Source organism: Scleropages formosus, chromosome 9, assembly GCF_900964775.1.
Source record: "Scleropages formosus chromosome 9, fSclFor1.1, whole genome shotgun sequence".
Classification (NCBI taxonomy): Eukaryota; Metazoa; Chordata; class Actinopteri; order Osteoglossiformes; family Osteoglossidae; genus Scleropages; species Scleropages formosus.
This window is the reverse complement of record NC_041814.1, coordinates 17090131-17234309: the sequence shown is the minus strand read 5'-3', so window position 1 is coordinate 17234309 and position 144179 is coordinate 17090131. Positions and strand designations below refer to the sequence as shown.

The 144179-nt window shown below is 42.3% G+C and overlaps 4 protein-coding genes and 1 long non-coding RNA gene across 11 annotated transcripts in view; 2 read left to right on the top strand and 3 right to left on the bottom strand.

Moving 5' to 3' along the window:
* Positions 1 to 8553: 8553 nt before the first annotated feature.
* Positions 8554 to 19459, bottom strand: lhx9 (LIM homeobox 9). 3 transcript variants are annotated; one of them, XM_029254552.1, is made up of 5 exons: positions 18828 to 19459; positions 17775 to 17977; positions 16635 to 16996; positions 12118 to 12320; positions 8554 to 8681 (listed from the first exon to the last, which is right to left on the bottom strand). In XM_029254552.1, exons 1-5 carry the CDS (start codon positions 19002 to 19004, stop codon positions 8625 to 8627), a joined length of 1002 nt encoding a protein of 333 aa, XP_029110385.1. In that variant the 5' UTR covers positions 19005 to 19459; the 3' UTR covers positions 8554 to 8624. The 3 variants fall into 3 exon arrangements, with proteins under 3 accessions (XP_029110385.1, XP_029110383.1, XP_029110384.1); XM_029254550.1 differs by lacking the exon at positions 8554 to 8681 and adding an exon at positions 10001 to 11266; XM_029254551.1 differs by lacking the exon at positions 8554 to 8681 and adding an exon at positions 10979 to 11266 and having other exon boundaries at positions 16635 to 16993.
* A 9872-nt stretch (positions 19460 to 29331) lies between these two features.
* Positions 29332 to 35213, bottom strand: LOC114911304 (uncharacterized protein C1orf53-like). Of its 3 annotated transcripts, none has more exons than XM_029254996.1 (4): positions 35007 to 35213; positions 34639 to 34913; positions 30255 to 30356; positions 29332 to 29974 (listed from the first exon to the last, which is right to left on the bottom strand). In XM_029254996.1, the coding sequence occupies exons 2-4, from the start codon at positions 34888 to 34890 to the stop codon at positions 29903 to 29905; spliced, it is 426 nt and encodes a 141-aa protein (XP_029110829.1). In that variant the 5' UTR covers positions 34891 to 34913; positions 35007 to 35213; the 3' UTR covers positions 29332 to 29902. The 3 variants fall into 3 exon arrangements, with proteins under 3 accessions (XP_029110829.1, XP_029110830.1, XP_029110828.1); XM_029254997.1 differs by having other exon boundaries at positions 35046 to 35213; XM_029254995.1 differs by having other exon boundaries at positions 35056 to 35213.
* A 4856-nt stretch (positions 35214 to 40069) lies between these two features.
* Positions 40070 to 122777, top strand: dennd1b (DENN/MADD domain containing 1B). Of its 3 annotated transcripts, XM_018754173.2 has the most exons (23): positions 40070 to 40157; positions 40655 to 40719; positions 63424 to 63467; positions 76575 to 76624; positions 77522 to 77641; positions 81733 to 81802; positions 84203 to 84283; positions 85434 to 85493; positions 87539 to 87592; positions 89546 to 89656; positions 93944 to 94044; positions 95810 to 95855; positions 96744 to 96845; positions 107159 to 107284; positions 109334 to 109435; positions 111129 to 111219; positions 111666 to 111706; positions 112572 to 112640; positions 112733 to 112789; positions 113422 to 113511; positions 119285 to 119361; positions 120805 to 121021; positions 121344 to 122777. In XM_018754173.2, the coding sequence occupies exons 1-23, from the start codon at positions 40141 to 40143 to the stop codon at positions 121887 to 121889; spliced, it is 2337 nt and encodes a 778-aa protein (XP_018609689.1). In that variant the 5' UTR covers positions 40070 to 40140; the 3' UTR covers positions 121890 to 122777. The 3 variants fall into 3 exon arrangements, with proteins under 3 accessions (XP_018609689.1, XP_018609690.1, XP_018609692.1); XM_018754174.2 differs by lacking the exon at positions 40655 to 40719 and having other exon boundaries at positions 77493 to 77641; XM_018754176.2 differs by lacking the exon at positions 85434 to 85493.
* Positions 122778 to 126992: 4215 nt separating this feature from the next.
* Positions 126993 to 144179, bottom strand: part of crb1 (crumbs cell polarity complex component 1) — a 22981-nt gene continuing 5794 nt past the window's right edge. Inside the window, exons 2-13 of the mRNA XM_018753953.2 lie at positions 143762 to 144179; positions 142866 to 143061; positions 142403 to 142542; positions 141643 to 141825; positions 138823 to 139752; positions 136635 to 137188; positions 136055 to 136220; positions 134951 to 135854; positions 134253 to 134294; positions 133556 to 133678; positions 133197 to 133323; positions 126993 to 127664 (exon numbers count right to left, since the gene is read on the bottom strand). The exon at positions 143762 to 144179 is cut by the window's right edge and continues 185 nt beyond it. Coding sequence (XP_018609469.2) covers positions 127446 to 127664; positions 133197 to 133323; positions 133556 to 133678; positions 134253 to 134294; positions 134951 to 135854; positions 136055 to 136220; positions 136635 to 137188; positions 138823 to 139752; positions 141643 to 141825; positions 142403 to 142542; positions 142866 to 143061; positions 143762 to 144179 — 4002 coding nt within the window. The 3' untranslated portion in view covers positions 126993 to 127445. The remainder of the gene's footprint in view (positions 127665 to 133196; positions 133324 to 133555; positions 133679 to 134252; positions 134295 to 134950; positions 135855 to 136054; positions 136221 to 136634; positions 137189 to 138822; positions 139753 to 141642; positions 141826 to 142402; positions 142543 to 142865; positions 143062 to 143761) is intronic.
* Positions 127597 to 128947, top strand: LOC114911239 (uncharacterized). The gene is made up of 3 exons (XR_003797900.1): positions 127597 to 127739; positions 128411 to 128468; positions 128754 to 128947. It is a non-coding gene; the product is annotated as an uncharacterized LOC114911239 (long non-coding RNA).

Below are 144179 nucleotides of genomic sequence, written 5' to 3'. Positions count from 1 at the left end.
GGTAGTTATAATTATGTTAGCAGCACCTGTAAACCTATTTAGGCATTATTATTGAGACATTGCACAAAGCATTATGTAACTGTGATCCCTATTCATTAAAAAAAGGTTAAAATGTGGTTCACTCAGTTCATTACTCTGTGTTCATTAATGAATTAATGGATCCAAAATTTGAAAAATACTCTATTTCTACAATATGTACTTCAAGTAAAAGGTTTGTTTTGTTTCACATATCTTCCCCCTTGATGAATTAATTCATGTTTTTATCATTTTATAATGAGGCTGCTGTTTTCTTCTTTATTGCCTTAAAACTCAGTCATGTTGCATATTGCATTGGGTTACCATTCAGTGCTCAACTCATTTCAGAAAATGCCCTGTAGTGAGTAGTTTGTTACAGTAATTTATCTGTTCATTATCTTTAATATTATGTCTTGCATATTTATGCTACAATGAGAATAATATAACAATACATACATATTACACAAAAACTCTTTGTCCATTGGTTGGTCTCGATGAACTATACCAAATATCATTAAACTATAAATATATCAACTGTTCTTTACATTGTAGTGCTTTAATGCATGCCATTAAACAGCATCATGATGTCTACCAGGTGGAAATACATTGATAATGACCGACATCCATCCATCCACCCATCCACCCATCCATCTAATTTCAATAACCACTTGTACCGAATAGGGCCATGGTGAAGCCGAGCCTAGACTAACATTGTGATTCCTATTATTTTATGTGTGTTCTGTACTGATGCCCCAGATAAAAGTCCCCCTAGTCAATGCCCCCTCATTATTCTAACAGGTGTCTTTCATTTTGAAGAAAAAGTAAAAAATCCGAGAACTCTAGACCATGGACTCGAAATATGGAAGAACAGCATTATTTGGGTTCAAAGAATCTCAAGGGAATTTTTTCTTTCTTTTAATTATTTTACATTTTTTCAAGGCTGCCTTGGGGTTGACTTGAATGACAAAATAAACACATACACAAAAAATTCCATTTCAGCATCCATTAAAAGCAGGACGCTAAAGACAAACCAAACACGTAGTACAAGCACAAAGTATTCGGGATATAAAGCCAATGAATAGAATTTTATACTGTCAAAAAAGCTACTGACTTTTAGCAGTAATTCAAGGATTTGTTAAGATGTTCTTTTCTCAGACAATGTTCCAAAATTAATCGAAATTAACGATAAACTACAAAGTCATGTATTAAAAATTACTTAATGATTTTTAGGGTTAAAATTACATATCCACACTGGCAGAGGGGAGGGCAAGAAGATCCCTGCAATGAAGAGCACAGAAAATCTTCAGTCTACGTTCTCCTTATTGCCAACACCCAGCTACACCTGACTGCCACCAGGAAAAAATAAAATTTAAAAAAAAAATTGCCCACTTAGTACAACCTCCGCTGCAGTGTACCTCCAGTCAGCGGTTTGTGTCCGTAACGGAAAAGTGGGTATGAAAATGTCCTTTTGTCATGTGGTTTACATGAATGTCTGACAACCAGTATGTGGAGGTCATACACAGTACACACTCACCGATGGGAGGTGAAGCACTGGGCTGGAACTGGGGGCATTGCAGGATAACCCATGGAGCTGACACCTCATTAGAGCATGGCACGTGATTTACAACGCTGAGCAAACTGCCCACGGCTCCCCGCGTTCCGCAGCCATCCTTTGTTTGCATGGATCCGCTGTGTTTTGTCTTGATTAATCAAGTTGCCTCCTCTGCGTTTTTACATCTATTGAGCAGCAAGAGGCATCTTTTGTGCCAGGTGTTTTTTCGTAAATATATCGTGCTTCTCTCCCTCCCCCCCTTCCAAAAAAGCACATTTTAAAATGTGTACAATTTTGATGAGAAAAATATAATTTCGCTATCTTTCGTCTTTTTAATTGAGAAAATGTATTATTGCTGTAAATTTGTGGCACTTAATTTTTCCTCTCTTTGTACAAGACCTCACGTCACACCTTGATGAAGAGTTTACTTTCAATTCAGTTCAGCCTGCAACAATCATGAGCGTAACCTGAAAATAACACACGTTTGCCCTCTCTCTTCTATAATTGACAGTGTTAAGACCCCCCACGGCTCCTACTCGGTCAGGTGGTTCGTTTTCACTCCTCTCCACTGTGTGAAATTTCCCTCTCCCTGTAACACTTTGCTTAAAAACCTCACATGGCTTGTACTTCTCGGAGAATTCCCTTGTGCGTGAAGATGAATTCGTACCCCTCAACTGCAATTTACCCTTTGCATAAATAATTACTCAAAGTATGTCCAACTGATTAGAAATATTATTCCCAAAAACATTAATTTTATGGAATGCTAATCCAGTATGCAGCAGCGTCAAGTCATTGTTATTTTGTTCGGGCTGAAGTGGAACATTTATTCGTTTATTAGATATTTATGTAGCAATAGAAAAGTAACATTGATTATTAATATCTAAAAAAACATGACATTTACAATTCCTCATTGACCTGTGCTGAAAACATCGAGATCATTTTCAATTAAAATCATCGTCCTGGTAGAAATACCACAAGACCAATGTGTACGGGATTCCGCCGCATAGTGGCAATTTCCGTACTCTCCAATATAATGTAACAGTTTGCTTGTGATGACAACCCTTAGAAAAAATCCCAATTTCAGTTATGTTCCAGTGAGAGTCCCACCTGAGCACAATTGTTCTTTCTGATGCTTAGCGCGACGTACTTTTACTGGTCTCCATGTCATTTATTGCAGATTTCATTTGATTTCACGCAATACGTCTGATCCTTCGTGTAATGGGGATACTTTGCTCCATGAAATCACCACGTTGACCTTGATCCTGTTGTGAGGGGATCAAATTTACATTATTTCTTACAAAAAATAAAATTCCTAGACAAAAAAGATGTCACCTAAAATCAATTAAAATGCCAATATAAAATGTATTTAATATTTTTATGTTTTGTTGTTTAAAAATGTAGTATATTTCTGGCCTGTCTTTTAATATCATATTTTCAGTCAATACCCACTTGTCTGAGGTTTGGATTTTTCCTGATATTTTGAACTGAAAACAACTACGATCTTCTGTGTCGAACCCCATACTAACAACACCTGAAAGCTTTGTCTTTTAAAGTCTCTTTGTTTCTACTTTTGTCTTATTTATATCTTACGGTGTTTCATAGAAAGCTGTTATTTCTGGACAGTTTGCGTTTCAGACTGGTTCTTTTTCCGGGGAAGTGCTTCACCTGTGAGTGTCGTGTTTTCCTCTTCTGGAATTACAACACTTTGCTGCAAAAATGGCTTCTTTTCTGCAGCATGTGTGAACCATAGTGTGTGATTTATGTGGTTTTGAAACGTTCCCTGACACTTATTTTACACTGAGCTCTTGCTGATGCTATTGCACTAGTCATCCAAGGTGAGTGCAGGGTTTGTGAAATAACAGGCGGGCAGTTGGTAGCATATCAGTTAGAGCTGCTGCCGTTGGACCCAAAGGTTGCAGGTTTGATTCCCACCTCCAGCTCTTGTACCGTTGAGCAAAGTACTTACCTTAAATTTCTCCAAGAAAATTACCCAGCTGTGTGAAGGGGTAAATAATTGTGAAGTAGCTTAACATTGTATGTTGATTTGGAGGAAAGTGTCAGCTAAATAAATAAATGTAAGCACGAGTACCCAAGTGGAAACATACAGCGGCACTGAAAAGAAAGCTGGAAGCAGTTTCTAAAGACCAGTCTTTCAATGTTTTAACTTTGAAATAATACAATTTTTTTTCTTTAATTAACGATTTGTAGCGGGAGTGCAGCGGCGTAGCGGGTTTGACCGGGACCTGCTCCGTGGTGGGTCTGGGGTTCGAGTCCTGGTACCTTGTGATGGACTGGAATCCTGTCCAGGGTGTGTCCCCTCCAGCCTCGTGCCCTGTGTTGCCAGGTTATGCTCCATGACCCTGCTCGGGACAAGTGGTTGTACACATTGTGTGTGTGTGTAAGTAATAATTTGTATTGCCCACACTTCTTAATGACAGATTCCACCAATACCATTTTTGTTCCAGTGAGCAAAGTAGCCTGAAAGCCTCACACCAACTGGGATAGGTGGTGTTGTACTGGTCAGAACTGCTGCCTTTGGACCCAGAGGTTACAGGTCTGAATCCCACTTCCACCTTCAGCAAGGTTCTTACTGTAAAACTGCTCATCTGAATAAATGGGTAAATAGCTGTAGGTGGCGAAATGCATTAATGCAATATATATGTGAACTGACTGGCACCACAACTGAATTGTTCCTTTGAAAAAGCTGCCACTGATGAGATGACATGAGAGTAAATGTGACTGGAGTTCTTGTAACTCCTTTTCCATCCAATGTGGAAATAAAATGGCTGCATAAAGGGAAAAAATGCCAATGTTCTGAATCATAAGTCCGTTGCATTCAAAAGGGATGTGTATTTTCACTAGTTACTTCTACAGTTTTGCAGGATCTTCTTACATGAGGACTGAGTGGAGTTTAATGCATTAAAATCTGTACCACTCAACTATACAAGACTTCTTTTTATTTTGATGATTTTCTTTTAATTTTATCTCATTGACTGGAAAGTACTGACAGTACTGGTTAAATTCTTGCGTTTCAACAGCAGAAATTGCTTTACCGAGTATATTGAGGTACACGCCGAACGTATTGTGCTACATGCCTTGTAAAGACATTATATTCGAAGGAATCCAGTAACTGGACAGGAAATTCAACACCGGAAAATTAAAAAAAAAACATAAACATGATCAATGAAAAAGTTATAGAGTACATTAAACATTGGATTCATTAGTCAGGTCCACTAAACTGATAATCAACAAGTAAAAACTGTTTAAAAAGGGTTTTAAAATGCTGTGGAGAAAACACAGAATAAACTTTTTTCAGATCTTAAAAATTGACTTTTTAATAGCTGTGATTAGCAGAAGACTGTTATCTACGTAATGAGCAGAAACAAACATAAATAACTGGACACAATAGCAATAAATAGAAATAAAATTCAAAGGAACCAAAATTGTTTTCTAATTGTTTTTCAAAATCTTTTAAAAAGATTTTTACATGTTTAAGAACATATTTAAAATCACATTTACTTGTTTGTTTAAAAACTTTTCAACTATGTTTACACATCTTTATCGTTTTAAATCTAGGTAGGTGGCTAATGTAGTGAACATGTAATTTAAATTGCTTTAGAGGCAAAGCGTTTTGCTGTTTCAAGCTCAGACTCATTTTATTCATTTATGTCATTAGCTTCAGATGTTTGATCCAAAAAAAGTATTTTATATAATATATATAAGCAATTAACAATGTAACTAAATCCATTGTTGTTATAGATTTTAATGGTTTTTAACCAGCTCAGTTGTAATAGTACAATAAAATTTAAGTAAAAATGCTAAATGTAATGTTTGCCGTTAAGATTTAGCTTTGAATATCAAACCTTTACCACATAAAGACTTCAGTGACATTCAAAATAAGTTTAAAGTTAAGCATAAAATTATTTGAAGGTTTTGGTTAAAGAATGCTTCAATATCTGTTCGGTTTTTGAATCTGCTGGGAAGCCTTTCCACCGCACCACGCGTTCAGATGCGATACCTTAAAAACATGGAAAGAGCTAATGGTGTGAATCAAACCGGAAGCGAGCTGGGATAAAAACCTGTCATTACAGCATTATACTGCTGATGAAAAAACCACTAGATTAAACGAGACGAGACGCACTGTGGCATCCCTAGGACACTTAAACCCTAAATAAATTTAAACCATGGGTGGCTTTCATATACTTTATTTGTATTACAGCATGTAGCACATGCGAAAGAGGACTTTACATCACAACGGTAAAATGTACTTACCGGCACCGGTGTAAGTCAAATAGTCTACTTTCACAATACAAGTAGAACAGCTCTCCTGGCAGTAAGTCTGGCACACTGTGAATTAATTTGTTTTGGGTGTGTGTGAAAATAACGATAGCTATGTTTTTCCCATGGCAATTTGTCAAAATGTTAGGTTAGTGTGACTCAATGAAAAAAGACATCGTTGGGAAAAAGATTAAACTGGGTCTAATGGTTTTTAAAACTACCAATAAATACATAAATAGATAAGAAATCATCCAACTGAAAATGAATTTTAACAATGAAAAATCAAAGTAGCCACTATTTATTTAAGACACTTAACTTAGAATTTATCAATTTATTGTACTTAAAATTATGAGCGTGAATGAACATACACGATGTTGATCGTATGTCTATGAAGACTTTCAGGTTACCCAATTTTAATGAAAAAATTCATCATAGAGTAGAAGAAAAAAGAGCCATGACTGTTGCTGGTCTGCGAAACAGTTGTCAAGAGGAGGTCCCATAATTTAGACCACAGTTCTCATTTTAACAGTTTATCAGTGTGTAGCGGTTAAGGACATGGTCTTGTAACCTAAAGTAGCTGGATCAAGTCCCAGGAGAGGGCCTGTTTTAATACTCTTCATTAAAGTACTTACCCTCAATTGTTCCATTTAAAAAAATGTACAAAGGGATAAAAGGCACTCTGGACAAAGGCAGTAAGCATCAAAACACAAGGTTAAGTCAGAAAGTGTTTGCAATAACTTGCTTATGATCAGATGTTTAATATTATGGATACTTTTTGACTTTCCCATTGTAGTAGAAGTAAGTAGTAGGTAGTAGTGATAATGGTACCTACCAGTGCTGGCAGTAGTAACAATATGGCAAATGTAGATGTGAGACCAGCACTGACAAACATATTAGGCATCTTCCTGCCATGCGATGTAGATGGCAGTTGACTGTCTAGCAGCTGTTGGACCTGCCGGCACTGACTGAGCAATATGGTGCACGGCGCTGTTCTACCTGTAATGTGAAATGATAGATCCATCAGCGTATCACTGAATACATTACTTGTTTTCAACGTGGGCAAATGCCTGTATTGAGAACTCCTCCTCCTACTTCTGCTGCTGCTGCTAATAATAATAATAAGAAGAAGAAAAATAACAATTGCCATACCATTCTGAAAGAAGACGATGGTATTTTACTTCTAGTGAATATGTGGGCAAAAGTGATTTTTGGGAAATATGATTTACTACCAAGTGCCTGATCGATTACTGCACACAGTACATGAATTGAGCATTAGGATGCACTTCGCAATCAATAAACAACGAATCGGTGAGTGGTGTTCAGCACGGCAATTTTTAATAGGAAATTCTTAGAACTGCGTGACATGCATACTCCTACGGTAGTTGAACGTAATTTTTTTCTGTATATTTTAGACACATACGCCTCTAGTTAGCCTCGGGAAGGCTTTGAAGCAGAACGAGGTCGTGTTCCACACGAAGGTTTTGTTTCCATGCCGTCTCATCGCAACGACGCTTCTTTGCCGTTTACCCCAAACGACGTGTTTATTGGGCGAGCGCCGAGTTTACAATTTGAGTTTGGTTCATCCCATTGATTATTGCTCCTCGCTGTAATCCACGTACATCGCGAACAAGAAAAACACAGAGAGAATCAGGTTTGAAACATAACGGCAAGGACTCCGGAACTCCCCGTTTCCTTGGAAGCGTGATCACTTATCCCAACAGTGAAGGACGGAATATCCCAAAGGAAGAATAGAGTAACTGAGTTCAGCAACACAACAGCAAAGGCAACAAAGTTCTTTTGGTCCTTTCTTAGTGTCCTCTCCATTGGTGGTTGTACACGTTGGAGGAATTATTATTAAAATCAAATGCAAGACTATAATACTTCAAACGACGATGCAGAAATGCTAGACACAAGAGAATCGAGTCGTTTCCATGAATGACATTTGCGTTCAGCTAAATGGCACAATAAAAGGCAGAACATTCTTGAGTTAGATGTGTGGCCCTCGCTGTGACATCACCTTTTTTTTTTTTCTCTCCCCCCCCCCCCCCATCGCAGTGTGTTCAAACCCAGACAGGACTTTCATACGGTGGTATATTTTACAGTTGACAGTAAAAGAGTGCATCAAACAAAAAAAAAAAAAGTACACATAAAGGAAATGTTAACAAGATATAAAGGTGCATGCAAAATGAGAATCTTCTTCATCTTTTTTTGTTCTTTCATTTCTCCGTGCAGCCAGATGGCAAAATAGCAGCTCTGCAGTCTTCTTGCTCAGCTGTCTTTTGATGGACATTCTGCCGTTACGTTTCGAGGAGGCCGTGTGTTTGCAAAAATCCCGTTTGTGACAAAGCGAGCCTTTTTCGGTAAGACGATGGAGGAGACTGCGTGTTTTGTACAAATGTTTCTGTCGGGATACGATGGTTTCGTTTTATTGAATACGTCCCTTCTTGTAATCACACTTTTTTTTTTTTCTGTTGCTTTCTGCCAGGTTGCTCTGTTGTACATAGCGATATACTTACACATATTTCTTTCATCGACGTGTGAAATTCGTTTCAACGTCACGGGTAATTCTGAGTCACAATGACATACGAAGAGGATATATACAACATGGTCGAATAATGGGGAAATGGGAAAAACACAGTTACCAACCAGGACACCATTTTTTTAGGTCTGTTTTACATTTTTGGTTGAAATGATTTTAATATGCTAGCATCTTATCCTAATATTGTCTTTGTCTTCAATGGTGAAGAATTCCGATCAAAGTTTTCCTTCTTTTAATACTTTAGGGAATTTTCAAACGTCGGGAGGTGTGGCTGTAATGCCCCAACATTTGTTCTCCCTGAAAGAAATCATAGAGTAACAATTTATTAAACTACAGAGCAACCTGGCTTTAAGGGACTGCATTTATTTATTTAGTTGCTTTCACTTAACTTTGTCTGATAATATATTAATGTATGCTTATTAGCATTCATTTGATTTCATCTTACAAAGGAAGCCATACTCATGCATTACAAAGCAACCTTAAATTTTTGGTACTGACTGCAGGGCTTTAGTGGCAAATCCATGGGGCGTTACTTTGAATTAATAAACATAAAACTGACTGTTAAAATGAAAAAAAAAAAAAGAAAAAAAAAAAACTATAGCAAAAATGTAGGATGTTAAATTCAGCCATATTTCACTGATTTTCTAAGCAATCGCTTGATGCGAGAGAAAATGTAGGAAAAGGAAAATCTCACAGACAACGCATCACAACTGTAAACGTGATGAAAAATAAAACTCATTTAAAACAAAGCATTTTATTCACACAAATTTAATAGGATATGTAACAACCGTTTGGTCCATAAATATTTAAGGTGAAATAGCTTCTCTACACCATCTTTATCAAGAAACAAGTAAACATGGACAATCTTGTTAGAACAATTACTGTACTATAAACACAAAGATCAATATATAAGATTCTCGAATTAACCAGCTAGATCTCAAAGAGTGCACAACTGCTTTCTACGACATCGCTGTCCCCTTTTAACAGGATATACCATAAAAAGATCTCCAGAAATTAAGAAGTAAAATGGTACAAAACTAGTGAGGCATTAAAAGAACGTGTTGACAAATAACATACGTATCCTGAATTTCACAAACTTTGCTCCAAGTTATAGCATAAGGCACATCGTAGAACTGAGATAGGCATCTACTTTATGAAGCAGATCTATTAGTACCATTTTGTTCTACAAAAGAACAAATTTTGACACTTACAATGAAATGTTTTATCCCCCAGCATGGACTCTGTTAAACCTTCAGCCAGAAGAAACATGTTTTTGGTCTGTTCAGTGGCAAGTGTCCATAACGGAAATACAGCATGTCCAAAAGGGCGAAAATGGGGAGGGTCGTTCTTTTTTCGTTTTCTTTTTTTTTTTTTTCCGTTTTTGTCAGCTGGCCGGCTCCACGCACATTTTCAAGTTCTCCAGTGTCACTGCACGTCCCGCACTCGAAGAGCGAAGAGCGTGTCAACCTTGTCTTAATCTTTGTGTTATTGTGTTATTAAAACTAACACCCTGAGCAACATGATAATAATGCACTTTCGACTGGGCAGTGTCCTGTCTGAACGAAAGACTGATATCACCGGCAATCTGAATCCGGACAAATTCGCCACCGTTTTTCTTTTTTTTTTCCCCCCACGTAACGAGGCCTACAAACGAAGAAAAGTGCACAACTGTGGAAACAATCGAAACAACGCCCGCCTTTTCTCTCGTTTTTCTCTTCTGGAAGCTAACGCGTTCGGTCGTAATTATGCAAAATGATTTTGGTCGCAGCTCAACTGCATCGTGTATCGATGTGACTGCTGAACAATTACCACTGTACAGATGAATCTGAATCTCTTTCTACTGAAGGAAAAAAAAAAAAAAATTGTTACGTGAGGTTTGCAACCCACCTGGCATTTGAGCTTAAAATTAAGAACGGGTACAGAGAATAAAGGAGCCTAAAGATTTTCATTGCAAACTGAGGTCACCGAGAGAGTTTGCCTTGCACTCTGCACTTACCTACTGTTACCTTATACAATTTAAAACCGCTGAAATAGATATATGAATGTGCGTATATGCAGAAGAGAGCTATAAATAAGGGATGTGTAATATTCATAGCTCTCAATAATCTCTGAAAGCCCAATCCTTAACCGAGACCGAAAATAACACGGAAGTCTCTTTCTCTAAGTTACAACGTATTTGCAATTTACATTACCGTATTACCGTATTTTTACGACAGTGATATAGCGCGTAATAATTTCGGGCCTTTAAGATAAACAGTGGACTACACGATTCCATCAGGAGCGAAGGAAGTAATCCAAAACTTTGTGCTCTCTGCATTCTATTTTCATCCATATTTAATGCAAATCCAGCGACAAAGTGTGTCATTTCGGGGTAGAGCAGGGGTGAAGTTACCCTTCCTAAAAATAAGTACCAGTAATGTCAAACTTCCAGATTTATGGACACAAAACAAACCACTGAATATGTTGACTGTGAACTCAGCTGCCAAGCGGTTGGAAATGCTACACACCAATATTTGTGTTTGTAATGTCTGTTTATTTGCTCTCACAAGATCTGTCCATGACTGTAGAAAAGAAAAAAAGAAAACGAAAAAAAGAAAAAAAAAAAAAAAGCAAAGAGAAAGGAAGCGTTAGAAAAGGTTCGTCAGGGTGGTTTGCGAGGGACTCCCGGATTCGTGGCTGTCCAGGCTAGAGCTCACTGACGTCACTACAGTGATAGAGGGATTGGTCAGGTCTGTTAGTGTGGTCGCGGTGCTGGGCGGGGTGCGAGCGCCGCTGTCGGACGAGGGCGGAGGAAGCGAGGTGCCATCTGCCTTATCAACACCCCCATTCTCCTGTCGCAAAACGTTCCTTCTGAATTTGGCTCTTGCGTTTTGGAACCAAACCTGCAAACCAATTTCCAACGGCTTTACTTCTGTTTTGTCCCATTCTGTTGGATTTTTTTTTTCTTTCTTTCTTTCTTTACCTCTTCCTTATTTGTATCAAATTTACACCACAGCTCAAACTTAAAACACTTGATTCCGACCACGTGTGAACAAACAGTGTCTAGTTCACAGTTAACTGCAAACACAAAATGCGGTGCTGGTGCCGACCCTCTCTCGCCGCATCTTTTTTCTTCGAGAGAATACAGGATCGAAGGACGAAAGAAACCTTCTTAAAGAGAGAACGTTGCCTCCACCGGGACAAAGGCCACTACAAACAGCACGTAGAACCCTGACCCTATCCTTCCGGCTCGTGCTTTTCTCCGGAACGGCTGGCAGCGCTAAGCTCCTCGCAGCAATTTACCCGTTCGTACAGCTGGGTCATTCTTACCGGAGCGACTCAGGTTAAGTACCTTGCTCAAGGGTACCGCAGCAGGACGAGGGATCCAAGCCCGGGCCCTTCGAGCGCAACGTGGCAGCTTTAGCCATTACGCCCCCTGCTGCCCCGCAACATCCTCAACTAGAAATAGCTTTGCTGCCTTTGCCGTTTTCCCTGCGGTCCCGGTAGCACCTCGAAGGGAGGGGCTGCTCCTCCGAGCAATTTCCGAAGCCCTTCTGACATCACGAGAACAGGCAGTGGACGAGACACGTCGGTAAACTCGAGCTATTCACCTCGTTCGCTCTTAAGTCTCCTGCCTGAAAGCTGTGACCTCAGATTCGCTTCTCGCTCTCTGGACGGAAAAACAACGAACGCTCCAGCAAACAAATGAAGGGTGAGGTCAATGACGTGGAATGAAAGGGTAACGCGTCCTTACCTGAAGAACTCTTTTGGTGAGGCCAGTTTTCTGCGCGAGCTGCTTTAAGTCCTTTGCGTCAGGATTATGGTTGATGGCAAAGTAGGACTTCATGGTGCGAAGCTGATGATGTTTGAAGGACGTGCGCATACGTTTCGTCTTCTGAGACGGGGGGTAAGGCTGCTGGTCCCGGTCCAGGTGATCGGCTTCGTTTTCGTTACAGCCTGAGGAGAGGTGACAAAGGAAGCGCTTCAGCCGTGAAAGCAGATGTCGCGTCGAGGAATGCTGCCGGTGAGCTCCAGGAGCCGCTCGCCTTCCTCCCCCCCAACACGTAACGCGGTGACGAACGAGGTTTTCGAGTGTGTGAAAATGATTCTGCAACTCTTTGTTCGAAAGAAAAATAAAAAGTGATTTTTTTCGCAGGGTCACCTTTACGTTAAACCCGGTAATATCTGTCCGTCATCGTCACAAGCGATCACTTTGGTCTGAAGTTCACTCACTACTGTCTACTTGTCTTAGGTACAACCAAGACTGCTTTTCCAATGAAGTTCCCCATCAACCACATGATGCAAGAAATTCCAGTCTATCCCAGCGTTTAAACAAATATTTACAGTACACACTTGCAATATACCAGAACCACGACTATTATAGCTCTGCGTTTCACTCCTGTCATTTATGTAACACTGGATACAGTACAACTCTTTGCCTGAAATGATACTTTGCAATAATTTCTCTCTGCCTTTTAACTGCTGTTTTTGCCTCTCACCTCATACACAAGCAGCCAGAAGGTATTTTTCGACCGTTTTAAAACTCATTTCTATTTTAATAATCTTTTTCCGACATCGTGCTGCGGTGATTTATTTACAGAGGCCATGCAAAGTAAAAACACGTTCGAGAAGATACTGTTTCGTCATGTTCATTTCTTATTCGTTTATTACTGTCTGGTGAATACAGTTTATGTTGTCGTGAAACTGCAATTTAAGTCTTTAAAATTGCTTCTTTCTTAAATAAAGGAGCATAAATGGATAGCCGCTCTTATATATGGGATATAGCTTTATGTTAAAGGTGTTAATTCCAGTCATGTATCAGAGTGGTTAAAAGTTGCAATAAGCATTCAGAATAATGCGCCCTGACTCCGAAATGGGCTGTGAGAAATTCTTAGGGCCTCCACAATATAACCTAGAGTGGATTTAAAAACATCCTCCTTTCAAAGATGTATAACTAAAACGGCGCAACTGTCGGACAACTGCAGAAACAGATGTGTTTTAATATCATTTGGCAACTGTACTGCGAGAAGATGTTCCGTGGACAGGATGTAAGACTAAAGACATAATGACACGCACATTCAGTTTAGACGTTACTGAACACATTTTAATTTATACCTAACAGTTTTAACTCCTATAAAACTTATGTAGCTTACACCGGAAACCTTGCCTGCTCCATATATATCATATACAAGCAGCCACATGTCTACACGGTCTGATGTACACATCGAAACAAAGCATTCTTTGTAAAGCGCCAGCTGGAAATTTGCAAAGTAATAATTAATTTAATTGTGGAAAAGTACAACAGTTTACTGTGCACGTGCAAAATATAGGGATATACAGGGCATAGAAGACAAGAACATTAGAATGATGCACTACGTAGCTAAAATGTTAATAATAGCTTAATAATAGCATGTGCCATTTGGGGAAGACAGTACTGGGCCTGGCTTTAATCAACACTAAAACTTATGAATTGCCTTCCCTGATTTTATTTCTATGGTTTTAAATCAAAATGACATCATTTGAAATCTGCTTGCCTTTTGTGGGTGGTCGCTGTTACCGCGGTTTCTGGATATAAACATTCTAGCGTGAATGTAATAGTATAAATATTTCAGCTATTGAATTAAAGTAAAACTGGAAAGAAAAAGAAGAAAAAAGACCCATTAGGAACAGATGTATTTTTAAGGTTTCTGGGCCATGCGCTCTGTAAAGAACTTTAAACCCATGGCATCAACAACACTGCATCGGTGACAATGCAAAGTTGCTGAAACAGCTGTGAAGCCCACCAAAGAGAGGCGCAACGATTCACTCTTAATTCTGTACGTCACACATGGCCGAAGCGCACGCATGAGGCAACGAGGAGCCCCAAAGCGCTGGCTCTGCGTTCATACATCCCGTACGGTTCCGAAAATCCAAGGCTACTCTCGGACATGCTTACATGCATTTTGCACGTTCACGTTTAAAATACTCCGGCCGTACTCTTTCACGACTTTTTAAACTACCGCTAATCATTGCAACAGTGATTTTGAGATCATTCGGTAAACTGACTAATTCCGGGCTTCTTTGCGCACTATGTGTTTCTAGAGAATTGTACGAACAAAGTGCGTATAGTGTTCAGCACCTCTGCTTCCCTCACCGTGATGCTGAGTTTCAGCAGCACTGTCCTCAGAGCCACAGCTCACCAGCCTGGAGCTGGGAAAGGAAGCAAGTCTTTTCCCTGCTGTCACTGTGGGTTTATTGTTTACTTAGCCCAAATTATTATGTAATGTGTGCTTTGTGTACATTCATTGCAAAGGTCTTTGTTTTAAACACTGACGATATATAAAATGACCACCAGGGGTCTCCAAATCTTCGTCTTAAAATTAAATTAAATTAATTGCAGATTGCGGAGGACAGCAAGTTCATGATTAACATTTCAGATTGTTTTAAAATAAAACAGATTTCTCTGCACCATTTACTTATAACGCAACGGGTCTCCAAGCAAAGAAGAATGTGTTCACAGAGAGCCTTTTAACGCCATCGCAGTGGTAAATATAATCATGTAAACAGTCGGTATGGCTACATTTTTACTCTTTCATATGTGTACATAAGTAAGTGTAAGAGCACATATATTTACTACTAGACTGTTTGCGAGTAAACAGGGTGAAATCAATCGAGGTTTAAATGTGCCGCTTTCACACTTGTGTAAATAAATATACAGCATTTCATGTAACTGATATTTCTTTTTAGTCGGATGTCGAGAGGGCTTGAATTTACTGTTTTTTATATATAATATTATACTGTAAATGAGTGTCTTCGATTAAAACATCAAATGAATTCTGAAAAAGAAGAATTAATTAAATCCTGAGTAAAAAGCGCACGTAGTCTGCGTTGAAATATTTTAAATATATTTCCGTCGCTCCCGTTCTTCCTCTTCATTCTTCCTTTATTATAATTTATGATGCGCGTTGAGTAATAGATGCCGTTACAGTGACAGGGCAGCATATTGAAATAATACACTCTATGGCACGCATTTAAATCAGTCTTGGCTTGTTAACTAATCATGAAACAGAAATTATATATATATATCGCGCGCCAATTGCAGGAGGATATCGCAGGTGTGCGGAGAGTGAATTTAGGGTTCATACGAAAGGTGACAATGGAAGAACGAAAGAGGTGAAAGGTCCTTTTGCAGGCCTCCTCTGCTACAGACTGCGCGCGTTCCCGAGAAGCGCGGTCCCCTCTGTCGCCTCCAATTAACACAGCGCAATTAACGGGCGCGTTCACGGCGTTCCCCTCCGTTCGGGGAGCGTGCGCGACCACACACACACACACGCGTGACGTGTAAATGAAACTTTTGCATGTAGGCGCGTGCATTTTCATGCGAAAGTTGTACGCGCGCGCGCGCGCGCAAGCTGCAAACCCGGTTTTGAGTTATTCTCTCAACAATGAATGAACGTATGTCATCATAACAGTAACAGCCGCATTACAATAAACTGACCGTCGACATGATGATGAAGGTTTTCGTTCCGTTTGTTCTCATTTTTCCTCTGACTGTTGGGAGAAGTGCGAGAAACTAAGTTTCGACGCGCAGACACAGAGCTCGTGGCAAACAGTAAGCAGTAGCCGAGATTACAAGGTTTCTTTGCCGCGGTTTTACATTTACACGATTTACATCATCATCATCATCATCATCATGTATTCATTTAGCATCAGACGCTGTTCTCCAAGCGACGTACATCTCAGAGAAAATAGTGTAACAGTCAGTGTGTTCATTACATCAACAGGAAGAGACACTTTGATGCAGCAGACGCGTGATTCTGAAGTAGTTTGTTTCTCCTTCCCACCATACAATATAAGCGCGACTGACGCGTGTATATAATAATATATTCATAATATAGTCTATTTATATGTTCCCTAGGACGTTAGGGGTTGCAGGCCTAACTGCGTTCTTCAAGCACAGACTAACCATCACGATGAGCCAAAAATCACAACCCGCCCGGCCTAACGCATATTAACAGGCGACGCACAATAAAACGCACTATTATTAATCACGGAAGCGTAATCCAGAATTATTATTATTATTATTCTACATGATGATTTTGCCGACTAGTCTACGCCGTCCAGTCCAGCGCGACTCACTTCGCAAACTCAGGTTCCCACACGTGATGTAGTATACAGCAGCAGGCTATATTATATTATATTATATTCTTATTATTCATTGTACCAGCCGTTGAGTTCAGGGGAAGCGCCTCGACCCTGGCGGGATTCGAACCAACAACCGGCGGCACTCACCGGAGCTGTAAGAGCCCATGTCCACCCCCATGGCGGGGCTCTTCCTCTTCCGCGGCCGTCCTTTCTGCACCGTGCCCGTGCCGTTGAAGTAGGGAAGCCCCACGGCGCCCGCGCCGCCCTTAGCGCCCAGCTCGGGGTAGCCGAGCTGCGGCCGGAAGTCCCCCTGGAGCAGGGCCTCGAAGTGCGCCCTGCAGTACACCGCGCTGTCCTTCATGCCGAAGTGGTCGCCCGTGGTGAGCGTCCGGCCGCACGTGCTGCACGTGAAGCAGCCCAGGTGGTAGACGGAGTCGCGCGCGCGCATCACCATCTCCGAGGCCGAGATGCCCAGGTGGCAGCGCGCGCACCTCTGCACGGAGAACCTTCTGGAACAGGAAACACTGTTTACAATGACATGATTTAAGAAGTTAAAAAAATAAAAATTAAAAAAAAAAAGAGAGAAAAAAACAACCGCGGTGCACAGGAAGGCAGGTTAACGTTACAGAATAAACGACAACTGTCCCCCGTTTGGCCTAAATTTACTGAAAAAAAAAAAAACTGTCTCCCTCATTGTTCCAAAAAAAAGTCTTTTAATTTACTTTATTTTCTGCAATAATAATATATACCGGTAACACACTCAAAACACAGGACACAATATACAATACATAATATACATAATATATCTGTACATACAGTATTCAAAAGTACAGTCCTGAAATTTGATAAATATAAAACAAATAAAAAAAATATAAATATAAATATATATGGCATAAATTTGGTCACTTTGCGTTTACATTTTGGATTATAAAACTCTTCCGGAGATGCTTCTTGGAAATAGTGGCCTTTAGAAATAATTTCCTTGTATCGCGACTAAATAATAAAAAAAAATAGCGCTTTGTTGTATCCTGACATAACGATGTGCTTTAATTGAACATCCAATCACTTAACACAGAGCCGTGTGTGTTTTTTTCTTTTTATTTCCATTCGAAAAAAATAACAGGTTAGAAGGCCATTCACTGGTCCCCACTCTAAATTGAGAATACTCTATAAACGGTAAAGCAACGGTAAAGACAATTGAATTGCCTTTGATTGCAAAAGCGTCCCTGTACAAAGGAGCGGAATTAAAAGAGAGTAAAAGAAAATGAAATGAAATAAAGCCCTTACCTGTAATAGTCCTCTTTGCAGTAAATGCTGCCATCCTTCGCGAAACAAGTGAGCTCCGACTCCAGGGCCAGTTTACATTCGCAGCACTTGAGGCACCTGAGGTGCCACTGCTTGTCCACGGCCAGTAAATAGTACCTGTCGGAAATTTTACCCCCGCATCCAGCGCACAGGGCGGGCTTCTCCTGGCTCATCGAGGCCATACCCTGTAACAGAGTACAGGCACAAGGACACAAGGACAAGGAGGAGCCCTTAGCGAGGGGCCTCACTCGCTACACGTCGTCCGTGTGACACAATGAAGGCTTTTCATGTGGCTCCAGTTAAATGAATGTGCTCAGGGAACGGACATCACATCATACATCCGTCCAATTTAATCGTTAAGCTACTCGGAGTACAATGGTGATAAATACGAACATTATTTTACGTGACAATTATAAATTCCATGTATTGACATTTTAGTTTTATTTTATTTCTTTTCTTTTCTTTTTTTCCGTGCCCTCACGCAAAGGAACTGGCTTTACTTCCAGTAACTTATATTGAAAAGCCACAGATTTTTTTTTTTTACATTAAAATGAACAGCAAACACAGGTATGTTATTCCATCGTTTTTTTTTATAATAATTCGTGAACGATTAGACGAGCGCACCACTCCTGAAACAACTGTTATTGCTACTGCGCTAAGGTCCAAACCGAAACAATTTAAAGAAACGCCAAATCATGTCCTTCAGTGTGAATTATTCCAAAACAAATACTTACGTGCGTATATAATTATGGTTCATCGAATAAACTTAGCTTGATATTTTTCAGCTCGTTTTTTTTAAAAGAATTTAAAGTTTTTCAACTGCGTGAAGTCTAATGTTTCACATATATATACGTATACAGAAATACTGTATATTTTTTTTTACAGTGCTCCACATTCCACGTATTGCTCCCATCTTAAAGTGAACTTTTTTCTACGCACTTCACATCGTAGCTACGCTTCCCGCCCTAACCTAACAGACGATATTGCGAAGAAGAGCAGTGATTTCTTCTTAGTATAAATGACGGCTCGCGTTACCGTGTCCCGTCCGTTCACGTGCACGCCCTTCCCCAGGCGCGCCTCCGTCTTGGACCTCCTCTCCATCTCCTCCATGATCCCTTGGATGTGATCGCCGGAGATGCCGTGGAAAAGCATGGTGGCCGCAGGACGCAACGTGCAACTGCTCCCCTCCGCCGCGCGACCCACAACTTCCATATACACATGCAGAGCCCCCCCCGTCCCGCCCTCCAGCCTCGTGCAGCACGGCAACCGGCAGCCCGCAGTCCTTAGATCATCCGAGCAGGGCGGCAGGAGCGGGGGATCCACGCAGATGCAGACGCGGGGCCTCCGTGCATGTGCCGCCGGGCGGAGCGAGCGCTATAGGGCAGTGGGGCGGAGAGAAATGGCATGAGTTACTTTCCACCGGGCGCGCCACGCACTCTGCTCCAGCACTGGGTGGGTGTAGTCCGGATGATGGTGAGGCGACCAAAGCAAGAGAAGAGGAAGAGCAGCTGCTGCTCCTGCTGCTGCTGCTGCTGCTGCTGCTGCGTCTCCTCGCTGGGCTCCAGCTGCTTTAGGGTCAGCTCGGGGACTGGCGTCGGGTGCGCGCTCCGCTCCGCTCCGCTCCTCTGCGTTCCTCTGCGTTCCTCTGCGTTCCCCTCCTCTCGGCAGCGCTCTGTCCTATTTGTGAGCGGAGCAGCAGCCTGCCCAGTTTGGGTAATTTGGTAGGAGGAGTTCTCCCTCCCTGGATTGCCACTGATTTCCATTCAACCAACAAAGACCTGTCATTCTCTCTCTGCGCCCCCCCCCAGCCCACCACCACCCACCCCCGTGCTGGGCAGTGCAAACAGACATAGACTTTGGTATTGACATATTTGATTCTTTTTAACTTAATTTTCATGCAAGGCTCCATGTTCCTACTGTAAAAGTGATATTACCTCTTATTACAAATCAGCTATGATTTTCAGTAAAATAAGCGCAACTTAAGTGTAGAAGAGCTAAAATTTTTCCCCCCATTTTATTATGACTTTTACAAGAGCGGAGAGCCAATAATCATCATCATCTTTTTGAAAAAAAAATTTCTTTTCATCGTGCTCCGATTGACATTTCTCAGGGGGGGTGGGGGATAATGACACTTTAGAGGCAGTTTAAATACGGTTGTAAATGCATATAATTTACGTCCCCTGTCATAAGCAGAGCCAATATGTCCAACTTAATGAAATTGCCCAGCTGTAGGCGACTTGTAAGCGCGTGTATGTTTCCACCACAGTCCACTTTTAAAGTAGTTTCTATTCAAGGGTGACGAATTTTATTAGTATTCATTCATTCATTCATTCATTCATTCATTCATTCTGCGTTGGCACTGAAATTTGATTAAGAATCTTGGCAAAAAAAGACATAAAGGTGACATTAAATCTCTACATAACACATACGAAATACGAGACACCATATATGTATTGGGATACTAAAATATGTCTGTAGGCACATATAAATATCCACGTATGTTTTGCCTCCTGGCCCTGTCATGCAGTGTGTTTTTAAAGCTCCCCAAACGTGCTCTGACCACAGGAGCACCGTGTGTGTGAGACCCCTCCTAGGAAAAGGACATAATGACATATGCTGATGCCAGGTTACAAGTGCGCATTATCTAAATTAATTCCAATCAAGGGAAATAAACAGCGATTGTCCATTTTCTGGTCACTTGTGGTCTAACAGCAGGGCTGCTATCTATATAATTGGGCCTTTCTAAAGACACATTGACGACCCCCCACCCCCCACCCCCAACTTAAATCGTTAAGTCCAGTCCATGGCATCAGACACTAGAAATAACATAATGGCGCGGAACATTTGCTGTTCACCTAATTAAGTCAAAATGATCTGTATTTAAACAGGATATAATTAAATTTCCAATATATCCGGTCGATTGGTAGTTAGTTTTTTCTTTTTTTTTAAGAAAATAGCATAGAAGTTCCTACGAACCTTCATCTAAGTATTACAAAATTATTTTTTACATAAACATTTCTCGTGCAAATAGATATTTGAATTATTTAAAACGAAATAATGGGGGGAAATGAAGGTATATCATCACTACATCCGTTCTGGGGGTGTTTTTACAGAAATGATCTATAATGCATCTCTCTATAGGGGCTTTAGCGAAGTGAAGGTTTTCTGTTTTTATCCTCATTATAACTGGTGTGCGATGAGGATGCAGGTGCAAAAATGCATCTTTACCTAAGATTTCTATTCAGTTTTTTTTTTTCTTTTGTAGTTATTTATTGTGTAATTGTTACTATAACGTTAGATGTAGCTGAATAACGTCCAATGCAGCCATCAGTAATAAGCAAACTGGAATCCTGTGCATTTTTACATATGGAAAAAAATGTAATAACTGTACAACAATGTCTTCCTATTGCCAAATAACTGGATCTACGCCAGCGTGTGCATACAGCAAATCTACTAAAATACATCCGTTATTTTGTATTTACATTTAAAAATTAAGCCTACATTTATTATTTAAAAATGAATTCCTTCCTCGGGTTTATGATTCAAATGGTCAGTCGATTAAAAACGGTCAACGGTCAGTCGGAAAAAAAAAAATGGCTGTGATTTTTTTTTTCGTGAAATATAAGTTATAAAATCTGCCTGAACTGCCCATTAACTGACGAAGTAAAACACATGTTTAAATGGATTTCTGCTATAATTTGCGACGGACGCTAATAATAATGATGCGCGTGAGAGGAGAGCGCGATTGAGTGGATTTGACCATTTTACTCGTTTAAGGACCACGTAGAAAACTGCATTAGACTGTTCCGCAATTCTATTAATTTGCATTTAGCTTTTGAACGTATATGTGGTGCGAACAAACATATATATGTTAGTGGTATGTCTGAATGAATGCTTATACAGTTTTTCTTTTCAGAAACATTAATAATAATGGTTGCGGGATATTATTCTGCATAACAGAACGTAATTGTAATAGACTGAAAGTGTAAATGAAACAAAAATAGCAGAATTTTGTTGCACATCACGCACTTGAACTTGATATTAGGGTTACAGTCCGCGGTGTAACAATGTGGACTAAATATTCCGAATGAAACAAATAAGCAGAGAGAAAATCTGCGCGGAAAAAAAGAAGCTTCTCGGGACACACGGAGGCCCGCACGATCAAAACACACCGGAATACACACTTGGTCCTTTAAAAGAGTCGTCTTCACCTTCTGAGAATGAGGCGCGTTTGAGGAATCACGTCCGAGCCGCAGCACAAGAAAAACACACTTTTTTGCGCGGTCCTACGTGCGCGCGCACTGACTGCGCTCTTCCCCGGCTGCTCGTCCGCGGCAGCGCTGCGTTTCTTTCCCTCGCTCAGCTGCACTTTGGCTCGAGGTGCTGTCGGTTTGCGCACCAAGACGCGCCGGTAGCGGTGTATGTGTGTGTGTGTGTGCGCGCGCGCGCGCACGTGCGTGTGTGCGTGTGTGTGTGTGTGTGTGCGCGCGCGCGAGTGTGTGTGCCGTGCGGAGTGGAGCGGAGCGGCGCTCCGACTTACCTGGTGCGCGAGGCGGTTCCGCGCGCGCCGCTCCGCGCTCTCCGAGGGATGATGCTGGAGCGCAGATGACTGAGATGCTGCCAGTAGATGGGGGCTGTTCCTCACTCCTCGGATCGGAGCCGCGCTCCTCATCACTATACACCCGCTGCTCAGTGGACGCACACATCTGTCATTATTTGTGTAAAAAAAAAAAAAGAAACTCACGTGCACTAAGAGTTGAATGGTGCGATTTACCGGGGACGATCATGTCCGAAGGATGTGCGCACAAACCACGCAAGATCATGCAAAAACTATTTATAGCCTTAACAGACTCCGCGCGAAACCCCTTTCCTCGTGCGACGCCCAGTTTAGAATCACACGGAAATAACAGTATAATATCTAATCCAAATATTTCATTATTAAAAATAAATCTCGCATGGCAGCATTTAATTGTATTCAACACGTTAAAACCTTAACTCTGGAAAAAGTGAGCAATTATGATTAGTTCGAAGATGCTGCGCCTTAAAGTATCCCTACGACATAAAAGAACCGCCTGTTCAGTATCCATGACGACTGCGTTGTACAACGAGTTCTGCTTAATTATGATATCAGTTTGTTGCACCCATAAAAGCACGTATGAAAAATAAAAAAGGGGGGAGGATAACTAGAAACATCAATCTTTTTGCGTATTAATGCATCCACTGTAATTATAATACACACAGGAACGTGATTCTAAAATGTATCATCTTGAGAATCGCATTAGAAAAATGTCATATCGTGTAAATATCGCACTGAGCCCCGCGGGCAAAGTGTGACTGTCACAGTTTTAAAAAGAACAGGAATTAACACCGGCGTTTAAACGATTGAAGTGTCCAGTTTTCGCAGGCCGCCTCTTCCAAAAACAAGGTAAACTCAGATTAAACCCCACCAGACTAGGGTATTAACCATTTAATAATGCTGCGTCTTAATCGACAAATTAAGGCGCTCATTTCGCCTTTAAACTATTTCACCCTAAAACAAGCGCTTGAGTGACACATTGTTGCTTTGATGTGTGTGTATGTACATAAATAATTCCACATTCGTCGCCATTAGTCTGTAAATCAAATAAAGAATTAATAATTTATTAAAGCATATTGTGCCCGTTTCTGTGGAAACAGCATAACATGACGAAATATTGCATTAAATATATTATTAAGAAGGTTGAACTGGAGCTCCAATCTAGTGTAACTGTATATCTGAAATATTTCTGTGTGTAATATTCTCACACAGCACATTAGTACAGATTAAACACAATGCTGATATAACTGCATAGATTAAACAGAACATCTGAAGGTACAGTATTTGGTTTACATATATATTTTTCCCTATTAACCTTTTCATAAGTCTTATTTACAAGTAAAAAAAAATGCCAAGAAACTTTATAAATGCTCAAGCAAGTAGAAGAAATAAAACCTCTGATTTTGTCTGTATTCCAGTGTTACCATACATGAACTGGTCTAGATAGCACATCCACAGCGTTTGAGTTTAAATAAACCCTGTTACGCATTTAGTGTCACTTTACGTGCAAATGTGTGTATTCTGAGTAAAAGTTGAGTCACTGTGAAAACATTTCTGAAAGGGCCTCTTCATGCGAAGCCCAGACTTCATGATTTCTGTCTTAGCACCACCTTCTGCTATGACATTTAAAGGAAATAATGACAAAGGAAGAAAAATTTAAGTCCGCTGCCAAGTGGAAATAATTTGGCCCCCTCGTTAATCTTAGCCGGCTGTTAAACCGTGCTGAAAATATACATAAACACAATATGGACACGAACGAGACCGCAGTTATAAGACTCGCGAAGTTGTGAAAATGCACGCAAGACTGTCTGCCGTCCTGCGGAAGACACGCATAGAGAGCTTTTGTCCTCGGTGTTTCGGTGGGTGTGAATGTCATTGAAATTAAGCGCTTTCTGACAGCCGAACCCCCTACAGAAGGCCCTCCCTCTGGCTCCGGAACCTCCGACCCGACCCCGGGCCCCGTCCTGCCGGACTTTGGCCTACGGTACTCAGGTCCGCGTCTCGTCTGCCGGAGGGGGCTCTGCGTGAGCCGAGCTCCGCTGCCAGACGGGTTAGTACAGAAGCTGAGGCCCGCGGTAGCTGCCCGGTTCCCCTGGCTCCGGTATACACGGTCGGTCCTTCGCTGGCACCAGGCGCCGGGACCCACGCGGGACTGGACACAGCAGGCTTGTGTATACTGAACAGCTGCTGTAGGAATCTAACAAAAACAAGCCGTTATCATCCTCCTAGTGCTGGCATGGCTGCAGAGATACTTCTGCCAGAGCTCCTGTGAGGGCTTTTCTCTCCTCCCCCCGGCACGTACACACACGGAGACGCACACAAACCGCGGCGCGCACACACAGCTGAGGGAACACCTGAATAGCTTTTCTTGCTCCTCTTAGGGATAACTTTTGGAAGCCCTCCCTGGCGTGGGAATATCTGGCTTGAGCTCGTTCGCTCGATGATTTCCGGAAATCTCGCGGACGCCCGCCGCGCTTGCGGGATCTACTCGCGCTCCTGTCCGAAGGAATCCGCCTGTCTGACTGTCACTCGCTCGGGCATTCTTGGCCATATCTCTCTTGCCAGATTGAGCCACCCGAGCTGGTAGCCCATCTGAGCACCGCTGGCCCATTCGGCAGCTGCGCCCAGGGCTGGCTGACACTCTTTCCGCCGCACGACCAGACGTTGACACGGCAGCTGCTCAGATGCTGCTGAAACACCAGTCCATACGCCGCGCGCGTCCCCTCCCGTCCGCGCCCTTCACACTGCGGTCGCGTCGCTTTCCACCGGCCGTCTCTCCGCTGTCGCGTGAGCTCTGCTGACCACTCGGTGTCACCTTCCTCTCGCCAGCGGACGTTGGCCCGATGGATGGGAACTGCCGTGGGGCTCTGAGGCTGTCCTGTCACCGCTTTCTCCGGGCAGCTGGACACGGCCGAAGCAGTAATTCTGAGCCCATGGCTATCCTGCTGCTCCGACAGCAGTGGTGCACTGCTCCTCCGTAACATATGCGCCAGCTGAAGGTCAGCTCGCTGATACCGAAGCTTTAACTATGCGTGGCGTTTCCCCCGCCGGCGGCCCGGCTCAACATCCTCCGTGTAGGAGTAGGGAGTGCTGCCGACGGATGCCTGGTACTCTTCAGGACGAAGGTGCCTTTTTCCTTGCCTCCAACCAAGCAAAACAGGTCTTTTAATTAGAGAAATACACACTCACACACTCTGGCTGAAACCACTTGTCCCGAGCTGGGTCGCGGCAAACCGGAGCCTAACCCGGCGACACAGGGCACAAGGCTGGAGGGGGAGGGGACACACCCAGGAGGGGACGCCAGTCCATCGCAAGGCACCCCAAGCGGGACTCGAACCCCAGACCCACCAGAGCAGGACCCGGCCAACCCCCCCCCCCCCCCCCCCCCCCCCCCCGCTATTAGAGAAATAACAGAAAACAAAAACAGTTCGAACAACAATGACATAAATGAATTCACAACAAAACCGGAAAATTGAGACATATACGTACGCGTCTCTACATGAACCGTGCGTGTGTGTTCTTTGCGTCTATATTAGTTCCTCTATTAGTTGCATTTTACAGAAACGGGGGGGAAAAACATAGCAGTGCCAACAGTCAAAACATGTCATCTTAGGAGGTGATAGATATCAAAGGCTGCTGAATGGCACCTGCTGTATTTTTCCCCATGCTGTTTGTTTGGCAGGATCTATCGACCATTAATTTGACAGGGGTTTGGGTACATACAGCCCATCTGTTGAAAATACATTTTTTCATGGCTGGACATTTTAGGTCGAAAGAAGAATGAAGAAAAATGTCAGAATGCCAGAGATGGACACATAATGAACTATCCAAGAATGAGAGAAGAGTCGAGTTGAAAATACTGCAGTTTGACAGCAGTGTCCAGTATGTTGGAAATCAATACAAAAAAAAAAAAAAAAAAACCAAAATATAAGGACTGCATTTTTACATATGTACTCCTGGAGGACAAAATCAGGTGCTGGTAAAAACATTTCTTATAATTATTTATCATAATCAGATTAACTCGACAAAGTACTACAAACTGACAGTGTTCATTACATTATTTAAAGAAGGGATTGTAAGAATTTTACAGAACCAACTTAAGGAATTAAACAGCGTACGTTGAGAAGCTGACTTCGCAATACATTTTGCTGATTGTTCTTGTTTTTCAGCGCCAATAACAACGTGACAACGTAGTCACGCTGATTCCGTCGCGCATCCCTCGCTGTTCCGGTTATGGCAAATACATGGCTTCCGACTTATTTTCACCAGTCTGGAGAAAAATCTGTCTAGTCAGAGGCGTGTTTTGCGCGCTGGTTGTTTTCCGCTGACCGACCGGTGAAAAAAAACTCAGACAGCAGCATCGCTTAAGTCACTAAAGAAGAGGAATGCGATGGACGTGAAAGTTGGCCTATTTCACGGTCAGTCGCAGGATGGGAGGCCCTGAATGGCAAGCCATCTAGTTAATGCGACAGAAAAGTCCCTAGGCAAAAGCAGCAGACCCGCTGCATGCCGACCAGGTACTTGATGAGCATGACACCTCCGCCGTTCCCGTTGAACGTTGTTGCCCCACGCTTCGCTGCCTCGGCTCGGAATTCGCCACAATAAATTTGCCTTTCATCGGGGCTGACTTCGCGTCCCACGGATCTGTCCTCCTCAGCACTGTTGTGATCACGGATCTCCTTGTGGATGCTCACAGGGGTTTGCTTCTGATCGGTAAGAAGTTGCCTTGGGAGCCACTTGCCGTGGAACCGCGACCAAGCCAATGGGGCGGCAGCTATGCGGTCCTGCTGCAGACACATCCGCTCAGCCGACCGCCGTTGCCCGCTCATCCTGACGCGCCAGAGTCGGTTTGGCAGGTTCGGAGCCACGGCCTCAGGGCATCGTGCTACCCACATACATGAGACACGCCGCTCTAACATCGCTAACATTGCAGCAGTACTGAGACATAACATTGCCCGCATTTTAAACGCTGTTTGCAACTGGTGTACGTTTGCTTCTCCCATTTGTAGGAGAAAATAACTGGTCTGTGTCAGATGATAGTGTTAGGAGCGGGTGGCTTTGTTTGTGTGTCTGGCGGTTGGGAGTAAAAGGGGCGGCGGGGTAAAAGACTCATTGTGAAGAGACAAATAGGGTTAAATTCTTACATGCTCAGCAAATGCACCGCTGGGAGATGTGGAGCATCAGACTGTTGCCAGGAGGTTTCAGCTGCGAAGCAAATTACCCAATTGTTACCACCGTGAGTTGCGATGGGTCTGCAACGCAATGACTATCAGAAGAAGACATGAAAAAATAGAGGATATAACTGAGAATTATTTGAACATATTTTACTGGAAAATGCTGTCTATGTATTGATTGATTGATTGATTGATTGATTGATTGGTCAACTTTTGCTTTGGTACAACAAAGCAGAAATGCCTCAAAATTATTAGGTCCAATATTTCTTGAAGATTATTATGACTGTTTATTTCATGCAAAGGGTGGTTTGTTCTACTATCTCAAGACCAGGTTAAAGAAGGGGTGTAACTTTGAGGTGTGGCCCTGAAAGTTATTAATGGGAAATGATCAATCATTCTTGATGGCGCAGAAATTGCAAGGTTGCGCTGTTCTCTGCATTTAAGATCTGCTGAAGAAATGTCTTTGCACTTTTTCTCTAAGCTACACGTAGAAAAATATTAATGTGCAGTACTGCAGCTAAGGCCTCTTACATTTTAAATGAAACTGATGTAAAGAGTTGAACCACATGCAAAAATTTTCTTTTAGATTTGCCGCAGTGTCCGAGTTGAACCTTGTCCTTGTCTAACACATATAGAACGCAGATTCGAAGTTCACGCATGCAAAACGTGCACGTAGACGTCTCTTTCGATGATTTAACGAGGGATCGTCTAGTTATCAGTCTGCTACCTGTCACTGGAGAAAAGTCTTTAAACATGTCTGCATCGCCGCACACAATTTTGGATATTAACCTAGCTTGTGCCCTGAACAGAAAAACAAACCTATTGGTAAAAATACTTTCTTGCTGATGCTCATTTTTACTGGAAGCGCTCAGAAGGCAAAATAAGTGTGAAAAGATACATGAAACTGGTAAATGACTATACAGAGAATCAACTGATGCACTTTTTTCTCCAAGTAACTTTACTGTATCATCAAATATTACACCAGCTGCCTTATTACATTACTGCTCTTCAGTGGTTTGTTTATATTTATTTTTTCAAAGGAACTTTGGTGAAAAGCTACATAAAAGATTCTGTAGTAATGCCAGTTTCTGAATGTGACTGAACATACTCTCGGTTCTTTTATGGTATTTCTACCCTTTATTTACCATCTTTGCACATTGTTCTGTCCAAATCTCAGGACTGGGGGTGGTGTTAAGAAGTTGCCAATATTGTGTTTAGTAGTGTTTAAAATTGAGAGAACTGAGAGATGTCTACTGTTTTGGAAAAACGAATGAAAACAAGAGTTTTAATGAAACTTGTTCCCTAACAAGTAACACAATGTTGAATTTTTTTTAGGAAATCTGTTCAATTCAGCATATTTGAAGCAACATGCAGAAAAGTGTTCCCTCTGTTTTAGGCTATTGTAAAAGTATTTTTTGAGAAACACTTCAATGCCCACTGTGAGTAGACTTAATACAGCTGTTGTGCAGGCACAGCACAATCTAAAAATATCACTTAGTAACCAGCTGGCACAAAAAGCACAGACGTGGGGCTTTCGCATTATTCTGCAGGGATGTGACAACCCTCATTCACAGGGACTTCTTTTAATTTAAAGTGTTAAACTAGCCAGACTCCTGCAAGCTGTATGTTTCTCAGATCTCCTTCTGTTACTAGCCTTCCTGCCCGGAAGCAAATGTCCTGTAGTGTGTAAAGAAAGCGATCGGCTTGGTGGGGTTGTACATTCTGCTTTGTAGCCAGGCTGATTTGTGGGTATTGCTAACACCCTGATGTAGAAATGTGAATGTACACATTCTGGTGACTAGCAAGCAGAAAAAAAGTACAATTTAAGGTCTCCTGTTGTTGGCAAAATCATTTCTGATTAAGGCTGACAACTGAATGCAGTTCTGCACCTCTGAAGGCCACACCTATACACAAATTACTGATTATGGCAAGACTTGAAGATTTTATTTTACATATATGTAACAATGGAGGTAGTACAGACCGGAGTTTTTTTTTTTTTTTTTCCTCAAAAAATAAATGTTTCTTTCATCCATTCATACCAGGACCATGGCAATCCGGAGTCCCGCCCAGGAAGGCTGTGCCATAAGGCTGGCTACACTGTGAACAGGTCACCAGTCCATCACAGGCACTTATATATGAACGCATTCACACTGACAGTCATGCACTACAGGAAATTCAGAACCACTGATTCACCTGGAGAGCACACCTCTAGAATGTGGGAGAAAAGAGCAGTACTAGGAAGAAATCCATGTGAACGTGCAATCTCTTGACGGACACAACAGAGGTTGAATTCAAGCATGCAACTCCGGAGCTTTGAGACCACAGGGCTTCTCGAGGATCCACTGTGCTCCATAAAATTATTATGCATAAAATGCTGTATTAAATTTCTTCTTCTTTGCAGGGTCTTTCACGTTGACTTGGCCATAAGGACACTGTTAACAGAACAAAGGAATTAACAGGATCAACATTTTGTTTAGGGAAAAACATATCAATTTAAACATACGCCCATATGTTTTGACAATACAATGGGCGTCACTTAGAACCGAAGGTGAATGTTGTCCATCAGCATAATTTTTCTAATGAGAATAATCAATATTTACTCTATGTCCAGAAGTAAGAAATATCCATAGCACAGAAAATCATCAATTAGGTAATGAAGCTTACAATAGAGAGCAACACTGCAAGACTCAACACTTGCCGGCATATTCTTACATGTCTGCAGCCGCTTCCACAGCACTTTCCCCTCTGAAGGTGAGCAAACTCCGTGAACACCTTGTATCCTGTTACAGGGTCTGTGTACATCTCTGCCTTAGCCTAGAAATACAGAAACAATGCCAAAGCACATATATGACACAGCCCTGAACACAGAGATGTAATATGTCTCATATCACAACATGTATTAAAACTCTAGCCACAGTCGTCAGATTTTAAAGGCTAATCCAAAAACTGAAAATCTGCAGTCCTCACTGTGAACTTGAAAGATGTGTCCACTGGCAGCCAAACTGCGTTTAGATTGCACTCAACTCCATAAAGTCCACAGATTAAATCTGACAGTTAGACTGTTTTACATAAAAATGACTTATTTAAATGTCGTATATTTATGTTGTCATTTGGATCCTAAAATTAAAGTGTCAAAAATTCATGACCTAGCAGCAGGGGGGGTTATAGATGTTTCAGAGGCTGTGCCCTCAGTTTTTCAATAGCAGCAGTTAGCCAGCCTTTCATGTTTGCACTTTCCACCATGTCTCATGGCAGTTTGTCGCTATATTAGACAGCCCAGTGGTTAAGACTGGTTAAATTTACAGCGATGATGATGATGGTTACTGTCATATATACAATGCCACTTTAATAACACTCTAAATCAAATGAAGCTCAAACAGTAGAAGTTTCTCAAGCTATGAGCGTGATCATGTTTGTCCAATTTTACATACATAACAGTTTAACTTACCCACGATACGGTGGTTAGTCGGACAGGACAGCCCAATAACACAAATAATGCTTTTTTATGATAACTTTATGTTGGTTTTGGAAGTTGGCATTCGCTATCATTGCCTTTCAGCTGCGAAAAAACTGCCGAAAGTCTTAATTTTTTTGCAAACTAAAATCAAAGCGCTGACAGCTTTTAATATGTAAGGTTTCAAAACACTAACATCAATGTGCATTCAGTGCTTTTTACCTCCATTTTTTGACAGAATAGCTCTGACAGACAACTAAACGATGACTTCAGAAGCTTAAGTAAGTTTCTTACAGTTTTTATAAGGCCCCCTATAATATAATTGTTACAGGTGCGGTCCACACAATACACTCGTGTGCAGCACATGGTCACGTTTCATTTTAACAAAGTTATTGTAACATGTCTTTATTTAAAAGGAGACCACTTGTTTCGTCTTTGGAGAAGACACTACACAAGAAGAGCCTCGGGCTCTTTGGTGGCACCACTTGTCATTTTAGATGGCGTCTCCGCTTTCCATAGTAAAGCCGGCACTGTCTGTGTACTGTACATTTCTCACTTCTGTGCACTCCGCTGAAAGAAGTTGTTTTAAAACGTAAACACTCCTACAGCATAAAATGTTACTTTGAATAATCTAAACATACTGAAATGTGTCCTTGTGCTGTGTCTAAAAAGTTGTTCTTAACAACAGAGGAATTTGTGAAAGAAAAGGTACCCAAAATAATTTTGACTTTTTAAAAGCCATGAATTTCTCAATTGGTTCATATCCTTAGAGGGGCCCAGTAGTTGTACCCTTGAGGAAGGTATTTAACTGGAATACATTCTGTCTTCCAGTAAAATCTAAAGCTATGCAAAGATGTTAAACGGTAAGTATCTTAGATAAACGTACTGTCTAAGCAAAATAATAAATAGACAAAGAAACAGTAATAACTGGTTCACGTATTTTTCCTTCTCAGCCATTCAGTTGTAGGTTTGATGGTGTACTTAGGGTCACTGTCCTGTTACATGACCTATCTTTGGCCAAACTTTGGTTGTGGGACAGGTGTCCTCACATTTGTCTCTAGAATACTTCGGTATAAAAAGGAGGTGGTCAATTCAATTATTACAAGGTTCCCAGATCCTATGACTGCAAAACAAGCCCAAATCATCACCTCTCCACCGCTGTGCTTTAGAGTTGGTATGGGGTGTTTGTGGTGATATGTTGCGTTTGGTTCTTGTCAAACATGGTGTTTGTGCAAAACAACCAAACATCTCCATTTGGTGTCGTCTGTCCAAAGGACATAGTTCCAGCAATCTTGTGGTTTGTGCAGATGGAACTTTCCAAACCCAAGCTCTGCTTCTATGTTCTTTTTTTGGAGAGAATGGGCTTTCTCCTGGCTAAGCTTTCATGAAAGCCATACTTTTTCAGTCTTTTTCTCATTGTACTGCCATGAACTTTAAATACTTAAACTGAAGCATGTAGATCCCTAGATGCTGCTCCTGAGTTTATTGTGATTTTTTCCAAGCATTACAGCTTGATCTTGGGGTGAATTTGCTTGGATTCCCATTCCTGGGAAAAATTAGCAACTGTTTTGAATGTTTTCCATTTGTAAAAAATCATTCTCATTGTAGAATGACAAACTTCAAAATGGTTTGGAAATGGTCTCATAACCCTTTGCAGACTGGTGAGCAGCAATAATTGTTTCTCTGAGTTTATTGCTAATGTCTTTTACTTCCATTGGTTGAACACTACAGACTACCACACAGTCAAAAGGTCTGCTTTTATAGAGGTGGTCGCACTTGCTCATTATCAACTAATCATGTGCATTTGATTAGCTGCCCCTAGCTGCTAATTACCTTCGTAATTCCTATGGAAGCAGTGAGGGTGTACGTAATATTTCCCACATGGTTTCTGCATTGTGTCTTACGTTTTGTTGAATAAATAATGACACAGTGAAATCTGTTATGTGCCGTCTCTCATCTAATAATGATTGTTATTTATGCCCTGATTTGTAAAACCATTGAACTGAAAGAGTGTATTTCCTTTTTCGTGTCACTGTATATCATATGTACATACAAACACACAAAGTAAGCAAAGGAGTAGACAGCTGTTTCATCCTTATTGGGGCTCATCAGAACTGCGCATGCCTGGATTTGAACCGTGGACCAACAGATTGGCTTGGATTAATATTCCAATGCTCTTACCGTTATTCTACCACGGCACAACAACTGGGTCTGTAGGAGGGTGTTTTTACGTTCATAAACTCATGTTCGCCCCCTTATTTATTATGAGACCGATATCGATTGGCCATTTGTGGTTGGCTTGCAATCGAGCAAGCGTCTACCACTCCCCTAATTGGGGTTAAGAGATGTTTTGAATGAAATTTTACCAAGTCACAAACAGCAAAGCAGTAGACAGCTGTTTCGCCCTTATTGGGGCTCATCAGCACTGCGCATGCCTGGATTTGAACCGTTGACCAACAGATTGGCTTGGATTAATATTCCAATACTCTTACCCTTATCCTACCACGGCACGGCAGGGGTAGGTGCTTGCTCGATTGCAAGCCAACCACAAATGGCCGATCGATATCGGCCTCATAATAAATAAGGGGGCGAACATGAGTTTACGAACACAAAGTAAGCACACATAAGTTACAAAACAGATGTTACCAAGTGACATCAGTAGAAAAAACAAGTGAATGAATAGGCAAGCATATTTATATGTGAAACAATTTCATAGTAGAGGGCAAACCCTGACTGGTCGGGTTGGGTCTACTCTCGTACATATAGAAATTGTACTTTCAGGAGCAATTTTCGGAATAACTACTTTTTAATTTTACTCATTTATAATGCTTTAACTTCTTCTTGACTTTTTAAATCCAGTTACTTCCACTGTAAAATTGGGCAACACCTCTGCACTGTAAGCTGACTTTTTCTATGGTTTTTATTGGCCTTTTTTTTTTCTTGAGCAGTTGGTGAAGTTTTTTTCCCGCCTTCACCGGCAACACAGTTCATTCACCTTCAAGAGAAGTGATAATAAATAAGCAGTGACCCAGCACTGGACAGACAGTTATAGTGAAACAAGTTATAGGGAAAAAAAAAGTAAAAACAATAACAAAACAAGAAAAAAAAATTAATTAATCAATCGATACAATTTTTAAAAACCATTATTGTGAAAGTTTAACATTGCAACAGTGACTTGAATTGGTACTTTTAAGTAGAAAAGCAAGTTTTAATTTGCGCATGCAATTATACATATAGATAATTTGTTTGGGGAAAGCCAATTTTAATTTAAGCACAAATTTACTAGCTATATAAAGAGAGTACCAGGCGGCCCGGGTCCTCGACGCCCGGGGTACCAGGTGGCCGGCTTCCTTCCTCGTCGTATTACATCAATTTTTATACTGATTATGTTGTGTATTGTTTATCGTTTTTCCATTATTTTATTGAATTTATTACTTGACGCGCATTTCCCCAACCTAGTTTTCATTGTGTTTCAGTGATAAATTAATGGATTACTCGGGTGCCCCACGAACTGTTACTGGGTAAATCGTGGTACCGTAAAGCTGACCGCCCGACACACACAGGCAGGTCGGGGACTGAGCGCTCGGCCAAAAATGGCGCCGCACGGGCGCGCGTCAGAGCGCGCGGCCGCGGGACTCTCACCTCACACGCCTCGCGGTGGAGCCTCGCGATGTCCCTGTCCTCCTCGGTCAGCCGCACGTCCATCCGCGCGCTCGTGTCCGTCTTCAGACAAGCCGGAGGGGAAGCTGCGTCGCGCGTGTGAACTTCAGCCATGGAGCGTGTTGCGTGTCTCGCGCGACAGTGGCGGGAAGCCGCGCCGAGCGCCGGCGGGACGGAGCCTGTTCTGCCGAGGGACAGACACACCACGGACACCGAGCGGCTGGACGGCGACATATGTGTTCTGGCTGTATGGAAAACTAACGACAATAAATAGTTACAAAATTGAGAAACAGCTCGTGAATGTGACGTCGTATATAGCGTGTTACGCTACTGCAGGTTTAGTTACTAACAGGAGTACGAGCTACACGTCGCCGGCGATCGAATCTCACTCGCATTCACTCATCATCATGACCGGCAACGCTTCCACTTTCACGACAACTCGGTTCCCTTGACTAGTCTTTCCCCAGCTGTCCGTTTTGCGCACTCGTTTCATTTGTCCCGCGTGCGTCGCCGTGGCGTGGTGGCGCGCGCAGCCAGGTCCTCCTCCCCGGCATCTACACGCATTTACCCACGAAGTTCTGTCGCCCTCGTGTTTTTAAAGGAACACAGCGCAGCAACCGCCCCGGGATCCTTTCGCAGCCAGCGAAACACACCGCCACCTTGCTTAGCAGGATTTTACACGATCGTGTAACCAGACTTAGGTGGGGAAGTGGAAGAATACAGATTAATTTGTTTGTTATTTGTAAAGGGATTTTACATTGTTACATACTGTATCTATCTAATACTATTTACCACACGTTGGACCTCAGTGATCAAGGGTTAGAATGAACTAAACACAATACTGGTTCAAATGTAATGGAACAACTGTTAAGTGAAGGAAAAAAGTTAAATATTATAATTATAACATTTAGGCATGGATTGATTTATAACTCATAGGCTTAACAAGGGGAGCGTGACCTCAAATGACCAAGCAAGATGTCCCTCCCTACTGTCACTAATCACTTGTCTAGCGCAGGGTCATAGTGGTAAGGAGCCTATTTTTGAATCTTACACCCTGGACAGCATGCCAGTTCATCACACACATACACTTGTTTACACACTTATCGCTAATTGAGATTTACCAGTTCACCCGAAACATGTCTTTGGACTGTGGGAGAAAACCAGAGCGCCCAAAGGAAACGTCAACTGGAGGAGAACATGTAAACAACACACAAACAGCCAGATTCAAACCCTTGTTCAAACCAACAGCCCCAGAGCTCTGAGGCACTAGCGCTACCTGCTGTGCCACCCCAGCCTGATCTGTCAAACCACTACGTTCATAGCTCCCCTGAGTATGACTGCTAATATATTTTGGCTATTACAGCACTGTTACTACATGTGAATTTTACAATGGCGAAAGAAGTATTCTTCCTACATTTACATTTACATTTATTCATTTCGCAGACACTTTTGTCCAAAGCGACGTACATCTCAGCAAAAGTACAATTTATGCATTACATTAAATGAATTAAATAAATAAATAAACAAATAATTCCATATTTAAAACTAATTACCCTGATAAATCGCAAAATTAACTTGGAGGTCAATCATTTCTTATAAAGAAAGTAAATGGATTTATTTTCTGTATCATCTAATAAGTAGAATAATAATAGAAGGGTATTTTAGAAATTTGATGATGTATCACTTCTTATGGAACTTTAGGGTATGTATAGATGACCTGATTCCTTTCAAGTTTGTCAGCATCTGGTACTAGTTTGTTTTTATCCTCTTTTACTTTGTTGTGCCACAGTTTTATGCTGTGCACTCTGTATTCTGTACCTTTCTGACTGATACTATATGAGAACTTCCTTGGATATTAGCCTCAGATTAACCCTAATGGGCTATCAGATTGTGTTTGTTTCCGCTCTGGATATATGTGTTAAATGAGAAAATAAAACATTGCTCATTTGTTTGCTTTAAAACTGGATTTGTTCAATTAGAAGAGTAGTTTGAAAGTTTGTGTGAAAAAAGTGTGTTTGTACAAATAAGTACGGACGTAAAACTGACATGTTTGTGAATTTATAGTAAAACTAAGAATAACATATTTGTAATATAATAACTTAATATGCAAATGTTGGGATAGTGAGTTTCAGGAAAATTGCATCAATGCCAAGAGAATTAAATTTTCCTTTTTGTGTGGATAACTTGCTACGGCATGTCCTAGTTTACGGCCTTTTAATTACTTTATCTATTGTCTGCTTATAGAAAACTGGCTCCAATCCAGTTTGGCTCTCTTGAGAAGAGAATAATCAGAGCATTGCAGAAAATAAACAGGAAAAATCACACGCTGGATTAGGTGTTTCTAGTTTGAAGGTGTAACTATTTGTGTAGTAAATTATTCCCTATTAATATTTTTTCATTTTACTTGATCTAAGGGTGAATTCTCAATGTACTGCTTTCCTTTAGAGCACATCTATTTTGGACAGTTACAAATATTTAAATCCCATGCATTCAAGATAGCTTTTATTGCTTAATAGGTAATAATTTTTCAAGAGAATTTGTTGTTCAAAGAGGGAGTGCACTCACATCAACAAAAGTATCATTATTTATGTAACAGGGATGGATGATGTTGGGTAATTATATTTTTGTTCTGTCCATTATCACAACACTTTATACAGAGTTAGAACTGTACCATTTTTCATTAATATAACTACACATTACACATGCTTACATATTGCCCAGTCATCTTATCACACAGTCCATGAGAGAGAATTGAAAAAAAAATATTCAGAATAACTGCACATGAGGCATATGAAATAATGAAGTGATTTATAACAGTTTATATGTTAATCTACAGTATGTATACAATTCTGTAACGGTACCAACTGAAAAAATGAAGCCATTATCAAGCAATTCAATACATTCTCATTCTCTAAGCTCTCTTTGTCTGGATATTGAAATGGATCAGAACTTGTCTCCATAAATTATACTTTTGCTGAGATTTACGTCGCTTTGGACAAAAGCATCTGCTAAATGAATAAATGTAAATGTAAATGAAAGTACTCTGCTCGTACAGTATACTGCATTGGTAGAAACACTACTGTTTTCCTTCCCAGCTGTTGGAATGTAGAAATCTTGGAAAAGTCATGGCAGCCACGATGTTTTCACTATTGCTCCACATGTGAAGAACCACATAAGCATCAGATGCAAGGAGTACTGTAGGAAAGTATGAACACTGTCCTCTGTTGGCTCCACAGCTGAGCCTTATTTTTAACGGCACTTCCCCTTGAGAGAAAAGGCCACCCTTCCATTTCTTCATATAGTTCATGCTTTTCTGCAAAGCTTCTTACAAGGATTTACCTATGTGTATAGTTCAGTAATTTTTACTGGAGCTATTTAGAGCAACCGGGCAGCTGGTGGCATCGTGGTTGGAGCGGCTGCCTTCGGCTCCGAAGGTTGCCAGTTCAGTCTCCGGCTGTAGTGCCCTTGAGCAAGGTACTTGCCCCTACAAGATCTCCAGTACCCTTGCCCAGCTGTGCGCCCGGGTAACTAGTTGTGGCCCTGCGATGGACTGGTGTCCCATCCAGGATGTGCCACCCCACTTCTTTAGCCTTGCTCCCAATGTATCTGGGATAGGCTCTGGCTTGCCGCGAGCCTTCTCAGGGCAAGCAGTTACTGAAATTGGTCGGTATTTAGAGCAAGCACTTTGCTCAAGGGCAGTACAACAGTAAGTGGGAGTTGAACTTTCAACTCCAAAAGCAGCAGTTTTAACAGCCGTACCACCTTAAACATAGATTTGAAGAAAATGTAAAAATTGTTGCCATTAATCTTAAATTATTTACCATAAATTGCTGTGATTTTTATTGAACTGATGCCTTTGCCCGAAGGGGGTGCGGTAGCGCAGTGGGTTGGACCGGGTCCTCCTCTCCAGTGGGTCTGGGGTTCGAGTCCCGCTTGGGGTGCCTTGCGACGGACTGGCATCCCGTCCTGGGTGTGTCCCCTCCCCCTCCGGCCTTACGCCCTGTGTTGCCGGGTAGGCTCCGGTTCCCCGTGATCCCGTATGGGACAAGCGGTTCAGAAAATGTGTGTGTGTGTGTGTGTGTGTGTGTGTGTGCGTGCGCCTTTGCCCAAGGTGACAGCCAATATTAGGTAATCAAGTATTTTGCAAAATTTTTCCTGCATCAGTTCAGGACCTAGAGTCATACAGCAGGAAAATCAAAAGCAAATTCCAATGCCAGTTGAAGAATGAGATGAGATGATGTTTGCCAAGAGGTTTTCCTAGTTTTTTACATGTAAATACTGTAGTTTGCTGACATTATATAGACTAATGAATGCAAATGTTAGTAGAACTGTTCTGCTCTGGCATGGTGGCACAGCGAGTAGTGGGGGTTCGATCCCTGCTCAGTCTGTGTGGAGTCTGCATGTTCTCCCCCTGTCTGCATGGGTTTCCTCCGGGTGCTCCGGTTTCCTCCCACAGTCCAAAGACGTGCTGCTTAGGTTCCCCCATAGTGTGTGAGTGACACAGAGAGAGTGTGTTCCACTGATGTATGGATGAGTGACCCAGTGTAAGTAGTGTATCTAGCAGTGTAAGTCACCTTGGTGAATAAGGTGTGTGGGCTGATAACACTACATTGTATCCATTGGAAGTCAGTTTGGACAAAAGTGTCTGCCAAATAAATAAAGGTAATTCCATGCTACACATGACACTGCACAGCTCTGTCTGCCATACTGTGGTCAATCAGGGCAATAAACACAGGATGAAAGAACAAAATGTTGGGAACGTGTGAAAATAGTGTCGTGGAGCGTGCGGTCCAAGTCAGTCCAGGAACGTGATGTCATAATTAGCGCTCAACATGAGTCAGCGCTGCCCACGTGCACTTGGGCCGTCGACCCCGCTCCCCGGTGTGATCAGTCTACCGGAGTGTGACGTATGAGCGCAGGAATGACTGCATAAGTAGGCGGCGTTAAAAAACAGCACTATGGCCGCTTCTTCAGTTATATCTCGAAAAAACGCTAAAATCCTGCTCCGTGTTAATTGATTTCGAGGCTTTACTGCAGATTAATTATTAATATAACTGTGAGGCAATGAGCGCAAACGTCACAGACGGGAAAGACCCCCATCCAGCAAAAAGAAAAAAAGAAAAAATTGCAGCGCGCGCGTGTCCGCGGCGGCGCTCGAGCGAGCGTGCCACCGCTCGTGTGACGTCAGCAGCTGTGTCGTTTCACTTCCTGGTTTTCAGAGAAATCCGTGGAACCGAAAAAAAAAAAAACAACGAGCCAGATAATCGCAAGAGAGGGGGGCGAATATCCAAATAAGAAGGATGTGGCGCTCGAATAGAGGAAGTTAACCGTCACTGACGTGAGGGAGAAAAGCGCAGAGAGGGCGGCTGCTGCTGCTGCTGGCGGAGCGCGAGCCGAGCGCGAGCGGAGCGGAGCGGAGGAGCCGGCGGTGGTGTGTGAAGAGCTGCCGAGATGTGGAGGAGATGCGGCTCTGAATGAACCACCATGGACTGCAGAGTCAAGTGAGTTATGGCCGCGCGCGGTGTGTGTGTCTGAGGCCGGGCAATGCCAATGTACGACCACCTGCTCGTGGACATGATGGACGGATCGAGAGCTGGCACACATCGTGATATCCCTCGTCACACACACACGATGATGGGCCGCAATTCTGCCTTCACAGAGAGAGTGCCTCCACAGACACACATCATACTCTGTACACACACAAACACACACTGGGCCCCAAAGCCTTCACGCACACTGACTGACTGCACTCACTACCTCAGACCCCCCCCCCACACACACACACACACACACACACACACAGGCTTTCTGGTATTGTGACACTCGGACTTCACAATGGATCTGCTCTGATGTTTTGTCCTTCCTGGCTGCTAAAATGGGCCCCCCCATATATTAGTTAGTGTAGAACACGGTAACGCTTACTCTGTGCACCTCAGTGCAGCAGGGTGACACAGTAAAGACACGTCTCTCCCTTTCCTCCCCGTCTCTTTGCTGACAGCGAGAACCCGGAGAGCACCTTTGACCTGGTCCTGCAGGTGGCGTGTCCTGCGTCCGAGAACGAAGGTACGGCCGCTGTCGTTTGCTCCAAACCTACGGCGTGTCGACCCTTCCGGGCCGGGCGGATGTGCGGTTTAAAAATTGTGTGTCCGACTTCGGCCTTTCCGGTAACGTCCATGCTGTACGTACGTTGTCGCAGGTGGATGGTTCAAATCCCTTTTTAATCCCAACGGAAAGTGCATGAGGCTGCAGCAGCTTACGCTGAGAAAAGAAGTGGTAGAAGGCACCGGAATAACACTGGCGTAAATATTAGTGGAACTGCACACACACAAGCGCACGCACACGTTGACCGAAACCGCTTGTCCCACCTGGGGTCGCGGCAAGCCGGACCCTAACCCAGCAACACAGGGCGCAAGGCTGGAGGGGGAGGAGGTGCACCCAGGATGGGATGCCAGTCCATCACAAGGCACCCCAAGTGGGGCTTGAATCCCAGACCCACCTGAGACCAGGTACAGGTCAAACCCACTGTACTGGTATTAATGTAGTTGACATTTTTGTCCCAGGTGATTTAAAATCAGTTATTTGGAAATTTGTCAGTTCAGGGTAAGTACCTTGATCGTGGGGGGTTGTAGAGCAGGAGTAGGATTCGAACCAGGAACCTGTAGACAACCAGATGACAGCCCTAAGCATGATGCTTCTTGCTTCCCTTGTATTCTGCACACTGTAGTAAAAAAATCGTTTAAAGCCTGAAAGAGGGCATTAAAAAACACAAATTAGCTCTCCCCCCAACTGTCTTATGGCAAGCAAACAGTTCTTTGTGGCTGATATTTAGCTTTTTTTTTTTTCTTTTTTTTTTCTTTTTTTATTTAGAATTGTTGTTGAGACATGGTTAAATAGCAGAAGTCGTGTCGGTAACGAAATTGAAAACGGGCAAGTTGTGTTATTTTGCATCGTTAGGAAGTGTTTTTGCATCTGTAAATGGTGGTATATTCGGGGAAAAATGAATATCTGAGTTCCAGTTTCCTGTACTTTTGGAATTCTTAAGAAATTTTGGTGAAGAATACAGTTGATTATAGTTTTGTATATGACGTTGACTGGTTATTAACCTTCGACGTGGCTTTGAGCAGCAAAATCATGTGGTCATTGCTAGCACATGTTGCCTTCAGCAGCAGTAATTATTGATGTGATTTGGGTCATAATTTTTTGTAAAAGTAACACTTAACTAGAGTCACTTAAGTATTGTTAACTAGTGACCTCACCTAGTTTGCAGCGGTAAGTCAGGTGCTGAACTGGTTCTTCCAGGACCTGGGCAGCCTGCATGTGATATGACATAGATGTGTGGTCTTCAGTACATTTGGCAGTTCTTAAGGTGGGCGGGTGAGTGAATCGAGGTTTTTTTTTGGGTGACACTCTCGCCACTACCGGTTAAAAAAAAAAAAGGCGGCAAATCATAGAGGAAAGTAACTGAAAGGTGGATTCGCCCCCCCCTCCCCTCTTCTTCAATGTTGCTATTGTTCTACACTTATCCTTTTCTAGTGTTAAGTAGAGCGTTTTAACTACTCATAAAATGAGCTTTCTTCAGGCTGGGATTCAAACGTTCACAGCTGTTGAAATTAAGTCTGAAAATAAGATTTTACACGTTCGTTTTCTATTTGGTTTTCCTTGGTTACGGAATTTTCTTCGTAAGATTACAGTTTAATGTTTATGTGGTATGGTTGAGAATATTAAAAATGAAATTTCTCAGCTTCAGCTCATGTGTGTTTGTGGCCCACTTCCCTTTAAGCAGAACAGAGTTGCTCTCATTTCCTGACCTTTCAGGAGTAATAAGAATCCTAATGCTAATATAAAATACTTGCTTCATGCTATGCAATAAGTAGTACTCTCTGCATCATTGTTTCTTCCTGAGATCTTCGGCATATTCAGTGCAACATTTTGAATAATGGAGGTGCATTTTCATTTATTCATTCAGCAGATGCTTTTCTCCAAAGTGATGTACTACAAAAGTGCATTTCACACTTTGGAAGCAGCTGTGTGTTTGCTCTTTGCTTTTATTTATAGGTCTTAATGTGCATTACATTTTAGAGAATGGTATTTGGATGCACTTTTTTTTTCTCAGTGCATTTCGTTTTTTGCCCAAGATGTGAAAGACCAAGTGTTGCAGATGTCGATTTGTTTTAGGCTCATGCATGCAAAGACTTTAGGTGTTTTGGACAGCTGACATGGTGCAGGTGGGTGTGTACTGTCACTGGCACTGAGACAAAAGAAGGGCTTGCCTCAAGGCTTTTTCTTCTCTTCAGCAGGAAGTCCTTCAGTATAATCCAGTATCAATTTAGTCATTGCAGTGCATGTATCAAAATGGGTCATTAGTCATTGCAAATATGTGTATTGGGCCTTGGTGCATTTAAAAATTTAATTAATTTTTTGGTTCCTGTTGCTTTTCTTCTTTAAACACTTGATAATCTAAAATCTGGGAGACCTTAGGCTGGAAATGCACAGATTTTATGTTTAGATTTGTTCGCTCATTCATCTAACCTTTGGAAAACCAATCCGCTGTCAGTTTCTGTGCAAAGAGTTCCAGAACATGTTTGGACTTGATGTTCATATACAGGTTTGGGCTTGAGGTTTTTGCAAGTGTGGTCTTGATGCTTCTGTTGTCTTCCTGATTAAATCGAGGATAGAATGGCTTGATGTGACCTTTGTGAACACAATAGTTTACTGTAAGTAAAGTGTGATATTGGCCCTCCTTTTAAAAGTTTATTACAGATGCATTTGGGAAATACCTGTTTGAACACTGAACAACTTTAACCTCTTCTTGCTGCCACTTACTTTATGTATGACGAACCGCAGAAAAATGTTGTGTACAAGATGTGTGTTTTCAGTGTGCTGCTCTTGGCCAAGGAAGAAAAGCTCCTTCAGCAAATGCAATTGTTATCCCAGAATACATTCATTTTATTTAAAAGGCATAAGAGGCTCTTTCTTTCAGAGAACATCTGCTCTTACAGGATGTCATGAATATGTTGGAACCGCTACAGTGTGTGCCAGCCCCCCGCCCCTGAAAACACATTGTCACTATTTATGGATGCAATATTCATAAAGCTCTCTGAATGTGTAGGTATCAGCACTGAAAAGGAATGCAGAGTATTATAATGAGTAACATTTCTGTAGTGTGTACTGCTCTCGACTTTACTCCGTCATATGGGGAAGGTTATATGAGTTCCTCATTCTGAGCCAAAGGCTTTTCACTCTCTTCTTGCATGCTGACAAGACTTCTTCCTGTTTATCCCCGTCTCATTACTGCATCAACATCTTGCTTAACCAACTGAGAGCAGGGTACATTTATGATGCCGAAGGAGTATGATCTCAGTGTGACCAAACTCACTAACGTTTTCATTTAAAACATTTCAGGTGGAAATCAGAGCCGCAATACAAACCGATGTGTGTTTCATTAATTTTTATTGGAAAACATGGCACAGGCCTGCGAAGTTTTGTCTCTGGTTAAAGGTACAAGCTGCGTGAACTCAAAGGCTTGGCTCTGGTTTACCGCTGTGAGGGTGTCTCCCATGGATGTACATACATTATAGTAAGGTTACAGAAAAATCTGTTACATGATTCTACTTAAATGGGCCTTTGTTCCTACATGCCGGAGTCTGACGCAGCCCGTGAGCTTTAGCAGCTTGTGTGAGCAGAGTTTCCCATGTTTTGCTCCAATAATTACCATTACGCTCAATCATGTACAATCGACAGTAACACGTTTCTTGTCCGTTGCTTTGTTGTCAGGGACAGACGGTTGTAAACCTGTTTTATTGCTAATTAAAATTTGCTGTCATTTAGCTTATTGCAAATTTATCGTAAAATAGACTGCCATTTAATTATTAATGTAGAGTATTAATTCATGAGATGATGAGATAATGCAGGCTGCCCATGGTTTCATGTGAATGATGATACTGAGTTAATGATTTGGTACGATGTCGTATTTTTAAAAAATGCAGAACTTCACCTAGAACTTAAGGCCTTGCACCCTGTGTTGCCGGGTTAGGCTCCGGTTCACCGCGACCCTGCTCGGGACAAGCGGTTGTAGGCATTGTGTGTGTGTGTGTGTGTGTGTGTGTGTGTGTGTGTGTGTGTGAGAACTTCACCTATGGGGAAATTCAGATTACTTCAGTGTAATTTTATATCCACTCTTTGTCTTTTAAATTAATTTGGCCATAAAGTCATTTCCTCATTTTGTTGAAAACAGCTGTACAATAAAATACTTCCTATTCTCGATGCAGATTTTCATGTAAGTTTCAGATAACTATCCATATTCTTAATTCTCAGCTCTCAATAGACCTTATTTGTTCAGATAATTTTTCTGTAGTGCTCGGGTAGTTTCGACGAAGCTGAAGCCGTCTTGTGAAAATGTGTGCTTTCTATTTAATTTTCAAAAGCTCCTACTATATTTTTGGTGCCACAGTTGAGCTGCGTGTGCCAACTAGATCAGGTCGCTTATGAAAGCTGCTGATGACTATGGTAGCGAGTTTGCCGTGACTTATTTTGTGTGTCGAGTGTTGTACTGATCCTGATCTGTGTGTCTTTGCAAGCCATCCGTCAGTTGACACGAGTGACAGGAAATACCAAAATAGTTCCAGATGACAGATTACTATAGAGGTAGCAAGACTTGGTATGTTAATAGTCACTGGTCATTTTCACAGCCAAACACTTGATGATGTCCCAGTATGGGGAAATGTAGACACTGTTCTTGGCTTTAGTTGTGTGATGCTTTGTGTTGTGCTGGTTGCTTCAAGATGCGTGGGTCTGTATTGCCATGGCTTCTTATTGGGATTCTGGCACCACAGTACTGGTTGCATTCTTACTCTAATCAGGCCTGTGTCTTAGCTCATTTACTAATGTGGAGTGATGGATATCGATTATTATTTTTTTTTTTTTTAAATTGTATGTTCAATAGAGAGTGGAATCATGATACATTGTACTCACTGTTCTGCTGGAGCTTTATTGTAGAGGCATTTCTTAAATTTTGCTAAGATGATATATGATGCGAATGTGACCGTTTTCTAGGTACGTCCCTGATCGTCTTATCCGCCCACGTTGATCCGGAAAAAGAACAATGAGTCATAATGTTCATAAATTTCAGTTTAATGGTTGCTGTGTTGTAAAATGCTGCATAATAATGATGATGGTGATAATGACTGTAATCATAAGCTGGTTAATTTGTGTTGACAGTAGTAATGTTACCAGTTACATCACAGAAGGAAATTAAAGATTGATGCTTAACATTACTGTATAACCTAAAATCATTTAGACTAACGACTGTGCGGCATAAGAATTGTGTACAGTACAGTTGGACCATGTGCTCTCCACAAGGGTTGTGTATTTGTCTGACCATGCAAGCAGTAGCGTTCAAAGTCCAGTCCTGGCCTAGCAGTTGTCCGTCTTGCAGAGACCACAGAGATTAGACTCATATGACCTTTTAATCAACCCTGCTTCATACTTTGTGCATGACCTCGATTGGGCAGCTAGGTTGCTTGTAATTTTCTATTAAAGAGCGATGTTTGCGTCGGGCTTCGTTTTTATTTTGAGGGTTGAAAGTTCCCTCGGTTTCTGTGGTTGGTGCTTCTTTAAAGGACTGCTGAAGATCTGTAATTTTGATATTCAGTATAATGGGCAGGCCCTGACATTAAGAATGAAATGGCATTTGCCCCCAGGGCCACAAACTTTTCAAAGTCACTGGCCTGGATAAATGAAGTACTGATGTGGACAGTCTCATGCCCATTAATATTTGCTCACCAGCAGCATTTGCCTGAATGGGGGCTTTTGGAGGTATTTTTTTTATGGTAAATGTTTGATGTGCTTTTGCACTCTAGTGCTGACTACTGATGCTGATTGTACACATTGTTTGTATGTCAATAACAAATTCCACTATGGTGTTTTGCTTTTCTACCATAGGAGATTTTATTCTTAAAGTGGCCAGAGACCATTCTGGAGTAATCTAATAGCTCTGATGGAGATGAAATGGAGCTGGTGTAGCACCAAAAACAGTTGTGAATGTAAAACCTGTGCATATGCAGCTTATCATAGGACATTTGTTCTAGAAATGGTGTACTCCTATACTGAGTACAGTATATATGTCTGACTGCAATTCACCGTAGACATCTTGTGAGATTTATTTATGTAACAACTTCTACTGCTATAACTGATACTCTGGAGGAAAAAAAAAGTATGTGTGATAGCCTTTCTTTACCATTTTGTTTAATACCTGACACTTTGTATCTCTTAAAATAAGGAGAGAAATGGTTCATAGCAGAAGTGCAAGTTTGTTTTAAGGTTATACAGCAGATGTATCACTGAGCACATTCTCTTGAACCAGTTCTGCTGTCACATGTCATTGTGTAGTGTGAGAAATGAATGTGTTCTGGCTTCTGTGAAGCGGCTCTCCCCATAGCAGAAGAGCACTTTGTTAAAGGCTCCGAATGCTCCGAGGAAATTTGCACGGTATGGCTTGAGGCAACAGTGTTACCTTGTAAGATATGAGCGGCTTCTAGTCTCGGAGTGTTTAAAGCCTTTCAGTGTTTCCGTCACTTGTTCCTGTGTTGCAATGAACGAATAAAGTGCCAAGAGTAATGTAATCATTTTTACATGTGACCCAACACCCTTATCAATCCACCCTTTATTTTAGTTCCATGCAAGTCAGGTACTTGTGTAAGTTCACCGTGACTCGTGCGAGTGAACACTTGGTATCCACGGAGTGGTGATGCACACTAGGTAGATTATATACCGTACCTCTAAAAACTCTTCTCTCTCTAGTGACATTATCCTGCCTGCCAGTTAACCCTTCACCTCCCCTAGTGACTGTCTAAATACGTGTGGACAGCTGGTAGTGCAGTGGTTAGAGCGTCAGCCTTTGGACCCGAAGGTTGCAGGTACGAATCTCACCTCCAGCCTTAGTACCTTTGAGCAAGGTAGTTGCCTTGAATCTCTCCAGTAGGGTAAATAACTGTAGGTAGATTAACACTGTAAGTCACTTTGGAGGAAAGCATCAGCTAAAAGAGTACATGTAAATGTACTCTTGGTGTGAGTGATAGTGTGTTCTACTGATGTATGGATGAGTGACCCAGTGTAAGTCACCTTGGTGAAAAAGGTGTGTGGGCTGATAACACTACGTAGAGTTCATTGGAGGTTGCTGTGGTGAAAAGTGTCTGCTAAATAAATAAATGTAAAATGTGTCCATCTGAGAACATGGAATCATTAAGGACTGCTTTTAATGCTGTAATCATTAGTATTTCTATTTTTAGGGTGGATGGAAACTTTAGTGTTGTGCAAACATGAGCCTGTTGGTGTGGTTTGGTCCTATGGTAGGAATAACAAAGCTACTCTAAATGCTGCCTGTCCTTATTTTAACCTCGTACCCTCTTATGTGATCACTTACTCTGCAAATTCACATTATATATGTTGTCTCAGTTGTGTTGACAAATAAATGTTATAAAAACTTAAGAACATGAAATAATGATTTTGTATTTGCTTTCTATTTGATTTTTAGGGTTAGCAGAAGGAAGGACTTTTCAGTTCACTTGTTGGCAAGTTCATCCATCTAGTTTTAGTAACCGCTTGTCCAGTGCTGGGTCACATTGGTCCAGAGCCTATCCTGGAAACATAAGGCCCGAGGCAGGGTACACCTTGGTTCACATGCTAGTCCATTGTAGAGCAATCGCACACACAGCTTTTTAGCGTCATATACACAGACAACAGGCAGTCGCTCATCGGTTAGTCTGAAGAATGTCTTTGGACTGTGTGTGTGTGTATATATACGTATATATGACAAACAGGACTGAAGTGCTGGAAAACTATTCAGCTTTAGTATAAAACCTGATCAAAGTATTAAGAAGTTATAAAAATTAAAGATAGGCAATTAAATCCACAGAAGACAGCTGACGAGAAGGAGATTTAATTATGTGTTGAGTTTGCGCGCTAGAGACGATTGTTTTAAGGAAAGTTAAAAGTAAATGACAAAAATTGAAAATTAATGAAAAGAGGGAAATAAGATTTACCCCCTAAATGCCCGTCTGTGCAGCTCAGAAGCTGTTAGACACCGCCTCTGCATTCTGTGCAGCCACACCATTTTGGGACAGTCCGATTTTATGAAATAAATTTATACACGTGTATAAATCACGTGTGAACAACTGCTATTGGTTCTGACGTCCCCCCGGAGAGGGGGACTTCCCACAGTTGAAAACAATGCTCTCCCGTTCCACGTTTCACCTGGTGTTGCTTTGGTGGCAGCATCTGCTGTGCTGTCGGAAGGGAATTGTGCTTATTTGGTTACATGAAAATGTGCAGAGACACGCACATCGGTGACTTGCTTTTCCCCAGCGACTGAAGTACTTGGCAGTGTACTCTCAGGTGCTGTCAGCTGTTCTGTGAGCTTTCGCAGCCCATGCAATCTGCTAACAACACTAAAGCTCAGCCCTTTAATGCGTATTAATATATGTTTATTAGTTAGTCACTTAACTCGTATTCTGGGTACTAGTCTTTAATTTACGTGTGTTTCACATGGATGTCTTGTAAAACGGTAAAGTGAAATCTGTGAATCTGAGGTGCATTTTAAATGAGGACGACATATTGACCCCCCCCCGATTTTCAATGCAAATTAATTAAATCATTATCTCTGTTTTAAAATTTTTTTTTTTTTTTTTTGGTTTTCCCATTGAATGTGAACTGTGCCATGTAGGGATTTACGATGGTGGCACAAGATTGCAAGCATTCCCAACCGTGGATGTGTGGCAATCAGACTGGGTTGCTGCTGAAGCCTCTTCTGAGGTCCCTCGACTGTTTTCTGGCCATCGTAGGTCTGCCGTTCTCTTAGCTGTTAAACTACCTGACTGCTGTGTTGGTGATGGTGGAGAAGAAAGTTACCCACCTTGTTTCAGTTGTCTGTACGAAATAGGTTCTTAAAGCCTCAGGCTGCTTTCTCACCTTGTTCAAGACAAGTACAAGTCTGATTCACACCCTTTCAGAAAGATGGTAAAGTCCCATTTTTTTTTTTTTGAACATTTATGTATTTTAAAGCCATTAGTAACATGACCTTATTGGCTTTTAACTGTGCATTAGGGTGAAAACAGAATAATGCTTGAATGGAGGAGCAGCAGATGCTGTGGTGCTGAGATGGTGTTGATTGGTCATTAGTGCTCTTCCACAGCTCCTCAATGTGGGATCAGAGCCCGGGAGCACTTGAGCCCTCGCCCCGCCTGGCTGCTCACTGCAGAGATGCAGTCCGGACACATTCTCTATACTTGTCATTAACAATTAGGATGAACTGCAGAAGTTTAGCCTTCCTCCTTTCCAGTAATTTCTTTGTAAGCAGCTTATATCTAAAGTCCGTCCATTTGTACTTGCTGCTACAGTGTCATCTCAGTATGAGTTTTCTATCGAGTAAAAGATCTAAATATGTTCGACAGTAATTTGTCTAACAGTTGAATGGTTCAGTGAACATAATTGTTGTTTTTTCTGTATTGGATTGTTCTTCTATTACTTTCCTGCTTGTAGCTGTCAGTCAGGCTTTCCAGGCTTTGGCAGCGTACCGCTTTGCCCGTCTGTACTTTCATAGGGTCTCCTGCCAGGAGAGGTTCTCTCCCCTCTCGGCCCATGTCTGTCACGCTGGCGGGGTACGGTAACAATGGAGAGGATCGGAGGGAGCGTGTTAGCCTGCCCTGGCAGACCTTCTGACCAGTGGCCATCCCGAGCCTCACGCCAATCTGCTACCACACGAATGCTTTGACCCAGAAGCTCTCGAGGCCTGTTGAAGGCTCATGAATAGGGATGGGGTTGAGCTTGCCCTCTGGGGAAGGTGGAGGCTGTGAAAGACTGCTTCCAGGTGTTCTCCCCTTCTTGGGACCAGTTGTGTGGCAGAGGGATGGTCTAAGGGGCTGATCTTGTGGTTGCTGCAGTCTGAGGAGTTGATCCTCGTACTCACTGTATCACACCGGTGGTGTTTTTAAAACCGCTGTTTCAGCCAGATTCCTTTTTGTCTAACTCTTGCTGGAAAAGGCATGAAAATCGGTCCTGGTGTGAGGAGAGTTGTAAGTGTAACCTCAACTCCTGATTTGCAAACAAAGCCACCTTAATGGCTTGCTCAGTGTCCTTAGCATAATCTTTGCCATGATGATGAGTAAGGAAGAAACTTCCAAGCAGTGATTTGGTTCTGGTGAGCAGGCACTGGGTTTTTAACCCTCTGTCTCTGCTAGCTTTGCAGAGCAGGCTCATTAAAAAGTGCTTCTTTCCTGTAAGGGAGTATGGTTATATCCAATGAATTGCTAGCTACATGCCAGCCAGCCAGTGTCCGCTCAGGTCTATTTCCCATTTGGCTGAGTGACAGCGTTTGCCTTCCTCGTTCTTGCTTTAGAAAGATGTTGCTGCTGCTGCTGCTGCTGCTGCTGCCGCCGCCGCCTCTTTCCCCTTTGGGGATTTTTGTCACACTGCATGTGACTGACAGAGGGGCTAATGCAGAATTGGAGCTGTTCTGTTTGTGTCTTATCGCTCACAGGCTTCCTGGATGTATTCTAACGATCGCCTTCCGGTTTGTGGTGGTGGTGCCAAACTCGACATTACGATTTTCTGTACTGCTGCATGGTCCCGCTCGCTGTTTATCCACTGACACGCAGACAGCGTGGTGTCCACCTGATGCAGGAGAATGGCCGCAGGCTTCTGCAGACACAGACACCGGTTGTCTGTGGCCTGCTGTTCTGACTCTAAAATAAATAGTCCAGATTGTAGCAAGAATGGGTTGTGTGGTCCTGACCAGCTTCTCAGATCATGGTTGCATTATGGTTCTGTATTTGCACTGAAGTTGCTCTGCTGTCCCGTATGTGCTGTTCTGCGCATGGTGACCCTGTGGAATTGTAGCCCATGTGCTGTCAGCAGTTTCATTCAGTTTATTTATTTTTTTTATTTATTTATTTCTTTCCTGGCAAAGGAAGATTGCGAAAGACTCTCGACCTGACCACGGGATGTATGGGGTGTGCCGTAGTCTTACATTTTCCCTACTTTTCTCTCTCCGCTTCGTCTTTTTTCACCAACACCGTAAACCTAGTGCTCTTCGTTTTCTCATCTGAATGACACTAATTTAAAATGCTGAACTGCCCACTCGACAAAGGGGCGCCTTAGGGGAACCCTGCTGTGTTTAAACATTTTAGAGATATTTGTGGTGGCTTATTTAAAATCTTTAATGGCCTTCCAGACTGCTCTCCATTACTTCAGTTAACGCTCTCTTTTTTTTTTTTTTTTTTTTGTAAACCGGTTACTCCTTAACAAATAATTTTAACACGTCTTCTCTCTTACTGCTACTTATTGGTTCATGTGTGGAATGTGAAACTCCAAACTCATGTTGGATCCATAACGATATTGAAGCCTGCATGTCGACTGGGGAGGAACGATTCACAAGGTACTTCTGCCAGAGGCAGTGAGGTCCTCCGTTCTCAGTATTGAAGAGTGACCAGTGAAGAACTGCCCCCCCCCGACCCCACCCTTTTCTGTACTGCAATAAGCAAAGCTTAACATGAAGCACTGAATTTTCCACTGTCTTATTGTATCGATAAATACAACAGTCTTGTCACTTTTTGTGTTGATTATTCCTCTTTTTTTCTGATCATCTGCTTTGATGGTTTGTGTCATTGAGCAGAAATTGTATGCCAAATTTATCATGTGGGTGGCTGGCAGGTTCCCGTTAACAGGTTTGTGCAAGACACCTTACAGCCGGGAAAGGTTTTTTTTTTTTCTCAGTCGCAAGCAATTCTTTGTTGAAATAATGTGAGGATTTGACGTGAAAACGTGTAGAATTTAAGTTTGTAAACCCTTGACTGTACAAATTTTGTCCAGCTAAAATCTTGTGTACAGGGGGTTAAAATGTGGATGGAGCAGACAGTGCATGTAAGATAGAGAGGGTCTGTGTGTGGGGTGCACTTCGGTGAAAAGATATGAAAGTTTTTCTAATTCCCATTTCAGGGTTTATCCTTTTGGGTTTTATTAGAATGCCCTGCTTGCACAAGGCAGTATTTTGCACTGGTACTAATGACATTCCAAACTTATGTAACTGACCGTATTTCAGGGCATGCGTTTCAAAACTAAGGAGCAGGAATTGCATTGCACAATGTTAAGTTAAAGAAGCTTAATTAATGCAGCTCTGGATAGACAGGTTTACTCGGTGATTTATACAGTATGCAAAGTAATTAAAGTTCCCGAGAATGCTCTTGGCGCCTGTTTTGGTGTATTGGCCTTCTCCTGGGGACGTACCCGGTTCTCCCAGCAGCACGTCTTTGTGCTCGGCATTGTGTGTACTCTTGAATTTCGTTTTCTCTTATGGCACTGAATCCTTTTATCTGACTGGCGTTTTTTTTGTCACACAGAATTAGCATATACCTTGTTCTCATTACGGTCATTAAAAACCCTTACGTAAAAGAGTGTTTCAAATATGTTAATGTCACCAGTTCAGCACAAAATGATAAGGAGAGCTGTGGTGTCCCCTTCTTTCTTCCTAAGTTGTGTATTTTCAGCAGCTGGATTGCATAAGTATGCTTAAAATCAGTGACATGTGCTGGTAAGTAGCTAAGATCCATCTCAGTGCGCTCCTTCCAAAAGTTTCCGTTTCAAAGCATTTGCTCCAGACTTGTGGTGCAGAAGTCCTGATGAAGTACTAATGGTCCATAAGTGTGTGTGTGTGTGTGTGTGTGTGTCTGTGTGTGTGTCTGTGTGTGTGTCTGTGTGTGTGTCTGTTTTTCTGATGACTGTGTAATATAGAAACTAAAATCACGGACAGCGTTTAATACCAGATGTGCACTCTAGAAGTCTTTGTCTTAATGCAGACATTTACCATGTACCTGTGCCTTTGGCTCTTAGAGAAAGATCTGTTCTGGTTCAAGGGGTAATTGCTAAGGCATCATCTCTTCACAACATCATTTCAGTGGGAATTTTAATCTCTTTGTATCAATAATTGATTATATTTTCTCAATTTTCCTAGTGCTGTGTGAAACAGATGGTGTGAACATATGGTTTGTAGCTTGTGAGTATCTGAAGTAGCTGCCGTCTTACCTTTTTCCCATATATAGAGTGGAACCCTTACTGACCTTTGAGGTTAAAATGTCAAGCAACTATTTGTAAATGCTTTCTAATACGGAATCAAGTAGTTGCTGCATTGAATTGTACATTGCATTGTTGCTATAGTTACCGCATTGTATATTATGTATGTACGCAGATGTGTAAAAAGAGAGTCCTCTGTATAAATTGACATTTATCCATGTAAACAAGTGTTTTAACATGACATTTTATGTTAAATGTTTCCCCAGATTGTAACTTCATGTGTTCGCATGGTAACGTCTCAGCATACACAAGTAAATTTGGAATCGTATTTAGTCAGAGTCAGCCTACGTTTGACGGCAATGGTTTTTTTTTTCTTTTCCCTCTCTCTCAAGCATATCAGTTGTAACCACGCTCAGGGACAGTAGTGTTTGCAGGAAGCTATTGATGTGTAAATCGGAATTATAGTAGCCAGACTGAATTTGTGGAATACCTAAATGGTGCCATTTCACTTGTCGGAGCCCTTTCCGTCCCGGTAGTACTCCCATTATCTGGTTGTTCAAGTTTGGCCTTTCCAACACGCAGTTGTACACATATGGTAATTTGCCTGTTGCATGCTTTTTAACATTATGCCTTCCAACAAATTAAGACTCATTGTATTGTTTTTGGCACATACTATAGTTTCAGTTTTTCAACAAAATTTCAGTAGAAAATTCTTTAACTGGCATTTGTTCAGCTATAGTCTTGTAACAGTTTTTTTTTTTTCTTAAAGTTACATTAAATGTTCACTTCTTTACTGTCTTGCAGTTTTTGCAAGCCACTGTATGGGGAAAAAGTATGTTATGGGACTGCCAGAGAGTGGGTTATGGGAATATATTTCTGCCACATAGTATGCTAACTCACAAACCATCTCTTTTTTTGAAATTCACTCATGAAAATTGGTCTTCACTGTAACTTCTTGACCTGTTTTTGCAGAGAAAGAACAATGCATTATGTTTTTTCATTTGTTGCAGACCAAGCAGACAAACTTGGCGAACTGCAGTGTCTGGAATGGCCAATGCTGGAAGTGTACAGAACAGTTGGACAATGGAGCTGGAGAGCTCTCCTCTCAATCCAGTCGTCCTCATTACTGTTTGCATCGTCTCTGTGACGCAGACTTGGAATCACTAGCGAAGTTTGGGGATTAGGTGTATGTGCCAAAAATAATTTTTTTTTTTTTTTTTTTTTTTTTTTTTTTTTTTGTTGTGGATTTGACATTTTGTTTTCTCTACTTTCATAACACAGACTGTGGACAGGCTCATTTACAATGAAATGCTGCTTTTGTTTGGCGTCAGTCTGTTTTGTGTTGCGGTGTTTTGGACCATGAGCCACTGGAAGCAAATTCTTGGTTAACAGAAGAACCTTGTAAATCTCCACAGGTAGCATAACAAGTAAACGCATTATTTCCAGAGCACTATCTTTGTGATCTCTCAACACAGTTAGCATTAGTAGTAAATGCATAATATGCAATTTCTTGTTCACTTTCTTTGAATTAACAACAAAACATTTAAATCAGTGTTAGTGAAATTGCCTTTTACATGAATCATTCATTTTTTTGTTGGAGGGAAACAAAGCTATGGGCGTTATTCATTTTTATTTGCATCACTCGCTCTGTGGACAGATTAAACACCACCACCACCCATTGTAATTATCCGTTAAATATCGGTGGAAAAACTGGACCATACAAAAATTTTGACTTTGCATGCAACAACCTAATTAATATATCTCAAGTAGTCCAAGATATTTCTTTGTTTGTACTTCCCCCCCGCCTCCAGATCAGAAATGGAAGCATAAGCAGCATATCAGTTACTGTCTTTTTAGTTATATATTTAGGTAAATGCACTGGTCTGTATAGAAATATGTTGTCATTGAAATGTTTTAGCTAATAATTGCCTGCTACCTGATTCTAAAAATATAGTTGCCAACCATGGAGATCCCAGTAGAAATGTCTGGAAGGAAAAATAAAACATTTAGAAACAGGAAATCTTGTCATCAGTAACTATATATTTTTGTTTTGTGCTCTTCCCTTCAAATTAAACTCTAGGGGTTTTCCAGAGATAATATTAGTGCTGAAGATGACTTCACATTTGAAGTCTGCCAGTTTCATCTGGTTGGCAGGAAGCATGATTTTTAACTAAACTGCACTGATAATATGGAAATGAAGTAATCTTCATTTGCTTTCATCTGACTTTTTCGACTCGGCCTCAGCACATCTGAATTAGGGTTATGTTGTTTTGGTCACTCTTTGCCCATAGCATATTGGCCCAAGTGCCTATATGTGGCTGCTACTTCATATTTCGATGTAGTAAAATAAAAACTGATATGAATTGGTGAGTGACAGGCGGCCGTGTGTTTGGAAAATTAGTCTCTCTCAGAGAAACATTTGAATGTGTGTGGTGGTGTGTTGCTATACAGGACAGTTTAACAAAGCGCTGATTTCACATCACATTCATTAACTTTGTACTCTGCTGTCAGTATTTTTAACAGGATGCCTACTGTAATCTGACATGAGTACATTCTTTAACAGTTCTGTTTTGCCATTTGTATGTGCTGTACTTGATGAATTTTTCCCACTCAACATGTTTATCAGGTCAAATTTGTTAAAACACTAACCACAATTGCATTATTGTATATTAACGTTATCTCATAAATTTTAACAGAATATTTCTTGTCTTCTGAGACAAGGAAAGCCAACAAGTCCACTGTATTTGCAGTGGAATAACTGGTGATGAAGATGACTTAACTGACATGCAGTTTGAATCCTGCAGAATTTATTTGCATTTACATACCAGAACCAAATTTTTGTATTCATTTGGAGTATCACTTTCAAAATTTTATATCTTAAAAGTTGCATACAGAAAGATTATGCCATTATTTTAGAACCATTTTTGTTTAATAACCGTATTTGTTTTTGATTAGCAAAAACTCAGTTTACGTGACTAAGTAGACATGCATAAGTGCCTTCAGAACAAGCCTTTTTGCCCGTCTTTGTGTACATTTGAAATTGGCGAGTGACTAAAATGGGGTGGTGGTCTTTCATTTGTTCATGAGGTGCAGTCTAAATCTTCAGTGCATCTCGACACTTCAGCTTCTAGTAACCGTTTTGCTTGAATTCTTCCTCTCGACAGTTTATTACATCACCTCCATAAGAAGAAAAAGCCATTGCAAAAGTATTTTTAATGCATCATTTCAAATGCTGGAGATCGATTAAATACGTAATCGTTCTAAATGTTATGAACCATGTTGGAAAAAAGGAAACGAGTAAATATGTGAAGGTATTGGGGTGATTACGTAGTACAGGCATGTGCTTCCTGGTTGGCTTCTACTTTTTGAGCTTAGCACAAATAGGCATTGATTGGAATGATACAGTTTAAATGGCATATCAGCAGAGAGAAGTATTTTCTTTATCAGGTTCTTTTTACCATTAAATTAGCATGAAATGTAATGCTATTTGTGGCTTGAAATTGGGGTGGGAGGGGAAAAAATTTAAACGACTCTTGAGTGTTTCTTTCTGCAAGATCTTGAAAGATGCCCGTTAATCTGCTTAGTCCTTTAATTGTGAGTTATGGGGGTGGAGCTGCTCGCAGCTAGAATAAATCTACTGATCCAGAAGTAAAGTGATGACCGCACTTATTCCGTGCTTTTGGCTCCGAAATCCACACCCTCCTCTCCTTCAGTGGGAGAAAAAAGCATCTTGGCCAACAATAGAAATTTCTGCCATATGTTCGGTTGACATCTTCATCAGGTTCACAGCGGGCTACCTTAGTTAACTTTCACTTGACTGCTTGATAGGATTTTCTCCTGTTTCTTGACTAGCTGGCTCAAAGTCTAGACACCTTAAAAACAGGCCCTGTACCACAGGCGAACAATACCGTTATTGTGAATGTTAAGTAGCTGCAGCTTCCTCTTAGTGGCAGCTTATTTAAAAAATAAAAAAATGAAGAAAAAAAAAACAGGCCGCTCGTACTAAGACAATGGGTTTGTGCTGGGAAAGAGGACTAATCCAGAGCACTACATACTGTGAAATAAATCTTTTCACAGATGAGAAAGAAGAAATCACTGCCAAGGGAGGTTAGGGTTCAGCAGTTTAACCTCCAACCAGTTTAAAGGGGGGAAAAAAAAGGCAAAATGAAAGATGCAAAGAAAAGAACAAGGAACGCCAAGTCGGACAAGGTCCTTCATCCTCGAGATCTTAATAGAGTGAGCGGTGTGAATGGATGCACGAGTTCCAATAGCGTGTGAGGAGTGTGTAGACCTAGAGCTGCGCCCTCCTAATGTTTGTTCCAGTCTGGAGTCCCACTAAATAGTCAAGAGAAATCCAGAAACAAAGAGGGCCTTCCAGCGTTATTTTATATTTTGGGTTTATTGCTTATTGTGTATGTTTGTCTTGTGTTTGTCAAGACAGGCTAGAGGAGAGAAATTTTCCTTTAGTTGCCAAAACTTCATCTGAAACTGACCTTTTGCCGCTCCCTTGTTTTAAAGTGGTGCGGCACGGTGGCACAGCGAGTAGCGCTGCTGTCTTGTAGCGCCTGGGTGGTGTGAGAGAACGTGGGTTCGATCCCCACTCAGTCTGTGTGGAGTTTTCATGTTCTCCCTGTGTCTGCATGGGTTCCTTCCGGGTTCCTCCCACAGTCCAAAAGGCATGCTGTTTGGGTTCCCCCATAGTGTGTGAGTGACACAGAGGGAGTGTGTTCCACTGATGTATGGATGAGTGACCCAGTGTAAGTAGTGTACAGCACTAGCAGCGTAAGTCACCTTTGTGAATACGGTGTGTGGGCTAGTAACACTACATACACACACTCTCATTGTCTGAACCACTTGTCCTATACGGGGTTGCAGGGAGCTGGAGCCTAACCTGGCAGCACAGGGCGTAAGGCTGGAGGGGGAGGGGACACACCTAGGACGGGATGTCAGTCTGTTGCAAGGCACCCCAAGCGGGACTTGAACCCAGACCCACCGGAGAGCAGGATCTGGTCCAACCCGCTGTGCCACCGTGCCCCCCGTAACACTACATAGTATTCATGATTGTAAGTCTTTTTGGAGAAAAGCGTCCGCTAAGTGAGTAAATGTAAAGTGTGCTTACTGTCCTATGCTTTTTTTAAAATGTTATTTTAACTTACTTTCCTTGTTCTTTCTTTGCTGGATTAATCATGTCACTGAATTCAGCAGCATATGTGTGAAACTGGTGGGATGAGCTCCTTAATGAAATATTTTTTTCCACCTTTAACCTTTCTTGTACATACAATGTAATATATAACTGTAATGAGGTATTGCCTCTCAAAGTGTTGGGTTGTGCTGCACTTTGTGTAAAGTTGGTAGATTGCCCTGTTAATGGCAAATATTGATAAACCTGTTGCCTGCTTGCAGTTGTTTTTTTTCCTTTGTTTTACGCTGTGTCCCTTGGCGTTGTCCCTTACATGTGCTGGCTGGTCGTGAGAGGGCACACTCTCCACTGACCGCTCACCTCTTACCGATCTCCTTCCTCTGGAACATCAAAGCCTGGGTGTTGACATTTTAAAGACAAGCATGTGTTGGATGTCAAAACATTGATTTGCGACCGCCCCCATCCCCTCCCTGCTGTCGGTGCTTGTTGCAGCGATATCCAGCCGTGCCAGGGCGTCCCTGTATGAGGTTTGCTTCACTTGTCCCCCAGGGAATAATAGCCCCTCGCCACCCAGACCCCTGGAGCTGCGATCACTCACAGCTTCATATGGGTGCGAAGAAAAGAAATTACTTACTCCTGCAAGGTGATTTCAATTCAATTCTCACCCATTTGCCCTGTTTCCTTTACTTACAAATTACTATGTCTGACAGAATATGCTGTTTTTGCTCCTTCAGAGCAGATGTCTGTGAAATACATCATTTTTTCATTTATTCATAGAGCTGTTCCAAGTAGGCCGAATTGACATGAATACAGTTCTCTTAATGGTTGGGGCCCTCGAACCCAGTGTTGCTTTCCACGTTCTGAATAGGTTCCCCAGTTAACACTGTTCCTAAGCGCTCAACCTGGTTATGTAGCCCTGTTTTGTGCATCATATAATTATGCTTTATGTTTTGATAACAGGGTTGAGTGATGACCTACTTGGCACCAGTTGTACTGAGAACCACACAACTGCACTATTAATCCAAAGCTAAGAGGAAGGCTCCTTTTGGAAATGGAAGTGAACTAATTAAAATAGTGCTTGTAGAGTTGAGGGATTAAAGATCTAGTATGCTGAATGTCAATGCATCTGATATAATGCCCTATAAGCGTATATCATGCAAACAATACAACTGTGTTGCCAGAAATATGCAGGGAGAGTACATGTTGCAAGTAGTTTTTCTCTTTTGTAGAGCATTTGCTTCTTGATGACTTGTCACTGTTTTGTTCTAGTAATTTCCTTTTTTGTGAAGTTAGTCTAGATGGTTAATGCCAGATATAGGTCATATGCTTTCCTGTTAGTTACACCACTGGCCATTTTCTTTTTTAAAAAAAAAAAAAAAAAAGTGTGCGTGTGTGTTTTTTAATATATGTAAAAATGTGAGTGTGTTTGACATTTCATCTCTGTCTCTTTTTTTTTTTTTTTTTTTTTGTATGTGTGCCTTTCTGTGTGTGGGGGGGGATTGGTGGGTAGATATATACCAAAGCAGTCTGGTTTCAGCAGACTTGCTGAACAGGACTGACCTTAGTGGGCTGGTCTGGGGAGGGTTCTGTCCAGGTGGGTGTAGCAAGAGGGATTAGGCGTCCCCTGCTCTGTCACACTGACGTGTGTGTCCTCTGGCTCAACTGCAGGTCTGGCCTCACCTCGTAACCTTCATCTTTCAGCCTCAACCTGTTAATCCCCTTTGAGTCTATGAAGCGCTTTCCTTGTCTTTACACATCCACAGCACAACAGAAGAGCTCTGACAAGAAGCAGGTGGCATAACTTAAAAACACTGCAAACAATGAACGGGGGAAAACATCCCAAAGTGTGTGTCAAACTGTCCAAACACATGGAAGGTCAATTTTCATGAAGCAGGTTTACTACGATTGTTTGGTGCACTGTTATTTAGCTGTTGGTGCAGGGCTGAATTTCAGGGGTAACGTGATGCCTAACCACGCTAAAACAGTGTCCCAGTAGGGGTATGTGATGCCTTTGTGCACCAGAAGGGTGTGTGTGTTAATCTGTACTTCCAGATTGATGAAGGTTTACCGTTAATTGGTACCCTTTCGGCATCGAATGCACAATGCCACACTCGCTCACAAGGTTAACTCTTCGTCATTTGTCTACTAGGGTCACAAAGCTGGATTTTTTTCAGGCACCCAAGACTCTAAAAGACAAATATAGCATTTCTCTACGTCCCTGTGCTGTAAGTATCAGCTCTGTGCTTGTTTTCAGGTGTTGGGAAGGCGACTGCAGCGACACGTGTTGGCCATTGGCAGTTCCTCGTCTCTTTGCCCGCCACGCAAAGGCTCCGCGTTTCCTGCGTCTCGCGCACCTCACGGCACCAGTTCGCACATTAAAAATACCCAGCTCTGGCTGGAAAAAAACCTGAGATGCAGCACAGTGTTCGTCTAAATATGTGCTTTCTGTGCAAGCTGTCATGAAAGAGCTATCCTGCGGGGGCTGTCATTTCCAAGCCCCCCCCCCTTCGAATAAGCATGTGTCCCGAGGTACATCTGAATGGTTCAGCGTTGAATTGGCAGCCTTCAGAGGGACCTGGGATTGAACAGAGTGCTCTAGGTGCTGCCAGTGATTCCCATCCTTTCACCCATAAAATCAGCATAAAATTGACCTAACTCTGCAGGATCACATGGGTGGGTGGGTATGCAGGAAGTAATCCCTCAGGAAAGAAAACTTGGACTCCGCGATTCTCTGTAAGATGAAGTGCGTGAAATCACAAAATCAGATTATGTAATGTCTTTGATTCTTGTATCCTTGGTCTTTTTTAATGACTTTGTTCTTGTTGGATTTCTTGCCCCTCCTTCCATGAGCAAGAAATATGGCATTCTGTGTTTCTGGAAAATGAGTCATTAAAGAGTCTTTCAGTCTTTTGCCAAAGAAATAAAGATGAGCAAGTGAGGAAAATGTGCATAAATACAACATGTAAGCAAGAAGCCACCCTATGAGAGCTCTGCATCTGAAGTACATTCATTCCCTGTCTCTTCCCTTTTCCTCTTCCTCCTAGATAATGTGATGGGACAAAATTTCACTTACTCATTAAAATGCCCCCCCTTATTTAAACTGCAGGTTGGTGTAGATTCTCTTTTTGTTTATACGCATATATTTAGGATATTCAGTTCTTCCGCTTTTATTAAAATCATTTTAAAGTTAAAAACTGAACAGTTTTATTTCCAGTTGCTTATTTGAGCTGCAGGAAGAACATTCTTGTGTTCTTGCAATCGGCAGGTCACGCTGAAGTGCGGCTTCTCATTGACTCTGCAGTTCTAGCACAGAATTTATTCATTGGGGCGTATACTTGCTTATGTCACGTCTCGGGTGCTAGTCGAGTTTTTTTTTTTTTTTTTGGTCCAATAAAAATCTTTTGGATTTTCACGTACAAAACAGTTAAGTAGATGCACAAATTTTTTGGCTTTTTGAGCAAACTAAATTCACACACACTGACTGAAACCACTTGTCCCAAGCGGGGTCGCGGCGAGCCGGAGCCTAACCTGGCGATACAGGGCGTAGGGTTGGAGGGGACACAACCAGGAAGAGGCACCAGTCCAACACAAGGCACCCCAAGCGGGACTTGAATCCCAGATCCCCCAGGGAGGAGGACCCGGTTAAACCCGCTGCACCACCGTGCCCCCCACTGTAAATTTAGCCCAAAAAAAAAAAACACACACAGTTGTTTTAGTTTCTGTTGAGCTCTGACCCTCAGAATGAACGTGAAGCTTGGTGTCGCGGATTTTGCCGAAGTCCGTAATTGTATTGTTGAGAATGCAGTAATGGGTGAGTGCGGTGCATGTGAGCGTGTTTTCAGTAGCCTGGTTCTGTGTAAACTTCCAACGGTGTATATAGTACGTTGGAGCAGAGTGCTGCAGCTTCTCGATTTGAGCTCGTTGCCTACGCCTCTGCTTACTGCTCACACCTTTGGCCTAGCAAGCAGACTGTGGCGGTGTGTTTGGACATTCTGGCTCAGTGTGGAGGTGGTAACTTTTAATAACAGCACCTCTGCGCTGCTCTGAGTGACCCCCCCCAAAATAAAGAGTGCTCTCTCAACCTTTCCCCATCTCAAGGCTCTGAGTCATAGGTACCGACCTCGGTGTGCTCGGCCCTCTCTGCCAAAGCAAGAGTCCACCTTTTCTTTTTGGTCATTTTTGGGCCTGCTGAGCAGTACTGTGTCACAGCGAGATCCTGAAGGCAGCGACCCCCCACAAACTGCATTGTGGGAAGCCTTGACAGAAGTTGGCTTGAAAGGGGGAAATTTCAGGGGGGAGGCATTGAAAAACCCAAAAGGGTCTTGTGTTGAATATCTTGCCAGTGGCACCATAAATTTTCCTCAGGGAGATGGAAATTGTGTGTGTGTGTGTGTGTGTGTGTGTGTGTGTGTGTGTGTGTGTGTGGTGCACATTGAAATTTTGCTGTTTATTGACTCATAAGCTACCCCCCCCCCGACCCACCACCCCTTCAGTATTAATATTCATGTCTTCTGAGTGCTGCCTTGTTCTTCAGCTGCTGATTAATGCTGTCTGTCAATTATTTACAGATCCAGCGGTGTTGTGGAAGTTCCCCCAGGACTTCGAAGACCAGGTTGGAAACTGAACTTTTTTTTTTTTTTTATTTTAAAAAAAAAAAATGTTAAAATAAACCCCCTCCCCCACTGTTCTTGCACTGGGCCGTGCGGAGGCACACAATAATGAAAAGCAGTGAGCGGGTCTTCAACAAGCAGCATCGGGGTAATTATCGCGTGGCCATGACAGGACGGTGTGCTGATGGGCGGCGGTAACACTGTCTCTTCCTGATGGGGGGGGGGCAGCAAGTGCTGGTGGCTGTGCAGGCGATGTGCTGCCTCCCCCCACCAACAGAATGCTGGCTGTGCCATGCAAGTAGACCAATTAAATCTTGGATGCAGATGATTTTTCTGTATGTTTCTCTAAAGGCTAAATAAAGACAGTTAAGTAATGAATTCCATATTGATAATAAATCTCCCGTATGAGTTACTTTGTACATTGGATGGAGATATTGCTGCAACAAGCAACAATTACTTCGAGTCATTTTAATTGTTTTTACAGAACACAACCTGTCTGCCTTTTTCTTTTAGTGAAGCAGCACCATTTGCGCTACTGTGGTTTAAACCCCTGCTGCAAATTAGTTTTGGCATTTATATTAATGGCAGATTGTAACTGTAAAATGATCACAGAGCATAATGCTGCGTTCATTATAATTACAACGTTTGTGTGCTTGTGCTTGGGATCCATCTTCATATGGACTAAAAGATGAGCTCCTGAGCCTCGTGCAGCATTGTAGTGTTGGAGGTGAACAGAAGCATGCTCTGGCTTCACGCCTTGTTCGTTTTCTCTCTCTTTATCTCCATTATCTGTAAACAGAAATGGGTTTGGTAATGATGCTGTGCGAAGATAGTGGTCGGGGAAAATACTGTGCACGGGTAGGGCACAGTTTTATGTGTTTTTGACGCCCCCCCACACATAACCGTGGTTTTGCTCTGCGCAGACCCAAAGGTGTGGCCCACGTCCTTCGGATGAGGTTGTTTGCGGCGCCACGGCAGTTTTGCATGGTGGCGTGTACAGATGGGTTGGCCTTTTCCACACAGACATAAAGGGACCATTCACTTGGCTCATTATTGGGATTAGACTTCCCTTCCCTCTGTTGCTGGAGACTCCCCTTTTCCCCCAAGTTAGCCAGCATATGGCAGCAACAGACCCCGTCTCTACAGGGCCCCTTTTGTTTATCTTGTTATTGTTGCCGAACGTAATGACAGTTGTAGGCCGCGGATCGGGCCGGAGGGGTTAGCCCAACCCTGGGGAGCGCAGAGGGAGACAGAGGCGTGGATTATGGAAATATGAATTGATTTTTTTCTTTTTTTTTTTTTTTTTTTTTATATGAACAGCACTGCCTGCTCTGGTAGAATAGGGCTCAAAGGGGAACAGACTGGAAGCTGGCATGTTGAGCTGGTGGGACACGGGGTGAAAATGATCAGCTGAAGACTCTTGATGTACCCGGTCACCGCCAGCTGCCATGGGGGAAAGGCAAAGGCATACATTTGAATGGCAAGGAGGACCACTTGCAAATGAAGGAGACAGATGGAAATCTCTCTCGTTTCCTCTTAGATCTTGTTTTTCACCCCCAAACTTTTGAAGAACTGAGAAAAAAAAAATCTGCTCGCCCAAGTATGACTGAGTCCTTCTTTGTAACACCTGACAGGCTGTCCCAGTATAAAGTGTGAATGTCGCATGTTATCTTTATTTTGGGATAATAAATGTCACGTGCACTGAGGAGAAAAAAAAATAAATTGAGAAATTTCAGATTGAGTTTTTCGGTCTCTAGTTTCACGGTAGGAAATTATGCAGAAATGGCTCACACATGCTGGGTGGAATGTAAACCTTGCACTAGTGAAAATTGAAATGCGATGGAATGCTTCATGGGTGTAGTTGGTAACGGGCAGAGGTGCACATCATAGCTAGATATAAATTTTTACGAAAAAAATTGCATCATGGAAAATCCAGGTCACTTCATACTATTGTGACAGTTCTCTCCCCCCCCAGAGCTGGGCAATGTGAATGATAAATGATAAATTTTATCAACCTGCTCGTGTCAGGCTCATCGATACTTTGTAATTTTATGTACAACGCAGATTTTTGTTTTTGTCTTTCTTAAAAGCCTAGTTTATCAGACCACAAAAAGCTTTTGTCATGTTTACTTACAGTGGTTTGTATGATTTTAAAAGAAAAGGAAAAAAAAAAAATATTGGTTATAATAACACTGACCTAAAGGGTACTTGTTACACTCAAAAACCAGTGAGTAACATATTAACTGTCAGGTAAATCTGACATCCAGCTCCTTTACATTTACATTAATTCATTTAACGGTCACTTTTTTCCCCAAAGCAACGTCGTCTCTCAGAAAAAATATAGATACGGACGGGTGATTCTGGTTTACAGTCAATTTACCTTCCACCACATGAACCAAAGTACATCACACAAATAGCTGCATAAACGTTTATCCATTAATCAACAATTTGTAATCACAGAATAATACATTTACATCATTTACATACTTTAAAAGCAAGGGGCTCAATTCCACCTTAAGAATGTTGCTTATTTTAATGTTGAACCAAGTGATGGGATCACATATAATATGAGTTAAGGAAACCCCAACCCCCACCAAGAAATACAAAGAGCCAATAGCTTATCTGTGGTTCTCGTTCCTGCAGGTTCTTGCATTTCCACGGAGGCTCTTGAGCATCTGTAGTGTCTGCTCACAATGAAGATGTACACACAAACTCTAGTTTAATGTTGGAAGTACAGTCGAATAAAAGTTGACCAGTGTTCCAGACTGTTATAGGTTCCATGTATACCAACTGCTACATCCCCTTTTATAACAAATACTACTCTCAAACTTGGTTGCATTGTTGCAAGACAGACTTTTTGGCAAATTATCCTTGTAATCATGGACTCTTTTAAAGGAAAAGTGTGGCTGTCCTTGGTGCAAAGGTCTGTCTGACTCCCTTAAGAGATTTCTTCTCCCGTTAACTCTATCGTTTTCTATAGCTAATCAATCTCCAGTTTACGATGACAGTCGCGTTCCCACCGTCTTGTGAAACTGGAACGTTCGGCTATGGACGCTGGACATTAGCGTGGACATTAAGATACCACTGTCAGCATCTAGCTGCAAATAAATTAAATGCAGCCCCACGTACAGTATTTATTTGTAATCCTGTCGCTTTTTCTATACCCTTTTTACTTTGGTATCCTCACACACATTTGTGCGACTAATCACGCTACCCTTGGCTCGGATTGTATATTTTGATTCGTGGAACCTTCATTAGAATTTAGCGTAGACCCGCTCACTTTTGATGCCGTTGTGTATTTTGATGTTGTTCTACGTGTCGACCGAGTCTGAAGGATTATCCACCAAGGCAGATTGCTTGTACTATATGTGCAAGTGTACTTGGCCATTAAAGTTTTCTTCAGCTCCACTGTAAAATGTCTTTCTAGCTCTTGGTCTGTAATTGTGAAACTCCACGCAGTGCAACACTCTGTGTTTAGTGTGCTGGGAGATGGATTGAGCTGTGAGATTTTTATTTATATATTTTCCAAACTCTGTCGATTCAGGTGAGGTCTTTCAAGATGCACCCTTCTGTTGGATCAGTGCTGCCACATGCTTTTTTTTTCTTTCTCTCTTTCTTTTTCTCATTCTCTTTCCCTCGGTGTGTGTGTGAGAGTCAGAAGCTGTGAATTTGTGGTGTTTTCACCCGTATCAAGGCCATGTGTCATGCTGTGAGCTGTAAACTCTTGCACCAGATGAACACGAATATTTTCACTGTTGTCTAGAAAAGTGCGGAATGTATTTTCTCAAAAGCATGAAGTTCACCCATACTCTGCACATGATTAATGCCCTCTTCCTGTGCCTTGTGGTTTGAGCTTGTTTTTTGTGAGATAACATGAGAAATTGTTTACAAATACTATTAAAATTATTGGTTCAATGGCAATTGTAGCAATGCGCAGGGAATTGCCTCGTCCCCAGGGTCTCAAAAGCAAATATTTGTCTGGTCTGACACCATGTTCAATCCCAAGGTCTGGACTGACACTTCATGATTGGTTGCCTCAACGCTCCACCGCAAACGGGGCAACACCCAGGGGGCGAGGAGAATGATCCGGACAACTTGGAACGTCAGCGCTGTGATGGCCATCTTTTTATGGCTTTAACGTGGGCTGACCTGCTGCAGGAAAAAAAAAAAAATGGTGATAAATGAGAAAGTGGAGTCTCGGTTCATCGTTCCTCTTCAGCGCACACTGACAGGGCTGTCACGTGCACCATGCTGAGTGTGTGTGCAAGGGGGGGGGGTGTTAAACACGCGCACGCACACGTAGATGTTTCTTTTGAGGGAACTCGCTGGGTGACAGGCAGACCCACCAGTGTGAGCTGCCCTTTGTGGATGAGTGTGTGACGCTCCTGATTACGGTGACCTCCCGGGCTGGGAGGCTTCCTGAGAGATCAGGAAAAGTGCTGCGGACCCTGTGTTTCCTCCACGGAGCTCTCAAGATTGTTGATGGTTGGGGTTTGAGCACGATGGTGGTGGGGGTGTGATGGGCAGAAGTGTCTGTGGTTTCCACTATGTGTGTGTAGTTCTCACTGAAGGGCTGTGTTAGAATCAGCCTGCATTCTGCTGTACACTTCAGGTCTAGAGGATGTGAAGTAGAAAAAGGTGAAGTTTGGTCACTGAGTTCACAGTTCCTCTCACCTTTTCTGTTTCTGTGTATTTTTAAACCTGACCAGTTCCTTATCGACGCGGATGTTTTGGTCAACGGTGTCAGTCGCGCTTAATTTTCCACGTTCTTTTTTTTTTGTTAATTTCAGCTTGTGTCTTGTTCAGGTTTATTCAGCTTGTTTTTATTAAATAAGTGCACTGGAAGGCAGATTTATTGTGTGGCCTCTGGAGGGGAGTCAGACTGACTCTGGAATTCATGCCCAAACGGAGATGGTGCAGGACATGCCCTTTCGAAGTCTTGCAGTTGAATTTCATCTCCATTTATATACGCGTGTAGGTAAGACCTAAACGTAGGACATAGGTTCGATTCCGGCTCGGTCTGTGTGGAGTTTGCGTGTTCTTCCTGTTTGCGTAGGTTCCTTCTAGGTGCTCCAGTTTTCCTGGACATGTTTTATGTAAACTGGTGACTTTAAATTACCCCTATGTGCATGTATGTGTGTTTTGTTGAGGAGTAAGCACTGTATTGTAGCGTATGTAGCACTGTAAGTCACTTTGCCTGCTAAAGATGTCAGCTGAATACTACACAGTATTCATTTCATTGTAAGCTGTTTTCGAAAAAAGTGTTTGCTAACTGAATAAATGTATAAATTGTTAATATAGTTAAAATTGAGGTTTAGGTAGGTGTCTTGGTTGCACATGGATACGTAGCTCTTCAGTGTTCACAGACAGGACGTTAGTGATGCATTCTGGGAAATGAGAGATGTTAAGGGTGGTTTCCTTATTCTTGGTTTAGCATTTACTGTATGAGTTGGCCATAGCAGTGTAACAGACTTCTTCGATACCACACTGTGCTGCATTAACTGCCTCGTAAAAGGGCTGTATTTGAAGTTACCATAACTCTTCACAATTTAAATGTAAAAAGGCCTGTTGTTTATGGAGGATCTTGCTGAAGGTTTTTATCGTGGATAAATTTAACTGGTGAAATGGAAACTACATTTTGGACAACAAATACCTGTTGCCCAAAATCATATTTTGCAGGCAATCCAAAATTCAAGTTAGTTTTTATGGTTTTGGTCTAAGATGAAGAGAATTTCAGTAGTCTGAAAAGTCACCGGTGACCCTTAAAATGTATGGATTGTGTTGCTCTTTGACCTTTGACACAAGATCGTGGTGAACTTGGTTTACATCTATTCATTTAGCTGACACTTTTCTCCAGAATAAATTATAGTGTTACGCTACCTATGATTACTTACCCATTTTTACAGCTGGGCAATTTATGGTAAGTACTTTGCTCAAGGGTACTACAACTGGAGGTAGGGTTCGAACATGCGACCTTTGACTCCAAAAGCAGCAGCTCTCAGCACTACGCTACCAGCTGTCCTCTCACCATCAGTATGCCGTAACTCTCCGCTGTTGCTCCCTGACTCAAGAACTTATTTGGGACCAAGAGTTAGCTTGTTACCCCAGAAGTTCGAAAGTCCGATGTGATGCTGAGAGGGCAAGGTGCTCTTTGTCAATTCTATAAGCAACTGCTCTTGTAAGGAGAACTCACAAAAACACCGGTATTGCAGTAAGTGACTGTACTTTGAGAACCGTGTTTCTGTACCTCTCTGCGTGATGTGAAATGCTTTGAGTTGTTTGTATCTGCTGAACAAATGAATGTAACGCAAGTCTCAGCAGCTCTGATGCTTTCGTGGGGGGGGAGGCAACAGTAGGGGTGTGGCACACCATGGGTGCCTGGTTCAGGGGAGGAATGACGAGGCCTCAGGCAATATGGTGTGGCCATATGGAGGATTTTGTTCGAAAATAAAACAATGCAAACAAACACACACACCATAAAAGAGGAGAGTCAGGTAGCATCTGATTCCACAGCAAGACAAGCTACTGAGTGCACTCCAGTCCTTTGACTGACCATATAAATAGCGCTACTGCATCTGACCCACATCAGCCAGCTGCAGCTCATAATGCCGGAGGTGGCTGGAGTTTGCGCTGCTGCGTGCCACCGGGGATCGTTTGGATACGAGGAGAGCAGTGCAGTGGATGGTCCCTCTCCCAATTAACAGATCACGGACTGGGAGGGGAAAGGCAGCCTCTTTGTCTGGTGAGCCGAGACGACTCGTGCATGTGTCGACGAAAATGCAACCGTTGGCATGTTCAGGAGAGCGTCATAGTATTTCTGATTTTCGATCTTCTGAGTCCCCTGGCAGGAATCATTATAATTCTTTGCAAATTAAGAAAACCCATAATGAACTGTGGTCCAGAGCTGTACTAGGGTGTTTGTGCTCACCTGTGCCTCCTTAATCACTTTTTACCCCATACGTGACATGAAATCACCAATACCCAATATGTTGTAAATATAATACAAAAAAAAAAAACTAAGAAGTAAAAAAAAATGTTTTCTGTGCTTCAAGGTTGAAAAACATACAGCTGTGTTCAGCTCAAAGCCAGATGTATTCCATGGAGGTACAGGATGATGAAGAGGCAGCACTGCACGTACGGTGTGGTAGATGTAAAATCTCTAGGATCATCTACAGCTTGTCCACCTTCTTTGCTTCTTTTCCACAGTCTCTACTCTTTTTGCTAAAACAAAAGTTATGTTTGGATAAGTGGTTTTACTGTAAACTGCATTATAACATATAAAGGCCTCACGAACAGCATTTGACAATTGAGTAAATCCCCCAGTCTTGAGCACTTGTAAGATGAGACAAGCTAAAGCCTTTTCTTTAAGCCTGAAACCTTTCACTCAAGGCAGCACTTACTGTTCGTGGTTGTGGTCTGTAAGTTTGCATCAGCGAAAAGTTTTACTCGAAAGTTTGTGAGTTGGCGAGCAACTGTAGCGAGACTCATAAGGACGCGGTGGTGATCACACTGTTGCTAGTGTGAGAAGTGCCAGTGTGCTCTGTTAAGGTCGAGAAAGACACACTTCGTCAACGTGGCCCCGACTGTGGTCCCTGCGCTGTGTTCGGCAACGCAGCCGGTGGACCGCTACTCCCCCACGGCCACACCGTACGGTGGCAGCGGTTGCGAATCCCCTTAGCGGCAGCGGTGCCAAGCAGAGCACAACGGGAGGCGTGAGTCTGAACGCGTGACAGCCCCTGGGGGCCGCTGGCATTCGGCTGATGAGCGTTATGGTTTAGTTTCTCAGACACAAGTGACTGTACCTCCTCATGGCCCAGAGGAAGAGCCGCTCGGCCTCCGAGCAGCACGACACCCTCCGTCACAAGCTCATGTATTCTCAGTGGTGGTGAATTTTAAAATCTGTTCCTCTGTGTGTTGAAGCAGCATCTCCCAGACGCATTGGTATTTTAATAGAGATATGCGTACGTTACGGTTTCTGTGTAATTAGAAGACCGGCGGATGTTTAGGGACTGTCTAAGGTACTGTACATTGCCAAGGTGAGAATTTGTTGGACAAGTTCCTGCATTAAAATCGCATTAGTTTGCAGTGCGTTGACGTAACGTTTGCAGTACCAAAGTTTTGCATTCTTCCGATCGGTCTGCATCGGCTTGGCTTTGCACAGAACATTTTGTGACATAAATTACAGGGATTTAATTGCCTGCTCTGTCAAATTTGGGCTTTTTCAGTAGGGACAAATAGTATTTTGTCTATTTAAAGACACTTCATGTTGCCTGTGTTTTTTCAGTTACGTGTGAGACTTTGTGGTACGAAAATGTGGTCAGAACAGTGTAAGAAATGTAATACAGATTTGAGTGAAAAAGCCAGCTGTTTGGATGCTTCTAAAAGGCTTTATTTCCCGGTACGGTAAGGTCATAAGGCCCAACTTCCTGCTTATTGTCCGTTTGTTCCTCTTGTATGAAAAGCAGTAAGAATACACTGGGACTTCCTATCGATGGCAAAAGGTGACTTTTATGTTACATACTTGGCGTGCATTTAAAGTTCTGTTAAAGAAAATGCCGCGTTAAAGAGCCTGGGTACCAGGCACTGGAGCACTTTCACATGTGCGCTCGACACTCGTGTCCATGCTCTGCTTGCAGTTCAGTGGCGCTGACCGTGGCAGCAGAGGAGAAGTGGGATGAGCGATGTGGTTTCATACGGATGCACAGTTACATTTTCGCTTTAAAGGAACAAAGTTCAAGCAGGGTAGGAACTTCTCTCATATCACATTCACATGAAGACCTTCCATGCCACTATTATTGTTCTAAACAGTATCATTGTGCAAAGCTAAAATCGTTAAAATTAAGTTCAAGGTTTATTGTCAGAAGTACCATTTACAAAGTACTATACTATGAAATTCTTGCTTGAATGCTTCTCCAAGGACGATAGACAGTACAAGATACAGTACTGTGCAAAATTCTTAGGCACTGAGATGTTTCACAAAAATATTTTGGACTGTTGTTTAGTGTCTTCTGCATTAGTGTCAATGGGAAAGAGCATGTTTTATATTTCCAAGCTTTCATTTTGCAAAAAGTTAGTTTTACAGTAAGGGTTTTGTATGTTGTTGAAGAAGGTGTACACACACACACACGCTGTCTGAGACCGCTTGTCCCGAGCGGGGTCGTGGCGAGCCGGAGCCTAACCCGGCAACACAGGGCGAAGGGCTGGAGGGGGAGGGGACACACCCAGGACGGGACGCCAGGCCATCGCAGGGAAACCCAAGCAGGACTCAAACCCCAGACCCGCCAGAGAGTGAGACTCGGACAAGCGGTTGTTGACGATGGATGGTTACTAAGCTTTGTTGGAAGTTTATTCATAAAAGGCATTATTTTTGGAGGCATTCTCACTTTACAACTTTTTCCCCCTCAAAATTCCTAAAACCTTTGCACAGTACTATGCAACAGATAGTACTACAAAAAAAAAAAACAATAAATAATGCCAATAACAATAAATAACCAAAAGAATTAAAAGTGACAATGCAAGCGTTGCGCTTGGAGGGATCAGTGCAATTGTAGTTGCAAAAAGCGACAGTGTAAAATCCAGTGTCGCTGTTGATGTTGCACATCAGTGTGTGTTGAACACTCTTACAGCAGTGGGGTAAAAGCTGTTCCTGTACCTAGCGCTGCGGGTTCGAATAGTCGTAAGCCGCTTCCTGGAGGGCGGAAAAGAGAAAAGTGCCCGTGCAGGGTGGCTGTGATCCTCCATGATTCGCTTTGCCTTCCTGAGGCAGCATGTGGTGTAGGTGTCCTGTACTGCTGGTAGCTGTGTGCCGATGATTTTCTGAGCTGTTTCAACCACCCTCTGTAGGGCTTTCTTCTTCTGTGCGGAGCAGCTGCCACAGCAGGATGTGATACGTCCTGTGAGGACGGACGCCACCGCACACCTGTAGAAAGTGCTGAGAACTGTAGTGGACATCCTGGCGTTCTTCAGACGCCTGAGGAAGTGAAGGTGTTGATGGTAAAGCACGGATGTTCTCGCTTCTGGCTCCGTTGTGGTCGAACGACCTTCCCCTCTCACTCAGAACTGCGGAAACTCTGTCTACATTCAAGAAGGGTCTGAAAACTCACCTTTTCCGGACCCATTTCGCCCAAGAGCTCTCCAGCTCATGTGCGGTGTAAACGTTCGTGCACCGTAACTTCACGAGCATCCCCAGATAAGCCTTTACACAGCCGCTACTCCGGCATTGTATGTAATGGTTTGTGTATTTTTTTTTTTTTTAAATATTATAAAAGGTAGGAGGGTATCAGGATTTGTCTATCCTGTGTTTTTTGCTCCTACTTTAGCGATGAACATCGGTGCATCAAGTGGAGGGTAACAAACTAGGTTTACTTGAGAGTCGTATGTCTGCAGCTATGTCTCTTTCTCTTAATGTAATGCACAAATTGTATTTTCGCTGGGATGTATGTCGCTTTGGACCAAAGCGTGTGCTAAATGAATAAATGTAAATGATGGGCCTTTTTGATGATGGATGCTGTGTGCTCGCTCGGTCCATGTGAGTTTAGCATTGAGGGTGAAATAAACTCCTTCACCTCTTAAACCTGACCTCGAGTGAACTGACAGTGGGCCATGTACTGATTTACCATGATTTCTGTTTTAATGCACCAGCCTGTACATATTCCTCGTTTATTAGGCCTTTTCATTACTGGCACTGGTCATTTTTAAATATTTATTTGTTTGTTTGAAATCTTTAATCATGTTGCTTTCCTCCAAATCTGGCACTTTCACAATCATGTAAACTGAGTTTTCACATGCATGCAGTGGCCCTTGCCTTTCTGGGGAAGGGCGGGAGTGCGGGAGGGTGCAGAAGGGGTTGTTATTGAAGCAGTGTTCGGGGTGGGCTGTGGAGATCACTGGATCTGGTGCTGATCTGCATGGGGCCAGTCAGCCAGCTCCGTCGGGAGCCTCTGCCACCAGCTTGGTGGCTTCACACTGACACAGGCATAGCAACTGTGTGTTTTTATTACGCTGCAGCTCACGGGTCTGCCGGCTGCTTGAATTTTAAAGAGAACAGAGGTTTAAAGGCAGGAGCCTCCGGGGAAGACTGCTGCCAGTGGGGAGAGGGGTGAGAACCGAGGCCAATCTCCCACTTCCTCCCCCCACATTTTGACAGCATGACGATCCGGCCGGCCTGCAGTTCCACCAAGTGGACGCCTCCAATGGAACTGTTGCATCTTTTGAAGGAACGATTCAATGAGATGTCATGAGTTAATTACCATGTAAGATGCTTCAGTTTTCTGGTGGGTTGCTGTATTAGCTGAATTTCTAAAAGCAAATAAATTAAGATAAACATAAAAGTTATTGCATGTACGATTTGGTTTGATAGGATATTTCTTGCACTGACAATGAGCGTTGTATTGTTGACGGTGTCCGCATTCGTAAACAACCGTCTCAAGAGAGAGACCAGCTCGTGCGGAAAATAGCTTAAAATAAATAAAATCACAAGTGGTCGCTCCACACAGGATGTACCGCGGTTTTTGTTGTTTGATGTCTCCCTCGCAGCAGTAAGTTATCAGTCTTAGGCTCCACCTGTAGCCTTTGCTCATTCATAATTTCCGGCTCCTTCATGGCTCGTGCCTTTGCTGTAGGCCTCTTCATCTGCAACTTGATCGCCTGGATTGACCAAGTAAAAAGGTGCCTGTGATGGTTGCTGGAGAATGATCGTGTCCAAAGGCTGCTTTCTGCATGACGTGTTTGGGACATTTTAAACGTAACGTTCTAAACATAGGCGGTGCGGTGCCGCGTCGAGTAGCACTCTCACAAGACACACGTTTCAGGCAAATTGGTGACTCTCTTTAGTTGCTCATAGTGTGTGTGTGTGTGTGTGTGTGTGTGTGTGTGTGTGTGTGTGTGTGTGTGTGAGATTCAGATGGACTCACGTCCCATTCAGGGCGTGCCTTGTCTCACTTCCTATGCTTCCGGGACAAGCTCTGGACCACCATGACCCTTTATTGAACAGATGATGATACAGAGCGTATTCTGACAGTAAATGAATTAATGACTTAAAATATTAAAATCACTCATCTCTTTCATCCGTGTGCATTTTCCCCATGTTTTCTTCACTGGGTAAAATGAACAATAAAAATCTGAAGGGGCCATTTCTTAGGAGTGTTTATATGCCCCCGATCTCCCCTAGTCCTTACGCAGTATCTGAACATGTGCCTTTTCGGTAAGCCTTCCTAAAAGCTTTGTGCCAAACGGATCAGCTCTCATATAGGTAGGTGCACTCCTTCAAAGTGTGCCTTTTTCCACCGATGTACACGCAGCACACCCAGCACCGTGTACCGTGTTCTCGCTTTATGGCAGCGACGCAGTCCGGTGCCGCGGGGCACCTTACTGAACGGACGGCTTTGGTAATGGAGGGGAAGCTGTGACAATATCCTGGCAGCGGGACATTTTCATTTGCCGGGGAACGGATTGCGCGCCATGTGCATTGTGAGAAGCGGCACTCTGGCGAACATGTTGGTTTGCATACATAATGCTTAATGATAGTATCGGGTGCGTGCAACACATTGCACTCATATGTGTGTGACAGCTTAATAGTGTGCTAAACAAGATGTACACACTTTGCTGTGCCACAGAGTTATCTGCGCCTCTATCCCTATCATACTTTTTTTTTTTTTTTTTTAATTTTTTAATTAAAATTTTGCAGTTCTTTTTTTTGAGCAGAGATCAGTCACAAATTCCCCATGGCTCGACCACGGTACAAGCACCGGCAGACATGGCTAAACCCATATGGCACAGCTCTCCCTGTAAAAAAATCCATATGCTCCCGGTGAGGCGAGTCTCGCTGGGGAGGTGTTAGGAGGTAATGCCCTTCAGGCGAGGCCTCGTAGACCTGGTGCCGCGTAGCCATTGTCGCGGCAATCTGCCGGCGCCGCTGCCTTCTTCTGCTCCGGCAGACCCGTCTCACAATCCACGCTTAATGATGGCTAATTGCCGGAGTCGCCCCTCACGCGTGAGCAGCACCTTGCTCTTTTCCGTTTGTTTGCGCTGCAGTGTTTTAGTCTGCCCCTTTTCACTCGGTTCTTTCCATGCGTCCTTCTGACTTTGCGCTCTCAACGTGTTTCTCGCAGGAGGTGCTGCAGACCGTGCCCAAGTTCTGCTTCCCCTTCGACGTCGAAAGGTAGGGCTCCTCGGTGCTCCTTTATTGCACACGATCACAGTATCGTGACGACCCGGTCAAGTTGAACAAAGGAACCCGGGTTGTGTGTAGTGTGTTTCGGCAAACATTTCTGTTTCTCATAAATACACTGCTTTGTATGGAAGATGGTTAATGTTGAATTCGAACGGAAGACTGTTTCTTTTCTCATCGTTGACTATCCCTTCTAGGCCTTTTGGCTAAGATCAGGTGTAGGCTATTTATTTATCATAAACTAGTTCAGTAAAAAGATTTATCAATATTCTGCAGCTGCCTTATGCATGAAATGATTCGAGTTACAGGGAAACTTTAAACAGTACCTGAGCTTTTCCTCTTACCTTTTCCTGCGAGCGATTGTCACACAGTGAATACACCTTTATTACTTGTGTTACAGGTATGCAGCAGGGCTGTGTGTGTGTGTGTGTGTGTGTGTGTGTGTGTGTGTGTGTGTGTGTGTGTGTGTGTGTGTGTGTGTGTTTTTGCCGAAACTTTACTGCTGCCATCTAGTGGTCTCTACGGCCGATATAGACACTCTTTTGCGATGACGCGCTTCTTTTTTTTTTTTACAAATGTGATACAGTGTCTGTTCATTTTATATTTGAGAAAAAAAAAGTTGTAGCAGTTTTAGTACCTTATTTGAGTCCTGGTAGAAGAGTCTTGCCAGCTTTTTCATGGCCCGGGCTCCTCTGGTTTACATTGTATATAGTTGTTGTTGTTGTTTTTCTTATACTGTAGTATTCTTATTATTATTGTATAGTGTTGTCAGGTGACATTGTCTCCCTTAAAATAACCACACTTTGTTTTCTTTTGTACTTGCAGTCTCCTTAATGCAGTTTCTCTCTGTCGTTTACAGCATGTGTACTTCTGCCTGTGTATTTTTAGAGTTTCGCCGAACCAGGTTGGACAGAATTTCACGTTCGTGCTCACCGACATCGAGAGCAAGCAGAGGTTTGGGTTCTGCCGGCTCACCTCCGGGTGCAAGGTCTGCATTTGTCTTCTCAGGTGGGTCAGTGGATGGGGACATTTCCTGAGCTGCTCACTGTGCTCTAAATGGTTCTCTCTCTTACTCTCTCTCTCTCACACACACACACACACACACACACGGCACACTCCGGTGCTACTTTTAAGCGCCACTGTAAAAGTAGGTCTTACAGTTTGCGCTGAAATATTGACGGGACTTTGACTGTATGCTGCAGAGACTGATGGTTCTAGCCGGCCTTCGCTAGAGCGGCAGCTTCACCCGACCCTTTGTCTCACGAAGAAGTCGGAGGCAAACTCGGGTCTCCACTTTGAGTCCAGCGACATGTTCAAGTAGTCCAGCGAAACGATTAGCCCGTAAACTACTCGCTTGCTGTTTATTTAGCCCTTTCCTTCTTTTCTGAGATGCTCAAAATGTTTCGCGTTAGATGCGGTTCACATGCGACGTGCTGGATGATTGCTCAGCAGTGCTGGACAGACGGTTGGTTTTCTGTGCTCTCTTGATGAACTCCTGTCCCGCTTCGTCCTCCAAGCCCCACCAAGACGCCCTTTTGTGTTTTCCTTGTTATGTGGCTACTGGCACAGAAGCATGACGGAGACAGTTCGATGGTAATTATGCATGAGTCCCGCTGCCAATTAGCAGAAGGCCCCCTCGCTGATTCTTACATGGTAATTCATTTGACATGTGATGTATAAAATGCATTATGCATTCTGAGTGGCTCGCACAGCTTACCTAATTCAATAATGGAGAATATACTGTAAGTTGTTAAAACTGGAATAAAGCATTTCATGACCCTCCCAAGCTGTTCCTGTTTCACGTGTCTTCCTTCACTGTGTAACTGACTGAAGTGGAAACTGGGAACCTGGAAATATTGACCTGCTTTTGAGAATTAGTCTGACAATAAAGACCCCGCTAAAAGTGGCGTTTAAACAGGGAAGTAGGACGAGTATCAGAAATAATCAGTGTAATACATTTTATACAGTAATGTCCAAATGTTAGAGCTTATATGTATAAATTTGATTAGCAGATTTTTTTTTCCTTTTTATGGAGACTGTAGAAAATTCAAATTTAAGTAAAATAGGTGTAAAATCCTTTAATTTGCTGTCCACACATATATTAGACACATCGCTAGTATTTTGTCCAAGAAGATAACACTAAAAGTTTTGTGGTGTCAAGTGTAAAGTGTAAATGAGTGATTAAAATGATGAAGGCAGTTGCAGTTTGATTGTCGAAGTGCTAGGACTGTAAAATTGACACCTCTGCTTCCACAAGGAAATGCCCTAATGAGAGGGACAATTTTATACGGAAGGGCCTTTGTAGCGGTGTGGCTCGACCGCAGGCCGAAGGGTCACGCTCCCTTCAGGCAAAACCACTTTCAAAAGCAAATGTTTCCATTTTACACTTTTTTCCCCTCCCCAAGCGGGTGCATGGAGAAAGGTGGATTCCTTTTATTTGATTGCTAAGACTTGGAAAACTACCGTACATCTACTTGTGCAAGTGGTCTCTCAGCGGTGGGGCATAAAGCATTTCCTTTCCTTTATTTAACCTTTAACCTGGGAAGGAGAACGTGTAGTCGGATCTTGAACAGGATTGGCAACCAGGGGCACGCTGAGAAGCGCCGGCGTTTCCAGGGGGAATGGACATTTAAGGCCCATGAACAGGACCGAATGAATCTGAGGGTATAAACCCATTCAGCGCGAGGGAACCTCTTTTATGACAAAACTCAGTCTGTTTATTTGTATGTCATTATGTAAGATCTCCTTTTGAAATTGACCTGGTGTTAAATGTATTTATGGCACTTAATACATAGCTGGCTTTGCATTCTAAAGTTTTGCGTTGCCATTTAGAAAGATTAAAAATCAGTTTTAATACCCAATTAGCAATGAATTTAAATCCAGCTTGGCTTATTTTTCACCACAAATAGGAGAGCAGAGTAGACCTGAAGGTCCTCCTAAGATGACCTTTACGATGACTTTTTTTAATATGTAGACTTCAGATGCGCTGCCTCATTATCGTGTTGACGTGTGCCCTTCAAACAAGGTACGCAAGGAGTTAATGTCTGCGGCTTGGTGATTAGTTGGTTTGCTTACTGCTGTGATGTATATTTGAAAGTGCAGGAGAAATTGGGGGGCAAGTGCAGTTTAGAATGATAAATGTTCGTTATCTGAGGATTACTTAAGCACTAACAGGTTCACGGCACAAACTGTGAAGAGTAGGAGGCTTGGGATTTCTGTTAAAGTTTATTAAAAAAAAAAAAAAAAAGTCCAGCCGTGTTAAAAAAAAAAAAAAAAAAAAAAAAAAAAAAAATTAGATTTTAATATAACAACCTGGTGTGTTTCGTAAGGCATTTCACTGCCGATATGTTACAGAGTTACGGTCCGCTGCTCATACTACAATAATTTATTTGGCTTTAAAACAAAAGATTTACAGCCCCTTCATTTAGGAGTATAATGAGTCTGAAGGCTTTGAGGCCTGTTGAGCTTCTCTGACAGGGAAGACTCGTGTTTAAAAACCCTTCAAAATGAAAAATGAAGGATTTATATTCAAGAGCCTTGCATTTTAAACAGGAAAAGGCAAGATAATGACTTGGCTTTGTTTTCTGAAGCCTGCTGAGAATTTCGATGTCGCTGAGTCTTTAGCTTTTTGACTCATACATTACATATTCTTGCACTTTAATGAACTTATGTGTATATTTACTAATATTTTTTTATGTGGCAACTATTTAGTTTTATGCTACCTTTTTTAGTGTCATTTTTTTGGCATTGTTAGTAAGAATTCGAACGTTTCTTGGACGAATTCACCATCGGCCTGTTCATCAAAACACACATTTTCATTAAATTGGCTCTACTCTGCTCTTATTTCAAGTTAATTCCAGTCTGCAGAGCACCCGGTGACCCACACTGTAATTTAGGTCTCTCAGTGCACAGACACACACACATATACACACACACAGATACACACTCAAGTACATTTAGTGCTGTAGATGATATGTTTTAGCCAAAGTTTTTTTTTTTTTTTTTTTCTTAAATTTATCTTTACAAATTTTATTTACATATTATGCTTTTCATGGTCTGTGGTTGTTCAATTAAATTAACCTTGCAAGAGTAGCATACACCATGTGAATAAATAAGTGAGAGCATAAATTTGGTGTTGAGCTGACTTTGATTTTATTCCTTTAGATGATGGCACTAATGTGAGACCTCAAAATTAATCATATTTAACTGAAACATCAGTTCACAGTAATAGGATAAGAATGAGCAGTATTGCTCTATATCTCAATGTTTTGTACATTCGGTACAAAATCTTTTTTATTTCTTTTTTCCGCTTTATTTAGTTAAATCGATAGTTGAGATGGTTTGTTGTTGTTTTTAACATGTTCAAAAGCTGTAACAAAGGAAGGCCTTTTCAAAGTCATCTCACGCACAGTATGCCGGCTGGCTTTTTACATCTGGGGGCAACATGCTTGTAAACAACCGCATCTCTGTTCCTTCATTACAGGGCATTGGTGGCCCACTGATGTTTTGTAGCAGAAACAAACCTTCTCCCCCCCTCCTGTTAAAAGTACAGACATGGCAGGAATTCATAAAATACCAGCGATCTAAGTGTGTGCTCATAAGAAGCGGTGCAGCGTAACCTCTCTGGAATGACTATAAGTAGTGTGCCAAGTGTGAGCGCGAATTTGACTCTTCGCTGGGTGTTTGAGCGGAAGACAGCGGTTTGAGTGGTCAGAAGGTAGTGTCCTCTTTAGGGCTGCTCATCTTGCAATCTGAACGTTTTCGCTTTGAATCACGCTCCTGCTGTAGTACCCTTGATCAAGGTACTTACCCTGAATTGTCCCACTGAGGATACCATGCTATATGAATGGGTAAATCATTGTAAAGTTCATTATCTAATGTTGTAAGTCACTTTGGACACGGGTCAAGTAAATAAAAGACAACGAAACAAGGGCCATGTGTGTGTTTTATTTGTGCTGTACAAGGGTGTAAGAGATAAAGTTGTCAATGGAGTAATTGCAAACGATGCTCCACGAAGATGTACCTTGTTCTATAGACTGAAATAAATGCCTTGTTTAATCAAAGTCAAGCTCAGTGTTTGTTCTCTCTTTTTTCCCCAGTTACCTCCCATGGTTCGAGATTTTCTATAAGCTGCTAAATACACTGGCAGACTACTTAGCAAAACACCAGGTGAGACGGTGCGGATTACTTAACAAGCTTACTGAAAATGATACTTGGAACTGATGACATGTTTCTCAGTCTACTCACTTTGTGCAAAAACATTGTATGTGTTTGGAATTTGATTGGTGCCTAAATGTTTCAATTAATTTCATTTCAGCTGAGTACAGGTCAGGTATAACTATGTCAAGATGCATCTAATAATACATGTTTTTGGCATGATTTTAATTTCCTCTGTGGTTTGTATGTTTGTTAATACCGATGATGCCATATACAAAGTTCATTGAACATTAGTGGTCATAAAAAGGCATGGCCTCCGATTGTAGTCTCATCATATATACCTGTGTAAAATATGCAGTTTTTTGACCGGTTAGTTCATGCACAAGGGGATGGCTTCGAGACGCTGTTGATGATGCTGTAAATCCCTGTATTACAAATATTTCTTACTCCTCTTTGGAGCTTATTGTGTAATATACAGCTCATCCCTAGTGATACGGCTGCGGAGGCTATTTTGAGTTTAAGTGAGTTAATGACGTCTCTGAAAAGAGCAGTGAAAGAGTCAGGCATTCATCCACACTCGGGTTGCAGGGTTGCTGATTTTGCACAGACCAAATGTAAAAAAGGGAAGCCCATCACGGATGTACAGCAGAGTGGATCGAGAGCAGTGGAAAGCGTTCTTTCATTATGACAGTGGGAGGGGATGTAAGCGGCTGAAAGCTAGAGAGCGGGACCACACTGTCAGGGGGCTCCCATCTATGTACAGTGAGTTTTTTTTTTTTTTTTTTTTTTTTTTTTTTTCCCCTCCCTCCCTTTTTTTTTTTTAAAGGGTGCTATGATAGGATTGCAGAATTCAGGTTTCCTCGCTGGAACAAATAGCAACCTGATCCCATTCGAAGCCTCCTGAAAGAGTGTGTCAAAGTGTTTCGCTCATGTTTGTTTGTTAGTTCTCTGTATAGAAGTTCCCCACCTTTCTTTCACCACGCTGAACATGATCTCCACATTTCTTTAGCTGGCCCATTTTTCTCACTGCGTAAATATCGCAAAATATCACAAAACAATTTGTGGGGATGCCGCGCTTCCGCAAAAGCGGTTTTGGATTCTGAAGCCGAGTGGCGTCTTTGTGAAGCAGGTATAAGGTTGACAAAGAACGACTTTTTGTGCTGTTTGCCTAAAATGTGATCTTTTGCCTGATCTCACTTTTCATTCATGCGAAACCCAGCTGACATGACATCATCCAGACTGCGTCCCCCCCCCCTTTCTGGGGTGTCGTTTTCTTGGAACCATTTTTCTCCCCCTTAACTATACAGAGTAGAAGATGCATTTCTGACAAAGAATAACATTTAGGAATCCGTTGGAATAATGCCGTGATTGAAAGGTACGTTTAAAAGTGAAAATGTGTATGGTAGGTGACAGAGCGATGCAGAGTGAGACTCCTCCTCTTATCCTGCTTTTTTAAGAGGAAAGTGATGTTGACAGATGAAGGAAGATGAGAGCCAGGGCGGTTTAGGCCGAGGGTTAATTAAGTGTTTCCTCAGGCTATGTTATTGACCAAGCGTGTGAGCGTCGGCCTCCTGAGGTGGGGGTGAACCGCCCTTGCACATGCCTGGGAAATCGCATTAAGTCAGGGGTGTACGGCACAAATTCTAGCAGCAGAGCCAGCAACGCCTCCCCCCACACAACACACACACACGCACACACACACACGTCTTGTTTTTTACAGGCAAAATTAGTTCTTTTGGAAAAAATTGCTTACAGTGATGGTGTTTTGGAGCGAGTATTTTGTAGATGATCTGTGCTTTTGGTTAAGGTCCATGTCATCCCTTCCTTGTACACCCCTGTTTATGATCAGCCTAGTCTGTGTCGGAGCACAAGCTGCATCTCTCTTCGCAAACATTGAGCAACTTTAGTTTTTTTGAAATTAGAAGCATGTGCTCTAGATAAACAGGGAAGGGTCCTTTTTTTTATTTTTTTGAAACATTAATGTGAGGTGTTGATGTAAAGGTTAGAAGAAGCAGGAGGAAAAAAATCTTAACCATTGAGCTTAAATTTCCAATGATTATTCATGTCATATTGTCATTTATTTGGATTAGCCATGCTACGCAATTCTGAACTATGTAGAGCTGCATTTTATTTTTGTGCACGACCAGTAAACGCTAACTAGTTTCGTCAGTCGAACAGATTACAGTTTTAATCCTGTAAAACGAAGTGTAGTAACCATCCCTGTCATCAACGCCAGCATAACAGGCAGCTGCACTTCCATCATTTTGTAGATTTCAGCCTCACTGCTGCTTGTTAAATGTGAACAAGTGAGTCCCCCCATCCCCCCCCCTTGTTTTTGTGCTGAGAAAATTCTTTGAAATATTTGCCGCTGAAAGTGTTTTGTGCCCCTTTCCTCTTTTGTCTTTCCTGCAGGAAAATGACTTGAATGATGTGTTAAAATCATTGCACAGCCATCCAGTGCCAAAGCCAAACGCTCCCGTCAGTCTGAGTGTGGTATGTATTACTAGATTTCACGCAAGCTGAACTTTTCAAGGCAGAATTGCGTTTTGATTTGCTGTATTGTGAAGCCGAACTGTGCTTTTCCGAGTCACGCTTTGCGTGTTCCACTTTTGTGCATAATAATTACGTGTCCCGATGCGAGTCCGCACGTTTGGGAAGTTTTTATGTTTGCGTTAATATGGAGTACTGTCTTCTGGGCAGTGTTGTCCAATCTACATGGTCCTTATTGAAACTGATGTCTCTCTCTTAGAGTCCAGTCAAATTAGCTGTCCAAAGTGGGTCACCTTCTAGAAGCTCCCAGCAGATGTCCTCTAAATGAGACAGCCATGCGTTTCGCTCAGATTTACGGGAATGTCCCCCCCCCCCCCTTTTTGCACTAATTAAACAAACTCTAAGTGCTTTTTACTATGTTTTTTGGTTAAAACCTCACCTTTTAGATTGTCACAGTTAAGTGTAGCTGTTAAACAGACTTAAATGGGTAAATGGGGTGCTATTTTTAATGTAATGAAACTAAATGCTTACTTGGTGCTCTACATATTTTTTTTGGCCGAAAGACGCTTTTGTGGTTGCGCTTTGTTTGTTTACTTTAATTCGTTTAGTAGATCCTTTTTTCCGAAGCAGCTTGGAACTGACCAGCAGAGACAAAGTAACAGTACAGTGAGAGCGAGCGCTCAGCCAGTGTTAGTGGCTTTGAGTCCTGTGCACCTGCTTCATTTTTCACGTATGAATCAGAGCCTTTAAGGTATGAGAACGTGGAAAGAGTCCTTGAGAAACCACACAAGGTTTGATCCAGCCCAGTTCATGCCTTTTATCAAGTAAAAATTTAATATTTATTTTCTTGGAGGTCTTTAATCCAATTAATTTTTTAAACCTGATAACAAGAGTAATTTCAAAGTGCAATTACATGCTCTTTGGTATTTTTGAAGCCGCTCTTTTTTTTTGATGAACCAACTTTCAAAACAGTCTGAGACTGTTTAAGTGTATACTGGAGGAAGAAAAAAAAATCATAGAGCTTTACAGTATATATAATACATGAACAAGAATATCGTGTAACATATTTCTATTTCATGGCGGCATCTAGAAATAGATTATTTTTGCCCTTTCAAGTATGAACCTTGTTTTGCTCTCTTCCTCGACGTGCAAGAACGAGCGGTTGCACATTGCCACTGGGCACGTTGTGAAAGATCCCCGAAGCCAGGAGCCGGTGAGTGCGGAGCAACTTTGAAATGCCGAGACGGTTGCTCTAATCACTGGGGATCGGAGGCCCTTACAGTCCTCACCCAAATCGGGCTCTCTCTCGATTAAATATAACAAAAACAAACTGTCCTGGGCCTCAGTGTCTTTTTCTTCTTTTTTGGAAGACAATCAAGCTTTGTGAATGATTGATGCTGCTCTGCACTACTGTATTCTCTTTTTGAATATCTGAAGTTTCTTTAGTTTGTCTTTAAAGCAAAAGCAATTGTTGTTAAGAAGTCTCCTTGATGCCTTTCCCGTTAACCCATATTTAGCGTCTCTTTTTCAAATATAAAAGTGTTTTCCAAATAATTTCATGCAGCCATGAAAAACAAGCATCATGCTTTTAGCAGATATGTTGTTATTTTAGAATTATCAGAGTGTGCCTTGTGGATTCATATACAGTAAGTTGTAAAAACAGTTGTTTCCCTGGGACTTCATGTCCACTTGCATTTTTACACCAATTATGAACCTAAAAACACCGACAGTTCGGATGACAGTTTCAAGTTTTAACGTCTCTATTCAGTCTTTCTACGTCCCTGCAGGCAGCTGAAGTCTGAACTTAGCTACAAGCAGTATAATTTGAGCATGAATACCTGTATGGTGAGCTTCTGGTAACTGACAACTTCTGTGCACTCAGGTCGTCGCTGGGCACTTACCTGCGCTTACATTTTCCTGGTGGTGGGTTTCGTACTTACTGGCCCTTTCTGGGGGTGGACGCATGACAAGCTTTCTTTTGTTTGCCAAACACCAGTTGTGGTTCTTGATGTGTAACCCTTTTTGAAGCTCTGCTGATCCCCTATAGGCAACATGCAAGGGTTTTGAGTTGAGCTTGAACTTCGGACTCGTGTGCTACACAGTTCGGAAGTGCTGTTAACATTCGGTGACAACGAGTCATCTGTTCTACTGCAGATAGTTGGAGATGTCCAGCTAAAACAGGGCAGACTGTTCCTTCTTAACTTAGCAGAAAACGCTTATTATTATTGTTATTATTATTGTTGTTGTTATATCTGGAAAATCTTTTTTTTTTTTTTTTTTTACATTCAGTAATTTAGCTGACGATTTTCTCGGGCAGAAGTTACATTTTCATGCTTACCATAATCTAGCTATTGACACAGCTGGGTAACTTTAGTACTAGAGCAATTTTAGGATGAGTAAGATAGGATAAGCACTGCACCAGGAGGTGAGATTCAAACATGCAAGTGGAGATTACCCACTGCCCTTGTGTTTAAGTTGAGAAATTTATAGTCTTTATATCATTTTACATTGTGAGGAAGAAAATGGATATGAATGATTTTTTAAGCATTTCCTTTCTATTTATTGAATTTGACAGAAATACTGTTAAAGGTAAAAGGGTAATGATGAGGGGGGCGCGGTGGCGCAGTGGGTTGGACCGGGTCCTGCTCTCCGGTGGGTCTGGGGTTTGAGTCCCGCTTGGGGTGCTTTGCGGCGGACTGGCGTCCCGTCCTGGGTGTGTCCCCTCCCCCCCCGGCCTTACGCCCTGTGTTACCGGGTAGGCTCCGGTTCCCTGCAACCCCATATGGGACAAGCGGTTCCGAAAGTGTGTATGTGGGTAATGATGAGAGAAAAGGTAAGGCCCAACAAAGTGTGGCTTAGTCTGGAAGATGAGTAGCAGACCATTGGCCATTCTTGGGATCTTAGTCTCGGAGTCTGGAGGACATTGGGAAGGTTTGGCCTCCCACCTTGTCTGTCCCCTTTCTGCTGAACTCATCTAAGTATTAAACCATGGTGTGCTCCAGTAATAAGACAAACTTGTAGTACTGTTTAGAATGATCTTCCACAGTAGGGCAATAATAAATGAATTTCCTTACTATAGTACATGGTCTTATGTCAATGCTATGAGTGCAAAATATGTATTAATGTACACTGTCAAGGTACAGAGCATGTGTAATGAATATTTATGAATTTTATATGCAAAGAAATGAGCAGTAAACAGTAGAGCACTGTCTTATATGTTGATGACTTCATTCATTTCTGTTCCCTCTTATCCTACAGCATTCATACTTCATAGCTCCTGATATTAATGGACTTCCGACCATTCCAGAAAGTGTAAGTGCTTTTGTACTGAAAAAGAAATTGGTAAACTGCATGTAATGTCTTAGAAATTTTAGTGTAAAGCATTAATTTGTTTTCATATTCCTTCTTGAAAGATATAAGTAAACATTAGAGAGACACTGCGTCCTCAAATTATGAATGCAATTGGCAGTGGAATTCCGTTTCAGAGTTGATTTATTTTTAAATCCAACCACTATGTCATGGTCATTAAAAGCTTGGTAGTACAGACATTCCTTGGGGGGGAGTGTGTGTGTATATTATATATATATTATATATATATGTGTGTATGAATGTGTGTGTGTGTGTGTGTGTGTGTGTATATATATATGGGGTAAATAAAATAAATAAATAAGGGCAATATACAGTCACCACTTCACCTGAAACGCATGCCTGGGCTGTGGGAGGAAAGCGGGTCACTTAACGGGAAATTCATGCAGTGACGGGGGTGTATGGCAGAGGGATTTATTTGTGGGAGAACATTTATATGTATATTCATTCTGTGTATATTAGTATTTTTACAGTTTCTTTTTTATATTTATAAGTAGTTGCAGTATATTTTATAAACGTGTTTTGTATGATATGTTTTATTAATATTTGTGTAAGCACAAGTTTCTTGCAGCATATCCTGTAAAGTTTTATGTGGTTACGGGGTTAGAGGCGGTTTTGGCTTTTACACATGGTGTCAGCAGCAGAGCAACGTAACACACGCATTCATACACTATGAGCAGTTTAGATTGAGCAGTCCACCTGAAACACATGTTTTTAGACTGTGGGAGGCAATCAAGGCAGGCAGAGAAAAGCCATACATTAAGTGTACAGTGCGTAATGGCTATGAAAGAGCAGAATGAATCTGAGTGCAGACAGAATGAGAATGAGTTTCATTGGCCAAGTCTGCTGACGCACACAAGGAATTTACTGTGTTTCTAGATGCTTCCAGTATTTACAGAAAACAAACAGCTGACACAGAATTACAGAATAAGTAACAGGCAGCCAAACAGTATTATAACATAATTAATGAAATAAAACTGCTTTGTTATGATAAATAATGTTAACTCTTGAAATAATTGTGGCCATTTTATCAGTTTTCATGATTTTTTTTTTTTTTAAAGCATAAATAGGTGTCAGTTTCAGGGCTCAGGAATGCCTTTAAAGTTTTACTGTTGAAACTAACGGTAATTTCGTCTTTAGATAAACCTTGAGAGTTGTTCAGGAACACATGACCTTCATAAGGTTCAGGGAGACTAATAATAAAAGTACCATTAAGACTTCTAACATTTTCTTAAAACTCCAAGCTGCATTAAAATTAAAACTAAGTTGAAGTTAAATACTCAGTTAAAATAAAAATAAAATACATTTCCTCAACAAATTGTCATTTAACGACAATTGTTGACAGGTTTCTCCCATAAACTTAAGTTATTGATCACCAACACTCTCAAACACCAGACACGAACTGTAAACACTGTTGAATAGAGCTGAGTGTTTGTTTCCAGTCATCCAGTCAGATTGTATAGATAATAAAGCAAATGCAAATGATTATTATAACTTTGTCTGAAATTTGTGCAGAACCTAACCCTGTGAATGAATTGAGGGACGTCTGTAAATTTTGATTGTGACATAGTAATTGGAGTTACAAACAGACTTATGGTTCTAAATGTGTTCGTAGTCATACTGTAGTAGAAATTGCAAGTTGGAAGCCTGATGGCTAATTGATGTCACCTCTGTTGTATGTTAATAATGTATTCAGCCACTGTTGCCTAAATTAATTGCTAGCTTTATGGCCTTGAACGAAAGAAGTCTGTAGGCAGCTAAATACTACTACTGTAGCTACCACATGTATTAAATAATCAGTTTTTTCCGAAAGAATGGTCATAAAATTAATTTCTTCTCGTCCATACGATATGTGTTTATAATATTGTAAAAATTTTTATTGTTTCCTTTCTGCTGTAGAGAAATTTGACTGAATACTTTGTTGCTGTGGATGTGAACAACATGTTGCATCTTTACGCCAGTATGCTGCATGAACGACGCATCATCATTACCTCAAGCAAGCTTAGCACTGTAAGTCTTGCACTTTCGGTACCACGGAATTGTTTTATATTCAAAACAGTTAGTTTTCCCAGCTAGTGAAATGTCAGTATCGACTGTGTTTGTAACTGTGTCAAATGTTGACATCTTTTTTCCCAGGAAAACATGTGCAGTATGAACCGAAAATAGGCCAGTAATCTTATCGTATCGTTGTTTACCAATTAAAGTTCTCCAGATGATTTAGAAAAGATATCAATTGTATAATACATGTTTCTTTGCACTCTCTTGCCCTTTAGCTGTACAGTGTCATGCATGCCTTAAACTATCTGTTATTACTTAACTTACTTTCCTCATACTTTAAGTCCGGCTCCTCTCTTTGTAGAGGGAGTTGGTGCTTATCGCTCTAATCCGACTCTGGTCCGAATGTTTATGACAGTTCATGGAAACTGGCCAGGTGATGTCATTTGCACTCGATCTGTGCCGTTCCAGTGTACTATCTGAGGGCAGAGGGTGCAACCGACAGGACAGTATGCAAGGGCTCCTCCAGGGCTCAGCTCTGTAGGAGGTTCGAAAATTGCTCAGTACTGGAGAATTTCACTCCTCTCAAGTTGCCTTGTCCATACTGCATATTCCGCCCCATTGGGGTGTACTGTGTACCTCACCACTCCTGTTTGTGTTGTCAGTTTTAGTAACTTCTTTTTACCAGAGTAAAAATATATGTGGTCATTGTCTAAAACTTATATGTTAAGTGACTGTAGCGGTTGTTGCGTCTTTTTCTTTTTCTTTGTTATTTTTTTCTTTCTTTATTTATTTATTTAAAATAACCTTTTCTTGTCGTCATTTAAAATTTGAAACAATCTGTCACCTTAGCGCATCTTTCTTTGCGTATAATATCCTTCGCATGTAATGCAGAAGTGAAGATGTACTAACATGTGAATAGCCTTTTTTCTCTACCCCCTCAACCCCTGGCATCATTTTCAAGTGGATGGTGTATAAGAGGATTCAGTCCCAGCTCGGGTGCAGTCCAGCTGGACAGGCTGCTGTCGTTCCAGTGAGCTGCCTGGATTAAAAAAAATGGAAAGTGCATTTATTATGCATGCTGCAGGCAGGCCCTCAAAGTTTAGGCCCCCAGTGAACCTGCTGTGCCAGTCTAGCAGAACATCACTGCACACTCGCCTGCATTCAAAGCAAAGGAATAAATCATGATTTTACAACAATGCATCAGTTGACTTATTGCTATTTTGTGACCAGAGGTGCGGGGTACCACTGTTTTAAAGGCATGTCATCGGCTCTGGAGTCTGCCAAGCGTGCGGCCTTGTCATATGCCAGTATAATTGTACTGCATCAGACTTCCTCTAACTAGTCAACTGGGGACATGCATTTTGTCTGTTGCGAGCCTCACTGGCCCGGCTCTGACAGCAGCCTTCTCATCATGCTGTCAGTGTTATGCTAACGAGAACTGATCCTCCATGGCCTGTAGTGGTAGCCACAGAGGTTGCTTTGCTTTAGACTTCTTGCTTTTTTAACTTTTTTTTCCCTCTCCACCCTCTTTCTCCCAATAGACCATAGTCTGCAATCTATTCTCTCCTCTGGGTTTCCCTGTGGATTTAATAGGTTATTTTCAACCCAAGCCACCTTACTTGCAATGCTGTGTGTGTGTGTGTGTGTGTGTGTGTGCGTGTGTGCGTGTGCGCGTGCGCGGCCTCATACCAGCCAGTGTTCATTGTCTCACCCCCCCCACCCCTTCCCTTTAATGCCACCTACTTGTTACAGATACACCTGTGCAGGTTCTGGGCCCGGCTCGACGCAGGCATTTGTCAGCGAGGAAAGAGCCGCGGTAATTGGACTCTCAGAAAAGACTACATGGAAGTCTGTTTCCTCTCTTGAAGTCATTTGATTGCGATGTTGTCACTGCAGTCAGGAAGGATCATTCTTGTTTACAGTTTGCAGACTGCATTGTTCCTTTTTCCCCAAAGATCAGCTTTTCTTCCAACTCTTTACTTTTTTGCAAAGAGAGATTTATTATGAAGAAAAGAGGTAGTAGTATATAACGTGTTTCCGTGGTAACCAATTTCCCCTTCTAGAGAAGTGAAAAAGGAAATTGTGTTGTACACTAGTTGGTGTATATCTTACTCTCATGCCAAGAATACTTTTTTTAAAAATACAGTTTCATTAGCTGTCAGATAAACAGGATTCATTGCAACTGTTATTGTCGGTCATGGCAACCCTCTAACTCCTGTACTTGACACTTTCTGGGTAAACTGTTTTGTGTTATTTTAAACATTTCAAATATTTGTTTCCTTTGCCCCAGAGAGGCCTTTACAACATAGAAAATAGTGCATTTGCTTTTTCTCTATATTGTATGTATGTTTGAGCTTCCTCTGTGGTGTGTAGAAAGATGCTTAATGTTTTTATTCTCTTCGGTTTAGAATTGATGTTATAATTTAAGGACTCTTAGATGTGGCATACAGACCATTTCAAGCATTGTTCACACACCACTCATCTAGAGAAGGTGATCACTCTAGTGGGTGTTTTTGTGTAGTTTCGTACTGACTGGAATCTCAAGCACAAAGCTCAGTGTGGACCGGGTAAACCATTTGACTTTTGAAATTCATTATTTATTAATCTGGGAATTTTTTTAAAATCAACAATGCAAAATGCAACGATTCACTCTGTGCAGTTGAACTCACAAAAGTTCTCATTTTAGCGTCCTGACTTGGCCTTAATTAACTGTACATGAGGCTGCAGTTGGTTTCATTTTCAGCTTGGTTTATTGAAATTATTTGCGCTTCTAGGCAAAGGCTTATCCTCAAGCAAAGGAGTGGAAGGAAAATCAAACATATAATTTACTTTTAAATGTTTATCTTGGATGCCCCCCCCTCTCTTATCTGGGCTCTAGAATGCCTTTAAACCTCTGTATAAATCAAGCCAATTGGACTTGCCTTGATGCCTTGTTGAAATAATTGGAGTAAGTAAGCTGGTGTTCTGAGGCATTGCTTCATGGGACCAACTGCCGTAATGCTTCCTCTACGGGGATGAGACAGCAAAGTGTTGGCACTGTCAGTGCAAAGCGTTCCAAGAGAAGATGAACAAATGATCATTTCTTTTTCCCCCTCATTTTATCCTCCTGAGTTTAAAGTGCTACAACCACTCCTTAGACTGTTTTTGCAATTGGGAAGGGCAGTCTATTAAGTTGTATCATTTTCTGAGGCTATATTTTTCAAATATTTCACACATATATTTCATTAGTGTCTTGCTGGGATTTACGTTTCGATTAATTGTTGTAACATTAATTTTAATGTTTTTTTTCTTTAAGGGCAGCAGAAAAATACAAATCCGTCATGCAAGAAATTATCTGTGCTCCTAGTCCCACAGCATTCATTCTGGGTGACAGGAGAGTGTGCGCATGTGTAGCAAGATGCCAATTAATTGTAATTATGCTTAATTTTTTCAAGGAGGGAGCCTTTACTTTGCTGGAAAATGGCATGAAAAAGTCAGTGCTCCCCTGCCTCGAACACAAAACAATGACACAAAAAAAATTCTCCGTCAGACTAGCGTATAGATGTATGGACGAGTGCTGGGGGAGGGTTATTTCTGGTTTCCGTCGTGCAGGCGTTAAGCTAGGCCGGTTTGCTGGTCAATTGTGACATTGTGTGTGTCAGTGAGCTTGGTCTCTTGATAGTTGGAGCTGCACTTCGCACATTACCGGAGCTCCAACTGTCGAACATACTGGTCCCCTGGTAGTATTCCAGTTCGCAGTCTCTCTTGGCTAGCTCATGTTTCTTTCTTTGGCAATTTGCCCTAATGATATCCCCAAGGATCCTTCAGACCTCTGTTCTTTTTCCATATTTAATCATGTTATTTTAATCTGGGAGATGAGCAAACAGCAGTGCGCAGGTCATTAGAATCCACAGCACTCAGGGATGGCTCCCACTCAGATGCTTTATTTGCACGCAAGATACAGGCAGTATCCTCTGCACTCATGCTGTTTTCGACCTGTACTTTTATTTGTATCATTCAGTAGTATTCAGTTGTTGTGATTTTTTTTTTTTTTTGAAAGATACGTTGAACATGGACTGGTGACCCATGGCATGTGCTTGACCATTCTTAACATGGTCATTTTTATGCAAAGTGTTGTGTCTTGGTGTACAGGACAGGTGTCGATCGTTATTTGCTTCATTCTCTGAACAGTGAGAACCAGTGAGGAAGTTATTTGCCCAATTAAATTAATATTTTTGAATGAACTGGTCTCCTTGTAGTGTAGGGGTTCAAATGTGGCTCCACACAATGTTTTGTTCTCCTTCTGCTTTTGTTCTCCAGTTAACTGCATGTGTTCATGGGTCCGCTGCCATGCTTTTCCCAATGTACTGGCAGCACATCTACATCCCTGTGCTTCCTCCTCATCTCCTCGACTACTGCTGGTAAGGTCATTGCACCTGCTGCTTCCACGGCTCTTGTCATTCCAGCGCAACCACGTGTACGCTGCAGATTTTTGCAGATTTATTCCAAGTAATCTCAAGGCTTATTTCAATAAATAAAGTAAAAAAAACTTTGACGTGATAGACTTTCATGCAGGTTTTAAATTTTCTTATTATAATCCAAGCCAATTCTCTGTGTAATTGCACAGTAAATCTGAAATATAATCATTATATAAGGATTAGTACATAATCATGCATATCAATCATGTAGGCACATCCAACTCAAACCTTTAAACATTCAGTTTTGTATGTATTTACACATTTTTGATGGAATATGCAGAAATTATGTCAATGTTTATTTTGGAAGATTCATTCAACACATGCTAGTTTGAGTATGAAACATTTGCTTAATGCTTTTCCTCAACATGTGCATCCAAGGAGAAACATTTTTAAGCTGTGTAACCACATTTTATTCAGTGACTTGGAGGACATGGGTTATGACAGGCAATATATTTCATGAGTCTTTGTGTTCTTGTTAAACGTGTTGTTTGCTTGAGAATTGTATCGCTCCTCTTAATACTTCAGCCAGAGGCAAGAAGAAGTGTTTTATTATGACTGCTTTTACAGTTGTTTATAGTCGCTTTAGCATAGTGAGAAGTGATGTCATCAAGAAGACCCACTCTTTTTGTTCTTAACCAGTGCCAGATTTTCTCTGTGGACCACATAGAATCTTTATACATTTCATTCTCCACTTTACATTTAATAATTTACTTGCATAAACTGAAGCATTCAGTGGTTTTCATGTTTACTGATTTAATGCTGTTGAGGTATTAAGTAGACAAAGTGGGAGGCTCCGTTAATTGTTATGTGAAACAAACCGATTAAGAATTTTGGTGAGTACAGGGATGTACTTTGTATTTATATGTGTTATACTTCAGGTATTGTTATTTATGTAGGAGGTCTGCAAAAACTACATTGAAATAAACTGAAATATTTGGATTAGAACAACGGCTATTACTCCAGTCCAAATACTAGTAGAGCACTGAAGAAAGGTGGAGATCAGGCTGTGGAAGTGGTTGAGAGGAGCAGGGAGGACAGGGCTGTGGGTGGAGAGCAGGGTTTGCCAGCTGCCAGGGGTTTGTGTGGCTTTCATTACTCCTAAACCCGATTGTGCAGCAACAGCAGCAGCTACGAGCAGCCATGCTAGCCAGACTGCTTGCCATGTATCTCATTATGGAGTCCAGCAGCCCCTGTGCATGGGCTTGAGAAATAACACTCTCTAATTAAACCAATCACACTGGCAATGTCAAATAATTTCAGGAAATATTGCAGCAGGCTAACAAAATTTCACTTTGCAGACATACCTTGTTATGATTAATTTTGTGAAATGTATGCGGTTCCTTCCTGTTTGTAAAGGTTCTAGGTAACTGACCATACTGCTCGTCTCTGATTTGTGCAGTTGTTATTTCTCCCCCCCCCCCCCCCCCATCGTTCAGATGAATTTAACAAATGAGTTGTGCTACGCGTTTGGCTCCAGTAGTCTCGTTAAGGTTTAAAAAAAAATAGTTAATAAAAAGAGCCACTGTTCGCACATCTAGAACAGAGCAATACGAGTTCCTTTTGAACTGAAAATTACAAATGTGGAAAACAAAATGTGCCATATCATTGATGCAAAAGACATATTGAATTTGTTGTGATTTGTATAGTTTTTCATTTATTTTTTATGCTCAGTTGCTAATCTTTGAGCACTTAATTTGTTTCCCCACAGTGCTCCCATGCCATATCTCATTGGCGTTCATCTCAGTTTAATGGAAGTAAGTGATATTATCCAAATGTGTGATGACTTTTTTCCTGAATTTGTCTTCTCAAAGCCTGTATAAAGCCCATGCTAACCAGAAATTATTTAAATTATATTTGTCATATGTATTTTATTTTATTTTGGGAAAAATCATTAAATTTAATGTGCATCTGTATGAGAGATTATTCTAAATAATACAAAGAAGTATTGTGCATAAAAGTTCAAAGGTATGCAAAATACATGTAAAAAGATTGACATATGTTTTTGTTTCTCAATGCACTAGAAACGTAAGCGGCAAAAAGCACTACGGATTCATTATTTAAAGATGGACCTACAGCTTTGCACTGTGTGAATTTGATGTACTTGACAGTGCAGGCGATGGCAATATTTATCCCACATGGCATCAGTGACAGTCGTCCTGTCTAGGTGCCTATAATTAAACCAGATCAGCATGCAAGTCTCCATAGCAGTAACTGTCAGAATGTGTCAAGCCAAAAATTTGCACATTGCTTTCTCTCACCTGCACCATAAAAATAATGGTTGAGTTTGTAGGTATAGGAATAAATACATAATCATTTTTGTTGCCTCTTGGAGATGTGCAGTGAAATATTTTTCTCTTGGAATATGTGTTTGTGGAACTCTGTGTAGTCTTCTCTGAGTATTCTGAAGTTGTCGCTTCTATAAGAACGATTACGTGTATGAGAATAATGAGCAGTTCATTTATGGATTGAAAATATCAAAATTGGGAATTAAGAAAAATAAAAAAAAAAAAACAATATATAATATATTAATTTTATCTAACATTTTTACATTAAATGGACTTATTTGAATTAAAGTGTATATGTTAAATGGAAAGGATTTTGGTGTGCAAATGAAAATTGAAATGTTTAATTTCTGTTCGCAGAGAGTTAAAAGTAGATTCCTGGAAGACGTGGTCATCCTGAATGTGGACACAAACACCCTGGAAAGCCCCTCGGATGACCTGCAGAACTTGCCCAGCGATGTGGTGAGCCCCCCCAGAGCCATAGTCTCCCTTGTCTGCTCTGAACCACACACACACACTGGTTGGTTCCCGCGTAGTAAAAGGCCTCCTTCACTCGCTTAATGTGGGCTGCAATGTCCCTTCCACAAATGTAACTGAAGAGAATACTTTGAGGTAATCATGGTACACGGAGAAACCTTTTTTGGTTTTGCAGCTGTGTGGTAGATGGGAACTATCATGGAAATGTTACATATTGTTCTGGTTGGAAGAAAATAAGCATACAGGAAATTAATAAGGTTGTTATTTTAATCAGACATCTGTTGTAATAGTTGGAGTCAAATTTCAGTGCTTATGCCAATAATAATGACATAATCTTGAGTAATATTTGGAAACATCTAGAAAACCATCGATCTTGATTCTATTTCCCAAGTAGTAATGTCAAGGGCAAAGCGAAAGTATTTTCAAGAACTGCACTGAACTATCAGTAGTTCAAGAGACTTTCAGTATTAAACTTAAAATAATATTGAGCAAAGCATGACGTAGTGCGTAACGCGGAAGAATCGGTGAGAATGTTTCTAATGGATTGCTTGGTGTATTAATGCATGAGAAATTCCTGTCTAAAACTGTCTTCACAGTCCACCACCAAGGGAAGCAGACAGTGATTTTAACTGCATTTCACAAAGACATCTTTAGCGCCGCTCACTGTGGTTAAAGAACAAATGAAATAATTTTATTAAAAATGAAATCCGCTGCAGATTGCCTTCTCTCGCTATTGAAACACGGTTTGACAACTTCAGTGGGGTGTCCCAAATCACTGTTTAGCCGTCGTGCGGCATGCCATTAGAAGGCCAGTGGAATTCATTAGCCACAGAAGGCGCTGAAATGCACAAATCTCTTCATCTTCATATTAATCATTATATAACAAAGTAGGCATTTCTGTCTGCTTGGTGGCGCGTCTCTCTGAAGAGAAGAGCTGGTTTCTGAGGGCAGGAGGAAGGGGGCCAATTACTAGTTCTAGATTTCCAGCCACCTGCCAGCGCTTTTTCCTTTAATTAATGATCTGATGACACCGGTCAGTAGAACGGGAAATGGTGCTACCATTAGGGTCAAAAATATGTCTGTCATCTGCTCTGTAAAAATTCTGGGCTTTTTTCCACTTTTGTGTGTGCGCGCGACTCCGCGTCTGTGGTGGGGGGCTGGAATAAATTGAGTTATTGATTCTATCTGAATTGATGACGCCCAGCCTCGCGCTTCCTTCGCATTACACGCTCTCGCTAAATTATTTCCGAAAAGTGAGTTTGTTAGGGAAGGAAGCTTTGAGTAACTGGGGAGAAATCCTTTGTTTTCATCGTCTGATGAATTAAGTGGCAGCTCCGTGTTTTCTTTGATCTCGCATCACCATCACTCACTGAGTAATGGTTGAACATACTCTGCATATCGTGTTAAATCACCTACACTAAATGTCGTACACAAATGTGCCTAGCCGCTCTCATAAATTTCCTTTTCCGTGCCAGGTAGGGTAGTGCGGTTCATAGGGTCAATTAATGAGCAGTGCACAACTAATGGAGAAACAGCCTTATTTTTGTTGTATTTTTTGCGTAGAGGTTTTAATTACACAATATGTGGAAAAACTGCCAAATGGTGCTGTATTTATATTAATGTTCAAATTTGTGTTGTTTTTTTTCTCTGTTTGTTTTGGCCCCGAATCAGTGCATTTTTATGTGATGTAATGTTGTTCCTTCTTTGGGGTTTGGGCAGGGTGTGCCAGCACATAGGTCTGGACTTTCTGTGCTTGAAGTAATAATTCCTTCCATAATATAGCATGATAATCCAGCACCCCCCTCCCACCTTTGACTATGCAATAATAAAAGGAGACCCTGGAGCAATGTTTATGCCTTCAAAAAAGAAAGAAAAAAGCACTCGAAAATATATTAATTTAAGTCAAACCTTTTGAGATCGGTTTAATTGTGGTTTGCGAGGGTTTCCCTCCATGTGGACTTTATTATTGAGATGGTCTGACCACTGGCCCTGCTTTTAGAAGGGTCAGAGGTCACACTTGTCCTGAATTACCTGCCCCCTTTTTCACTCAAGCTCCTATTCCGGCCTGTGGTGTCCCCAGCTTAATGGCCATTTTTCCAAAATTCACACATAATATTTCAGATTTATTGACTATTAGAAATGCTTCCATGCCAGTAGCGGTTCCGTTTAGCAGGATCCCAAAGATTTACAAATAGACAGAATAATTGGTATGAGCTCAAAACGGATGTGGCAGTCTTTGATAGCTATTTTGGTTAATTATTTTTTAAAAGTTCTCTTTATTGGAAACAGAAAATCCAACATGGTTTAAGTATGTTTCTAATTGTATTTTTGTTCGAAATTTGTATGACTACACATCTTAAGAATGTCAAACTTTGGGGAGTAGCTGAAAATAAATTATTCACATATCGCTTTCAAGAACGAGGAATCCTGGATTAAATTTAACTGAATTTGTTGCAGAAAAGATGTTGGCTATAAACTGTGGTATGACACATCAGGAAATCCCCCCCCCCCACCAAAAATACTTTAAACCGGGTTGGGAAATGGTTTTTAAAACAAAAAAAAAAAAAAAAAATGTTAAAAAGCTCAAATATTATCTTTAAATTATTATGTATCCACACATTACTTTACATTTTTAGACAAATATCTCCTGCAAAACATTACTTAAATTCAAGAATGACATATTTATTACCAATTTACTCTAATATAAACAGTGTAAATAAGAACTTACTGTATATTTCTGATTAGATGTATAATTAAATATACATTTATATGTGATTCTTGAAGTATTTACTGCTAAGTATACTTTTAATGATATACAAGGATGTTTTTAGGTAACCTTACAAGATTTTTATTTAAAAAAAAATCTCATAGGCTGTTTTGGGTGGATGTCACCAGTAGGTTCTCACTGAGTCTATGGTGAATTTTGAAGTTGTTGTGTATATATAGCATGTAAAGTATAAATACACTTCTTTTGAAATTGCTAATGTCTATAGTTTTTGATTAATTGATATTTATATAATTCATTAAACAAAATTCAGATGCTTAAATTTAATCGGTATAATCTATTTATTTCACCAATTAAAATTTTCTGCTACCATTCTCATGGTAATAGGGAGGCCTACCAAAATAGACTCTCTAAATATGTTCCATATGTAAACTATATTAGTGTTAACATTGATAAAGAAAATAAAGTAAAAAATAAAGTATGTAAATAATGAAGAAAATTATATTTAAGATCCATATTGCAACAACTTTTTTCTCTTGATAGTATCATTATATTTTTCTCCAAACTTCTTTGTGTTGTGCGTATGTGGTGAATGTACATGTTTGTGTTCTTGTTTCTATATTTGTTGACACCCAGGTATTCATTTCAGTGGTTCTGGACAAAAGTTTGTAAGAATGTAAGGCTCAGCACCTTGAGGACCCTGTGGTCAAAACTTAATTAACAGGTATTTTTAAAGAGGTCTGCAGAAAAATACATGGTCAAATAGAGCTTTTTCAGCTACTTCTGTTCATTACCCACATGCTTTATATTTGTATTCTTAGTATTCTGAAAGATAGACCTCAACAGAAGAACATGTGTTGTTTTTTAAAATAAATATTGTTTTCTAATGCGATACTGTGCAGCTGATTCAGCAGTTACTTACACAGCTTTACAATGTGGTATTATCAAAATGTATCAAAATTTATTCTCTTTATTTCCAGCCAGATAATAAATGGAAATAATTGCCTATATTTAATGTGCAGTATGTGTAGAGGATTTGCTCCACACCTCTTGGATACATTGTATTTGGCGTACGTGTGCTATGTAGTGAATACAGCAAGACACACGTGTGAACACACACTCTAAGTTCCCAGTCTTCATTGCACGGTGCAAAGTTAGACATATTTCTATGCGGCAACACCCTAGTGATACAATTGGACTGGATCAGCAGCTTTAACAAGGCAGGCTGGTTAATGAAATGACTTGTTAACAATTAAGAGGATCTGCGGATTGTACAGGGGGGCAGGGGGTGGGTCCAGTGGCACAGACCCGCAGCAGAGGACCCTCCTTGTTCCCTCTTTCAAAATGCATGATTCAGACATAACACCCAGCTTCGTCTTCAGCCGGCCCAGCTCAGATACACTGTGAATGAGTGTGGGATGTTTTTGGCTGCAATGTGTAGTGCTTCTGCCTGTGTTTTCGGAACCTCCCGCATGATGAACGCTGCAGACTGCGATCCACGGCACCAAATGTAGAGCCGGAACCGTGGAGCGGAGACGCCGCGCTGTACACGCTTGTGTAATAGATTAACAGATGGCTCTGAGCAAAGGAAAAATCATGCTGTAGCACTTGTAGAACTCTTGTTCTTCTTTTTTAACTGGTCACACAGGAAATATTGACCGGCTCATTTCAGCTGCTTAAAATGTTATAAAACTGGAATTGTAATAAGTATAAACATATGAAAAGTATTGCTTTGGCTTTATCACTAAATTTAGACGTTAGTCATCTACATTAATGAGTAACTGATTCAACATTAAATTATTTGCACCACCTCTAGTTTTCATCGTAAGTCTCTGCTATAAGCGGCACACATTTCTATGCAATGAAACATCTTAATATGATGATGAAACTCTTTAATACCTTTGATGTGTATAGTAAGGATTATGGAGGCTTTGCCGAATAATGTAGTATATATACAAACCCTTACTGGAAGCAAATATATATTGCAAAAATTGTTTAAAAAAGGATAAATATGTTGTGTGTGTGTCTGTACACAAACAAGACTACAGAACTTCAAAAGAATACTGAAGAATATCCTAGATTTTCTTCCTTCTTTGTTATTCTTTAATTGCATCCCAATGGGTATCTTTCACCATACAAAATATTTTTCAAACTCTGCACTGTTGTAAAGGTCATTATTTGGAAGCTTTATACTCACTAATATATAATTTCGCAGGCAGGCAGGCATGCACGCACGCGTGCGCACACACGTGCACACACACACGCGCACACACACGCGCGCACACACGCGCGCACACACACACACACACACACACACACACACACACACAGAGAGTACACTCATTCCCAATTATTTGGTCTCTGGATATTCAGTTTTTCATTATTAGTACCACATATCATTAATTGGTCCAGTTTTTCCATTTATCCGGTCTACCACATCCGGTTGGTGCCACGTGCTATTTGGTCCAATGGGATAAACTGAGAGTGCATCTGAAAATTTTTCCACACTGCATTTTTGAGAAAGTATAAGATGCACTGCATTGTGGGAAACCTCCTTACCCACACTCTCCGTTAACGTTCTAGGATTCTGTGACCTCGCTCGTATACTCGGTGTGGGTGTGTGTTTGAGTCTTCTGTTTTCGCACCACTCTGTTTTATTTTTCTAATTTTTCCTTTTATTTAAGTGTGACATACAGCCTTCATCTTACTCCAACCAGTCCATAAAAAGAAAAAAGAATAAAAATTAGAACATTAATTTTTTTTTGCCTCTCTTTCACATGTAATTTCAAAACCTCTAATGTAGAAGGGCAGGGAAGATTTTTAGAGGCCTATGGTTGCTATAAAATCCACACAGAATTGAAGTAAAAGGAAAAAAAAGCTCCATGGGCAAGTGTATTATTAAAAAAAAAAAAAAAAGGCTTCCTGCACATGCATGCAATTCATAAAAGCTTTACAGAAGCTATCAGATATAATAAATCTTTCGCACAACTTATTTTTTTGCGAACAAACCACTGAAAAATAAACAGTAAAATTTTAATGTTTTACATTACTTTTCCCTTATGATATTAGACATCATTTAAAGTGATTTTTGGATTGATACTGCGTAAAGTGGGAACAAATTGGAATTTTTCCCAATTAAAGATAGCGTAAGTACTTTCTTTACGTGTTTTTTTGATATTTTGTCCATTTTCAGGAAAGAATCGGAACCAGACAAGTGGGTACAAGTACAGATTAACGGAATTGTATTTATTCTGATAGTCATTTACTGGATTTATATTAAGAACGTGGACTACTCAGTTACTGCTATGATACTAAAACCAGTGTAGGGCTCTGTGTAACAGTTTAAGAGATCAGTGATTGCCTTAGAAAAAAAAAAAAAATTATATATTTATCTCTCTTAGTTTCTGACTAATTCAAGATGTGGTGTAATGCAGTATTGAATTTAGCTATCATTATTTTTCTAATTTTATTGTAAATTTAAGGACTGAAATGACAAATTTGTTGCCTCAAAAAAAGGGTTTTCATTTTGGGCCCAGTGCTGAAGATGTGAAATTCAGTTTAAAAGTGACAATGATGCAAACACATCCACATTTTTATTTGAGTCATACTCATTTTTGACAGTCATTCATTACTGCTTTGCGCATCTTTTTTTTTTTTTTTTCTGGAGTGTTGGGGGAAGAAAGCAAGAAAGTGGACAGGTACTAATAGATACACACACTTTTTTTGTGGATCCCTGTGGTATGATTCAGTTGGAGGAAATCGCACTGGCATAAAAACGGTGGCTGGATTCTTATGTGACAGGTTTGTGGGATGCAATCACTCCGTAGAGGCTGCTGTATAATAAAAGCCCACGGTGAGAACACCTAATACCATCCTTTAAAGTGAGATAACTATGCACCTGCTAATTATCATCTCCAGCTGGTGAGTTAAATGGAGATCTGTTTCTGTGTGACCCTTGACCCCTGCTCTTTATGTGACGCACTTCAAACCCTGTTCGGAAGTTAATGGAACAGAGTTTAATGAGGCACGGTGTATGCCCTCCATGGGCTAAGCGAATTGGACGGCGGACTTTTATCCGGAGCCATCTTCCCTTGATGTAAATTGAAAAGATCACAGCTGTGGGGAAAAGACCTATACTGGAAAGGCCTCTCTGCATAGATTATGAATATCGTAACTCAGTCCCCCCCAATGCTATAGTTATAATTGGACCCAATGGGGAGACACTTTCTTTGATCACATCATAGCTGATATGACTTTACACTAAAAAAATGTCACTGCCAAATAGGTTTATCACCTGTAGAGCTAAGTTATCCTGTAATCCTTCATTTGTGTCTATTTGGAGTTACTCATAATACTGGTTATAATAATTAACAATGCAGAATACTGATTTTCCATGTTAAATAACATCATACCAGTATCATAGCAGCTATTGATGATTCACTTTGCTGTATTTTAATACTTCTTAATACAATGCATTTTTGTCATACCAAGTTGTATGTAGTAGTTTTGACTGAGCCTTCATTTCTTCCAGGTAATAAGCATAGGTAGGGAGCATAAAATAGATTACGTTTTGAGAAGCGGTTACATTGCTTCCATCATCTCCAAAACTTCCCAGAAAAACGCCCATTACAGGTAGTCCCCAGGTTACGAACGTCCGACTTACGTACAACCCGTAGTTAGGAGCCACCCTCCGCTTTTTTTTTTTTTTTGAAAGAAAAAAGAAAATGAAATTATTACTTTGAAGGTGATCAGGAATCATGGATTTTCTGATAAAGTTTTATGCAGCTACTTGTGTGATGAACATTGGTTCATATAGTGGAAAGAAACTAACTGCGCTTAAGAATCACGCGTCTGCATCTGTCTCTCTTTCCACTAGTGTCATGTACACATTGTATTTTTTATGAGATGTACGTTGCTTTAGAGAGAAGCATCTGCCAAATGAATAAATATAAATGTAAAACCTATTATATAAAAAAATGTGATTTTTAGACAATGGTTTTAATAACAAATGGGCGCTACTTTGTGACACGTATCAAAACATTGCGCGTCTACAGCGGTTTGCCTTCCCGTGGGCGCGTGAGCCCGAGGTAGAACAAATACTTCCTTCTTTTCAGTCGGAGTGTCACGCTCAGGACCTCACCCCAAACGTCCACACCTGCCCCAGATGAGAGCAGCGGGATATAAAGAAGCCGTACCTGCACACCCTGGTTGCGGAATCTCATTTGAGAAACCTGTCTCTCCAGCGCTCTCGAGTGAACCCACGACACCCTACCCGTCTTTCCAAGTCCCTCGTTCTCCTCGATCCCTCGTTCCTTCCCACACTTGCATCGCCTCCTTGACTACGACATCGGATTCTCCCCAAGGCTTACGTTTGTGCGTTGACTGACCCGCACCTGCCCCCGACCACGAATCCCTTGTGTACCGACAATAAAGATCCCACGATTGGGTACGCACACACACCTCAGTCTCCTGCCCGCTCAATATTACACAGCCCATGTTGCTGTTAAGTGTCTCGTGTGTGTTACTGTATTTGGCTCTAATTTTTTTTGTTTTAACATAAAACACCAAATATAGTAACACACGAAAACGATCATGATTGAAACAAAAATGGAAATAATAAAACGATCGGAAAAAGGTGATGCGCCAACGAACATTAGAAAAGCAAACAAAGTTTTTTGTTTTTTATACCTACGGACACATTCTTGCCCTTTCTCTACTCCTCTCTCTATTATAAATACTGTAGTAACATTTATTTTCTCTTTCTATGCCTCTCTCTGTTATAAATACTGTAGTTACATTTATTATCATTGTTATCATTATTATCATAACATTATTATGTTGTCTTATTATTACTGTATTGTTATATTAAAGATGTTTTAGTGTATCTGGAAGTGCTTCTTTAATGTTTTTTTTATGTATAGAAAGGTACATGATATCCTATATACTAGGACAAACATTTGACTGACATTAGACACGAACCATACCTATCTGTTCCAACTTATGTAAAAATCTGACTTAAAGACAGATTTAGAAATGGAACTTGTTTGTAATCCGGGAACTGCCTGTAGTAACACACTTAAAATTAGTTACTTGTCTTGCTAAAACAATATAACCGCTTTATTTTACCCCTTATGCTTGAGGTTTTCTGGATGTACTTTCTGTTTTCATATATAGAGTTTTCCAGTGGCGGTGCAGTGATTTAATAGTAGAAAGCTATTGCAAAGTAGCATTACGTTCAAATATGAGTGTATTTTAAATGAACATAGAAGTGTGTAGAGCTGTGTGTATCCTTGGAAGAGAATTCATTGCTGCATTGTTCTGCACTGCGGAGAATTACTGAAAGTATCGGTGGTATTCATTGAGAAGACCATAGAGAAAAGGGGAACATTTTACATGGCTATTTCACATTTAAGGGTGCCATAACTTAGGTCTGCACGGAGATCCTCACTCAGACGTGCCCGTTAATTTTTGTTTTGTGCTGCTACATTAGTCAGTAATAATTTAATGAGCGCAAATGGCCAAGAGCATTTCTGCATATTATGGAGTGTATTAATTATTCATTAGAATGTACTGTATTGATGCTTGCTTGGTATTTTTGTAATTGTAAAGGGGAAATTATTGATACTTAATTGATACTTACATTGAAAGAAAAAGAGAATTTGTAATATGAGTTTCTGAATAAGTTTGTCGTTAATATTTTGTAATACAAATGTTGGTTTTCAGCTTTATTTTCAATGAACAAATTAAAGACAGCAAGTAGTTTAGCTGCTTAGCACCCTCGCATTTAATAATTTCTTTCTGAAGTTTATTCCTCTCCCAAACCTGTATAAGGTAGTTAAATTTAAGTGAATACATTTTAACACCTTGTTTTGGCTTAGGGCATTTTCTTCTTAGTAACGCATCAGCTTTTGCATACACCTAAATCGATCGTTGAGATATTTAGTATACGTAATCTGCATTATGTAAATGAAATGTTCAGAGTTAAATTTTATTATTCAGTAGTATTTTTAATCTGTTATTAATGAACCACCTTTCTCTGTGGTGACATATGGGATGATGGTGTGGTTTTGACAGTGTTAACATAACTAGGCATTTGAACGATTCTCCACATCCCGCGCTCAAGTGCAAATGCAAAGTGGTGCTGAGCTGAAGCGAAAATCAGGCCTCGCTGAAGAACAAGGCGCCCTTGTATGCTGGTTCGGCGCATCTTTTGTTAACTGTGAAGCAAGTTGTCCCTGCAGCAGCAAACCTGTGAGAAGTGGTGAAACCACTGTACATGGTAATTAAAGCTTACTTAGGAGGCCTTGAGAAGGAGCGGAGCGGACCGCCTTTGAGCTCCGCGCCCCACGCGCCTCCTGGCACCCACCCTCGCCTTCACTTCAATTAACGGAGCAGCAGGTGCTCCCCGCAGCACAAAGGATAAGCTATCTGGAAGGAGGGAGGCTTTTTTGGCTGACCTGCGAATGTGACACTTCACACCCCAATTGGGATTTGTCTCCCTCCACCAATTTCGGAGGTGTTAATTTAACTTTTCCTCTCTCCCCTCTGCCCCCGTCCTTCGTCGCCCATCTAGGTCTCCTCGCTGAAGAGCAAGCTGAAGAAGCAGTCAACAGCGACGGGAAGTGGCGTGGCCCGAGCCTTCCTGCGGGCACAAGCGGCGCTGTTTGGGTCTTACCGCGATGCTCTGAGATACAGACCTGTAAGAGCCCACCTTCCGGGTGCTGGACCCAGTCCCCTGCCAATAAGCGAATGTGTTTATTCCAAGTGAATTAAGCCAATTCAGGCAGAATCTCTGCAGCTGCTGAGCCTTCAGGTTGCGGTCACAGAACTAGGTTTAATTCATCTTTTCCAGTAATCGGTGTCCAAGTCGGCACCAGTATTTTTTCTGCACATCTGTAATTACCTGTGTCATGGCATCTTGCAGGATAAAGGTTCATTATTGAATACTGCTGCTAATGGTGGGTATTCTACAAATCCGTTTCACTTTTATTGTAGTTAGATGCTAATTGTGATGACCGAAACTCATTGAGTACCTGCACACTGTATGGTTTTCACAAGTATTAGGCAGGAAGGACTAATTAATCATACTCTTTAAATTACTGAAAAGAGCCTGATGCTTACATTTGCAAGTATATACATGTACTCAGCAGTTAAATCAATATTCACTTGAGTTCAAAGCTTCATTGTGAGATTTTGTTTGAAAAATAAGAATATGTGTTTGGCTTTCAGCAGTATGCCTTAAGTCACAATGATAAAACACATTATTACAATCAAATACTATTGCATTGCAGTGTGCACAAATTTCTACAGTGCCACAGGCTGTAAAATGCATATACTGTGGCTTGATTATAAAAGCAACAGTGGACTGTTCCTAGCATTCACCCAGAAGTACCATTGACAACACGTGTTGTCAATGAAAGGGAAGAGCGCTGAGTGATGGACGACCCCGAAGGTGTCCTTTTAGTTGGAATTCTATGCTACGTTGCGGAAGGAGACATATCTCTCCATTGTTCTAATAGCGGATTGTCCCGGATCAGGAGTACTAGGTAATTACCAGGTGGTTACAAGATGCACCTGGACGGGTCTTACTGTTGTTATTATTATTACTGCTCTCTTACGGAATTGTTATGCTGACAGTCCACAGTAATACAAAGTGTGTAGTTCCTTATGCTCTATGGAACAGAAAGTTATTGGTCAAAGAAATCCCCTAAATACACTTTTTATCCATTGTATATAGTATTTTACTATAGTTAATTAATATACTCTTTGTACAGTGTAGGTGGTGTTTTCAGTTTGGGAACTGTTAATACATTAATATAATATTATATATATAATATAGTTAATATATTGCTCTCCTAATTTTGTTATATATTCTGTTCCTTGCAAGAATTCTGTTTATATTAAAGAAAATTGAAATGTTCTAGGCTGTATTTTTCTTACCGGATATTTTCTCTGAAAATATGGGTTATGTACATAAACGTCTGAGTGAACTGCATAGTTGTTTGAGCACAGCAGTGCTACTTGGAGGACTGGTGTTGTCACACGGGAGAAGGCTTGTGTGTGTGTGTGTGTGTGTGTGTACACATGTCTATGGGGACACACACTGAGCTGTAAATTAAGCGGAGAATGGTGAGTGAATAAAGCACTTGAATGAAGGTGCCGATAATGTCTGTTTACTGCTGCTCATTAATTTCTGCCCCTCAATGTGAGCTCCTTGGCCCCTGTTCTATATTGACAGCCCAGACGGTTTGTATTTTCATGACAGTGTGTGAAACCTTCTTTTCATTCTTGCCTTCCCCTACCGTAGATGTTTCTGACGAATCATCGTTATGAATAACAGAATGAGACACAAAGGCACATTATGACCATTACTGTTTGTTTTTAACAGTCCCAGTTCTTATTAGAGTCTCAGCTCGTTGAAGTTTAAATATCAGTGAATCGAGCCAGCTCAGAGCCAACAGGCGTTTGTAAAGGACTGATTAACTTTGTACCGATAAGCTTATGTACGCCATTAAAAAGGAAGTGAAATGTGGCGTGATCTGTCGTTAATTGTGTACGTGAAGAATTACTGAACCGTCAACGCCACTGTTTCAATGTACCACTATTGTTTGTGTCTAAGGCCCCGTCTCTTGTTCAGTTCACTTTTGTTTACAGAGTTGCTTTAGAGAAATGTGTCTGCCAAATGCATAGATGTAAATGTGAATTGTTCTGATTGTTGACAATTGTTTTTTGTGCTTCTTCATGCCAGGGAGAACCAATCACTTTCTGTGAGGAAAGCTTTGTGGCTCATCGATCCAGCACAATGAGAGGCTTCCTTGAAATGGCTGTAAACCTGCAGCTCTTCAAACAGGTTGGCTTTTTTAAAAAGAATAAAGTGTATTTGTATTGTTTTATATTGTTTCTCGTGGAAGTATAGGGCATGTATTTACACACACACACACACACACACACACACACACACACACACACACACACACACTTTTTTCTTTAGTGGAAGTCCTTTTTTCATGGTGTGGTTTGAAATGATGAGGATGTACTGAAATGTTTAACAGTGTACATATTTGGTTTAGGCATTGAGCACAATTATCTATTATGGAAGGGAGTGTGGTAGGCCAATTACATGGAATTCTTGTTATGTGTAGTTCTGCTTTACTCCATATCTAGGAAAAAAAAGCATGTGAAATGTTAGCTGTTATTGCGTGTACTTTGGCAAGTGTACACTGTCCTCGTAGATGAATGCAGTCAAGTATTTTTCCTTTCCACCAGATATGAATACATTTTTAACGAAAAATTAGATTGGTAAAGCCTCCGTATCTGACATTGAGCGCATTCATAACTCTCCCAGAGACAGTGAACAGCAGTTCAAAGACATTGTGTTCTTCCGCTGCAGTAGCTTGGGATGTGGTTATCTCCTTTTAAAGAGGGCCAGCGATTGCTGGCGACTGCTCTGACCATGAACCACTTCTATTTGGAAGCGGTCCTGCTTGGAGTAATCAGGATCACGGCCAAGACAGGGAGCAGAAAGCATGTCAGTAGCGGTCTGCTTGCCGTCCGACTTTTTTTTTTGCCGTGGTCACAGTGATGCCTTACGTTTTGGCCTTGGTGAGACTTGCTGCTGCTTATAGGCAAAAGTGACCGTTCATATCTAAGTCATAATTTTTAGTAGATGGCGTAAAGGATTCTTCCCACAGTGCAAATTCGTGTTCTGGGCAGACTGGAGTGTCTTTCAGTGTGGTTACATTAATTTCTCATCCTAAATTATATGCTGACTTTTGTAACATGTGGTGTTTTTTGTTTTTTTAACTAATCCCGGTCATTTATTGATGCTCTGTTCACAAATGATCCTTTCGTCCAACACCGTAGCACATCTGTTGTGAGAGTTAGTTTAAGGTACATCATTTTATATAGTCATGCTAATGTTGCCAGTTCTTTGTGTTTTTATTTTGGTTAACTGTTATTCATATGTAACTATTTACTTATATTAGTCGTATGAAGAAAAGTGACCTTAAGTGTCCCTGATTTACAGGATGCAAGTTGGATTGAATCATCACTTTGACACACACATGCTGTCCTATGTTATATGTTATCTTGACTTTCTCTTCAGATTAATTTTTGACTGCCGTTTCAGCATTTAATGAATACTAAGCGAGAAAGGCAAAAAGTATATGGAGTTTTTTGGAATTATTGTGCTAAAAACTTGTGGAAATGAAAAATTACAATTTTTTCATTTCTCTGGCAAGTTGACTTTGGTTTTAAATTAATTACGTTTATCTGTTGCTGTAAAATATGGTATCATTGCTATGAATTAAGAGAGGGAAAGAACACATTTGTGGTAGGCCTAATGTTTGTTTTAGTGCATTGATTGCTATTGACTGTAAGTGCTACAGATAGAAATAAAAGCTCGGCAAGCATGCACCATGCGAACAGCTGCTTTACATTTGGATGTGTTCTTAACCTGTGAATATGTCTGGTGCGGGTAGAATTAAGCATTCCTGCCCCCCCCCCCCCACTTTAATAACCTGCATTGTGATTTATGGTTGCAGTTCATCGATGGCAGACTGGCAAAATTAAATGCAGGAAGAGGCTTTACAGACGTCTTTGAGGAGGAGATCACAGAGGGCGGTTTCTGCCGAAGTGAGTGGCCGGATTCCCGTTCTCCCCACGAGATACCCATTTTGTTCCTTCTCTGACGCATTTTTTACACACTCTTACTGAAGTGTTTAGAAAAGATCTTTCATCTCTCGTCTGTGCTTAACAGTTCTCTCTGCTGGTCAACATGCCAGCATTGTTTTTGCGTGTCAAACAGCCCTGCGAATAAGATTATAATACAGCGCAAGTGTTGAAATTTATTGACTTCTGTTTGGCTGAAATGCATCCCTCACTGCTGTCTCTCGAATCTCTAGGAGGTATTAGTGTTTCCAATCAGTGGACTTTAATAAAATTGACTGTTTCTAGTCTTTTGCTGTTATTAGTAATAATTGCATGTGGAGCGGTATACGAGAGTTATGCAGCATTTAGAGCTGTTTGTAAAGATTTACCATCATTTACCATCTCCTTATTGTCTATTGTTATCGTTACAGGTAATTCAAGATCTTATCAACAGTGGACGCAAACAGTGAAGGTAAACAGCTAGATCTTTGGGTTCAATCTATTGAATGTATACAGTGTGTTGTAACATTCTTTTTTTTTTTAACTCTAAATATCGTTGAAATACTGTCATTTCTTTTTGTCCATAATTTCATGTATTATGTGCTGCTGATAAGTACAAGAGGAAACTTAATACAAATAAATATACCATGCAGGAGTTTAGATTTGAAGGTGGCACTAATCCGATTGGACCGGAAATGTCTGTGTGTTCAGTTTACCGTAGTGTCATTCTACTGATAAGAAATGAAAAGCTCTCTCCTTATGACTGACACACAGCGGTGATGAGGGGCGAGGGGTGCACATGACACTTTTGACAGCATTTCACACATTTACTCGTCCTGATACATTCAGCAGTATATATTATAGTGCTGTATATATATGTGATTCCTATGTGGACTTAATGTCATTCCACTACGTGTGTCACCCATTTAGACCGCTTGATGTTTGTGACAAAAGGACATATCTTTCACTGGGATTCAAACCTGCAGATTCCTGGTTACAGGTTCAAGTCCCATGGTGTGGCGTGTTATGAAAGTGTTTTTGTAAAGCGATATTGTGAGGGTGAACATGTGGCAGGAGGCTTCCCCACTGAGTATAACATTGTATACAGCCTTCGTGGATTCGGTAAAGAATTATTGACAAACGCAGTGTATTATCGACACGTTTGCTGTTTCAGTCCCGAATTGCAGCTCTTGTGTAACGGAGCCCATTTCACACCCGCTACCTGGTGTGCTGATGTTAAGCATGACTCGAATATTTAAAACAAATGAGTGAAAGCTTCCTTCTGAAAAAAGACAAACGTGAAGATGTGTTCCGCTTATTGGCCCTGTTCTTCACAGAAAGGAGGAGCTCTGATCAACACGGCTGTAACCAAGGCGAGCCCGGCGGTGAAAACAGCCTACAAATTTGTAAGCGTGCCCCTTGTGTGTAGCGTTGGCCGTGAATTTAGCCATTTCCTTTCTAACATGTTTTGTCTCCGTCCTATGTCGCAATCCTAAAGGCCAAAAGTCACGCCAAGCAAGGCATCAAGGAAATGAAGAGCAGGTTGAAACCCAAGGTGAGCGCATCAAAACCGAGCCATTCTAGGGTTTGTCAGGGCGCTGGTACTTTTTATAAAGTCTCGTACTCTCCGCAGAGTACAGTGATCGCGCTTTTAATTACTTCTGAAATGTGCTTAGCGCTTTGTTCAGGAGTATACATTTTTTAAGAGGCAAGCCTCTGGCTATGGCCTGTCATGTCATGGAGACGGCGGAAGGCCGCCTTGTTTGCATATTTCATCAATGAGCACCCTGATTCCTTCAAAGCTATTGCAACAAGGTGTATGTTATCATAAGAGTGATTGCTTTGATAAGGCAATTGTAACTTGAACTGTCAAGCTTGGGGCTTCAGTATGACTGGCTTATGGTTTTCCTTTCACATCTAATGGTGCTGTAATAGTGCTGGATGTCTGTTCGTATTTAAGGTATAATTGTTTCTAGAACGCGTGCCTGGTGTCTCAGTAAACAAAAGCGAGCAGACTTTTTTCAAAGTTAAAAGACAACTTGATACATTTATGAATTTTATTATGCACGTATGTTCTCGAAGGGTATTTGGAGTTATGGAAGCTGGCTTTGACATGCCATCCCGATCCTTGCTGTGAACCTTGGGAAGTGTTCTAAATGCGAGCGCTTGGACTCTGGCTCTCCACAGGAGGCGGAAGATGACGACGGGCCCGTCTGCTCGGGTTCTCCCACCAGCACTAAGAGCCTCTCGCCGAAGAGGCTCCAGAAGCGGAGAAGGGTGAGTGAACTGTTTGACAGGAAGCAGACGGGAGACGGGGAACGCGGGGCTCTCGCTCCTGACCCGATTGGACTGTGCGCTCCAGCTGAGGTGGTTGTCGGGGTGTCTCTGTCACATTTGGGATTGCAACACTGAGGGAGCACTTCGACCTCACTTGTTTTGTACAAGCCGTGAGGAATGAGTGTAAAAGAATCAGGCTAGCTGGTTATGCCCCGGCATATGAACGAGTCCTTTAACTGTCATATCTAAGTAAGTCATTTATTGCCTCTCTCAAAAAAGTCCAGATCAGATATGATCGTGACTCACAAAACACATAAAAGCAAATGCAAAGACCGTTTTTCTTTGACTTTTTAAGCCGCCCCTTGGTGATTGTATATGTTAGCATGCCTCTCTGTGCAAAGAGTGTGTGTATGCGCCTGCATGTATGCATCTGCCTGTGTATGTACTGTTTTTATGGAGCTGCTTGTGCGCACAACACAGAAGCGCCCTTCTCTGCGTGTGGTTCAGACCCTTCGTGTCAGGGTGACACTGTTCCCCGGGTGTGTGACACACACAGCGTCAGAGAGCTCGGGTCCGTGGTTTCCCTCATTATGGCGGTGTGAAGCGGCGCTGTAAACCCGGCCTATCTCCGGGAGCCGAGCGGAGCCGCACGGGGGGATTTGTCTGTCAGACACGCTTGGCCAGTAATGGGGCGATGGCTCAGCCCCGCTTGGAGCAGCGGGTCATCTCCGGCGACCCCTCCCCCTCCCCTCCGCCACAGGTCACGCCCCCCACACGGGCCCCGTGTGAGACTGAATGGTGTGCCCGCTTGTAGGGAACGGGGATCTCGGCCCCATCTCCATAAATGATTCCAATTCTCAGCTCCTGCAAGCGTCAATAGCACCACGAGCCCTGGGACATGCTGCTGTTACCATTGATTTCTCTTCAGCCTGCCCGCTTCAAGGTGACGCTGCATCGACGGGCACTCATTTGGCTCGGGATGCTGGGACTTTTACCTGGACATGCTCTGCGTGTGCGCGCGCTGGTTTCTTACATTTACGGCTTTCTTTGTTTTTGCTTTGGAATCCCCTTGTGTTTTTCTATCAAGGAAAGAAAAAAAATGAATATTTTTAATCACATTCTAAAGAAATTACAGTGAAACAGCTATGCTTTGATGTTCTGAAAGACAAGGACCACAGCAAGTGCAGTACGGTGACTGCAGCTAACTAAACCTTCTCTATTTTTTTTTTTTTAACTCTGCATACGGTTATATCGAAGACATATATTACGTATCCAATGTCATAAAATGTCTTCTCAAATATTTAAACTAATAAACTATTGCAGTGAAGGTGAAAATTAATGAAATAATGAACCTCCTTCTTGTACCCACGAATAATGCTGCCTCTGCTCCTTTCAGCATCGGTGTTTTTATTTATGGTATATTACACATTATTGCACGAGCCAGTAGGTACTGTTGTAGTGGTTGGGGACATTGCGCTGTATTCAACGGCCCTGGTTTTAATCCCAGCTCCTGCTGTATTCCCTTCTAGCATGTTACTAACCTTGAATTGCCCTGGTAAAAAATTGCCAACTATTGTATAAATGGGTAAATAATTGGAGAAAATTGTCAGTGAAATGAATCAATAGTAATAAATAATGGTGATGTTTCTGTTAGGTGTGTTTCTTGGCTTTGGCTCCGTTTTCTGTCGTCCACAGTGCACCGCCGTTCTCCCCAGTTCTGTTGCTGCTCTTCAGAGCCGTTTTCCTTCTTAATTAGAGCCGTTATTGCTCATGTTGTTGATGAGGCTTAAATAAATGCCAGAAAGGTGTAGCTGCAAAGGTCTCCCAATTAGGCTTTTCATTCTGTGGCCAAGCCCCTCCCGGCTGGTGCTCCGGCGCGACGGATCGCGGTTCAGTGGCACAGTAACGGGGCCCTGGGGACTGGGCCGGAGAGCGAGTCCCAGGGCGCTCTTTTGTGTACATGGCATGCTGGGTGCATCCAGTGACACGGGCTGAACCCCCGCCCGCATCGGTGCCACAGCGAGCCGGAGCGAGTGCATAGACCCACATGCTGTCTGCTTTTTTGCAGAAGGACAGATTTTACTGAAGGGGGGGGGGGGGCTCGGTGACTCCCACCCACCCAGAAAAGATTAATGAACATAACAAATACTTTATCCCAAGTGATGTGCTATTGTTTGGTGCTCATTTCTTTTAAAATGTATTGTTAAATGTGAACGTGTTTTTTTTTTTTTTTTTTCTCTGAATTTTTAGGTTTGCAAATACATGCCTTGTTTTGACATTTTCAGAGTCCTACTTTTAAATACTGTAGTATTTGATTTTCAAAATATGCAGATTTTCTATTATCGTTTCAAATTAAATCCATGCTGGTAATTTGTAAAGCAGGCCTTAGTCGAATAAGAAAATACTGACTGATCCACCCCCCCCCTACGCTTACCGGAGTCTGGGAGCCGTGTTTGACGAGAGGAGTGCCTACATTTGAATCCTGTTAATGAAATTATCCCGGTGGGTTCCTTTAAGTCGCACGCCACCCGTGGGGATCGGCAGCGTGCGATCGCGGGTGCCGCGGTGGGCCGCTCTCCCTTCGGTGGAAGTGCCGCCTGAAAACAACAGATGGATCGCCCTGAGCCAGGACCAGCTCATCAGCTCTGCATATTAAAGCCGGGAAAACGCCCCAAACGGGCCCATTCAACTTCTGTATAATTCCTGCAAATTCTGTGTCATGCTCCAAGTGTATAATGCAGGAGCTGAAGTAACGCCTCAGTCACAACAAGCAGAAACGCAGACATTTCCCATTCACATGCAGCGTGTGCCTTGTTTCGCTCCACGGTGTTATTGTTTCATTTAAATACCGTGCAGTGTTTGCTTCGGTAAAACATTTGTGTTGCCGAGGAATTAAATATTTAATGAAAAAACTACATTCGTATACCATTCTGCCTTTTTTTCCCACTAAATTAGGGTCTTGGGTTTCACTTACTCATGTGACTATATTATTTTTGCTATAATATTGCCAGATCTTAATGGCGTTGCACTGAAGTCATGCAATTAATGGGAGAAAAAAATATTAATTTTATAAAACTGGCCTAAAAGCTTCAGTAAGGTATCCATCATTTCTCCTCCATTACTTAATGTTGTGGTTATTATTAACACCTGGTAACGCGTTGGTAATTATTGCTAGAGACTTTTTATTACGAAACAAAGATGTTAATTTTACGATTTTTGAATTTTACGAAAGCGGCAAATTTCACGATGTACGTGTGTGAATTGCTTTATGGTGGTAAAGTAAGTGTCGAAGCACAGAGGTGAGCGTGCCCGTCGGTTTGTTTGGGACCTTTGGATTGTCGTGGCATGTGGTGTAGCTCAATGCGTGTCTCTCTCTGAGCGCTGTGCCGCTAGCGGAGCGTGAGCTTCGTGTGTGTTGTGTAAGCACTGCGATGCGGGAGCGAGGGGCCTGCTGCGCCGCTGTGCCACGTACTGGGATGGGTGCAGGCGCAGCGCTGTGACACTGAAAGAGCCCTTCACAAGTGTCGCTATAGTGATGAGTCAGGTGGGTGTTGGGAAATGGTGAGAAATACACACACACACGCGCTCACACACAGGGATTAGTTAAACGTTTAGTACCCTTTGTTGCCAGAGCTCCAAGCACACTTTCTAATATGTTTTGTAAGCCGCACAGTTGCAAGGCGATGATGACTTGTGTAAACGTGAGTCTGTTTACTGTGAGGATCTAGATGCCCCGGCTTTATTGTTTCTGAATTGGGGGATGGAGGGGGGGCACTTGGCTGTGCCAAAGCTGCCCTCTGCTGGACTTCTGCAGGACCACTGCCTATAAACTCTTTTTTAACATTTTTTTTTTGTAGCTACCTTCTCATTTGAGGGTCAGTGTGTGAAGATCAGGGATGTTTTACATGCATGAATATTCATTTTTAAAAAAAAAAAAAAAAAAAAAATTGCCAATTGACACTTTTTTGAAAGCTCAGAAGCTTAGAGGTATTTTTTCTTGAAAGTTTTCACAATGTAGCCGCAGAATGTTCCGAAAATCTCTCACATTTGGGCTGATGGCAATGCAAGACTTTTCTTTCTTCTTCAAGGGACAACTAAAGAGACTTGGCTGCACTTCTGTTCTTCTCATTCTCTGGTTTGTTTGCATTTCCTAGGCATATCTTGCAAGCTCTGAGCTGCCAAATACTGAGGTCAGTGGTACACAGAATGCAAAAAATACCATATGGAAAAATAAATGTAATAATATCAATCGCTGATGGAAGTATTGGCTATAGTTAAAAAGTATATTTTTTGCATACGTCTCTTTGACAGCATTTATTAACACAGCTGCACATTTGTCCAAAGCAATTTATGATATACGGTGCTCAAATATATATAATGCACACACCGTTTTAAGCAAAGCATGGTATTTTCCTTTCGCAGCTCCGTTTTTATTTAAATTCACCCTCGAATGGTGTGTGAGAACGATGGCTGTGATGGGGTGCGCCACGTTTCCGTGTTGGTTTGGTACTGACCGCCATGTCTTCAGCTAATGTAAAATGTTTGGAACTGCTCCCTACTGCACTTTCCACAGATTTCAACTCTCCTTGTTTTCTAGTTTTGTTTGTTTGTTTGTTTGTTTTTCTCCCCCCTAAAGCTTGTCGGTACAGTTGATCTCTGTTCAGCTTCTAGGAAGCAGCACGATGATGAGGCCGACTGGCTTTCTTGTGATGAGAGCCCTTTGGAAGTATGACCAAGTGCTTTGGCATTCTCTAATAACCACATGCTCACGTCTTCATGCTACGCGTCTGAAACTATATGTCCCGCTCCAGACCCTTAACTGGATCTGACGGCTTTCTGCAGGTGCATTTACCATCTCGCCCTCCCCGCCGGTGCTCACAGCCAAGATTTATGATCCTGACATAAGAATCCATTAAAACTTTTCTGGGATCCGTAGTCTAAAACCCCTTGTAATCACTTTCATTATAGCTTCCAGCTACCAAGGAGACGCAGCGGTACGTTTTCCACATGTGTTATTGTTTATTGGAGTGGTAAGAGCCTTAAATGGCCAGTACACAGGTTGCTCAGGTATTTTTATTGACAGGACAGCTGTTAACCCTTTGCACAAGGCAAGCTCTGTGCCCGGTGGACCCCTCCCTTGCCCGACTGTGCTCGCCATTTGTCGGTACAATCCCAAAAGAGCGGGGATTTAATCAGGTCCCTGCTTCCCCTGGCCGTGCACTCGTAGCGCTGTTCAATTAGTCCCAGACCGGGTGCCGCTAGCGGGCCGAGTTTGGCCACGGCCTTTGATGGTTCGCAAACGCAACTTGATGGCTGGTGCAATGCCCGTCTGTGTTAGTGCGTTAGACGTGAGGGCAAGTGTGTGTTCTGACGAGAATTAAATTAGTGACAAGCATAGGTTGCCTGTATCCTGCAGCTGATGTGGTTTTTAATTACTATTTTTGTCATTTAAAGTGCTGCTACGTTATATTTTGTCCCAGCTATTCCTGTCTTCCCAAAACTGGGAACATCAAACACCATGATATTAAACATTAAAACTTAAACAACGCGATGCGGGACGCGATTGCCGGTATCGGTAAGTTTTCTCTTTGCCGGTGTGATAGACCTGAACCGACCGTTAGTACGCTGTTTAAGAGCTTAACAGGTTGGAAGGAAAAGTTTGACTTTGTCCTCAGCCGTTCGTACACGTTTCTGCTGATGATTGTGTGTGCGTCCACTGAGATGTGCGTTTGTGTGACGGATGGTGCTCTCTTCTCGTGTGGAATTCCAACAGTATCACACAAAGTCCCCGATGAGCGTAGGCTGTCCGGACTTTGCCATCGACGACGACGAGTTGGACACGGCCAGCAAGTAAGTGCCCAGGTGTTGTGACAGTCCCCTCACGATGCCTCACATGTTTCCCTGACCTGTCTGTATGAGTTCGGAAGCAGGGTTATGGCTCGAGTCTGTGAAACGAGATCAGTAAATGATTTTTCCTTCCAATTACCGCTTTAAATCCCTGCTCCTGATCTACTATGCTTGGTCAAGATAATTATCCTGAACTCATACAGTAACAATATCCTGCTGTATAAATGGGTAAATCATTGTAAAGCTGATTATTTAACATAAGTCGCCCTGGAAACAGGCATTAGTCATTAAAGTCACTTTTGGATGAAGTTTTTCATACTTACTGTACTATAAGCTATGAACTAGATGTAGCCTACAGTAGTATATATGTTAGATTTTAAGACATGCTCTGTAAATACTGCCTCTTCTTTTTCTTGATTTACATCAGAGCTGTCTGTCTTTTTATTGCATTCAGTTTTTACAGCTTACTATGCAGCAACGTTAACAGTAACGAATTAAAAATCAATTTTTTATGGGTTGGTGGTTCTAATTAGCTGGGTCACTGCTAAGTTATACATTTGCTTTACACAGATGGATAGTATTTTGCAAATTCTAATAGTTGATGAGCTATTAGTTTAATAAGGCATCAATAACTTTGTTAGCAATTTTAGGAAATAGAAGTCTGTTTCTCATTACATTAATATTGCAGACAGAAGTACTGTATAGGTCAGTTCTATGTGCATACCTTGAATTGCACAAATCTATAATATATAGCTCAGTTTTGTTAAAAATGTTTTAATTTATTTAAAAGACTTAATTTGAGAGCATTATGAGAAATAAGATCACAGTCATGCCAGTGAAATTCTATACAATAATTAGCCAATAGACTGTGTTCATTTGACCACTCTTGTATACACACACCTCCTTACGTTTATTTAATCTTAGAAGTTACCACTTGTTTTGCGGATTCTTTTCTCCAAAGCAATATACGATGACAAGTTACTTACAAGGTTACTTTACCCATTTATACAGCTGGTACTTTTTATCGGAGCAATTCATATAAGTGCCCTCCCCAAGGGTCCTACAGAAGGGCTGTAATTTGAACCTGGTTCTCCAAGCCCAAGGCAACAGCTCTGTTGCGCTACCTGCCGTCCCCATTATGTATTACGTAATTTAATGTATTTAACTGGACAGAACGATATGTCTTCTGGTGTTTTCCACTCTGAGGATTCTGTACAAGAAGCACTACCCTTGAGTGTACTCTTGCTCTGTGCAGGCATATTTTACTCCACAATTTCCTTGGAATTACTGCAACTTTTCCAGTTTAAAGGTGTAACAATGGCTCCATCTAGTGGAGGTGTCTCCTCACCTCGGTACTGCCTCCAGCAGTCTTCAAACCCTCTCTGTGCACCACTTTCGTCCATCATTTGTCCACGTGGAGCTAAGCCTTTGCATGCCTGTCTTCAGGATCTCCTCAGAAGACAGCGGGGAAGTGCCTTCCTATACGGAGGACAGCGATGACTCGTATGAGTTGAACGCAGCCTCTGAGAATGCGGGTAACATGAACCTGCTGGAGGAGATCCTCGACACGCTGAGCACGACCACCGTGGATCAGGGCAAGCTTTCGGGTGCCAAAAGTTTAGACTTCTTCAGATCCATGGAGGACATTGACTACAAGACCGCGGTGAGCATGTCGACAGCCCCTAGCCCATTACGCAATCAATTTGGGTTCACATTTTGCAAAGTAGTCAAACTGCTTTCTCATCTTTGATGGTGGAAAAATTGGATTTTCGCTAGTTCGTTCTCTGGTGCAGTCTTTCAGCAGTATTTCTTAAAGTTGTGTTTTTGGGAGAATAAGATGCTTCACGTACACGTCTTGACATCTTACTTGTTGTCAAACGGCATTCTAACACGTGAATGTTCTGTGGATGAAACGCTCACCTGCTGATATCGTGGCCCTAAACAGTGCCGATAATTTTGCCTGTTTTCTGTCCGCTTTGGCTCAGAACAAGTCGAACCCTCCCAGCGACAGTAACCTGACCCAACTGGGCACCAGCGGCACCGAGCAGGACGGCTGGAACCTGGGGCAAGACGACAGCTCCGTCCACGGGAAGTACCTGCCTCCCTCCCCCCGCCGACAGAGCAGTACGAAGCGAGACTGCAGCGTTCACAAAGAGAACCTCCTGGATGTCCCCGAGATCCCTGCCGTCTCAGAGCCCCCCCAGCTGGACTCTTCAGCTCCCAAACTGCAGCGTTCCAGCGGCTCCGGCCCCATCCTCCGCAGGAAGGTGCTGTCCAAACGCACTCTGAAGCCCTACCAGGAGCGTGCCCAGCAGGAGGGGCGTGGCGAGGACGATGGCTCTCAGACATCTCCGCGGCAGGCCTCGCTCCTGGTGCCCTGGGAGAAGGAGGACCCCCCGGGGGGTGGTACGCCGCATGCCGAAGAGGGGAGCCTGCTCAAAGAGATCGAGTCTGTGTGCCGCTTGAGCTCGGCGTTCCATAGCGGCCTCAAGATGTCCGAGCTGGGGAACGACGCTGTCGACAAGTCCTGAAGCACGCCCCCCACTGGAGAATACGGTCCATGCACTGCTCATCATGTCCATTTCAGCCGTTCAGTTAGTGTAACGGAGGATCGGTTAGTTTAATAGAGGATGTAGCAACTTTTGCTGACCACGTTGGTTCAGACTTGTGTTATTTTTAATTTCATATTCATTTTCCCATTTATCCTTGCACTGGCAAAATTTTAATGTCCCCTAAATTTTAAGTTTATAGTTTAAATTTAAAATTTTAACTCTTCTTGAACTAGTGGGGAGAAGTAAATCTACTGAGTTCTATTCCAGCACACTCAAAGGGAACTAGTTTGGTTAACAGAAGCAAGACTTTTAAAAGGGATTGAATAATTTCTTGTGCTTGTTGTATAGCCTGTTAGACTTAAATCCCCTCTTCTTTTAGTTGTATCATATAGTTGCACTGGAAAAGGGTACTCTTTTGTCATTTCGGAGAGGTACTGATCTATCACTGTGTTTTGATGAACAATCAAGTTTTAACTGTTTATTTTACCAGTGTAAAATAAGCTAAAAATTACCAGTCTTTTGACATTCTGTGTTGTAAGCCCTTCCTTTTCAGTCGTGTAATGTATTGCCTTAAAAGGTTTGTTTCGGTCACCTTGCAGACTGAATATGCAGTTGTTCTGAAGCCACTTTAATTATTAGTAACATACTTGTGTACATTTGCTAAAATTTAAAACGACAGCCTCCCTCCCAAGCTTTTTTTAAAAGATATTTTTATGTAATGCAGACAGAAAATGCGTATTTCAGTCATGTAGTACAAAGAGTAATCAGGTTTCAATTTAAAAGTTTATCTAGTTGTTTTTCTCAGGTTGCACTTGTGGCGATTTTACCGGGGTAGATGCGAATCGACAGGTAGGAGAGGAGAGGAGATGCCGCTCTTCGGGAGTCCCCGGTGTCCCGAACGAGAACAAAAAAGGTTCGCTCTCTGTCAAGACGCTGTGCTTTGGTCTCGGTCCTGGTCCTCGCCCTTGTGGGGTTGAAATGAATGAGCAGCTGGTTGTTGCCAAACAAGGATCGGCTTTCGTGCAGCTCGTGTCAGATGCCGATGTAGCTGGTGAAGCTGATGATGCCAATGTGTTTTAGTGGTAAACGCACGTGTTTCTCAGACGAACACCCAGCCCCGGACTCCTTCCCAGGCAAATGCAAACTGTGCCATTTTCTTCGGTAATGAGACGTCATCGTGCTGCATTCAAGTGCTTGATAAGATATTATATTCAGCAATAAACTTCCAGAGGCCCACAAGCGTCACGCTAGTACAGATGGGGTCTTTGAAACTGACAGAAATCTCCTGTGGAGAAAACGCAGACTAAAGTTCACTTCTTGAAGTTATTTATGGTGTTATTTTTAAACGATAACTTGTTTTTGTGATGCTTTAGTGGTAAACGTGTCCGTGCGGACAGGTGTAACGCTCCCGCCCGTATCGTCTCCGAGTGAAGCGAATCGGAACCATCGAATTTTCTTAGGCAAGACAGTGGCACCAAACCGCTTAGATGAAAATGTAAGTTATGCGACATTAAGCAACATATTCGCAGAGGCCTGTAAGCTCTGTGCCGGCGTGGACGTGGTCCAGCGATTTAACTTTGCTTTCATTCTGACGCACACTGGACACTTTTCGCTGTTCTCATTGCGACTCGAAAGCCGGACGCGTTTTATCAAGAACTCAGTTTGCCTCCGGAAAGGAATCGTTTGTCTCCAGATGTACAGGCGAAGCATCCGTCACCCTCTGACCGGTTTGTTCAAAACATCAAGAAAGCTTGATTGATAAACCTTTAATTGGGGTTTGGGAATCGCAAAAAAAATGGGGGTGGGGGGGGGGGGTCGTTTGAGAGAACGGATAAAAGGCACCCATTCGGGTTTAATTTCCAAAGCGCCGACTGACCATTAGTTCAGCATGGAGGGGGAAGGTGGCGCCGGTAGAGAGGCCTTCATCACAGCACGTGCACACATACCACCACCCGTTTGTGTGGCTCTCTCCGCTACTTCCTCGCAGTGCACTTCACTTCACCTGTGTGCAGTGTACTCTGTTTGTGTCTTTTGCTTCGCATCTAAGGCGAGGAGGAGTCTGAACCGCTTGTCCTATACGGGGTCACGGAGCCTAACCCGGCAACTTAGGGCATAAGGCCGGAGGTGGAGGGGGCGCACCCAGGACGGGACGCCAGTCCGTCACAAGGCACCCCAAGCGGGACTCGAACCCAACCCACCGTGCCCCCCTGGAAGGAGGGGTGCCTTACCCAAATACTAAGTCCTTGACTAGCGGGGAGCACGGCAGGCACAGCTCCCCTGCATGAAACGGATGAACCCCCCTAAAATAATTAAACTGGCCCGGATCTGTAACACCCTGGCGTTCTGCTCTATCCAGCCTCTTCGTCGTTTAAGACCCACACACACCCATTAGAGTGACTTCTTTGTTTATTCATACACAGTACGAAGAGATGAGTTTGGAGTGTCCTCTGTTTAGCTCTCTGCTGAACTTTAACAAAATAATATGTTTTTAGACGAAGCAGAAGAAAAGGTACAAATGGGGATTTAATGTTTTTAATGCTTGTTTTACTTTACAGATGTGATGTGACATGACACTACTGTCAGGCAGAAAGGGGTCCTGTTACTTACGCTGCGTTCCCCTCGGTGTGTTTATGTTGCCGTTCGGTACGGACAGATCCGCTCCCGACGTGAGGTCTTTGTTTTGCCTCTTTCAACAACTCTCTGCTCTTCAGGGTAATTCAAGCATTAAAATGTCCGACGGATATGCAAAGGCCCTCCAAATAACGCGTCATGTTTTAATCACCTTGTCTTGTCGGCAGTGACTGTTTACATTGCAGAACAACCAGTTTGATAAATACGTCTTGATACGAGCATAAACTGATGCTCCCTGCTTTAGTATTTTGCGTAAATGACCAGTCAAGGGTTAAATTTGTGTCTGAAATTTAGATATACAGTATGCTTTCTTAATTTGCTTTTTATGATTTTGAAAACAATCTTCCAATATAAGAAGTACTAATAGATTCACACTGTATGTGTACTTGCTGTACTGCTGTATGTGTATTTGCTGTACCTCTTTGGTTCTTTAAACACTGGTATCTCTGTTGTTATGCCTGTTATTTGCAGGTAGAAGATGATCAGCATCTCACCTGTGCTGTTTCCACCCTTATTTTCCTGCATCTCCTTCCTTCCGTGCTGCGTGTTCTGGAACCATCTATGCATTAGCCTCCCTTACTGTTCGCTTCTCATGACGTAACGAAAGCGTGTAAAGAGAGTGAGGCGTCAGGTGAGAACGTCGCACCGTCTCCTTGTAGACCACGCTCGTTTCGGCGATCCTCGCAGCCGACCCTCGTTGTGCATTTCGTTGCCGTGACGTCACTGCGGCTTGAAAGATTGTCCTTTTCGGAGGTGAGGATGATGACTTGAAAAAGGCGAGCGGAGGTGCAAATGACATTGAGTTGAAAACCACTGTGATACTTTTCATGGTAAACTGCTGACCATATTGCCTGATAGTTCTAATTGATCATATGCATGGCGTACAAGTTTAAGAATTATTTTGGACAGAAACATATCATATACAGTCTATTTTTTATTTTAAATTAATGTATACATGTGTACATTCTGTAAAAAAAAAAAGTATTCACTTTGAGGCATTTTGTAACCATTCATACAAATGATATTTGACCATATACAGTAACTTTGTTCACACTTGCATGTTTTCTGTACAGAAATACAAACACGTTCAGACAACAGATGAAGACAACGTTGAGCATTTGGAACAACGACGAATATGTGTTAGGTACTCACTGTGAACAAATAAAGAATGGATGTTGATGCAGTTCAGCTGCCATTTCTGTGCCGTAAGATCGGTTGCACTTTTGCTTTTTTGCATTTAAAAGAGTTAATCAAAGCGTGTGGTTTTTTTGTATACTACGACTTCATTATTTTTTATTCATTTTCAATATGACCACTCATATGTTCATTCTAGCTGACAGTTTTGCAGTCTCTTTGTTCGATGTGTTTTACTGCAGTAAGGTTCCATTTGACAGTATTTCTCTTCTTTGTATTCAATATGCTATATTGTCTCATAATTTTGATAATTTTTTGTTTCATACTGGAGTATCCAAATGAATACTGGCCACTTGTCCCATTTTATTTTATAGAAATTAGATTTTAAAACTACCAGTATAGTTTCAGTTTAGACATATTTACCGCATAGAAGTTGCCATGATGTAATTACACATTCAGTCCTTTATGTATTGTATAGTTTAATTTCCATATTTGTGCTGTCCTAAATTCACCGACTTAAGAAGACTATAAGAATATTCTTGCGTTAACTGTTTTCAAACGGGAAGTAGTATCAAAACAAGACGAAGCATGAAGATCTCGCATTTATTATTCCTTTGTGAACGACTGTGCCTTTCTGACTGTATCGACTCGTCTTAATTCAAGTCAACGAAAACTTCCAGGTTTAATGAGACAAAGTGAAAATAAGAGTACTAGTTCAAGCAGACTCAGTACTTAAGGAAATAAAGAGCTAAGTCGCAGTTGATGCTGCTTTTTACAGCCGCAAAAAGAAAACGCTTGAGCGTAACGGGCTCTGTTGTCAGATAAAAATACAAGTTTTCTCTGAACTTAAATATGGTATAAAAGTGATGAAGTTCTTCATCTTCCGAGAGCTCATAAATGGCTGAAGAGAAGCACTAGCTGGTGTTCACAGGCATGTCGTCTTTCAGTACTTGTGGGCCATTTCCAGCTGAAGCCAATCATCTCCGCTTGAAACCCACCACGTTTTCACTCTCCAGTCATTCTCCACGTGGTTCAATATCGCAACTGAGCCCGGGGTCAGGGAAGATGCTTTTGCTCGGTACCGTTTCAGCCCGGTTCGCCAGCTGATAGTGACTGACCGCGGGCGGGAAGCGCACACGTGAAAAGATCATGTTTTCACCTTGGGCTCCCCTTGCCTTAAAAGGCCAGTGCGAAAGAGCCCTGGCAGGAGCTTCGTCTCTTCTCCCAGGTCCAGCCTGGATGCACCTCTAACTCCGCTACACTCCTGTAAAGTATTTCTCTCCAGGGAAGTGGTAAAGCTAATAACGCACACCGAGAACAACAGAGACGGTTCATTCTAACAAGTTATTCGGCATCATCTCTCGGTACACAAGCTCAGCTGCACGATTCATCGACGAAGACATCATGACATCAACTGCACAACAAACTTATTTAACACAAAACCTACTACATGGTAACGCATGGAAATGGACATTTGTATACAACTGACACGTTCATCCCTTTTCCCTTTGAGAAGTAAATTAATGTAGAAATGGCACATATTCAGAGCAGTAGTATTACCGGTCCTTGACTTACTGACGAATCGTAATTTAACATCTGCAATGCAGCTACCTTAGAAAAAAGGGGAAAAAAAAAAATCTGCCTCGGTTTTGTGTTCAAAATTGGAGGACGTCGGTTAAGTGTCAATAACATCAACGGTGGGGTAAAATGTCGGCTGGGCCGCGGCGCGGACACTCACCGCCATGCGCCGGACACGCCGACAGATCTTTACTAGATGAGTCTCTCTGTGGGTGGAGGCTGTACCATGTTCCACATTTCCACCCTGGAGCCCTCCTTCTCCTGCCTGCTGGGGCTGTAGGTGCCGCGGGTGGCCCTGCGCTTCGCGGCCACGGCGAGGGCGGCGGAGGCCACCACGATGGAGAGGAAGAGGGCCGCGGACACCAAGCAGGCGGACAGCAGCAGCTCCGTGGTCAGGTTGTCCGCGTTCAGCTGCAAAGCGTCGCACACGATCCCACGTCAGCGCTTCCGGAAAAACAGTTTCCCTCCGAAATGTCCTCATTCCACGTAAGACGCACATTAAAACGCTCGGCTTCGCGTCCAACGGTTTTCAAGCCGGTGAATCACTACGTGAGCGTGGATGAGCTTCCAAAGTCTCACAAGCAGCGTTTCTTTCCGTTATATAAGATGGAATCGCAAACCTCTTGTGTATGTGAAGAAAGTAGCGCATTTATACCGTATATAAAATATTTTTACAAAGCCACTTGAGATTTTTGCTGTTAGCCAAAGTGTAGTGCGCGCACACGCACACGAGTGAGTCGTGTGTCAGTCGCTCGCCCTCTTACACAAGGCTCTCCATTTGGGGCCGTTTCACCGAACCGCTCGCCGCGCCCTGGGAGTCCTGCTGCTCCCGGCTACGGGGCCTCAAAGATCCCTCCTCCATCTGTCGCTTCCCGCGGACTTTGAGGATTGTAACCGCCAGCACGAGCGACACGATTACCGCGGCTCCAACAACAAGACACCCAGCGATAACAGCTGTGGTTCGCGACCCGCCCTGAGCAGCCGAGGCCTGCGGGGAGTCACACGCAGAGAAGTCGCACCCGTGTTCCAGGAAGGATTTTTTTTAAAAAAAAAAAAAAAAAAAAAAAAAAAACACACAACATACAATTAGTGTTTTAATATGGAGCACAATGATGCTTTGACTAGCGTGGTAAAATGTTGCTTTACCATCTCTTCAGAAACCTGACAACCTACCCAGCCAGGCAACTGGTGAAAAATAAGCTGCAGAAGCACAAGGTAAGAGCAAGTCTGCCTGCACCACATCATTAGCACAGCAATTACACGGAATGCCTGAACTCCAGGATCCCCGTATGTGGCTTTTACGTGAACGTGAGCACCAATTACTGTTCCTCTCTCAAGCGGAAGTGTGCGACCGGAGCAGGAGTCCTCCGGCATCCGCATCCATTTCCGCTGCCTCGTTTTGTAGTAAAGATCGATGCGTTAGCATTTTTTGAACGTACCAATCACTGAGAGATCGTAATAAAAAATCTCACTGTGCTCGTTTCTCCACATACTGTACAGCAAACGTGGAGCACAAATCTGAATGACTGCAACCGGCTCTCCTCCTGGGACTTCAATGCTCCAAAGCAGCCCTTCGTGCACGTACGTGCCTAAATTAAACAAACAACACGTAATATTTATTGGAAACTTACATGTGCTGCAGAATTTCCGAAACGAGCTCCTGAAAAATTGGCATTTTTAATTAAAGAACTGGACATGACCCGTTATAGATAAACCCAAAGTTAGCTGAAATGCGCTACACTTTATATTAATTTCCTTGCAGATAAGTATTAAATCCAACCTGTGAAGTATTTCGTATTTTTCTTTCGACTAAAACGCTGATAAAAGCCAGCGCTCGTAGTAACACATTGGACTGTAATACAGATACAAAAGCAAGATTACAGGGTTTACGCAAGGATTTACAGAGGATTTCCGCCGATTACCTGTAGCCAAAAAGAAGATGCTTCTCTCCACGATAAAGGCCAAATAAACCACCCCGCCCTTTTGAGTCGGACGTTTCCAACGACGGATGGAACGCAACGAATCCTTTGAGAAACCTAAAGTCCGGAGCAGCCCCGTGAGCTCCAGCCACCAGCGCCGAACACCGAGTCGACGCGCTGCGTGACCCCCTACGGCCAAATAACCGAATTTATGGGAAAAACAACGAGGGCGGGAGCTCGAGAAGCGTGTGCCTGAGTTTTTGCCGACTCCGGACTTCGCGACTCTCAATACGGGCGGGAGCGTCACACACCGCGGTACACCCGCGCTGGTCAAGGTGGCGTTCCCGCATTCAACAGCTGCACGTTTGTCACTGCATCGTTTTCCGAGATGCCTCACAGATGTAAAAAAAATGTCATTTGAAATATTAACAGAAGCTCATTTACTGTGACATATGGCTCGGTAGCCTACTTTCCAGACGCTAATAGGATTATGCGACGTGCCGCCTTGTGTCAGGTACAATCCCGGCAGCCTACTGAGTACGACGTGATGACCGGCCCAACAGACTGCGCTGCTCGCATAGTCTGCTCTGTCGTCTGTTCTCTTCGTATCTTTCACACCAAACTGGATTAAACTCCGCAGAGGCAAAAAAGCACGCCGAAATCTGTTAAGCGAGACGACTACTAAAGTAGCAAAGACACTTCTCTGAAGACCCCACGCCGCACAGGACAGGGGGGCATTTCGGTGGCACACATCGTGTCTGGGCCCTCATATCCCCCATGAGCTGGATTTTTACTAAACAAAAAGTGCACGAAATCAGGCAAGCAGGAGGAGAGAGGAAAAAAAAAAAAAAAAAAAAAAAAAAAACCCTTATAATTTAAAATGAATGCCGTCTTTTAGCGGGTAACTGCGACCGTACCCGAGTGAGATGCTGAAGTAGCTCAGGAGACACCTACCTACAGAAATAGCTCAATTCACAATGGCATTAAGCATTAAAAAAAAAAAAAAAAAAAAAAAGTTAGAAAAGCAATTAGAAGTACTTTTGTTAAGGGGCCTACTAATTTGTGCCTTAACGAACACTGCTGGGGAGCGAGTTACACCACAGAACACCAGCTACTCTTTCTTAATTATTAAATAAACAATAGAGAAATAAAAATGTTCTACATTTTGAAACAATGGTTGTAGTGAAAACGAAACGATAACTCAAACATCCATCCATCTACTGGAAAGCACTTGGAAAATGCAGGGTCACGATGGTTCAGAGTCTATCCTGGAATCATAGGGCGCCAGTCCATCACAGGGCAATCTCACACACACACACACACACACACACACACACACACACACACACACGTTAAGAGCAGTATAGAGCCACTTTTTCACGTAAAACACATGCCTTTGGGCTGTACGAAGAAACCCACGCGGACATGGAATGATCATACATAGTCGACACAGAGTTGAGCTGGATCGAACAGCCGATTTTCAATTGCACACGGGCTCTGCTGGTGCGATACTGGCAGTGGCCCGTTTACAGTGGCGGTGACTCGGGGCTTCCCGCTCCTGTAAGCTTCCCTTCGAAAGCGATTCCAAAATGACTAACACTGCAAAGCATTACTGACGCAGCAATAAATACTGCTTACGGTACGATTCTATTGAACAATTAAATATGTGCCCTCTTACGTCACAAAGCCACGTCAAAAAAGAGCTCGCTTATGCAAGTTTCAAAGGGTGAGTGAGGAAAAATGACAGATCAGAGACAAAAAGGAGGAGAGAGTTTTTTTTTAATGACAAACAGAGAAACGGCACAGAGACATGTTGGGGAGAGATGGCAAGAGGAGAGTCCATTCAGAACCAGATTTTTCTGCAAGTGTCCATTCGGAAGGAGTTGAGAGACAGGAGGAATGCAGAAAGAACGTGGACATGGAGACGGACAGGGAAAGTGGACAATGCGATGATTGACGGTATCAAAATGGATCACGCTAGAAACTTTTGTTGGAGATGTTCATAAGTGCACACAGGACAACATCGTCCGATTTTGAAAATGCACTTGAAAATCAATGATCTGAACACAAAATAAAAATTAAATCAAAATTATTTGACATCTGTTTTCAAAACTCAGGCTTTGTTACATGAAAGAGATTGCATAAGAATGGTGTCTGGATATGACTCCATGTATTTTTAGTCTTTCGCAGAAAACCAGCTCAACACTATTAATCTAAGGACTTTGGTTGGTTGTGTGATTGATGAATAAATGAATGAATGAATGAATTTTACACTATCTTTATATGGTCTCTTCTGGCAGACTTGAATATTTATATCTGATTATGTCTTGCCCTCAAATAGAACTAGTATTTTGTCTTTTTCACAAAACTGCATAATTAAATTAGTAAAAACAAAACTTACATCATCATATGAAAATATTTTTTATCTGAGATTGCAAGATAAATAGTTTTTCAAAATTAATTTCCGTTAACCATGTGATATTCAACGTTCAACCACAAAAACACATGGAAGAGTACGACACACTTTACACGGAAAATACTTAAAGTATTAAAATCCACAGCAGCCAATAATAAGAAATATTTAATCAAATCTCTTACCTGATGAAAACTGACATATTAATAATTACAAACGACAAATATTTATTTCTGTACCTTTCTTCCTCACCAACAGAGCTTTATGCAAAAGTGGTAACTGACACTTAAAAAATGCTGTTTAACGCCTAGAAAAAGACTGATAACCTGACACTTTGTAATATTTTTTTCCCCACTTCTCCACAAATCCACCGCCTCCGTATCTGCCACTGAGCACAAGCAGGCCTGGCTCACCCTGCACGCTTAATTCAAAGTAACGGAGATGTCGCACATGTCTCGCACACGCTCATTTGATCCTGTTTATCCACAAACCAGAGTCTCTGAAGTGCTTTCAAGAGTAGAGAAACCAGCCGAGAACCACCGACATCTGCATGTTTAACACAACAGTCATTCACATGAAATATACGAAAGCAAGGCACATAATGTAATATAGCGCCATTCCTAAGACGGGATTTCAGAGATGTACCTAAAATTCGTAATTTAAATGTAAACAAGACTAATAATAAAAAAAAATTTAATGTACTTATGAGTTGTCAAAATGTATTAAAAAATTTTTTTCCACCTTACTATAAATACACTTAGTCTTGTGTTGCACAGGGTTATGACATTTTGAAGATGTTTCCAGTCTTTATTAATTTTTAAACTGTATTTTCTTCACTTATCTATTTTATAAAATTTGGATTTTATTTGATGCTGAGGACATGCAGCTAAAGTTTACTTGCAGAGCTGACAGATGGCAGGATAATGTACACAACAGAAGAGGAATATGGGGCTGCCTAAATACAACTCACTGCTATATTGTTTACAGCTTGTGTCTGGAGTTAATTAGTACTGGTGATCAAGGAAAAGACGCACGTATTTATATGATGAAACAGTCAACAATCAGGAGCGAATGGCAGTTTTTGGGGATTACGCATTTCCATTTTCAGCCATTCTAAACAAGTTTTAATTTTAATGCATCTCTGCGTTCTCAAAGTTTTATTTACTGCCGCTATGTCTGAAATTTTTACAGAATCGTAAATTATTCAAGGAATGTCTCAAATTTTTATTGATTGTGACTTAGTGGTTCAGTTCAGAAGTTCACTTTGTCACAGTTGTGTTCGTCACCTGAAGAGGTAGCTTATTATTATGTTCTCCTGTTCGATTGTTAACGTGTAACAGATATTCAACATAGGTGCCCCAGTTTACGAGGAGTAAAAAAAGTGTACATTCCACTCCAGTAGAGGTCCATGAATTCTTGTCATACGATGTCTTTTATTTCTAGCTGCGCTTTTCTTGTCTAAAATGCTTTCTGTCTGAGTTCCTGTGCTCAGTCCTCATTAGCCCCCCAGTCAATCTCGGGTTCGTCATCCAGCCGCAGGATCAGGTAGGACAAGAGCTGGAAGAGATACTGCCACAGAAGCATGGACACGTAAAAGTAAATGTCGCTTACGTCGATCTGGCACACCTCCCCGGCGAAGCTCAAGGGGCAGTTGCAGTGGAACTTGTTGATCAAATTTCGACAGTATCCACCGTTCAGGCATGGATTGGAGATGCATTCGTTGATCTCTACCTCGCACCTGCAGCAGAGAGATGGGTTCACGCCACCTGCCTTGCTCATGTTTATCCAACTCTACGAATCTGTGGGGGTATAATCGTCTGCACGCCTCACTCACTGTTGAGCATTACCAGCCAACAAAAATACCGGCACTGACATGAATGGCACTGTACGTTATATATGAAGCTAATCGCTCATTATCGATGTGTAATCGTCTTGGATGTAGCAGATTCCAGTAACAAACGCAACCTTACCGGTCACCGACAAAACCTGGTAGACAGTCGCACATCATTGGGGTCTCTGAGCAGTTCCCACCATTGAAACAGGTGTAGTTCTTCCGTTCATAGCCGCAAACGGACACCGGCAGTCTGGGACGCCTGTAGATGCAAACGTAAAATTAAGAGACAAGACATACCATGCGTCTTCCATTGAAAGTGCTTTTTTTTGTTTAGGGAACAGACAAAACATTTACAGTTTCGTCCCAAAACCACAGATATTTTTTTATTAGTTTTCGGTTGTCCTTTAATCACACAGTGGAATTTAATAATACAGTCTTTCCAACCATTACTGAAAAGCATTTGTTCCGTGTAAGGTCATGCGATCTGAAGGGGTTGTGAAGGTGCTCTAGATGCCACTGCACTGCAGTCACACACATCCAGTCATACACACATTAAGGGCAATTTAGTCACCTATTCATGTGAAACACATGACTTTGGACTGTGGAAGGAAACCAGAGCACCCAGAGAAAACCCATGTGAACATGGGGAAAACGTGCAAACTACCAACACCACCCACTCCACCATGGTGTAACTATAATATAGTTTTTATATACTTTTCTTTGCAACAGACTTTCTAGGAAAGAGTAATTGTACAACACAGATCAAATATAACATCAACAGTTGAGGCAAATAGATCTCTGTAGATAGTGACGTATCTGGCAAATACACTTACTGAATCTTCACTATATACCAGGGAACTTCTTCGACCTGCTCGCTGGAAAAAAAAAAAAAAAACAGAAAGAGAGAGCAAAATATAACAAATACATATTTCTAGACAAATTAAAAACAGAAAAAAAAAAAAAAAAAAAAAAAAAAAAAAAACTTTCCCGGAAAAATTGTTTGTGCACAAGGGAGGTGCAGAACATCTTGCGAGCAGAATTCAAAGGTGTCTGATCAGTGTGTGATAAAGCAACATAAAAAAACGTGTTTACAAAAAATATTGCTGAAACCCCCCAGATAGCGCTTCAAGGCATATTGCAGATCCAAGCAAAGAAGTTATGAGCACAGCTGTAGAAAGGATCTCTGAGACAGCGGAGACAACGCCGAAGCCACTTTGGAACGCGGAACGCTTACTGGTGACAAAGAGAGAAACCGTACTATGAAACAAAGACAGATCGAATACGTTTCTCCATCTGAAGATAAAGATTAAGAAAACTTGAAAACGTTGCAGGAGTTTGTCTAAATAATCTGTCCCCGGACTACTTTTCACCTCGATTTTATAAGGAAGGTTTTGCTCTGGTCTTTCAGGAGTCGATTCCCGCGTATTCTCGGATGCGGTAAAATAAAGAAAACTTTTTTCTCAGGGAAACGGCGAAACTTGCTCTGGATCTGAAACGATACCGTGGGGAGCGTCGCGGTGCCGAGACTCACGTGCAGTAGGGCCCGTAGTAGTCCTCCGGGCAGAGGCACGAGTACCGCTTGACGCCCTGGAGACACGTAGCGCCGTTAGCGCACTTGTGGTCCTCGCACCGGTCTGCTTCGGCCTCGCAGTCGGTTCCGGCGTAGCCCGCATCGCAAGCGCACTTGTATCCTGGCCACCGGGAGGTGCAATTGCCGTGGACGCAGGGGTCGGAGCGACACGCGTCCGCGCTGGCCTCGCACCGCTGGCCTGTCCAGCCCGGGGGACAAGTGCAGGCGAAGACGTCAAAGAGGTCGCGACAGGTGCCCCCGTTCAAGCAGGGGCCGGGGAGGCAGACGCCGGGCCCCGCGCAGCCGCTCGCAACGGGCTCCGTGGACGTCTTGATGAACTGCTCCTCCTGTGGCCTGGGCACGGTAAGCTCGCCGGAGCCATAATGTGGCAGCGCGATGCCGCCAATGTCCACCGTGCTCAGGCACCCCGCCAGGTTCCCGACCGCCCCTGGGCCCAGGCCCCCCAGAAGGATGTCCACCCCATCATCTTTAAGGAAGTCCAGGTTTCCAGCGGCGGCGCTGGATGTGGATGCCTCTCGGTCTACGGACACGGTCCACCGAGAGGCGTGCGACGACGGCGCCGCCATGGAGAGCTCCACCGAGTGCCACTCTCCGTCGCTCACCGCCCCGGGGCCCCTCACGCTCAGCGCGAGGGGCCCACTTCCGCTGAGCAGCTCCAGGTACAGGTGGGAGTCCTGCACAGACACCGTGAGGAACTCGGGCCCCTTCTCGGCGTGAAGAACGGCCGCGTTCCGTTTTCTAGTCCGAATGCCGAAGGAGACGCTGGTCAGCTTCCGCGAGATTTTGCCGTTGCTCCTGTAGGAAACCACGCTGTTGCTGTCGCGAAACGTCGCGTTAGAAACGCCTTCAAGACAGCGGGAAAAGGCATGTTCTTATTATTAAGCTGATAATAAGCCACGTGACTATGAGCTGAGACATGTTTCTCTGGAAGACACTTACACCATACCAACAGAGCTCGCCGATGGTGATATTTAATTTGCAATCAGTATACAAGATGTTGCCCCTCAAATCCATCCATATAACGTTACAAAGGGCTGCACTTACACTCAAAACCCCGGTCCAAGGGCTGGCAGACCGCTGCAGGTGGACAGGGTGACAGCGCACACCACTCCACCTCCTCACAGAGCTCTCCTGACGTGTTCGGAGGGCAGGCGCACTCAAAGTCGTCCCACGCGGGGTGGCACGTCCCCCCATTACGACACGGCTTCTTCTGCTCGGGGAACAGGCAGCTCCTTCAGTCATCGCCTATTTACATTCGTCTTCAAATTTTGACTCGTTTAATTCGTATGACTTTCGTGCTCTCGGGGTGACTTCTATTTACGTTAAATTTCACTCATGTAATATCTGTTTGACTATTGCTCAGCTCAGTGTTTTAGTGTTCTGGACCAACCCTCTTCGGAAGGGCACCGCATAAAAATCCATTTATTAGCACGTTAAAAAAAAAAAAAAATTGCACAAATGTTACACACTGTATCACGGTACAGGAAATGTTTACTGAAGGGTTTTAGGTGGTTTCATTTAGACTGTTCATTAACCTGATTGTGTAACTGGTCGAAAATAGGACAGGTGAGCTCAAAGGAAACCTTAAGCAGGACACACGCAGGAGGGGTACCACGGTACTTACGACGCAGGCGTCGTCGCCAGGGCAACCACGTGAGACGTTAACCATGGCATCCAGGGCGTAGGAGCTCACCGGTGCGGCAATCGGATAAAGCTGCAAGCGCTTGGAGTTGAGCCGCACATCCTGGATGCAACCCTTAAAGTAGCCTCCAAAACGGGCAGAGGCATGGCGGTCTGCCAGTCCACCCACGTGAACCCTGTCTCCAGGCTCAACCCTCATATTTTCCACGAGGATGGAGACTCCTTGCTTGTGAGCAGGCTCAAAGAGGGTCACTTGGTTCTCCTCCACTTTGACGGTGACCAGGTGAAAATTCCCATCGGTGACAATCTGCTCTCCTTCAAGAGTCCCTGAGCCATTAACCTGCACTTTTACTTTCGCCTCCTCTAGCCAGATGGTGAGGTACGGGCTCGTGGAGTTCGAGAGAGCCAGTAAAAGTCCCGAAGGTTTCCGAGTGCGAATGAACACGGAGATGACGTTGCGAGGCCCGGGACTGTCATCAACCGAGAAAACGGCGTAGCTTTCCGAGTCTTCATTCCCGAATCTGGCAGCGATGTATTCTGTGGTTCAGAGGGAACAGGCGTCATGGAATAAGATACGACATACGAACGGAATTACGCCGACCGCTGCCGTTCACGGTTAATCGTAATTACTGTACATGCCCCACGTTGCACATTTTAGCGATCGTTATAGCCGCACACTGAACCGTGACAGTGATGCAGGCACCAGGATGTGTACCGTTTTGCCCGTCAGCATTTCTTCTGTGCCCTTACTTGCCTTACCTGCAAAACGGGTGATCCGATGAGATGCAACCTGGAAGGAACATGATCTGATTTCACAGGTTCTCAGTTTGCACTGATTGCTTTTCCTGTGTCCCAAAACTCAACGAGGCCCTAGTTGCAAAAAATCTATTCTTTTAAATTCTATACCTGATTTTAAACAATAGCAATGCACTTTGAATGCAGATAAACTACAGCTTATAAATAAACACGTAGCTATATTCAGGGAACTTAACAGGTATTAATTTTAAGATGCCATACACTATAAGACTATTTTTTTAAATGTATTAAGTACAGCAGTTGTAACGTTAGAATGTAGCGCAATAAAAACGCTTTTTCAGACGATGTGGTATCATGACTATTTAAACAAACTCCTGAGAATCTGAATCCTGCCTCCTTAAACCCATCAGGATGGAGGTTCGTTCCAAAGCACGTGTCTGTATGCGTTTCAGTGAGTGTCCTGCTCAGTCCAGCCTCTAATCTGCTTTATTGTCCAAAGGCTAATTATGTTCTCCTGGGAAAATTCCATATATGGTATCTCATCCTGTTTATTGAACAAGTTCAGTAATTTGTATGTTAAACTTCCTACATGCACGAAAATAGTGAACTGTAAAATTTTAGGGACGGCATTCTGGCAGAAATATTAAAGAAGCGTTACTAAATAGTGGTTACTGCATGTTTTAAGGCTAGCTTTACTGTGGTTTTATTAAACTGATTACACTGTCTATTTGGGCCAAAGAAGAAATCATCTTTCTTCTAAGGAGACCCATGGCTAATTGCACTTGACGGTCAAAACAGGTGAGAACACAGAGTGCGCGGTAGTGCAGTGAGTTCGGCTGGGCCTGGCTCTCCGGTGGGTCTGGGGTTCGAGTCCCACTTGGGGTGTCTTGTGGCGAACTGGTGTCCCATCCTGGGTGTGTCCCCTCCCCCTCCAGCCTTGCACCCTGTGTTACTGGGTTAGGCTCTGGTTTGCTGGGACAAGCAGTTTCAGATTTTGTGTGTAAATGCTATTCTCTTTAAGAGAGTTGTACTCTCTCGCTTGGTGGGCGGGAATAACATCTGCTACTTTGTACATATACAACATATAGCAGGGCACCATCTGTACAGGTATATTTCGCAATACCCTGCTCATCTTCGTAATATACGGTATATGATCAATGTGTGCAGATGTTAAATGGAGCTAGAATAACCTCCGTTGCAATGAAAGAAGGCACTAATTTAGAAAATTCAGAAAGATTAAGAATTTCGGTTGAAAGAAAATGTTTAACACCAGCATCCACAGCAATCCATGTCAGATTTTGGATTTTTATGGGAAAAAAGTGGACGTGCAAAGCCCGAACAAACGCTGTGATGCGTTTACTGAATCTGTGGTAGAAGGTGTGATGCAATATGTGCAAGGTGAGGTTCTCTCTCACCTTCCGAGCAGTCCTGGCCCTCGTATGGCCTGCGACACTCACACCGGTGGCTCTGCCACAGGTTCAAGCACCGCCCCCTAGCTTGACAGGGATCGCCCTCGCACCGGTCCTCGTCACTGCACCCAGCAGTCACGTTCACAGCGAAATCGCTGAGCCAGTTTTCGGGGACCACGAGCTGGGAGTCCACAAACACATCCCGCAGACAACCGACGAAGTGAGGAGGCGGAGCTCCCGCGGGCCAGGTATCGCTTCCCGGCGCCCCGACGAAGGTGCTCTGGAAGCCGTCGTCCAGGTCCGTCCAGTTGCTCCCCACCAAAGCCTTCCTCCCGCAGTATTCGTAGCAGGAGCTATCCGCGATCCTCACCTCCAGGGTGCCCCCGGCCAGCAGGGCCTCCGCAGAGTGCCATTCCGCGTCCGTTACATTGTGGGGCAGCTCCAGGGCTGCGGACAAGACGCCGTCCCTCCACAAGGCCAGGTGCAAACGGCTGTCGACCAGCTGCAGACCGGCGAGAACGTCGCCGTTTCCGTGCTGGAAGAGAAGGGCGTCGGTCAACGCCGTCTTGAAAGTCAACGCGATGTTGAAGGAGATCTCTGCGCCGACCGCCAGAGACTCCAGGCGGAGGTAGCCGCTCGTCTCAAAGGAGAAGGTAGTGGACGTCTGGCACTTGGAGCCGGTGAACCCGCGGGGGCAGCTGCAGCTGTAGCCGTGTTGCTCGGCACCGAGGAAGGGAAAGCAAGCGCCTCCATTTTGGCACTCGTGAGCGTCGCAGCCCACCAGGACCTCCGTGCAGTTGTCCCCTCCGAACAGGAGTCCATCTCGCCTCTCCTGAGAGCAGTGGCAGGTGTATCCTCCATGACTGTTTACGCACATACCGCCATTCTGGCACGGCTGCAAGTCACACTCATCGATGTCCTCTTCACACAAAGCGCCTAAGAAGAAAAGACATCCGTTTTTTTTTTTTTTTCCTCTTCCTTCAACATTGTCAATCAGCAGAACAGCTTACCTGCTGGTATTAAGATAAAATTATAGGTATAATAACTGAAGTAACTTAACTACCTTAGTCTTTGCGTTATAAACAGCCAAGCGACAAATTTTCAGGATACAAACAATCGCCACTTTATTTATTCCCAGTTATATTAGACACCCATACCCGAAAATTTCTGCTTCTACAGGAGCAAATTCAACTTGTGCTTACTTGTCCAGCCAGCAGACAAAGAGAGTAGGAGGAGTACTGGAGCACCTTAATCGTACCTTAAGTGTAGTATTTATAGCTGCTTTCTGGTATGTGTGTTGGTCATCAATCAGGTGAGGAGTTTTGTATAAGTTTATGGGATCAATAAGTCAAGAAAAACGAGAAAATTGTATCAAAATCTGAGATTTTTACAGAACTCACCGTGAATTGAGGGATGTCCGTTTTACATTACAGTGGAATTTCTCATTACATGTCTATATGCAAATACGTACGTACCGTTTAACTGACACTTATTTAAACAGTGAGAGAAACTGATTAATTCAGGACTCGCATGTCCGTCTGTTGGAAATATACCCGTTTACTCTGAGAGGTACGTCACTAGGAAAGCGTGTGCTGAATGAATAAGTGTAAATGTAAGTTTTCAGATAGTTACGCACATGTACACTACGACTAAGGGATTCTTTGACACAAAGGGGCGACTTGCAGTTCACTGGCCAGAAACATTTAAGAGATTAATGAGTACCATCCTCTGTCACACTTACTTTACAACATAGGACTAAATGCTGCTACTTATTCCTCATACAAGGTTACTTCTCACTAAAAATATTTCAAGATACCATTCCATTTTATTAAACTTACCTCTCAGATAACATTATATTGAATTAAATGTACTTTGACAATTAATTCACTTGCAATTTGCTTCCAACGATCAAATTTAAGCGTGCCGACATTTGAAAAACTCTGGGAATAATTTATCGTGTTACATGTTCTTAGTTTTAAAGATAAAATCATATTAAACGTATTAACGATAAAATAAACGGTACCCCTAATACGCTACGTATAGTAAACTGCTAAAATTTAAGAAAGGCTAAAAACAAACAAACACACACAAAAAAAAAAACACACAACAGTACCTGCACTAAGGAAAAGGATGCTCCACACCCAAGCTGTGACTTTTACCATTGCTGTAAAACATGTCCCACGCCACTTAGCTGTACACCGCGGTGAATTTACTACATTGCGGAGAGTACGTCTGCACGCAGCCCTTCCCTACGGAGAGCTCTCGCCGTCGTGCCTCCCTCTGCTCGACCATCCGAGTGACCCGGCTCAGGATCCTCCTCAAGCCTGATACACTGTATGGGATTAGCCTAATGCACCTTAACCATCTTACAGACTTACATGCTTCGAACAGTCAATTTATATAGCTACACATTTTGTACACTCTCCAAGTTTTACCTAATAAAACAGAAAATGAAGGCTTAGGCGCATAAGAGAGCTTTTGTAAATATTATTATTACTACAATTATTATTCTTATTATTATTATAGTCTCTATGATTTTGCATGAACTTTGTGTTTCCATAGGTTTCCTCTGGATGCAAAAGAGGTGCGTTTCAGGTATGTCGGTGATTTGAAATCACCTGTAGTTTGTAAAAGTGTGATATTAAATATATATATATTTATTTGTAAATATAGAAATATCGACAATTTCTCTAAATTTTTAATACAGGGCATGTACAGATTTGAAGGCATACATTTTTAATGAAGGGCAACTGGGGAAAAATGGTCACGTTTTTGTGCCAGATACGTAAGAGGCGGTACAGTATGCGCCGTGTGTTGCAAAGTCACCTTTCAGTCCCGGTGCGCACTTGCACACAAAGCCAGCGGCTCGCCGGGGGTCAAAGCTTTCTGGCAGCAGAGGCTCCCTGCCGTAGAGCGCCTTCCAGGACCGTTCAATACAGCGCCCCCCAGCGAGGCACGGGCTGCTGCGGCACTCGCCGACATCCACCTCACAGTGTCTGCCCTGGTACCCTGCTCGGGAAACGGCACTGACACGTGAGCGTACACACACACGCACACGCACACACATTTTCAGAACCGCTCGTCCCATACGGGGTCACGGGGAACTGGAGCCTACCCGGCAACACAGGGCGCAAGGCCGGAGGGGGAGGGGACACACCCAGGACGGGACGCCAGTCCGTCGCAAGGCACCCCGAGCGGGACTGGAACCCCAGACCCACCGGAGAGCAGGACTGCGGTCCAACCCACTGCGCCACCGCGCCCCCCTGAGCGTATACAAACCGAACACATATCATTTCTATACCTCACAGTAACTTTTATGTTTATCTGGGCACCTTTAGTCATTTAGCCATAGACTGAATGTGCGAAAACTGTAACGGAGTCAGTTAAATCATCCTCGTTTCTTCATCGACAAAAACTGCCCAGCGGAAACCAAGGGGTGTAAAGGGGGTGTCCAGCGTCACGTTTACTTTTCACTTACGCGGAGGCAGCAATCATAAGGCTGGAGTTTTTTAAAGGTTTACGTTTCTTTCAATTTCAGAATCGGAGTTCGCTTCCTGCCGGGTGGGCGAGGGGTGCGGCGTCGTACCTGGCCGGCATTCACACGTGTAGTTGCCACGGCTCTCCTGGCACAGGCCGCCGTTGGCGCAGGGCCGGGACGTGCACGGCGGAGTGGGAATTTCGCAGTTCGCGCCCGTGAAGCCCGACTGAGAGCAGTCACAGCTGTAACTGCAAGTCAGCATTTTATGTTAGGACGTGAGGCCACTTTGTCAGATGTGAAAGTGAGAACTGCTGAGTCCTCGCAGTACAAAGCTTTGACCTCAGGACAAAATTTCCACACGCACATATGCACTTATAACTAAAGTCAGCACAAGGCAATTATGATTATATCGTTCGTAGCGGGTGCTGGGATTTAAAGCCGTGACTTTTTGGTGCGAGGCAGCGGGTCAGACCACTTTGCCACTTGCTGGACCAATTGTCTAATTTAACTCAATCTGATGGATGTATGCGCTTCCGTTACAAGAATTAACTATTATACTGGAACTCGTTACCTGTTTACCCCATCAGTGCACACGGCTCCATTCTGGCAAGGCTGGGTTTGGCATTCGTCGATGTTGATCTCGCAGAATTCTCCCCGGAAACCAGGGGCACACGTGCAAGAGAAGCCATTTACAACGTCGTGACAACTGGCTCCGTTGAGGCACGGCTGCGACTGGCACTCGTCGATTTGTAACTCGCAGCTCGTACCTGGAACACAAAGGGGTATCAGGTGAAACAACAATGGGTTAAGATGCTAAAAATATGTAACTAGAAAACTCTTTTTTTTCAAAATCAAATTGGATCAGTTGATGAAAAATGGTTTAGTGCTGAAATGAGAGTGAGTCTCCACCAGGAGGCAACAATGTGCTTTATGATGAGAAGCAAGAAGAATCGATTCAAAAAGCATCACTTTCCATTAACAAATCTGACAAAATTTTCTGTTTGATTTATGGTATACCATATTTACCATATATCAGCCCATTATTCCAATAGCTGGCCTACTTTTCCAATGATTCTTAAATATTTTTCATATTTATTAAAACACTTATTATGGATGCATTTTGACTTCACCTTGTAATATATTTTCTGTATAAATTATAAAAGCCATTTCTGTTCATATAAAACTGATTTGTCATTGGAGACAAAGATGAAGCTGCTGTTTTTTCTGAGACGGCTGTTCAAAATTTCCTAACTGCATTTTTGGAATTTAAATTCTTAAACAGATTTCTAATAAATAATATATATATAGCATATTCTCTTCTGTTGTTTCTATGATGTATCGTTAACTCAGCTGAATTTCTCTTAATGGTCTTTCCAATTTCCAACAGGTGAAAAATTTCACCTGGAAATCTGGCAATGAAGTCGGCTTACGAATAGTAATCTTGCAGATACGTTTCTTATTGCTCACCTGTGTAGCCTTCCTTGCAGAGGCAGGCGTACCTTCCGATCTTATTAATACACGTAGCGCCGTTCTGGCAAGGCTGAGAAACACATTCGTTCACCTCAATTTCACAGTTTTTGCCCTGAAAGCCCGGCACACAGTAACAGGAATACCCGTCTGCCTTAACCCGGCAGATGGCCCTGTTGCGACACGGGTTCGAGGCGCACTGGTTCACGAGCGTCTCGCAGCGGGGGCCCGTGTAACCCTCCGTGCACGCACAGGAGTAGCCGGGGTTGCCTCCGGGAGGGGCCTGGATGTCGCACTGTGCCTCATCCCCGCAGAGGCTGCGGGCGCAGCGCTGGACCCGAGCCTCGCACGAACCCTCGGAGGAGCCCAGCTGGCACTGACACATCAGCTCCCCGGAGGTGCCAGGGGAAGAGCGGCA

Bases quoted from the DNA above. Each gene is read 5' to 3' on its own strand.
- lhx9 (XM_029254550.1), bottom strand. From the start codon at position 19,004: ATGGAAGTTGTGGGTCGCGCGGCGGAGGGGAGCAGTTGCACGTTGCGT. The intron at 16,997-17,774 runs GTAAGGGCTTTA...TTCCTGTTCCAG, and splicing joins TGCAAAGAGGACTATTACAG to AAGGTTCTCCGTGCAGAGGT. The intron at 11,267-12,117 runs GTAAGGACGCGT...ATTGGTTTGCAG, and splicing joins TCACCAAAAGAGTTCTTCAG to GTTTGGTTCCAAAACGCAAG.
- LOC114911304 (XM_029254995.1), bottom strand. From the start codon at position 35,149: ATGAAACGAGTGCGCAAAACGGACAGCTGGGGAAAGACTAGTCAAGGG. The intron at 34,914-35,055 runs GTGAATGCGAGT...TATTGTCGTTAG, and splicing joins GTTGCCGGTCATGATGATGA to TTTTCCATACAGCCAGAACA. The intron at 29,975-30,254 runs GTAAGAATATGC...TTCTGTTAACAG, and splicing joins GTGGAAGCGGCTGCAGACAT to TGTCCTTATGGCCAAGTCAA.
- dennd1b (XM_018754173.2), top strand. The intron at 85,494-87,538 runs GTGAGTGCGGAG...CTTATCCTACAG, and splicing joins ATCCCCGAAGCCAGGAGCCG to CATTCATACTTCATAGCTCC. The intron at 109,436-111,128 runs GTTGGCTTTTTT...TTATGGTTGCAG, and splicing joins ACCTGCAGCTCTTCAAACAG to TTCATCGATGGCAGACTGGC.